The following is a 144,179-nucleotide window of genomic DNA, read 5'->3' on the forward strand; positions in this document are numbered from 1 at the left end:
ACTACTGCAACGCTCTCTACATGGGGCTGCCCTTGAGGACCACTTGGAGGCTTCAGCTGGTGCAGAATGCAGCCGTGCAAGTTGTGATGGGGGTTTCCCGATACTCCCATGTAACGCCTCCTCTCTGTGAGCTGCATTGGCTTCCAGTTGCCCTCCGGGTGAGATTCAAGGTGCTGGTGATGACCTATAAAGCCCTAAATGGCTTGGGTCTGGGATATCTGAGGGAACACCTGCTGCCAGCATCAAGCTCCCTTCGTCCTGTGCGCTCCCACAGGGAGGGCCTTCTCAGGGTGACGCCGGCAAAAGATTGCCGGCGGGTAACACCCAGGGGGAGGGCCTTCTCTGTGGGTGCGCCTGCCCTTTGGAACCAGCTGCCCATAGAGCTCAGGACTGGCCCTGACCTTCGTTCATTCCGCCGGGACCTGAAGACCTGGCTCTTTGAGCTTTCCAGCCAGGACTGAGAATTTTAATTTTATTTTAATTGGGTTTTAATTGGAGCTTAACAGGGGTTTTATATTTTATTCAAGGACTAAATTTAATTATTTTAATTGTTCTTAACTTTTGTAATTTGTATTGTTATTTTAAATAGCTTGTGAACCGCCCTGAGTCCTACGGGAGAAGGGCGGTATATAAGTCCAATAAACATAAACATAAACATAAACATAGTATAGGCAAGCCTGTGCTCAGTGTCCCAGGGTCCCTTTACCCAGAGGCACCCTATGCTCTAATGAATGATTACTAAACTGGGAGAGTGGCTTCAACAGATTACAGAAACAATATCAGAACTCTCTATCCAGAAGAGCGCAGTGCTAGCAACACCTAAGATACTGCATAGAACCCTCAAAATCTCAGAGCGGTGTGTGTGCGCGCGTGTGTGTTCGTGTGTGTGTGTGTGCACCTAGACACACAAACACACAGAGAGACCCATATACATGCATATTATTATAGCTGGTCACAATAAGCATAGGTAACTATAAATATGAAGCAATGGAAACCTAAAGGGATTTCTTACAGGCGACTAATATTTTTACCAAAGACGCAAGCAGTATAGATTTTCCAAGGAGATGGTTGAGGAGGAAATAGCAGGGAAAGGTCATCTTTTAATACTAATGGCTAGACTGAGAATGGTGACGATGTAATACTTCGATTAGAAATAGGCAAGGTTGCTTTGGGTTTCATATGGTCACTTTCTGTCGTCCAGCTGAATGGTTTTTTGAAGCTATGCCTTTTCCTGCAGTTGCATAGTAGCCTCCCAGATATCTTATGTTGTCTCTACTGAAGTTATTTTCTTTTAGATTATTTTCTAATATTTTCATTCCTACTATTTAACACTGTAGTATCAATGCTATAACTATTTTGGATCATGCTTTGTTGAAATCATTAGCCTCATTTGAGAATAATTTACATATATTTCTCAAATGATCTTTGAATGTATCTGTTGAATGAAAATGATTTTATTCAGAAGATGGAACAGGTGATGGTAGAATGCTGTAGTTTAACAAGGGCTCATTCATCACTGCCTGGTATGTGATAATATTTTGTCAGAGGCTGTGATATTCTGACAAAAAGGAGCAAGGATTAAAGTTAAAAGTACAGAGGTTAATGAACTCTTAATCTTTTAAGAACCCACCCTCCTCTTGAATGAGGTACACCTTTGATCTCTGCAAAATATGAATATAACTTGTAATACCAATAGCAACAATAGTGTTTGTGTGGGGGGGGAAACAAACCTAGTATGCTACTGACTTTTAGAGTTAAACAAATTAAGCAATGCACAGTCTTGCATTCACTATATTGATAGAAAAATGCATGAAAAATTTCAATCAATTAATTAACATGTTCAACAATTTTAATCCTTATGGTACTGTTGCGGTCTCTAATCAATATAACGGGTTAAATTGTTATTCACAGAATGAGAATACAAAACCTACCATAGGATTACATTACTATGTACTTTGAGAAATTGTGGCTACAATTAAATGATAAAAGGGGAGAATAGTCTAATTTTTTTTTAAGTGAGGTAGTACATTCCTATGTGCATCAAGTCAGTGTCAACTCTTAACAATAAATGCTTCTTCTCCAGCATTCACACAAATGTGTCCTTAATTCACACAAAGATAAAGGAAGAGAAGCACATACAAACTTCAGAACATGTTACTATAGCTGTTACTACTAATACTGATTTACATGGCCTTGTTTTCTTAGTTTTTTTAGGGCTGACAAAATCCAATCTTCATTTCTATAGAATGTAACAGTGAAAACTATTTCCTGTATGATTTACATTGTTTTAGATATTGACACATAGATGATTACAAATCTAATTTAGCTAGCATATGACATTAAGGATATTATATGATAGTTTGCATATTTGTTAGGTCTCTGTTATTTAGTATTGGTATCTAGACTAGTTTGGGTGGCCACTGTGTCCTTTTTCAGTTTGCTAAGATAGTTACGGTCAGAACCTTTACTGATTGTTCTTTCATTGCTTCTGTAGCCTTCTGGCCTGGTAATGTCTGAACCATTGACTCACTTCTCTTTCTAGTGTACATAAGACTCTTATAAATAGGGAACATTTTCTAAGGTGACTTGGATGTTGAATCCTTACTATACAGAATTTCCGTATAATCCTTCCATGTCCCGTTGCCTAGAGGCAGTTCGGGTCTGGAAGGGGAGGAACAGGCTTCGGCTCAATCCTGACAAAACTGAGTGGTTGTACGTTCTGGCATCTCAGGAAATTTGGTCCATTCCATCTTTAACCATGGGGGGTGAGGTGTTACCCCCCGTAGATAGGGCTCGCAACTTGGGTGTCCTCCTGGACTCACAGCTCAGTTTGGAAGACCATGTAGGAGCTGTGACCAGGGGGGCTTTTGCCCAGGTTCGCCTGGTGCACCAGTTGCGACCCTATCTGGACCGGGATGCCCTGCGTACAGTCACTCATGCGCTCGTGATCTCTCATATGGACTACTGCAATGCTCTGTACATGGGGCTGCCCTTGAGGACCACTCGGAGGCTTCAGCTGGTGCAGAATGCGGTCGCGCGAGTTGTGATGGGGGTCTCCCGATACTCCCATGTAACACCTCTGCTCCGCGAGCTGCATTGGCTTCCAGTTGCCCTCCGGGTGAGATTCAAGGTGCTGGTGATTACCTATAAAGCCCTAAATGGCATGGGTCTGGATTACTCACAGGAGCACCTGCTGCCGGTGTCATCTTCCCTTCTTCCTGTGCGCTCCCACAGAGAGGGCCTCCTCAGGGTGCCATCGGTCAGAAAGTGTCAGCTGGCGGCCCCCAGGGGGAGAGCATTCTCTGTGGGTGCGCCAGCCCTTTGGAATCAATTACCGGTTGAGCTCCGGATGGCTCCTGACCTTTGCTCTTTCCACCGTGATCTGAAAACCTATTTATTTGAACAGGCCGGCCTGGTTTAAGGGTTTGGGTTTTTTTAATTATTTATTGTTAGGGCTTCATTAATTTAATTTACTTTTAACTTTTGTAACTTTTGTAGTGCTTTTATGGCCCTGTACACCGCCCTGAGTCCTTCAGGAGAAGGGCGGTATAGAAATTCAATTAATATAATATATATAATATATCTTTGCTTGATCTGTGTTATCAATAAAGAAACTATTGGGTTGACAGAAAGTGACATTTCTTTTTCCTGCTTTTGTTCCCTAAACTGCTTTCCTTTGCATTATTTCCAAATTTAGCATTCCAGTCTCCAGCCCCAAATGGCGCGTCTCGCTTGCCCATTTCATACTTTGCCAAATATTATGGTCAAGTTCAATCTCTACATTAATAGATAGAGCATTAACTTGGGTAATTGCCGTAGGAAAGGGTTGTCTGTGGAGCCATATTAGTACTCAGTGCTTCCTTAGTAGCATACTGAGAGCTATTCGAAGTGAGGGGCTCCTTATCTGACAGTTTATCATGAATCACTTTAACTTGCTTGGTTTTGTTTGTAAAATAGAAGTGTGATTTAGTTCCTCTCATGCAATATGAAATTTGCCATGTCACTAAACAGATCATCCACCTCCACTATCTTCCTATACTGCTACTGCTTGAGAAAGGTGCTTGCTTCCTTTAGCTGGGCAGCTGGGATGACCTTCACAACTACGGCAACTCTGCTGAAGCATATATAGTCCACTTAGTATAAATTTCTGATGTTTTTCCACCCTTCTCTCCCAAGAACATGGACACCCCTGCCATAATGACAGAGTTCAGCAAGATTGGGGTGGAGGGAAAAAGAAACTGTGATCAGTTATCTCCTATACATGTGAAAATGTTTTAAAATAGATTCTTACTCCTTGGTTTCAATGAGGCAAATACTACAACTTTCCTAGTAAAACATGAATCTTACCCTCTTTTCAGTTACAGATCTGTTTCTTTGATAAAGTGGAGATTAAGATTTTAACAGTTACTTCAACACCAGACATAGGGCTATGTCATAAATAAAATCTATAACACAGCTTCTCAGTGATTGTTCAACCATCTGAGGCCTAATATTAAATTTTTAACTGATATAGTTGCTTTCAGACAAAACAGGCAGAATCTAGCAGCTTACTTTAAAAAAAAACACTGAGCTTTTGATACAGTTTTGAGAAGCTTCTGAAGTGCACACTGATATTTTTCCCTTAGGTTTATACTCTGTACTGAATATTCATTAAATCTCTTTATTACATGCTATTATCAAGAGTTATCATCATGTGCTTAATAACACATAAAGATCTTATCAAGGATGTCATCTTTCTTTTCATTTAACCTGACTTTAGCATTTCTTGTCTATATTGTTAAAAACTCTGAAAACACTAAAAATATTACCATAGGAGCACTAGCATATAAGATTCTGTTATACATGATTGATATGTTATGGTTCATAGTTAAGCCAGAAACTTCATTTCCTAATTCCATTGCATGTAAATTTGTAATATTGTCTTGCTAGTCTATAAATGGATGTACAGCAGACATGTTAAACTTGCGATGTCATGTGATGTCGCGCAACATACCAGGACTGTTTTGCCATTGCCGGCATTTGGGTGGGCACGGCTTCCATGTGATGCATCCGGCCCTCTGGCCAGCAGTTTGATACACCTTTTTTAACACAGTAAAGGAAGAATAATTGGTCTATTGTTCTTTTGAACATTTGGGTTAGGATAATTTTATACTGGCTTATATTTTAAATAAGAATATGAAGCAATTTTATATCTGAAGTGAAGAAGATACTATGGAGGCAATGTAAACATCCCATTGTATCTGTTGGATCAGGTCATCAACTCCTTAATTAAAACATATATTTTCTGGGAATCCCTCAGTTATGTTGTTGTTGTTAGTTGCGAAGTCGTGTCCGACCCATCGCGACCCTATGGACAACGCGCCTCCAGGCTTTCCTGTCCTCTACCATCTTCTGGAGTCCATTTAAGCTCACGCCTACTGCTTCAGTAACTCCATCCAGCCACCTCATTCTCTGATGTCCCCTTCTTCTATTGCCCTCAATCTTTCCCAGCATTAGGCTCTTCTCCAGTGAGTCCTTCCTTCTCATTAGGTGGCCAAAGTATTTGAGTTTTAGCTTCAGGATCTGGCCTTCTAAAGGGCAGTCAGGGTTGATCTCCTCTAGGACTGACCGGTTTGATCGCCTTGCAGTCCAAGGGACTCGCAGGAGTCTTCTCCAGCACCATAGTTCAAAGGCCTCAATTCTTTGGCGCTCAGCCTTTTTTATGGTCCAACTTTCACTGCCATACATTGCAACTGGGAAGACCATAGCCTTGACTACACGCACTTTTGTTGACATGGTGATGTCTCTGCTTTTTAGTGTGCTGTTTAGATTTGCAGTGTCTTTCCTCCCGAGGAGCAAGCGTCTTTTAATTTCTTGGCTACAGTCCCCATCTGCAGTGATCTTGGAGCCCAGGAAAATAAAATCTGTCACTACCTCCATTTCTTCCCCATCTATTTGCCAGGAATTGAGAGGGCCGGATGCCATGATCTTGGTTTTCTTAATGTTCGTGTCAGTTATAGTGAGAACCAAAAAACAGGTGTAACTTCTTTATGGAGGTGCCAACATCCCTGACAATTTTGAATAAGGTTTGGATGGTCTTGCCTTGTTGGAGATGGAATTTAGACATAAATGTATTTTGCATAGATTGTACTCTAGGAATGGAATCTACAGAACTATTTTTGTGATTTTAGATCATTTACTGTTGCTTTAAAAACATGCACATTCTGGTTGACTGGGCCCAGTATTTAAGCTCTATCAAGACATCAAGAAGATGTGGTGGACACCCCAAAAATATTACATTAAACTGTAATAACAAATTTACACATTAAATATGCTAAAATTGATTACAGGTGTATGTGGCCTATCAATTTTCAATTTTTTTTGCAAGAAAGGGCAAGGAAGTCAAAATTATATCAATGTCATAAATTTGAAACAAATTGCTTTCTTCAACAGAATTTTCCATCCTCCTCCTCCTCCTCCTCCTCCTCCTCCTCCTCCTCCTCCTCCTCCTCCTTGTATCAATTCCATTTCTGTGTGCTATTTTTCTTTTGTTAATTAATTTGATGCTATGAAACATTCCAAAAAGGAATATATACCATAGGAATAAGCTGGTCCTTTATATTTTATAATTGGGATCAACAAGACAAGGATAAAAAAAAACAATGGTTAGAAACTGATCAAAGAGAGAAGCAACCTGGAATTAAGGAGAAACTTCCTGACAGTGGGGACAATTAACCAGTGGAACAGCTTGTCTCCAGAAATCGTGACTGCTCCATCACTGGAGATTTTTAAGAAGAGACTAGAGCAGACATGTCAAACACAAGGCCCAGGGGCTGGATCCGGCCCACGAAGTGGTTTCATGTGGCCCGTGAAGCCATCCTGGAAACAGTGATGGAACGGCCCACACTGCCTTGGCCCTGGCCCAGAGACCCTCCTTCTGCCAGAGACCCTCAGATCTGTCCCACTCCTGCCCAGGCCCCCAGAGGCACCCTTGATGCGAACGATGTAGAGCTGGCCATGCCCACCCAGTAGGCCATACACACTCTAGCCACGCCCACCCAGTAGGCCATGCCCACCCTGGCCATACCCACCCGGCCCCCTGAGGGCAACTGCAATGCTAATGTGGCCCTCAGTGAAATTGAGTTTGACACCCCTGGACTAGAGAGTCACTTGTCTGAAATAGTATAGGTTCTCCTACTTGAGCAGGAGGCTGGACTATGAGACCTCCAAGATCCCTTCCAGCTCTGTTCTGTTCTGTTCCCACAATATTTTCGATACATATTTTTCCATGGAATAAAAAACTAAGCAAAAAGGAAGCAGAATGAGAAAGAGCAAATTTTATGATTATCCTTGCATGATCCCCACTCAGGAATGAGAGTTTTCCTCTCTTCTTTTCTTGTTATGTAACTACTTAACTCTGGACAGCCATGCCAATAAGAAGAGAAATAATAATCCATTTTTTCTTATTCTGTTGAATTTGGCACTATACAATAAGCATGTTTGTATTTTCTCTTGCATGATGAGATATATTTTACACAGAGGAAATCTTCAAAGGTCTGGGATCATTTGGATTCTGGCTGAGTTGTACCCTTGAGAGTACTCAGTATGTCTGGGAAGCAGGTGCAGAGTCATTGAAAAATAACATGGAAGCAGAATCAGATTTTGGCAAAAAAAGGAAAGGAAAATGTGTGCAATTCCAAATGGATGATATCATTTCAGTCCAATTTTCAATGCGACTTTCATTTGCCTTGAAGTTTAGCTGCTGAGCTAAAACTCTTTATTTTTTCTTCCTGACATAAAATGAACCCAAATACGAGAAAAACAAAATTTTGTAAACTAGCATGTGCCTAGACTTACAGAGTACAAAATTGTAAATTTCATTAAGCCACATTGCTTTCTCATTCACTTAGCAGAGTCCCACTTATTTTAGTAATTAGAATGATTCTACTACCTACACTAGCTGAATCAAAGACTTGTTGGCTATCGTTCACAAAACTCCTAGTAGTTTTCATCAGTGGTGGGATTCAGCCAATGTTTTGTTGCCCAGGCCCAGAATGGATTTCTGGAAGTGACATCCACACAGAGAACCAGTTGTTCACATATTTGAATCCCATCACTGGTTTTCATGGAGAAAGTCAGTTAGCTTCACACTTGAGGGCTGAACTTCAAATCACTTTTGACTTCAGGCACTGATGTAACCTAGAAATAAGCTTTCTCATCAGCTCTTTGAAACTTCTAAGAATGGAAATGCATAATTGTTCCTTGTGGATGACATTGATTTGTTGGACAATGATAAAGTTTGTAGGAATTAAAAGCTTTTTTTTCAGGAAAGAAAAAAAAAGAAACCCCACAATCCTATCAATAGATCAGAATAGAAGAGGTGCCCTATTTTAGCAGTCTAAGATGATCAAGAGATATATTAGCAAAACATTGTTCCAGTGACAGTGGTAAAATTTATGCCTTTCCTGCCTACCTGAATAATGGAATCAGTTTTCATTGGACAACAAAAATGAAAGAACAAGATGAACAATCATATACTTGTAAATAAAGAGGATACTTCCTTTCCACCTTAATGTTTTGTTGCCGAAAGAGGAAGGAAATAGAATGTACAGGTTGCAAGGGATGATAAATGTTCAGTTTAATCTAATTCCCAAGGACACACATCTTTCTCCATCATTGGAGGCTGCCCTGAACCAGCTATGACACTGCAATAAAGAGACTTTCCGAGACCTTCAATTTGCATTCTGTCTCTCAAATAGAAAGGTACCTTATTTAAATACTAAGCTGTCATGAAGCTATCGTGAGGGGGAAAAAGGAGTTTATTTATGCTATCAAGAAAGGTCACCATGACATCGCTGATGGGAAAAATATGGATGCAGAAGTTTGTCAATTGGTTGATTTGTTTTGTAAAAAAGTAAACACTTGGTACTGCGTAACTGTCTTCATTTAATTAGCTTGTCAAAAGATTTTGAGAAAGACCACAAGTGGATTACTGTGCAAACCTGAATAGCAGATTACCTCTATTGAATCATTTATTGTCCTTCAGTGTTTTTAATAGAACTGATCTAATCAAACCACTTCCATTCCCTTATCAAACATTATGCTTTCCTCTTGCTTGTATTGGTTGCTAGCCAGTTTTTCAGAAGCACCATTCTTTGTTACCATCTTTGAGGGAATATAACTGTAGTCCAATACCCTCTTTAGATAGCAAGTGATATCACTTCTTGGATTTTGATTCTTATCTATTTATCAGAGAGGGTAATGTCCCCCTGTTTTTTTCCTCCTGCCCTCCCTTTCTCTGTGCAGCAAGGAATGCATTTTTCTTTATATTACACAATGACATTATTCATTTCCACACTTACATTTATCTTGGGGGAAAAACATACCAAATGAAACGAATGAACCTTTATTGTCAAAGTACAACCATGTATACATTGAGATTAGCTGAGCCTCCCTTCGTGCTCCCACCCCCCAGCTCACAGTGACAACAAACCTCCATCTTATTACACCATGTGAACTAATTGCACCACACACCAGCCTCGCAAGTCAATTCTGCATAAAGTTTATAAAAATTATTTCCCATTCAAAAGCCTAACAGCTCACAGATAAAAGCTGTTTTTCAGCGTGTTGGTGCGGCTGGCTATACTCCTATATCTCCTACCCGATGGTAGGAGAGTAAAGAGATACCGTCCAGGGTGTGAGTCATCCCTGAGAATTTTCCTCACTCTTCCAAGGCAGTGAGCCCTGGCGATGTCATCCAGTGGTGTAAGGGAACAGCCCACAATGTCTTGTGCTGTGCTGACCACCCTCTGTAATACTTTCCTATCTGCAGCTGTCAGACCAGCATACCAAACCACAATACCATACGAGAGGACGCTCTCTATAGTAGACCACACACAACACATCCTCTACAAACATGAACACGAACAGTTCGTGCTTTGTTTTCAGTCTGCCAAAATTAATCCAGGAGAAAAAGTTGGCTTGGGCAAATGAGACCATTTTTATTTTAATATGTTTTCTCAACTATGAGTTCATTATAAGTTGTTTCTGCTTCAGCTTACCTGTTCAGCATCTAAATAAAGATTTTCCAAAAGGCACCAGATTTCCAAAGCATCATTTTAGAGCATACCCTAGAATGTGTTCTTTGGGGCTAACCAAGTTTCTCTTCTAACATACAGCATTGCTATGCATGCTTTTCTCAACCAGTTGTATTTTTTTCCATATATTTTATTGATTTGTTTAAACATAAATCACTTAATAGTTGGTAAACAGTGTGTTTGCTGGGTTTGCATTTGTAAAGAAAAATCATTAACAATTGGTTTCTATAATTCATAATCTACATAGTATGTTTAGTTGATTTCCTCTTTTCCACAAAATGTCTTCTTTGCAAACCTTGAATTAATACAGTTCTTATTATTTTGATAAATAACAGTTATATATATGATTTTTCCCAATATTCCTAGAAATAATAATCACATCAATATAATATTTCTTTTCTATCTAATCATTCTGGTTGCCTCATTTTATATCCTGTCCTTATTTATATTTATTTCTCCCATAATGTTCAAAGTATTCTTGCTGGTTAAGATTTTCTCAACAGTTAATTACATTTAAAGATTTAAATCCATTTTTCCTATATAAACTATCTCAACACTTTTCCATTTCTTGTAAATTTTCCCCCACTAGGATTAAATCATGTTTTCTTGCTTTGTTAAGTTCCGTCTTTGAGTCTCTATTTTCAATTTTATGTCCACTTATTTGTTTTGTTTTCTTCTCTGTTGTTTCCTGAAAGTTTTTTGTTGTAGAGTTAACTTAGAAATAAATTGATTTATATTTATTTACGTTGGATTTCTTTGTGATTTAAACTCAGTGTTATTTGAATTAATTGCAATATACTATATACTATATATACTCTATATCTCCTCCTGAGAGGTATTTATGTTTTCTTGGTGTGTTATATCTACATGTCTCTGATCCATGATGGCCAAAAGTTAAAGTTTCCTTTTTATCTGCCAATAGCTTTTGAGTCCCGGTTAAATAGATATTTGTAATCCAAAGAGTTCAAAAAAGATTTTTTTCTAAAGTTTATAATTCCCTCTTTGTCTGCAGCTGTTCTTTGTTATTAAAGCTTTGAAGGTCACAAACACAGATTAGGTTTTGGCAAGTTCACTATGGAAATCATAACTGTCATAATCTTCATCCACCACTAGGTGTCAGAATCTATTTAGTTTTCAATATGAACAATGGTCTTTAAAATGAGAGTCTTAACCATTCAACAATTTTAAACTTGTCCAAAGTTAAATTTAGCTTTCAAGTTTATAAATTTATTTCACTACCATATATTTTGATCCTCCATGGAAATTTTAATTCGCTGCTTCCGTTAGTATAAGGGTGAGATATTTTGCTTTTTGCTTCTTTTCCAGGAAATTAAGTGTAGAATAGAAAAGGGAAAATCAGATATCTCACCCAGTTTCAAGCACGCTGTTTACTGTTGTGCTGGTTAGTTCTTTTGGACTTCTGTTGCAAGTAGCTTGGGCTGATCAGTGAAATACAGCCTTTCTCCTGTTGGGTTAGAAGGCTTTCCCCAAGATGAACGGAACAACTGCCATCATTCCAGAATCGCCAGGGCACCCTTCCTTCTTCGCCGCCTCTCTGGGGCGGCTTCGACCCATTAGGGTCTCCAGGCAGGACGAAAATTAGCCGCAGGGGTGCAATGTTCTACAAGCCCATGACCAGTCACTACCGTGCAGGACCAGAAGTCCCCAACCAGTTGCATTTTTGTTGCCTATTTCCCCATCACATATATGTTTCTGTATACATTTTTGTACTAGAAATGGCAACTGCCCACAGAAAAGGTTCTCTTTTATTTTCTACCTACACAAAACCCCACCTACCTCCAAATCTACTGTAGAAGAATTAAGGGAGGGTACCTGTGGAAGGCTGTTAGAGGGAGTCAAGTTGTACAAATGGAGATCTGATCACATACTATGGAATAACAAAGTTATTTAACGACCCAAAATAGGCCTTTTAGTTGGATTTTTTTATAGCAGCATTCAAAATTGTGTGAATTTGTTTCTTCTATTCATTATCTTCTCAGCATGTATGTGCTCAAAGTTTGCTACCGGGAATTGTAACCCTTCCCCCCCACATAACTAGCATGTGGAGGATTCTAAAGGATTGTGAAGGAATCAGGAAATGATCCTTCTGGGTTCCTCTTCTAATAGCATCCTTTGTATCAGCAGATCCACCCACTATATTTCTTCATTAGGGTCTATTATAGTTTCCTTACACATTTATTCTAGTACTTTCACATTAAGTGTGAATGCTTAAGTATAGGCCACAGCCTACACTTTACAATTGGATAATCAGGAATGGAACTGCAGGAACATTATAACAGAAAAGACGTGGAACAAGAAGGAGAAGAATGCATGTTATTTATGGGGTAGGAAAGTTCTGTTTTTGTTCTTAAGCCCACCATATAAATCTCCTGTTTTTTCATGTCTGCGTAGAAAGCAAAGAGCATGTAGGATTTTTTTTCACCTAGATCAAAAGGGAAGACTATATATTACTCTTATAGTACATAACAATTTATCAGCCAACTTCCTCTATCTTAAAGTTTATGAAAGTGTTCTGAAAGTATTCTACAAGAGACACTTGAGTGGAAAGTTGGCCTTTATGTCATCATTACTGCACAGATTTTATTGCATAATGAAGTTGTATGCTTTTTTGGTTCATGCAGGACCCATGTTGTCCTTCTCAGGCAGCACTTACCAGCATCTATATTCATTGCTAGCAAATAAAATTAACATCTAGAAGCATAAAGACAAGGATGATAGGTCTGACATATTATCAACCAGCCCACACCAGGAGCAAAACTATTAACTTGTTGAAGCACTGTTTTGGAAAGGGAATCAGTAGCTGGATGCAAATAAGCGTGACATATTATATGCAAAAATCCTTTCACAAGGCAGCACTTTTCTACACAATACAAACTTTTAATAGTCACACATTCATGTTATTTCTATAACAAGCTACTACAATTCCACTGTGAAGAGAGCATGCTTCTAAGAAAGTCACAAACAATGAAATATTAAAAGCCACTACAATATAAAAGAAGAAAGGCAGATAGCAGTGTCTGAATTTCAGAGGCCCCTAGAGTTAATCTTGGGCTTAATCTTCAGTAGTGAAATTCATCCACGTTGAGCACCTACCTCAAATAATTGGTACATTGAAAATTTTAAGGCAGAGGTATGCAACATTTCTGGACTGAATGTTGAATTTAATCTTTGAGTAATGTAACAGAGTTTTCATTCCAAAAAGCATTGTACGCAACCAGGGCAAAAACTTGATTCATTTCATTTCATTCCTTTTCCAATTTAATTTCATTAAACTGAGATTTGATTTGGGCTGCAAAAATCCAGACATGGTAAAATCTATCATAGTGAGAAAATGACAATTTAGTGGCAGCTTTTTAAGATCTTGTATAGTGGCCACAGGCTTGTGTAGTGGGCACAGGGTGAAGATCAATATTTTAAGATATAATTTTTTTCCATGGGCTAATCAGTTGCACAATTATTGGGGGGAAAAATCTTGCTAAACTGGGGTCAGATTAAATCTCAATATTTTGTAACTAAATAATTTTGCAACCACCTGATGATTAAAAATATCTTCTAAATATACTGCTCAAAAAAATAAAGGGAACACTTAAACAACACAATGTACTGTATTTAATAGTAGGATGTCTTATCTTGTGTTCCCTTTATTTTTTTGAGCAGTATATATATGAGTGTAGTCTGGCAGATATATAATTTAACACTCTGCTACTGTTGTTGCACAGTTTTTTTTCAACTTTGTATACAAGAAAGTGTGAAAAAGTAGTATCCTGTGAAATGTGTTTTTTTAAAAAGAAGTCATTCTGGGTTTTTTCTATGTGAGACGCAAAAAAACACAGATAGGAGGTAAAGATATTTGCAACTTCTGGAAAGGTAAAACATTCAATTCTGTGTTAAGATGATGCTACTAGAGAGGAAAAAGCATATTGTTTACTTGCTTATATGATGGTATAGTCCACTTCTCTTTTTTTGTTGTTAAACTTATCTCATGAACTAGGATATATTTCTTATTCATGCAGGTGGTCCCAAGTTCAATCTTAGCCTTCAAGGAAATGCAAGGAAGACAAGAGGATTACAATACATCTCACTGAACTGAAACTAGATGTAACATTGCTCTAGATTAATTATCATGTTCAGTATGAGGCAACGTAAGATGCTCACGCTGGTAGAGAAAAAGGATGATTTTGCACTATTTTCCTCTGCCTTCACTGCTTCAGAGATACTAAAGTGGATTTTTTTTTCTAGCAGTACAGCATATTCTAAGGGCAGGGGAGGAGAACCCTTGAATATTTTGGTTTTCCTCTTTCTCATAGCTAAAATAACAGAATAACAGAGTTGGAAGGGACCTTGGAGGTTTTCTGGTCCAACCCCCTGCTCAGGTAGGAAACCTTATACCATTTCAGACAAATGGTTGCTCAATCTCTTCTTAAAAACCTCCAGTGTTTGAGCACTCACAAAGTTCTCCAAACAAGCCATTCAACTGTTAGGAAATTCTTCCTCAGTTCTAGGTTGCTTCTCTCATTGATTAGTTTCCCTCCATTGCTTCTTGTTTTGCATTCAGATATTTTTGGAGAAAACTTAGTATGGGTGGATTAAAAACCATTTTGAGGGCTTCTGGTTTGCGATTGTGGCGCCGGCAGATGCACAGGGAAAGCACTCTCTCCGCCGCCCAGTTTTCCTTCTTTGGGAGTCCCTGAAAAGGGTCGAAAGTTGCCTTGGAAGGATGATGACCATGAGGAGGTCCCTCGACAGATCGCAGAAGAGTGGTACTCCTTCCGTTTGATCCAAGGCAGCTCCTTTGGACCGACAGAGAAAAGATCAGCCATCAACATGGCCGATCTCTACGCCATACCAGCCGAAAGCCAAAATCACCACCAAGCACAACGAAAGCACCACAGAGGAATTGGGTGAGACCTTACCTTACCTTTCATGTATCCCAACTATCTTCCTGTAAAGGCCTCTTAAAATTTCTTCCCTGTTTTTAACATGGTGGCGTCTGCCTCCCTTGGGAAAATAAAGCTTTGAAAAGAAAAGAAAAGAACAACTAAACTAAACAACTAAATAATTGGACTTGCACCTTTTGGATATTTGGGGTCCCAAAAAGTTCCTATTTCTATGGGGACCTATTACCTTATTTACTTGTTAGGTTTGAAAAAAAAATAAAATGGATAAAAGCCTAACTTGAGGTTGGAAAAATACTTTATATGCTATTGGGGACATCTTGTGGCGAAGTCTGTTATAGCAAGTGAATTTCTTTGACTGTGAGACCTGCTTACTGCCTAGATTTGTCCTTGGTACTATCTAAAAAAGATAAGAATTTGAACCAGCTGTGTGGTAAAAACAACTTCCAGGAATAGTGGAGGTGGACATTCACTGAGTTTTATCAAAAAAATAGTCTCCACTAAAGGACTATCTGTAAACACCATAGAAATGCAGGAATACTACTCACAAGTTAACTATAAACTTATACTTGAAAAAATCCTTGAAGCTACTGAGCTAATGAATTCCAGATTGAAAGACAAAGGTGCCACTTTAAATTTACAAAATGAAGACCAGACTTCAACTGATGAACTTACAATCCAAAAAGCAACAGAAGAGGAAGAAATTAATACCAAAGAGGACTTTAAAGAACAACAAGTACAATCTACTGAGAATTTCATAGTCAAACCTTGCTTTCAACTAAAGAATCTGCAATTTAAAAAGCAACAGAAACCGAAGAAAGCAACACTAAGATGGAGGGTGCTAAAGATCAACAAGTACAACATATTGAGAACCTAGATAACCTAGACAACCAAACAACAATCACAACATTAGACATGACTTCTTATTCAAGCCAGATGAAACCGGAAGAAGAAGACCAGACTGAACTGACGACAAATATACTAAACCAAACATGGAGATTTGAACTATTAGGGCAACAATCCAATGATTACAAAGGGGCCAGTTACTTTGAAAAATTGATAACTGGATGTTCTCCCTTGATTCAAATAACATGTGTAGCAATGAAGGGAGATCCACCTGAGGATTTAAAGGCACTTTTATGGAAGCCTGATTGGCACAAAAAGAAAGCTAGAGTTAGACTTAAAAAATGGGATTTTTTTGACTTATAATGGAAGAGCGTAAAATCTCACAAAGGGCTAAGGAGATTTTAAAAGATATTAATTGATTTAATATTTAGGACTTAGATCTACAAGGGAAATGAAAATTAGCCATTACAATATAGTTTTGAATTATAATACGGAAGTTGGATTGAGACAATAAAGGATACTTTATTAGTAAGTGATAAGGTACTAGGATGAGAAATAGAATATATTTGTGAAATAAAGTAAGGATGTATTTAAGTAAACAATATGTGTATTTTAGATATGACAACTATTTTGTTATGAAATAAGGGAAATTTGGGTTACCCGAAATCTAAATACTATGGATATTAAAGGCTAAATTGGAACACTGTAATTGAAATTAGGTAAAATTTAAAAACAGGACATGGTTATGTATAAGTAAAAATATATTGATAAATGTCTTAACTGATCGAGCTATAATTAGAAATGTATTAATTTGAATGTGATATAATAATCAAGGGAAATAGAGAGGGAATTATTGATGATGTAACCTGAGACATCTATGAAAGATATTGTTATTGGACTATTGATTATTTATTTATTTTATTTATTTATTTTATTAGATTTATTTACCACCCCTCTCCAAGGACTCGGGGCGGTGTACAGGGCAATTAAAATGCTAACAACACACAAGGTATAAAAATTAAAATAAGATTAAATCAATAGCCCTAAGTAATAAATACAGTACATTCTAAAATTTAAAATTTTAAAATTTAAACTCTAAAATCCAATCCCTCAGTCCAGGCCGGCCTGTTCAAACAACCAAGTCTTCAGGTCACGGTGAAACGAGCGAAGGTCGGGAGCCATCCGGAGCTCAACTGGAAGCTGATTCCAGAGGGCAGGCGCGCCCACAGAGAATGCTCTCCTCCTGGGAGCCGCCAGTCGACATTCCCTGGCCGTTGGCATCCTGAGGAGGCCCTCTCTGTGGGAGCGCACAGGGCGATGGGAAGTTAACGCCGGCAAGAGGTGCTCCCATAAATAACCCAGACCCATGCCATTTAGGGCTTTATAGGTCATCACCAGCACCTTGAATCTCACTCAGAAGACAACTGGAAGCCAATGCAGCTCACAGAGCAGAGGTGTTACATGGGAGTATCGGGAGACCCCCATCACAACTTGCATGGCTGCATTCTGCACCAGCTGGAGCCTCTGAGTGGCATTCAAGGGCAGCCCCATGTAGAGAGCATTGCAGTAGTCTATCTGAGAGGTCACAAGCACATGAGTGACTGTGCGTAGGGCATCCCGGTCCAAATAGGGCCGCAACTGGTGCACCAGGCGAACCTGGGCAAAAGCCCCCCTAGTCACAGCTCCTATATGATCTTCAAAATTGAGCTGTGAATCAAGGAGGAAACCCAAGTTGCGAGCCCTATCTACGGGGGATAACAACTCACCCCCTATAGATAAAGATGGAATAGAATTGACAACCCGAGATGCCGATACGCACAGCCACTCGGTCTTGTTGGGATTTAGATGAAGCCTGTTCCTCCCCATCCAGACCCTCACTGCCTCCAGGCAATGGGACATCACGGAGAGGGCATCACTGATTTGATCTGGGGTGGAAATAAAAAGCTGGGTATCATCAGCGTACTGATGATAGCCTATCCCAAAACCATAAATGATCTCGCCCAGCGGCTTCATATAGATGTTGAACAGGAGAGGTGAGAGGACCGACCCCTGAGGGACTCCACAAACGAGAGGCCTCGAGGCCGACCTCTGTCTCCCTGTCAACACCGACTGCGAACGACCCAGAAGGAAGGAGGAGAACCACTGTAAGATAGTGCCACCCACTCCCAACCCCCTGAGGGGCCGTAGTAAGATACCATGGTCGATGGTATCAAAAGCCGCTGAGAGGTCTAATAGGACTAGGACAGAGGAGCAACCCCTGTCCCGAGCCCACCAGAAATTGTTCACCAGTGTGACCAATGCCATCTCCGTGCTGTACCTGGGCCTAAAGCCCGATTGGTAGGGGTCCAGATAATCCACTTCCTCCAGGAACAGAGGAAGCTGATGAGCCACCACACTCTCAACAACCTTCGCTAAAAAGCGAAGGTTGGAGACCGGACGATAGTTATTCAAAATAGCCGAGTCCAGGGCAGGCTTCTTGAGGAGGGGCCTCACCACCGCCTCCTTCAAGGTGGCAGGGAAGCTACCCTCATTCAAAGAAGCAGTTATTACTGCCTGGAGCCAGCCTCGTGTCCCCTCCCGCGCTGAATAAACCAGCCAGGAGGGGCACGGGTCCAGTAAACAAGTGGTGGAACTCAGCCTCCCCATGATCCTGTCCACTTCTTCCAGAGTCACAGGATCGAATTCTTCCCAAATAATATTCCCAAGACTACTCGATTCCCCATCGTCAGACTCTGCCCAGTCGGAGTTCAATCCGGCCCGAATCTGAGCGATTTTATCCACCAGATATTGACTAAATTCCTCGGCACGACCCTGCAGGGGCTCCTCCCTCACCTCCTGGTTCAGGAGGGAGTGAGTCACCCCAAACAGGGCGGCCAGGCGATTATCTGCGGACTCGATGAGGGCAGCGAAGTAATTGGACTTCGCTGCCTCCATCACTGCGAGATATTATTCCTCGTGAAGGTTCTTAGTCACAATCGATCAGACTCGGACCGGCTGGACCTCCAACAGCTCTCTAGGCTCTGTCTCCGACGCTTCATCTCCCAAAGCTCCATGGAGAACCATGGTGCCCGCCGGGATCTGCGCCGGGTCAGGGGCCGCATGGGAACAACACGGTCGAGTGCCTCCGCACCCGCCCTTTCCCAGGCTTCCACTAAGGCATCGACCGGGCTGTGAGCGAAGATGGCAGGCACAGATCCAAGTGCCTCCTGGAACCGTTCAGGGTCCATTAGGTGCCTGGGATGGAACCACCTGGTCGGTTCCATAACCCCGCGACAGGGGGGGGCAAAGCGGAAGGCCAGCCACAGGAGGTGGTTGATCAGTCCATGACAGGGGAGTAATAAATGGAGATCCCCCTCCCAGATCATCAAGCCACCATCCAGATATAAAAATAAGATCGACTGTGTGACCCCCCCATGAGTCGGGCCCTGAATTACCTGGGTCAGGTCCATGGCCATCATGGAGGTCATGAACTCCCGAGCCAACCCCGACGAACCTCCCAGGGATGGCAGGTTAAAGTCCCCCAGAACCATAAGTCTGGGGAACTCAACCGCCAGCCCAGAGAGGATGTCGAGGAGCTTGGGCAGGGCTGCTGCTACACAGGTAGGCGAAGGATACGCCAGCAACAAGCCCAACTGAACCCCAGGGCCAAGTCTCAGGAGGAGCGAATCACACCTGACTATCTGAATAATGGTAGCCTCCCGCGGACACAAGGTCTCCCTTACAACCACCGCAACACCCCCACCCCTTCCCTGAGCCCGAGGCTGGTGAAGCACACGGAAACCTGGTGGGCAAAGTTCAGTCAGAGGGACACCTCCCTCTGGGCCCAACCAGGTCTCAGTAATGCAAGCCAGATCGGCATGCTCCTCCTCAACCAGATCACGGATAAGGGGAGCCTTATTAACTACCGATCTGGCATAATGGTACACCAGCCTGAGCTCAGGGGCCTGCTCATCCCCACTCCCAGGAATATGGGGTAAGACCGGGGGGTCGGAGCGCGCCACCTCTTGAAGATAGCAGGGGCGTGCTCCCGAGTGTTGATGTGCCCCCCGTACAACCACCTGTTACCATTCCCAATCGCCGTGGGGATCCGCAACCCCATCCCTCCTTCCAGAGACCTGGAGGCGTCCAACCCAAACCCAGTCCCACCGCGACCTGTCACAAGCCTGGACTGAAATTCGGTTGGTGGAAGCCCCCCAAATTCCAACCCAAACCACAACCCAACCCTCCCCCTTAACCCCTTAAAAATTTAGCTAAAAACAGATCAGGGGTCTCTTCCTAATAATAAACCGGAGACCCCAATCCATACCTAGCCAATTACCCAATCACCACACTGCTTCCTAAATATTTGGATGTAAAACTGGAAAATTAATAAAACGTGTGTTGTTGTTTTTTTTAAAAAAAAACCATTTTGAGCATTTAAGACTAGTTGCAAGGAAATACAATTATCACTTTGCTTGTGACCAAGACCAATGGCAGCCAGATTCAGGAAATAAGTCATTTTCTACAAAAAGCAAAGAGAGGTTTCAGAAAGGGAAAGTGTCTCCTAATCATCTGAGAGACATGCTATTTTGGCTCCACAGAGCATAACCCAACTGAGCGAAGGTACAGAGATATCCTGGAGCAGGCATGTCAAACTGCTGGCCTGTGGGCTGGATGCATCAGGCCAAAACAGCACCCACCCCTTTGCTGGCCATGGGGAAAAAGTTGCAATAGGTCGTGTGATGTCACATGACATCACAAGTTTGACATGCCTATCCTGGAGCAATGATGAAATAATTACAATAATAAAGTGAAGGGATTGGTGTACCATACAGATTCAGCACACATCCTTCAGTACCACACAGAGGCAAAAAGGGGAAACAAAAGAAAAGAAATGCTTATTTGCATAACAATTTATGATTATTATTATTTTTTACTTAATGTAAGTGAGAAGAAATTATATTGTTGAAATTTTTTGGAACTTCTCCATAGAGAAAAAGAAATGATTAACTACTCCTGGAAAATTACTATTAGCTTGGTGGCTTGTTCCAATTGTCTTTCAAGCTTCGGTGGTCATTAAGAAGTACGCAAAACAGAATCTTCATATTGATTTTAGCAGCCAAAGATATTTTTCCACTGACCACCAAAAGCCTGCATGCAAAGTTGAAATACAATTGAGGAGAAGTTTCTATACTCTGCAGAGGCTCTATCCATGCAAACTGGTGTATTTCATCTTGCATCAGGTAACTAAATCCACCACGTTTATGGGTTTATAGCATAATTCTGTAATTTAAAGGTCAAAGTGTGTCGACCCATGTAGTTGCTTCCTAAATTATACTATTTTAATTGTATAATTACATATAAGTTAACCAAGAATTATTGAGTATTAGGAGTAAGAGACTGAAAGAAGATTTGATCCCCAGATTATTGATTTAATAAGCTAAAAACGGTATTAAGGCTTCTTTTGCAAATTTAACAGTTTTTAAAGCAGTATATAGAATCAGTAAAAATAGGTTATTAATTTCATGGATTTAAAATGAAAGTCTAGGCTGTGGAAATGAAAAGTACACCGAAAGAGGGAACTGATAAATTATAATAAACCAGATTAAAAATTCAGTGATGGAAAACTGTTAAGTAAGTCAGGCCTACATGACATATAGTTTCCCTTGTATGTGATTCTGTGAATTGATAAATTGCAGCTGCCCTTGTTGATCCATTTCTCCTGTTGAGCCATCAGGATCTGATTCTTTCATGAGCTGAAGACATTCTGAAGCAGAATATCTCTTTGTATGATTTATAACCATGCACAATCAGTTCTCAATACATAGATTCCCTTTATGGATTTTCTTCTTAAATGCAGGACTTTGCTAATGGAAAACCAACAAAGATATACCAGTATGATTAGTAAGTCTGGTCCCACTATTCACTTAGTTGTACATTGACCGAATGAGGCTAAAAAATGGTGATAAAGTGATGGTTCATTAGAGTAATTCACTCAGGAAAGGTGATCCTATTGTGGCCAGTTAAAGATGTTGATATCACATTTTGATAGAATTTTTAATATTCTTATTTCACATATAATTCCACCCTAGAAATAAATTGTGGATTACAGGTATGTTCCAATAATTCATTTGTTTTTGACTTAAATGATACACATTTCTGATTCTGATTGTGAAGATGCTTCCCATCATGATTTTAATGATTTTGATGACATTGCTTGTTAAGGAACGTGGCTAATTATATTATCTTTCTCATGCCATACAGATTATATTAGTTTGATCAATTTAGACTAAACACAATGTCAACCCTAACCCTAACCCTAACCATTCCCCAAATTGAAAAATCACGAAGTTCCTCTCTCATTCCTCTTTTCCGGCTATATCAGTAGACAGTTCAGAAAGTGATATAAGAGACAGATTGTGTATAATATCTTTCCCTCTGCCCACCCACCCCCCATGTTTCCCTTGGATTTATTATTTCTATTTGAAGCTTGTTGTAGACATTGCCTCACGATCAATTATTATTCAAAGTTGACAAATCCTTTCATGTCAAGCCCATTGTGAATTTGACCAGTGAATATGGTTACTGTATACCGTACTTATTTCCTGCTGTTAGGGGAAAAAAATCAAACAATCTTACTGCCTCATAAATATCAGAATCTCAATATTTGTGCTGAAGTAATTTCTAACCATAAGCCAAGGATGCCTCACATTTTTGGCTTGACTTGTTTTTCTTCTGGAAGACACCAGCTGAGATCAAAGCCATGAGGTTGAAGGTTTATTGTTTGTATTCCTATGAACTTCAGGGCATGCCTTGATATAAGGAAACTCAGCAAACTCAGCAAGCATTGCAATCCTAACTAATTCCCACCAAGAGGTACAATTGATCAATTTGTTCAAGACCAATAATCATTTGGCCAGATCTCATGATTTGATGCTTCACATTTTACAGACATAATGGAAATTATAGAAATGATGGAATTATCATAATATACATGATAAATATTCCTGGAGTTATATGATATTTTCCTTTGAAACAGTTCCATGACTTTAAATACTGCTTTACTTCTGCATCGTGAAAGTATCAAAAGGTGTGACAGAAGCCATATTCCAGCTAGACTGTTTATAAAAATCTAACTGTCCAAAGGACATTGACATTTAGGGCTGGAAAAATCAAATTTGGGAAAGGCTGTGATAGAATATTGGTCTAATATATTTATTTGCTTATTTGCAACAAAACATCTCCATATTATTTTATTCACCCAGAACCCTGTAGAAATTGAACCATAGGAATCTCCCTTTGTCCTGATAACTGCTCTTCTGTTCTCAGGTAGAAAAAACCTTTTGAAACCTTTTGGATCAAATTTTATTTGATTCTTTTAACTGGGACTGAGCTTTGGGAACTTCTATGTGGAAAGCATACAATCTGAAGTTGAGGTTGTGGCCTCTTGACAATTGATTAAGAAGTAGATCATGCTCAAGTATAGTGAGTTGTTGAAGACCATGCACTTAGTTTAATCAATTACTTTGGATTTTGATTTTGATTTCACCAGGCCTTTGGCCAACATTCTAGGCATAAGGCCAACTTAGACCCTGGAGTATTAAAAGTGTTACTGTTGCAATCAGTGCAAATCCATTTAATTTCCACTTTACTATGCATTTCCTCATTTAATGGTATGCTTAAAATAAAAGAATCACATTCCTGACTCCTGTTAGAAAGTTAATCAGATCCATTAAATATATTGGTGAGTTAAATTACTAAATGCAATTCTCAAATCCGTGTTACTGATATTCATCGTTACTACTCTAAAATTTAAAGAACAATTTTGGACACAAGATTTTTGAATTTCTAAAATGTTATACAATGAATGGATCGCCTTAGTCACTTTGTGGTTACTCAGTCAGTAGAATGTTGCACCTTGAACTAAACTAAGATTGCTAATCAACAGCCTTGGTGGAGCAGTGGGCTAATGCCTCCTTAAGTAACACCAGCTGCCTGCAATTAGTGCAGGTTCGCATCCCACCAGGCTCAAGGTTGACTCAGCCTTCCATCCTTCCGAGGTAGGTAAAATGAGGACCCAGATTGTTGGGGGCAATAAGCTGACTTTGTAATAATGCCGCTTGGGGGTGTGTGTGAAAGCCCTAATAAGCAGGCATATACATAGGATGAAGGCTACTGCTAAGCTTGTAAGCCGCCCTGAGCCTTCGGAGAAGGGCGGGATATAAATGGAATTAAAAATAAAAAAATAAAAAAAATAATCTCAACCTATTCCTGATATTGAAAATTTTGTTAAAAAGTGGGGACTACTCTCCTATCTTAATGTATTATATATCACATGGAAAAACTGTAAGGCACTTAGAACTCTTAATTTTGTTTCCATGGACATTCTGCAATAGTAACTGCAGAAAAAATAGATTTTTAGTAGGCAACAAAACTGAGAAAATACCCTAACATCACTGCAAGAGTTTTTGAGGAACCCTCATTTATACACAGGACTTACTGAAGTGACTTATTCAAGTGACTACAAAAGAATTTGAATCAGATAGTGAATGAACTAGATAGCCTTTATTCCACTCTGAGTGGATTTTATATCAACCAAAATTGCCATACAGTATTTCATGAATCTAAATATGAGCCATATGTGTTTCTAGGGGCCTTTCAGATCCAAGGAGAGGTGTTCTTAGGTTTATGAATCAATAAAATCAATCAAGAAGGACTATTTGTTGGTTAATCATTGTAACTCTAAAAAACAATGTCAGTAAAACTCATAGCCTCAAATTCATTCCTCAAATACAAATTGATCTGAGCTTAAAATGTGCAAAAATAATGCCTTATAGAGGATGCTGCACTCTATAGTAAAAGAGGCTTAAGATTCATCTCTTTCCTTTAATCAGTGAGATTCTTAATGATACATTAATCACATTTCTGAAATGTCATTATATATAATACATACATACACACACACACTTCTTTAAGGCTGTCCTCATTTCAGCTTCACTTCACATTATTGCATCACTTTTCCTTTTAATTCCATTCTCATGTAGTCATCTTTGCCCATTTTAACTTTTGGTTTTCATAAAAATTGCTGTATTTTTATTTCTCTATTAATAGTTCCTTGTTCTCTTTGACTACATTATTTCTCTATAAGTGCATTATACAACACCATCCTTTTTTACAGCCTTCTCTTATATAAGGTTCCCCCCTTTTCATCTGTAGCATTTGCCATTTTTCCAAAAAGTCTTTTAGATAACTTAAACATTTTCCATGACACTTTGAACTATGATTATTGTCACTGTGTTCCAGAAAATTCCTCTTCCTCCTCTTCCCTTATGACCATTTCCCACTCATTCTATTGGGAGGTAGATTAATCATTTAGTATTTTTTTTCCTAGAGGACTTATTTTTCTTCCTAAGTCATTCTGCTGTGGGTTGTTCTAGGCCTGGGAGGTCTCCAGGCCTCCCAGGCCTAGAACGGACTCCTGGAAGTGACATCCACGCACTTCTGGTGGGCCATTTCTAGGCATGGGAGACCTCCTCCAGGTCTCTGAGGCCTAGAATGGAGTTCAAGAAGCAGCATGGGTTCAGTCGGTTCTCCAAGCTCAACAAAATTTAGTTACTGGTTCTATTAAACCAGTGCGAACCGGCTGAATCCCACTACTGGGCTCATCATAAACAATGGAATTGTGTTCCTAGATTTGTCTCTATTATTTTGCCTTATGAACATAGTCATATATAAATAGATAGAAAAATCTTTTTTATGCAGATTCTCAATGCTTTTGCTCATCCTTGGGTTAGTGAATGACCTGATCATTTTTTTCCTGTAATGTCTTATTTCATTCATTCACATTAATTCATGTTACCTGGCAGAGTCCTCCTGATCCCAGATAGCCTTCAGTCAAATTTAATTTAGAACTAAATTGATAAATTCACTTCCTGCATGAACTGATAAACTCCACTCCACAAGATCATTCATATCTATTATATCCTTCCCCTTTCTCTTAGTCTGACAGATAAAGAACACTGCTGTTGTTTTTTTTTACTATTTTTTATTCTTAATTCCTGGTTTTTCCACTTGCTTCTCTTATAGTTCAAATCATAATTTTAAGGCTATGGTTATCATCATGTAGACTTACTGATGCTCTTGGTCAATTGAGAGTTGTGCATTATGCTTTTTTAGTTATATGGAAAAGCTATAAGTGTGTATAGTCAAGGCTATGGTCTTCCCAGTTGCAATGTATGGCAGTGAAAGTTGGACCATATAAAAGGCTGAGCGCCAAAGAATTGAGGCCTTTGAACTATGGTGCTGGAGGAGACTCCTGCAAGTCCCTTGGACTGCAAGGCATTCAAACCGGTCAGTCCTAAAGGAGATTAACCGTGACTGCTCTTTAGAAGGCCAGATCCTGAAGCTAAAACTCAAATACTTTGGCCACCTAATGAGAAGGAAGGACTCACTGAAGAAGAGCCTAATGCTGGGAAAGATTGAGGGCAAGAGAAGAATGGGACGACAGAGAATGAGGTGGCTGGATGGAGTCACTGAAGCAGTAAGCGTGAGCCTAAATGGACTCCAGAATATGGTAGAGGACAGGAAGGTCTGGAGTAACATTGTCCACAGGGTTGCGATATGTCAGACACAACTTCGCAGCTAACAACAACATAAGTTATTAGCTACAATATTGTCTGCTTCTCAACAACTAGGAAGCACATGCAGTGTCTTGAGACACATTCATGATAGCAATAGTTCTAAAACTTGGCAACTGATGTGTGGACTTTAGCTTCCTGAATTCCCCAGCCAGAATGATCTCCATAGATCTCAAAGTTTCCAGGTTTGAGAAACACTGCTCTAAAGGAAGATGCTGCCAATGGTGTGTTTTAATATTTTTTGTTTAATTTAATTAGGGCAGTTACCATGTATCATAACATTCATTCTAAGGATTGAGATAGCTGCCCTTAGATATTTTATTGTACTTATTTGATTCTCACAAAAATATTTTAATTATAAGTGAATTTTGACTAATAACAAATTCAAAGGCAACATTGAAGAACATTAATAAAATAATAAAGTGAGTATGGGTGGTGGAATCAGCCCATATTTCATAGCTAAAGCTCAAGTCCTTTAAAAAAAATAATTGGAATATGTGAAACTCATAGCTAAATAGGCTTTTGTTAAATTTATTTCCTGGACTTCTACTTTGCAGCTTGAACAACAGATTATTTATTAATGCACAGCATATTTGTATTGCTTATTAATAATGCACTCTTCTAAGCAATATTCCAGTTTGAACTTTTCTGAAAACTGTACATGTATGCATCTTTGGGCCTTTTAAAAAAATAATAATAATTCTAAGTATGAGCTGGACAAAGCTCAAGGTTGATTCAGGATTTAATTCACTTAAATACTAGATTAATATTCAGCATTTGCATTTCCAGACACTATTATCTGAAGTTGTAAAGGAAAAAAACAAACTTCAAATGACCAGAAAAATGAACCCACACATGAACGCACACACCACACAGTATTTATTTATTTATTTATCTATCTATCTATCTATCTATCTATCTATCTATCTATCTATCTATCTATCTATCTATCTATCTATCTATCTATCTATTTATTTATGGGAATTATATGCCACCCTATCTCCCGAAGGACTCAGGGCGACTCACAACAATAAAACAACTATAAAAAACAGTAATACAAATATTAAAAAAGAATTAAATTACAAAGCCCCATAATTCATTACTAAAACCAATAAATTACAACAATATTAAACCCCCCCATCCTCAGTCCAGGTCGGCCAGTCAGAAAAGATCCGTCTTTAGGTCGCGACGAAAGGACCGGAGATCTGGGGCCATCTGAAGTTTTCGGGGGAGCTGATTCCAAAGGGCAGGCGCCCCAACAGAGAAGGCCCTCCCCCTGGGAGTCACCAGCCGACACTGTCTAGCCGACGGCACCCTGAGGAGACCCTCTCTGTGTGAGCGCACAGGGCGGAGGGAAGTCGTTCCTGGCAGCAGACGGTCCTGTAAGTATCCCGGACCTAAGCCATGTAGGGCTTTATAGGTAAGAACCAGCACCTTGAACCTCACCTGGAAGACAACTGGCAACCAATGCAGCCCACGCAGGAGGAGGGGTGTAATATGGGAGTATCAGGATACTCCCATCACAACCCGCGCGGCCGCATTCTGCACCAGCTGAAGCCTCCTGGTGGTCTTCAAGGGCAAAACCATGTAGAGAGCGTTACAGTAATCTATACGGGAGGTAACAAGTGCATGAGTGACTGTACGTAAGGCATCTCAGTCCAGATAGGGGCGCAACTGGTGCACCAGGCGAACCTGGGCAAATGACCCCCTGGCCACAGCTCCTATATGATGATCTAAGTCGAGTCGTGCATCCAGGAGGATGCCTAAGTTGCGTGCCCTGTCAACAGAAGGCAACACCTCTCCCCCCATAACCAAGATGGTAAATCTTGGACAACACGAGATGCCGACATGTAGAGCCACTCGGTCTTGGCCGGGTTGAGCTGGAGCCTGTTCTTCCCCATCCAGATTCGTATCGCTTCCAGGCACCAGGACATCACGTCGAGGGCATCACTGGGTTGGTTCGGGTTGGAGATGAAAAGCTGGGTATCATCAGCATATTGATGATACCTCACTCCGAAACCACATATGATCTCACCCAGTGGCTTCATATAGATGTTGAACAGGAGGGGAGAGAGGACCAACCCCTGAGGCACCCCACAATCAAGGGGCTTCAGGGTTGACCTCTGTCCTGCTGCCAACACCGTCTGCGAACGGCCTGAGAGGTAGGAGGAGAACCACCGCAAAACAGTGCCTCCCACTCCCAACCCCTGAAGACGTCGCAGCAAGATACCATGGTCGATGGTATCAAAAGCCGCTGAGAGGTCCAATAGGACCAGGACAGAGGAATAACCCCTATCCCGAGCCCACCAGAGATCATCCACCAGTGCCTGAAACCCGATTGGTACGGATCCAGATACTCAGTTTCCTCCAGGACCAACGGGAGCTGCCTTGCCACCACACTCTCAACAACCTTTGCAAGAAAGCGAAGGTTGGAGACAGGACGAAAATTATTCAAAATAGCTGGGTCCAGAGCAGGTTTCTTGAAAAGGGGCCTCACCACTGCCTCTTTCAAGGCGGCAGGGAAACACCCCTCACTCAAAGAGGTGTTGATCACTGCCTGGAGCCAGCCTCGTGTAACCTCCCGAGCCACATAAACCAGCCAGGAGGGACATGGGTCCAATAAAAACGTGGCGGCACTTAATCTACCCATTATCCTGTCTACTTCATCCGGAATCACAGGGTCAAACTCCTCCCAGATAATATTGGCCAGACCTGTCGCTTCCCCCTCGTCAGATACTGTCCAATTGGAGTCCAGACCAGTCCGAATCTGAGTGATCTTGTCCAGCAGATGTTGACTAAACTCCTCGGCGCGTCCCTGCAAGGGATCTTCCCCTGTCCCTTGATTTAGAAGGGAACGGGTCACCCTAAACAGGGCGGCTGGGCGATTATCTGCAGACAAAATGAGGGAGGCAAAGTAAGTACGCTTTGCCTCCTCCATTTCCACAAGATAAGATCTCATAAAAGATCTTAACTGTGATCAGTCAGACTCGGACCGACTGGACCTCCAAACGCTCTCTAGGCCCCTCCTCCGGTGCTTCATCTCCCGTAGGTCCACGGAAAACCATGGGGCCCACCGGGATCTGTGTCGGGTCAGAGGCCACAAAGGAACAACGCAGAAGCAGCCCGTTGCCAGGCGTCAACCAAGGTCTCGACCGGGCTGTGGGAGAGGGAAGCAGGAATCAAACCAAGTGCTGTCTGAAACCTTTCTGGGTCCATCAAGTGTCTGGGGTGGAACCACCTAGTCGGTTCCGCCTCCCAGTGGTGGGAGGTGGCATGACAGAGGCCCAGCCACAGGAGATGATGATCTGTTCATGAAAGGGGTTGTACAGATGGATCAACCCCACCCAGATCATTAAGCCATTGCCCAGAGATAAAAATAAGGTCGGGCATGTTTTCCCCCTCATGGGTTGGGCCCTGAATTATCTGGGTCAGGTCCATGGCCATCATGGAAGCCATGAACTCTTGGGCCACTCCCGATGCCCCCCCAAGGGAAGGTAGGTTAAAATCTCCCAGCACCAAAAGTCTGGGAAATTCCACCGCCAATCCCGAGAGAGCATCGAGTAGCCCAGGCAGAGCCATTGCCACGCAGCTGGGAGAAAGGTACGTAAGCGATTACAATGAATGTCCATTGTAAAAGCCTGTGCTGTGGTGGCACAGTGGTTAGAATGCAGTACTGCAGGCTACTTCTGCTGACTGTCAGCTGCCAGCAGTTTGACAGTTCAAGTCTCACCAGCTCAAGGTTGACTCAGCCTTCCATTCTTCCGAGGTTGGTCAAATGAGGACCCAGATTGGTGGAGGCAATATGCTGGCTCTGTAAACTGCTTACAGGGAGCTGTAAAGCACTGTGAAGTGGCATATAAGTCTAAGTACTATTGCTATTACTATTTTTCAGGTTCTTGTATTTGGACAAACACCTCAACCATTACAAGATTTGGGCTGACCAAAGTGCAAAGCAAGCTCAAATGTGGGATTTTGGTCTGATTTGTAATCGTCAACCACTTTTTGTTCAGATTCAGATTCTGATTCAGTTATTCATTAGGGCTGTTTATACTTAAAAATTATTAGGAACAAATATTTTAGAACTCATGAAAACCTAATGACAGCATCTGTCTACTATTCCTTAAAACTGCCCAACTTTTTCAAACTTTTGCAAAAGCCAAAAAAACATACTGATTAAAAGAGACCACTCATTGTTCCTCTTAAAGAAGTGACTTCCTTTTATTTCAAGAAGCCTAAAAAAGTTTGAAAAAAGTCTTCTTTAATGAATAGCAGAGAGTTAGTAGGCTCAGAAAGCTGTGAACCATTTATACCAATAATTTGCCCAACCCTATCTGTTAATTAGTTAATTCCAACTTTCCTCAGTTATAAAGACTGTTAAGATAATGGACTGAATGCAGAGTGCTATCTGCAGAAAGCATCTCCTTTTCTGCAAAAATATCCACGCTCAAAAAAAAAAGGTCTCCAGACATTCTTTGGATGTCTGGAGACCTTGTTGACCAGGATGAGCTATAGCCTGAGGCATGCTAAGAAAGAGTGAGCTCATCCAACAGAATGTGCCCCTATCCAATTATCTATAATCTTCTCCTTCCTGCAGTATCTCCTTTGGCATCACAGCCCATCATTTTCAACATGACTCCTTGACCATTGAGAGACTAGACAGGTGGAGGTGGCTTCAAGAAGCTGCCAGGGAAAAGAAACTATGAACAGTGTCAATGGAGGTACCCTGTTACATCTGAGAAAGAGGCTGCATAAATACAAATTATTATTTTTTCCAGTAGACCTACTAACACAGAGAAGACAGAAAACTATCATTATCCGTACGTGGCATTCTAATCTGGTGAATTCTGGAAATAATGGGTCTGATATTTGTAGTGGATGTTCATGAGCTAGAATTAGAAACTTTCTCTAATGTGATAAAGGTTTAATGATATGCAGGGTTAGTCCTTTGTGGCCAGAACTTTGCCATCGCTGTCTGATTCACTGGTATCAATTGCACAAAGAATAGAGTAAATCCCTGATGTTCTTCTTTAAGGAATGGTAGTATCCTGCTCTTACTTTGATTTCTTTGATTTCTGTAACCCTGGGTTGTCATCGGCTCCAATAATTAATACTACTTTAAACAACATTATTCAGTTCCTAATTACTAGTGGAGCTGTTTCCCAGGCTTTGGATTTAAAAGAGAAAAAAAAATGAGAGAAAGAATTATGGAGTTTATTTATGGAGAGAGAGAAAAAAAATCAAGAATTATTTGATCAAGGATTAAATTCTTATTTAATCAAGAATTAAAATAAACTCTTAAGTGAATAAAAGAAAACAAGAAATGATATGTTCAGTGTAATTTTGTTTTTGTTTTTTTTAAAAAGGTATTTAAGGAAATATGACAGATGTGGCATGACTAGTACTACTCCATAGTTGGACTTAGCAGTCAATCAAATATCTGATCCCTGGTGGAATGAGTGGGCTGAGGTTGCTTAGAGGAGTTCATGAAAATTGTTCCCATAGCAACGAAGCTGAGTTCTGTCAAGTAATTCATGCTGAGATTAAGTCCTATATGTGTGTGCTGGGAAGCAACAAGGGAAAATAAGTTGGCTCTAACAACCTTGGTTCCCTAATTGAATCAGTTTGATCCTTTTCACACATGGACATGCAGGCAAAAGGACAGGGACCTAACTCTATCACCGTCACAGCAGCATGAGAGAAGCAAGACTAATTTCATTTCCATCCTAAATTACCGCAGCCATCATCACTGCTATACAAGACTCCCAATGTGATCGGCTACAGGGAAGAGAGGATTTCTGCTCTTGCATATAAATGACACGTGCAGAGAAACAGAGTTTTAAATGCTACTCTTGCCTAAAATATCCCTATAACCAGGGCTTTTTTTTCTCATAGAACGCTCAGAACAGAGTTCTGGCACCTTTTTTGGATGGAACCTTGTAGGGTAGACAAGGCAGGTTGTATGACATGTGTGAGTTCCGGCACCTTTTTCTTTTACAAAAAAGCACTGCCTATAACCTACCTGTTTACTCATCTTTCCTAGGGAGCTAAAAATGTGAAAAAAAAATTTTTTGGTCATGTTCAACTACATACTTTAAAACCCTACATTTGGTCAAAATCTTACATGAATTCCAAACTCTGTAGGAAGATTCAAAAGGCATTCAACATTTGTGTGAAGAATCAGTTTCTAACCTTCAACCTATAAGCAAATGTTGGTGTTGGCAATGGTCAAAATGGGATTGCTTAGATAATGAGGGTAGCACAAGAGCCCTATGATTACTGCAGGCACTGATGACATGAACAAAAACTTTAGAGGAAGCTATATGGTATATAGCACAGATATGGTATCTATGCATTATATTCAGATTCTTCAATAAGAGTCCATCTCAATAGTTGACTTTTTCATATAATGGTCCTTGTGGGTATTAGCAAATACCCATCATCTCAAAAGTTCATATGCACCAACTGTGCCTCCCAAATTGGAAACTCCCTTCTATTCTGTGTATGTCAAACATATTGCCATTTTGTAGAAAAGGGAATCTCTGTTAAATTGAATCAGGGCTGTGCTGTTGTTTGCTGTTTTTCCTAATATTTAGTTTGGCTGGTTGTGGGTCTGTTTGTTTTGTATTCTGTTCTCTTCAGTTCATACGCAGAAACTATCAACACATAATACACATAATGCCATGGGGAGTTATATTATGCGAGAAAGAAACTGGTCCAAGGTTACCCAGATAACCTCTGTACCTAAGCGACTAGAACCTATTTATTCATTCGTGCACCTGAACTACTACATCATGCTGACACTCAAATGAAACCTATGGAAATTGGCTTTTATTGACCCTAATTAAGAACTCTGCACTTGATTAGTGAAGACTGGGGGACTATGTTGAGTTGAAGAGGTATTGCAACTTGTATCAATGGGGTACTTCCTATTACTTCTCTAGAAGAAACATTTTCACACTTTGTTTTATTGGGATTATAGACTGCTCCTGTCAAATGCCTTTCATTTCAGCAAATTGGGTTAAAACAAAAAATGGTATCCATCTAATTTCAGTAAATTGAATTAAAACAATCCAATTAATCCCACCACCACCACCAATATGTCTTCCTTCCTTCCTTCCTTCCTTCCTTCCTTCCTTTCACCAGTCATTACTTCAGTTGACTTACATTGACATGATGATGACATTTTGTCAGCAACATTACTCACAATGCTTTGCTATTGCTTCCTTCTTCAGCAATGACTTTAACAATTTCAAAAACATCAACAAGGAAGGAGATTTCCTGATCTCCATTATTGGTGATGCTACAGAAAAACAACACCTGGCCATCTCAGCCTGGGCTGGACTTCCTGAAAATCTGGGATCAATTACAGTGTCTGTCTCTTTGATCTAACTGCTGAGGCTGGTGTTGGATGGAGTAGGCTGCCTTTCAGACTTTGTACATTAAAAGCAGCATCTTAAATTTTATTTGAAAATCAACTGGATGGATTTGGGTTTTAAAATTTTCTCACTCTATTGTTTTATTGTATCTTACTTTATTGCTCTGTACACCACCCTGAGTCCTCTGGGAGAAGGGCGGTATATAAAACAAAATAAATAAATAAATAAATAAACTGGCAATCAATGCAAGCTCCACAAAATTGGTATTCTAGCTGGAAAGTATGCAGACCACTTCATTTTAGACCAACCATAGTTTATGAATAGTTTTTAAGGGAAGTGCCAAGTGGATTATATTATACAATAGGCAAACTGGAAGGCAATATTTATATAGTATAATAGGTAGCTATTGTAGCTACCTAGTGCAGCAGTACTGGTATAATAGCTATGGTATAGTACTAGTATAGTACTAGTATAGTACTACAGTAGCCAGGTAGCCAAGTAAGGTCACAGCCTACTTTGGTGCCCCAGCCAAAGTCAAGTATAGGGATCTTTGGAAACAGTTTTCACCTGCTGTTTCATCAGGATCCTTGAGTTCAGAAGGATCCTAAAGCTTGAATCTGCTCCATAACAAGTAGTGCTTGTCCATCAAGAAATAACTGGTGGTGGCAGAGGAGTCTGAAGTATCCACAGCAAGGCAGATTGATTACAGTTCAGCTCCACAGTATTCTCTCCTGTAAGGACAGATCCTTGCTGTCTTCAAATACTAGAAAAAGACATCAACAGGATTTTTCCTCCTCATAGCTTGGGGAACCTCTCCATGCAAATTCATATAGTTGTATGTGGCATCCCACACATAAGGAGTTATCAAGCCAAATATCTATGCACTGAAGAGACCTCAGTTAGTTAAACGTTACTTACATTTCTCCGACAAATAATTTAAAGTGGCTTGTAATGCATTTTCAGAAAGAGAAGCATAACAATAAAAAGAAATTGAAAAAGCATAATCTACACTACAACCCAATTTAGTTTTTAAATGATTTCATGAATAGAGCACTAAAGCTTTAGTTGACATTATGATACAGTTTTAAAATGAATGAGTAAATACAACTTTTTTATTTTTAAAAAAATATTTTAATATCTATATTTATGAAGATTCTGAAAAGAAAGCATTACAACTTACTATGCTGCCACGAGTTTTAACTCTGGCACTAAGCATGCATTCACACATATTTGTGTATGTGTGTGTGTGTGTGATATCAGATTTTCTTTAAGATCTGATATGAAATATAGGCAGTGGTGGGATTCAAATATGTGAACAACCAGTTCTCTGTGTGGATGCTGCTTCCGGAAGTTCATCCTGGGCCTGGGCAACAAAAAATTAGCTACCGGTTCTGCCGAAGTGGTGCGAACTGGATGAATCCCACCACTGAATATAGGCCCTATATTATTTAAAAGTTTAACATGTCCTGCAAGATCTGCCTCAAGGGAAAACAATGGAGAAAGATGAATACAATTCCACCCTAATGCTCCAATGCCAGAATCTATCCAAACTGATTTTTATTACATGGTCCACCAACTTGAAGGAGACCTTAACTTAACCTTGAATTTGGGATGATGGAACAAGCAATTAATCATGCAGGGGAGGATAAAATAAGGAGGCTGTGAAAAACTAGAGAAGGATGAACAACAAATGAACTTATAAAACAGCACAATTTCACTACTGTCTAGCTAACAAAATATATAGGTTCTGAACATACATATATTTAATAACATTTCACTCACCTCTTCCACAGTACACTGCACATGTAATAGTCACGTCGGGCTGGCAGGGAGGCCATAGAAAACTTTAATTGACAGGCAAACAGACAGCCTGAAGCTGAGAATCCTTAGGTTGAGAAGGGTGCAACCTATTGATACAATGTGAGTTAGAATTATATTAAATGTTTGTTAAATTTGCTAGGTGAAGTCCCCAGTATATTGCAAAATGCTGCATACTGCCAGGCAGAATCTAGCTTCTTTTAGATTTTTATTTTCTTTTCTGTTCCAGCTAAGTAAAGAGAAGAATCAGTTACAATAGGAACTGTTAACCTGTGCAATAAATATAGATATTATCTTTTTCTCTAGCAAAGAAGTTTATTTAGCCATCTCAGTATGTCCCATCATCTTCAGCAACCATTTCTCCCTTGTGGATAATTTCCATCTTTATGCCTGCAATAATCTTGCTGCAGTTATCTTATTCAAAATTAAAGTACCATGAACTTTTTTCCAACGGTTTATCAATCCCAAAAGAAAAGGCCCTGATCTCAATATATTGATCTTTAAAATCCTCTCCTTGTGTACCTGAATCCAAAATTTTCTAGCTTTTTTACACATACATCAAATATAATAAAATGTCCCTTCCTGTTGTTTATTTATTTATTTATTTATTTATTATTTAAATTTATATACTGCCCTATTCCCGTAGGACTCAGGGCGGTTTACAGGGAAAATTAAAATACATGGGTGCCCCAGGGCTCTGTTCTGGGCCCAGTGCTCTTCAATATCTTCATTAATGATTTGGATGAGCGATAGATGGGGAACTCATCAAATTTGCAGATGACACCAAGCTGGCAGGAATAGCCAATACTCCAGAAGATAGGCTTAAGATACAGAAGGATCTGGACAGACTCGAACACTGGTCACTATCTAACAAAATGAAATTTAATGGTGGGTAAAGTAAGGTTCTACATTTATGCAGGAAAAATCAAATGCACAGGTATAGTATAGGTGGTACCTTGCTCAATAGTAGTAACTGTGAGAGGGATCTTGGAGTCTTAGTAGACAATCACTTCAATATGAGCCAGCAGTGTGCTGCAGCTGCCAAAAAAGCCAACACAGTGCTAGGCTGCATTAACAGAGGGATAGAATCAAGATCAAGTGAAGTACTAATACCACTTTACAATGCTTTGGTAAGGCCACACCTGGAATACTGCATCCAGTTTTGGTCACCACGATGTAAAAAAGATGTCGAGACTCTAGAAAGGGTACAGAGAAGAGCAACCAAGATGATTAGGGGGCTGGAGGCTAAAACATATAGGGAACGGTTGCTGGAATTGGGTATGTGTAGTTTAACGAAGAGAAGGGTGAGGGGTGACATGATAGCAGTGTTCCAATATCTCAGGGGCTACCACAAAGAAGAGGGAGTCAAGCTATTCTCCAAAGCACCCGAAAGCAGGACAAGAAGCAATGGATGGAAACTAGTCAAGGAGAGAAGCAACCTAGAACTAAGGAGAAACTTCCTGACAGTTAGAACAATTAACCAGTGGAACAACCTGCCTCCAGAGGTGGTGAATGCTCCAACACTGGAGGTTTTTAAGAAGAGACTGGACAGCCATTTGCCTGAAATGGTATAGGGTTTCCTGCCTGAGCAGGGGGTTGGACTAGATGACCTCCAAGGTCCCTTCCAACTTTATATTATTATTATTATAACATACAAATTAAAATCAGTTAAAAACTATGATTAAATTACAGTCCCTGAAGTTAAACTAAAACCCAATTAAATTAAATTAGTTAAAACCCCTCAAATACATTTCGACATGTATTTGAAGTATCTTTATACATTCTACACAATTTCTCTGGTGACATATAGCATTGACACAGGACATCATTTTAAAAAAAATCTCCTTAAGATTATAAAATAGAATAACCTTTAGTATTTTCAGCCACATATTTTCCCATTGTTCCACCTGTATATTATAACCAAAATTTTAGCCCACTTAATACACATTCTTTTACTTGTTCTTCTGTTTCAAATTTCAATAAAAGTTTATATATTTTAACGATTATATGTTCATCATTTCCACACAATTCTGTTTCAAACTTAATCTTACAATGTTCAAAACCATAAATTCTTTTGTCTACTTTCTAATAGTTGTAACTAAGAGAACCATTGACAACTGTATCCATCTGCCCTCGGATTTTCTATTTTTATTTTACATTCCCCTTGACAAAATTCTATCATCATGTGACAAATTAATCTTACGTGTTTGTTTATTATTCCTCATCTATAAAATGCTTCTTGTGATGAGACCCACAAAAGTGTTTTCAGGTGCAACTTTGTATCTATTCCATATTCTCAATAGGGTATGCTTAACATTATGGTTTTTAAAAATCCACATTAATTTTGACTTTATCGTACTGCAAATAACCATTCCACCCAAATTTCAAGTCATGTCCTTCTAGCTCCAAAAAACTTCTATTTTTCAGCAATACCCCCCTCTTTTACCCAAGCCAAACACCAAGCTGCAAAATGTCACTTCAATTCAGGTAAACACAATTCTCTTCTTTCCTTTGCACCTTGTCAATTAAAACTATTTATTTTCCACCTAAATCATCAGAGGTGGGGAAAAAAAGACTTCTATCTAATTTTTATAATAATTTTGCCATATTTGTCTAAATCTAGAAACAATCTAAACCCATGGCAAAATCCACAGACCCTGAGCTAATAACCAACATTTTCCTATACTACAGGAAGTATAATTTTGTTCGCAGCTAAATTTTGGAGACTGCCAAGGCATGGCTTGGGTCCGGGATATCTGAGGGAACACCTGCTGCCGGCATCAAGTTCCCTTCGTCCAGTGCGCTCCCACAGGGAGGGTCTTCTCAGGGTGCCACCGGTAAGAGATTGCCGGCGGGTAACACCCAGGGATAGGGCCTTCTCAGTGGGGGCGCCTGCCCTTTGGAACCAGCTGCCAGTGGAGCTGAGGACTGCCCCCGACCTCCGTTCATTCCGCCGGGGCCTGAAGACCTGGCTCTTCGAGCTCTCTGGCCCAGGCTGAGGATTAATTTATTTTAATTGGGGTTTTATTTATACAGGGATAAATTTAATCTTTTTAAACTTGGTTTTTAACTTTTGTATTTTTGGTTTTTAATTACCCTGTAAACCGCCCTGAGTCCTCCGGGAAAGGGCGGTATATAAATGTAATAAAATAAATAAATAAATAAATTGCCTTCGTGCAGGAGGGGAATGCTATTATCCCACGAAGACGACTGAAGGTATCTATTCTTCCTAGTTCTTCCTTTCACTGCTGCAAAACAGTCATAGGGGCACAGTTTGTTTTCTTTCACATTTTACACATATCCATAACCTTCCAGAAGAGTTTGTTCAAAATTCTCTTTTGATTACAGTGAAAATATTTCATGTAGTGCTACAGTATCTTCCTGTAAAACCTGCCCTGTGATTGGGTCCCAGTGACTTTGTTGTTGTTTAAGCTAAATGCCAACCATAAGGTAGGAGTGGGAAGGACAGATGGAAGATTCATTTTTCAAACTATGTTGGCATGAAATTGCATTCTTTAAATGTTATTCTCTAGTGGAAGCTTTCTAAATTATAAATGATAACTTTTTTTCTAAGAGTGTAATCTAGTTGATATCAAATTAAGAAAATGATTGTGTAATACAGAAAACAGAAAAATAAGTCCATATATCAGTGTTGAAAGTTATTGAAAAAATTACGGCTTTCACCTTTAAAATGAAAGGTGAATATATGTATATATTTAATCTATACTAGATAGTTGCTCAGAAAAAAAACAGTGGTAACATTCATCAAGGCAATTCATTTATTTAATATATTTATTATGATGTCCATAATAGGAAAGTAAGATGAGCTGCACTATTCTTTATCAAGTTTCTATTTATTATCAACCAGGACTATCAGTGAACCTTTTTTTATATAAGTTGCACTTTACATTTAATTTCTCTATACATAGCACTGCAGTCTTACATACACTTGCTGATACCATTAACATAATAACAGAGTAACAGAGTTGGAAGGGACTTTGGAGGTCTTCTAGTCCAACCCCTTGCTCAGGCAGGAAATCCTATTCCATTTCAGACAAATGGTTGTCAAATCTCTTCTTTAAAACCTCTAGTATTGGAGCATTCACAACTTCTGGAGGTATGTTGTTCCATTGGTTAATTGTTCTAACTTCAGGAGATATTTCTCCTTATTCTAGGTTGTCTCTCTCCTTGATTGATATATCATTATGGATAAACAATAGAAAGAAGAATAATTAGGACCATCTTACAGTAAAACCTCTATTTAAAAGAGTTCCATTTGATAGATTTCAGACACTGTTTATGTCCAGACAGCCCTTGAAATAATCAGTAAAACCAATGCCTCTGAAATAGTCTTTTAAATTTACATCATTCCTTATTTATATCATTTTTATAAATGTATTTGATTTGTATTTTCACAAATAATGTATACTGGAAAAAATGATAACAATAACTGCACATGATGAAGTTTTGGATTTAGCAGTCATTTGGGAACAATGTACACACTTTTCCTCTAATTAATTTATTACACTGAAAGTTTGTGGTAGCTTCTTTAACAAAAACCCTGCATCTAAAGAAAGAATATAACTTTAACTAGGATTAATAATGTCAAATTTGGAATTTATTTATTTATTTTATTTTATTTATTGAACTTATATACCACCCTTCTCCCGTAGGACCCAAGGCAGTTCACAAGGCAATTAAAACAACATTACAATACAAAAAGTTAATAACAATTAAAATAGATTAAATTATCCTTGATTAAAAATCTAAAACCCCTATAACTCTGATTAAAAACCCAATTACAATAAGTTAAGAATTAAAAATTAAAAATCCTCAGTCCTGGCCAGAAAGCTCAAAGAGCCAGGTCTTCAGGTCCCAGCGGAACGAACGAAAATCAGGGGCAGTCCTGAGCTCTACGGGTAACTGGTTCCAAAGGGCAGGCACGCCCACAGAGAAGGCCCTCCCCCTGGGTGTTACCCACTGGCAATCCTTTGCTGGCAGCACCCTGAGAAGGCCCTCCCTGTGGGAGCGCACAGGACGAAGGGAACTTGATGCCGGCAGCAGGTGTTCCCTCAGGTGTTCCCTCAGATGCCAGCAGCAGGTGTTCCCTCATTTCTGCAAGATGAAGAACCAGACCTTAATCCATTAAAAACTAACAGAGGATTTTAAAGCTGTTACCAGTTGTTGTTTTTTTTACTTGTTAATAAATCAGGAGCTTAATTAAAGGTGTAATTAAAGGTGTATATACAACTGCATATAGTTCAAAAGCAAGAAACCTTTATTTTTAGAGTTATACACAGTGTGCCTTTCACTATAGGAATTACCTAATTATTATTAAAGGCTCCAAAAAGTTGCCCACTTATTATCTAAATGAGTTGAGAGAAGAAAATAAGAGAACTAACAAACTAGGTTTTATGCTGATTAATTTAAAATAAAACAACAAAAGGAATAAAGGACCAGGAAGACAGCTGATTTAAGCTGAGTAAAGATGATCAATATGAGGAAAAGAAACAAATGCTTCCTCTTACATGGGACTTACCTTATTGCCTCTTAAATGCATACTTTTAAAAAAGAAAACTGTGTGCAATTAGGAACACAACTTTTAATCTGTTGAAAGTGGTGCATTTGTTTAATGTAGTCTAAGCACTGTAACAAAACAATGGTTTTGTTACATTTTTTATATAGTTTTAACATTCCCACTGAAGCATATGTCCTATTCACAAATAAGTAACTCTCTCAAGGTTAAATACATCCAGAATAAACAAATTTGTTATAAAAAAAGATTAAAAGGGGGATGGGATATGGATAGGAAACATGAGAGAAAGGAAAGACATGGAGGTAGAGAATGGCAGAAATAGTAAGATATTCGAGAGTCCCATAGGTTGTATGAGATGGCCTATAGACATTGTGAACCTCATTTCTGCACTGCACTAGAGATACTACTGTTGGGGTACAGTTTTGGGCATCACACACTCAGAAGGATGGCCAGAAGGTGACAACAATGATAACACATGGACTAGGAGGATAGGCTGAAGGAACTGTGAATGTTCAGTCTGGAGACAAAAGGATTGAAAAAGACATGATAGCTGTGTTAGGGTAGGTGGTTAGAAATTATTGTCCCTTGTCATGAAAACTGGGACCAGAAATATCACATAGTAGCTGGGGCTACCTACATTTATTTAAATATAAGAAAAGACTTTGGGTGAGAAGATCTGTACAACAGTAAAAACTCAAAAACTGCTAGAGAATTCCTGGAAGCTAGCCATTCTGACAACTCAGTTATCAATAGCAATAGCACTTAGACTTATATACTGCTTCATAGTGCTTTATAGCCTTCTCTAAGCAGTTTACAGAGTCAGCATATTGACCCCAACAATCTGGGTCCTCAGTATAATTGTGTTATATATGTAAACAATCCTTTAATTGATGTGTATATATGTTAACAATACAAATAATACTGCATCATCAAAGTGTATAAACATAAAGCCATCTGACAGGAAAACACGCGGGAACTTTGACAGCTGTCAAAGTTCCCCGCACAGCGCAGGCGCCACCACTGACAGCTCGCGGCTGTCAAACTCCGGACCATGAGGAAGCCTGAGCTGTCAAAGCGTCCACCGCACAGCGCAGGCGCAACCTCTAACAGCTCGCGGCTGTCAAAACACCAAACCACGCGGAAGCCGGAGCTGTCAACAGAAGACAACGCGGATTGGTCCCTGCCTGACACGGCGCCAAAAGAAACACTTCTGATTGGTCCTCGCTACCAGCTGCCGGCTATAAAAGCCGGACAAGTTATTCTATGTTTGCCTTGCTTTTAATAAACCTGTTGTTACTAGCCTGTCGTCCCGAGTGGTCCTTCGGCTACTTCACTGGCGACGAAGGTGGGATCGCTCCGGAGCTGAAGTCACGGCCGTGGAAGAGAGTTCCCGGCAAGAGCTGTCACGGAAGTTTTAACTTCCAGCGGAGCAACCCAGGACCGGACGACATGGCAAACTTCGGCCGTGTGAGGGAGTTTGATACCCGCCATCCCGAAAGATGGCAATCACACCTCGGCCAAGTCGAGGGATTCCTCCTCGTCAGTAAAATCACTGACGACCGAGCAAAGGCCGCAGCGCTGCTGTACATCAGTGGACCCCCGGTGTATGATGCAGCCGTCGGCTTGTTCAGCCCGGTGCCCATCACTGAAGTCTCCTACGCGGACCTAGTGGACCAGCTGAACAAGTACTACATGCCGGCTCGTTCAGAACTGTACTGGCAGGTGCAATTCGCACAAAAGAAACAACGGCAGGACGAGCCCGCCAACGAGTTCATCGCTGGGGTCAGACACGCCGCACGGAACTGCTGTTTCCCCGACCTGGAAGACCGCATCAGAGACCAGGTGGTGATCGGTCTGAGGGACGAGAGGCTACAGAAGAAACTGACGTCCAAACCCGACATGAACCTGGCAGAGCTGACCAGAGAGATCATGGCATACGAACACAGCCACAAGAAGAAGCCGACGAACACGACCCCAGAGACCCCTGCGACCGTCTACCAAGAAAGCGCGACCTTCAGCGACAGCGGAGAGTCGGTGGACTTCACCGATGGAGAAGCCCTACAGCGTAGAATGGAGCACCGGCAGCCAAGGAGAGGCAACACGTCGGACCGCCGTGGGTCCAGGAACCCCCCACCGCCACCACCGCGTTACGAGCAACGAGCCGCCTGTGCCAGCTGCGGGGGCAACCATGCCCGAGGAAGCTGCCGTTTTAGGAACGCGAAATGCCACAACTGCGGGAAGACTGGTCACATCAAGCCGGTGTGCCGCAGCAAGGGCCGGGACAACATCAATGAGGTGGAGGCAAATTCCCCAGGTAGGCCGGCTGCCCAGGCCAGCAGGGAAACCCCACCAGGGCCCCTGGTAGAGACAATAGACAGGGTAAACAGCATAAGCTCCAAGGTTAAGGTTTGGGTCAAGATTCAGGGGGTGCCGTGCCACATGGAAGTAGATTCAGGGTCAGCAGTCTCCTTAATTTCGCTGACAACCTATCAGGAGATCTGTCAGAAAGGCCGAGGACAAATTCCTCTGAAACAAACTCAGGTACACCTAGCGGACTTCCAGAAAACCCCCATTCCATTGGAAGGGAAAGCCAAGGTCGTGGTGCAGTACAAGGGGTTCAAGGGTCCCCTGGAGGTTTTAGTCACGCCAGGGAACCGTACCAACTTGATAGGGCTAAACTGGTTCAGTTCACTAGGCATCGCCCTAACGGGGGTTAACACCATTCAAGCACCCAGCCTAGAAGCCGTTTGCGATAAATACGCCGACGTTTTCGATGGCACTTTAGGAAAATATACGGGTCCCCCCATTTCCTTGCAGTTAAACCCAGCAATCCAACCAATTAAAATAAGAGCCAGGAGGGTACCCTTTGCCCTTAAAGAAAAAATTGAAAACGAACTTGATCGCCTCGTAGGACTAGGGGTGCTTGAGCCAACAGAAGGGGGAACCTGGGAGACCCCTATTGTCACCCCAATCAAACCTAATGGTGAAGTGAGAGTGTGCGCTGATTATAAGGCGACAGTCAACCTAGCCCTCAGCCCCCATGCTTACCCAGTGCCAGCGGTAAGGGACGTATTTGCTTCCATCCGCTCTGGCGCCCTTTTCGCCAAGCTTGATCTCACGCAGGCGTATTTGCAACTGCCTGTCACTGATGACACCGCGGAGGCCCAGACAATTGTCACCCACCGCGGTGCCTTTAAGGTAAAGAGGCTCCAATTTGGCATATCGGCGGCCCCGGGTATATTTCAGGGTATCATGGAGAAGACCCTGAAAGGAATACCCGGGGTCTGCCCCTATTTCGACGATGTTCTCATCGCCGGAGAAAACGAAGCGAACTTAGCTGACAGGCTGTCAGCTGTGCTGAGCCGGCTCAGAGAAGCCGGCCTCAAACTTAAGCGGGAAAAGTGCTCTATTGGAGTCACATCCACTGAATTCCTAGGGTACAAAATAGACAGCCAGGGCATCCACCCCACCTCTGAAAAACTTCAGGCTATCCAGACCGCACCCAGCCCTAGGAATAAGCAAGAGCTTCAATCCTTTCTAGGACTGTTAAACTTTTACCACGCCTTCATTCCCCATAAAGCCACTATTGCAGAGCCTCTGCACAGGCTCCTAGACAAGGGTACAACTTGGTCCTGGACCAAAGAACATGAGAATAGCTTCCAATCGTTAAAAAAGATTATCTGCCACAGTTCAACTATCACCCTTTTCAGAGAGGACACCCCAATATGCATCGCTTGCGATGCCTCGCCCTATGGTATCAGGGCTGTCTTAAGTCACCTATTCAAGGACGGTACACAAAGACCCATAGCCTTCTATTCACGCACTCTGACCAAAGCTGAAAGAAACTATGCACAAATTGACAGGGAAGCCCTAGCGATAGTAGCAGGGGTCAAAAAATTTCACGATTACCTGTATGGAAGACCATTTACTATATTTACGGATCACAAACCCCTGCTAGGCATATTCACTTGGAATAAAACTACTCCACAAATTCTCTCACCGAGAATTTTAAGATGGTCAACATTCTTAGCAGCCTATTCCTATCAGCTAATACATAAACCAGGTAAGGAATTGGGACATGCTGACTGCCTCAGCAGACTGCCCATACAAAACAGGGACTCAGACCCAGCCCCAGCCAGCCAGATTTTAGCAATCTCCCAACTTCCAGAATGCCCCCTGACTGCAAACATTATAGCTAATAATTCAGCCAAAGATAAGATACTCGCCAGAGTCCTCAAGTGGGCCACAACAGGGTGGCCAGCTCAAAACCCACAACCCCAATTCCAACCTTATTATAACAGAAAAAATGAGATATCAACACATAGAGGATGCCTGCTGTGGGGAAATAGGGTCATCATACCAGAGAAAAACATAGACCAAACATTACACATTTTACATGAAGGACACCCTGGAATTGTAAAAATGAAGGCGATGGCTAGAAGTTATGTGTGGTGGCCAGGCATAGATAAACAAATAGAAAAGTATGTGGGTGGGTGTTATACCTGTCAAGAGACCAGAAATGAACCACCCCAAGCACCAATCCATAAATGGGAGACTACAAGGAACCCTTGGTCACGTATACATATAGATTTTGCAGGACCTATCCAGGGCCAAAGTTTCTTAATTGTAGTGGACAGCTATTCAAAATGGCTGGAAGTCACACCCCTTAGAAAAACAACATCCGAAGCCACTATTCAAGCCTTACGAAAAATATTCGCTACACACGGCCTACCTGACACCATAGTTTCCGACAACGGACCTCAATTCACCTCTCGTGAATTTCAGATCTTCGCTATGAAGAATTGTATTAGGCTGGTCACGTCGGCGCCGTTCCACCCATCGTCGAACGGAATGGCTGAAATTATGGTACGATCCACAAAAGAAGCGTTGAAAAAATTCGTTAAAGGAAATTGGCAGAGGCGACTCAGCCAGTTCCTCTTATCACAACACACAACTCCATGCGCTACAACCGGCAAATCTCCGGCGGAATTAAGATGGGGGAGGAGGCTAATAACACGTCTCGACAGACTGCACCCTGACACATACCCGGAAGAAAAACAGCACCCCCACCCCGCCCGCACACTTAACCCAGGTCAATTGATTTGGGCACGATCATACACAGATAAAAACAAGTGGGTCCAAGGGACAGTAATAAAACAAACAGGGCCCATCTCATACCTTATAGCTACGCAGGCACAGGGCAACATACGCCGCCATATTGACCAGCTCAGACCCAGACAACCACCATACAATTCTGAGCGACCAACCAGTGCCGACATACAACCCCCACCGGAAATGATACCTATCCCAAACCAGGAAGAGGAACACCAAAATGAAGAACCAGAACCAGACCACCATCCACCCCTTCGCCGCTCAACCAGAAATCGGAAACCACCCACCTACCTAAAAGACTATCAGTGGGCAGGTTCAAACATCCAAGAGGAAAGAAATGCACCAGGGGAGGGGTAAGGGGTGTGTTATATATGTAAACAATCCTTTAATTGATGTGTATATATGTTAACAATACAAATAATACTGCATCATCAAAGTGTATAAACATAAAGCCATCTGACAGGAAAACACGCGGGAACTTTGACAGCTGTCAAAGTTCCCCGCACAGCGCAGGCGCCACCACTGACAGCTCGCGGCTGTCAAACTCCGGACCATGAGGAAGCCTGAGCTGTCAAAGCGTCCACCGCACAGCGCAGGCGCAACCTCTGACAGCTCGCGGCTGTCAAAACACCAAACCACGCGGAAGCCGGAGCTGTCAACAGAAGACAACGCGGATTGGTCCCTGCCTGACACGGCGCCAAAAGAAACACTTCTGATTGGTCCTCGCTACCAGCTGCCGGCTATAAAAGCCGGACAAGTTATTCTATGTTTGCCTTGCTTTTAATAAACCTGTTGTTACTAGCCTGTCGTCCCGAGTGGTCCTTCGGCTACTTCAATAATAGACTCTGCTCATTATCAATAGACTTTCAAAGAGATGATGAATAAAATAGGAAGGAAACCAAATGACTAGAACACATCTCCAGTAACCTATACCCTGAGAATCAGGGATTAACACCAGACAAACAATCAAGCAGAAAACAATATCCTAATCAAGGAACTATCAAGGAGAATATCACCCTCCCACCAACAATGCCAGAGCAAGCTATTGAAAATAAACAGGGAGTAAATGCTAATCTGATCAGCACTGACCATGCTACCTAGCTGGGTAATGAAATATTTTCAAGCAGACAAGCTCAGTGACTACCAAGGACTTCACAAAAAATAATAAAAATATGAAAAAGCATGAACTTTACAGGATTAGAATTCATAATCCCATAAAATGTAAATTGCAATGTACTGTATTTATTTGGTGTTTCCAGAATTGGAATTGTACAAAAACTAAATTAGCTATGGGGACTATATTCTAGTATTTTGGCTGTACAGAAAAGGATACATTAAAATACAAATAAAAATTATTGTAGTCCAAATAAAGTTGGTTCTCAGTGGAACATAATAATTATGATTTTTATGCACACACTGTTCAAAGAGGCAATGTTGACTGTTCCTGCACTATTTTTCCTCAACTTGGTTAACAATATTTTTTCTAGTTGTTGGGGTATTATGAGGAACTATTTTGCAACTCTGTGATTGAGTAATTTCCAGTGACAACTTATGGAAACAATTTGCTAATGGGATGGCAGATGTAGAACTATTGTTTCCAGTTTTAGTCTTGATTGGATGAGCAAGGAAAGTACCTACCCTCCAACCTTTTAGAATTGCAAAACATTTTAGCAGCCTTATTTCAGATTTTAGGAGCTCACCCCATCTCACTGCAATGCCAGTAATTGTAATCAGCCAATGTTTTCAAATGACCAAATCAATATATGAATTTCCCTTAGAGTCTTATCTTGAAAAAAACAACCCTCTCTGCCTCTTAGAATAAAAGGAGATAGTTTAATAATTCCATGCACATCTTTACTGTAATATATTTATAAATGGATGGGGTAATCTTCTCCTTCATTTATTTATTTTTAATTCAAAGTTAATGCATTCTCCCAAATGAAGGTAACTTTTAAGTAAGTATGCCACAAATCAAATGCACATATTTTGTAGAGCATCTCTGCTGTGTTTTGTGTGTGTGTGTGTGTGTGTATGTGTGAACATGTACATCTGTATGAATACACATGCACAAACAATTACACACTTACAAATATATATACTCTACCACTTTGTCCCATGTCTTCCATACAACTTTATCAAAATATATCTGACCACTCAATCTACTACAGCACTACCAATGCAAGCTATGAAAAAGATAACATTGCTATATATCACAGAAACAACCAACAAACTATTACAACCACACCAGAGCATACAAACTAACTAAAGTCCTCCAAAACATCTTAAGTGAACTAAAATTCCCAGTAGCCCAAGAAGAAAAAGATAGAAGTCATCTACAACAGATAGTATAACAGATTGTAACCACTACTGTTTATGACAGACAGTAAAAGATTAGCATATCAACTAGCAGTCAGATTTCATGCTAATCTTAAGCTCGGGTGTGGACTCTGATCAATTAACCTGGTTTGCCACCTCCATCCTGATTTTAATCAAGGAACAAATTGAATAAGAATCTTGACTAAGACATGTGAAACTTTATGCCTCTAATTGTTATATATTAACACTTAGCTTCCACTCAAAGATATATGTCACCTACCTTAAAATGCAGTGGATAACTGAAAATGGGGAATTAACTTTTCTAAGATAAGATAAACTAATATAGGGATTTTAAAAGCAGGATCAGGGAGGAAAAGAATAGATTACAATTGGATGAAAAAGGATATTATTTATTCAACTTGATTTCAAGGCTCTTTTGCAATTTGGCTTCCATTTTTTCAAAAACTTCCATTTTGCAGTTCGGATATGGTTGAATGTAAGAATTGGTTCCTAATAAGTCTTGTAGATATTTTAAAAAAACCAATCACAAACCTGCCCCTTCCTTCACAAAAGAGACACATCTTCTTCCCTTGATATCAAAAGAACATGAAAATAAACCCATGAAAAATCTATAAATTTTTCATTTAAAAGTAGAGTACTTGTGTAATTCTTGCTTTTAATCATCTTCTTAGAAAATCTCACTAATACAAAGTCTAAGAGACGTGTTCTTGGTATTCTGTTCCAAGCTGCTACCAGGAGTGTGACATCCACGAGGAGTTCAAATAAGTCAGACTTCAATTCTGCCTGTTGTTCAGTGCTGTCATAGTTGCTACTACTCATTTTCACTTCCTACTCATGACATCATCCTTCTACAGCAGCCTCTTGGTGTCATCTAACCATTCCCAGGAACTGTCACATCTTATCATCTTCCTTCTTGCTTGGCTAAGCAACAATCCCCTAAGCTGCCACCACAATCACCTTCTTTTTTTTTCTTGTATTGCTTTGAACTTTGGAATTAACTAAGATGTGAGCACATACAAGGATCAATAAATGTTTGCTGTCCATATTATGCAAAGAGCAAACAGTCATTTTATTAATTACATAACAACATTGTTACTTTCAATTAATTGTTTTTAATTAATTTAACCAGGTTTCCATGTTGCTAAAGTCACAAACAGATGTTGTTGTTAAGCTGCGAAGTCGTGTCCGACCCATCGCGACCCTATGGACAATGTTCCTCCAGGCCTTCCTGTCCTCTACCATCTTCTGGAGTCCATTTAAGCTCACGCCTACTGCTTCAGTGACTCCATCCAGCCACCTCATTCTCTGTCGTCCCCTTCTTCTATTGCCCTCAATCTTTCCCAGCATTAGGCTCTTCTCCAGTGAGTCCTTCCTTCTCATTAGGTGGCCAAAGTATTTGAGTTTTAGCTTCAGGATTTGGCCTTTTAAAGAGCAGTCAGGCTTGATCTCCTCCAGGACTGACCGGTTTGATCGCCTTGCAGTCCAAGGGACTCGCAGGAGTCTTCTCCAGCACCATAGTTCAAAGGCCTCAATTCTTTGGCACTCGGCCTTTTTTATGGTCCAACTTTCACTACCATACATTGCAAATGGGAAGACCATAGCCTTGACTATACGCACTTTTGTTGACAGGGTGATGTTTCTGCTTTTTAGGGTGCTGTCTAGATTTGCCATGGCTTTCCTCCCAAGCAGCAAGCGTCTTTTAATTTCTTGGCTACAGTCCCCATCTGCAGTGATCTTGGAGCCCAGGAAAATAAAATCTGCCACTACCTCCATTTCTTCTCCATCTATTTGCCAGGAATTGAGAGGGCTGGATGCCATGATCTTGGTTTTCTTAATGTTAAGTTTCAACCCAACTTTTGCACTCTCCTTCTTCACCCGCAGCAAGAAGCTCTTTAGTTCTTCTTCACTTTCTGCCATTAGAGTGGTATCATCTGCATATCTTAGGTTGTTGATATTTCTTCCGGCAATCTTAATTCCAACTTTTGATTCCTCTAACCCTGCCTTTCTCATGATGTGTTCTGCATATACAGTAAGTTAAATAGGCAGGGCGACAGTATACAGCCTTGCCGGACTCCTTTCCCAATTTTGAACCAATCAGTGGTTCCGTGTCCAGTTCTCACTGTTGCTTCTTGGCCCACATATAGGTTTCTCAAGAGACAAATAAGACGGTCTGGTACGCCCATCTCTTTAAGAACTTGCCACAGTTTGTTATGATCCACACAATCAAAGGCTTTAGCATAGTCAATGAAGCAGAAGTAGATGTTTTTCTGGAACTCTCTAGCTTTCTCCATGATCCAGCATATATTGGCAATTTGATCTCTAGTTCCTCTGCCTCTTCGAAATCCTGCCTGTACTTCTGGTAGTTCTCGATCCACATACTGCTGGAGTCTAGCTTGTAGGATTTTAAGCATAACTTTACGACCATGAGAAATGAGTGCAATGGTGCAATAGTTTGAACATTCTTTGGCACTGCCTTTCTTTGGAATTGGAATGTAAACTGATCTTTTTCAATCTTGTGGCCACTGTTGAATTTTCCAAATTTGCTGGCAAATTGAGTGTAGCACTTTTACTGCATCATCTTTTAAGATTTTGAATAGCTCAGCTGGAATACTGTCACCTCCACTAGCTTTGTTGTTGCTCAGCTTTTCTAAGGCCCACTTCACTTCACATTCTAGGATGTCTGGCTCGAGGTCAGTGGCCACCTCATTGTGATTATCAGGGACATTAAGCTCATTCTTGTATAGTTCTTCTGTGTAATTTTGCCACCTCTTCTTAATCTCTTCTGCCTCTGTTAGGTTCCTGCCATTTTGGTCCTTTATCATGCCCATTTTTGCATGAAACGTTCCCTTCATCTCTCCAATTTTTTTGAAAAGATCTCTGGTCCTCCCTATTCTATTGTTTTCTTCTGTTTCTTTGCACTGTTCATTTAAGAAGGCATTCTTATCTCTTCTAGCCATTCTCTGGAATTCTGCATTAAATTGGGCGTATCTTTCTTTTTCTCCCTTGCCTTTCATTTCCCTCCTTTCCTCAGCTATTTGCAAAGCTTCCTCAGACAGCCATTTTGCTTTCTTGCATTTCTTTTTCTTTGGGATGGTTTTGGTTGCTACCTCTTGTACAACACAAACAGATAGTCCTCTCTCTCTCTCTCTCTCTCTCTCTCTCTCTCTCTCTCTCTCAAATATATATATATATATATATATATATATATATATATATATATATATATATATATATATATATATATATATATATATATATATATATATGTAGATTTTCATGGGTACAGGTATGTAAGTCTTGACGTATTTGGGTCTTTTCCCATGTAAGTTTGAGGGTGTCATCTTTAGGCTAGTGACTTCGGCTTCGTGCTTGTGCGAGCAAAGCATGATCAGAGCTGCCGTCTCTCTATAAGTATTGGTGGGGGTGGGTGGGAGGCTGGCTTTGTTGCTGTAAGTGGGTTGGTTGATGGGGTTATTATTTGTGGATTAGTCGGCTGTTTTGTAACATCCTGTGTGGCTGAGGTGTTGGCTGTGTGCCCATTAGTCTTTTGTGTTGTAACAACTTGGATAATGGGCTGTGTGATGACATCCTGAGCTCTAGTGTAGTGATACCCTGAGTTCTGTGTTGCAACATCCTGGGTGGTTGGCTGTGTTGTGACATCCCGAGCTTTAGCATTGTAACCTCCTGAGTTCTGTGATGTAATGCCCTGAGCAGAAGGCTTTGGTGTAATATCCTGGGCTTTGGTTTGGCTTCGAGTTTGCAGTCTGGCCTTGTGTTCATGGTGTGTGTCAGTTTGCTTTGTGTGGGGGTCGGGGGGGTGCAGCAGCTGGAGATGCCGCCGTGGTTTGTCTTCTGGATGGTGGTTGCATTTCGTCTATGGGGTGGGTTTGGGTTTGAGTCTGGTGAGGATGATTGGTGGTGGCATCCTGTGTTGTTGTGGGTCCGGTGTTGGTTTTCATGGCTGGGATTCGTTTGTTGACTAGGGCTAGTTTCCAGATGTCTGGTAGGTGAGAGGTATCATCACATTTATTCATGTTGTGGGGGTGTTTCTCTATTTCAATGGCTTCCATAATTATTCTCTTGTTGTAGTGTTCAGTTTTGGAGATTAATTTTGTCAATTTCATGTCCTGTTGCTTTAAGGTGCTGGAAAAGGGAGGAAGTTTTTTCTTCTTTTCTGACTGCGTACTTGTGTTCTGTGATGCGTGCATTTATTCTTCTATTAGTTTATCCAATGTATCCAATGTATGTGGCTGGGTAGATTTTGCATGGTATTTCATAGACTTCTTGGTTTTCAAGCTGGATCTTGTTTTGGGGGTTTCTTAAGATGTTGGCTATTTTTTGGTCGGTGCCGAAGGCTGTCTTGATATTGTGTTTGTGGAGAATTTTGCTGATTTTATCTGTGGTGCCTTTAATGTAGGGGAGGAGGGCGATGCCGTTGTCCTGTTCTGTGTCTTGGTTCTTGCGGGGTGTCTCCCTTCTTTAATAGGCACTTGGGTGAAGAGGGATATGACATAGAAGCTTACGAGTAGGTCGCTGGGTTGCAGGTTTTGTTTCTTCATTGTTTCTATGAAGTGGAGTGAGTTTTGTACATGTGAGGTGATGGATTTTGAGTAGTGCTGTAGTTGTTTGGCAAGGAATTTGGCAAGAGTTTGTAGAGGTGAGCCTATGGCGCTGACTATGGGTCTGAGTGGTGTTCCTTCTTTGTGTATCTTGGGGAGGCCATAGAGCTTGGGGCATCTGGATGATTTCTCTCTGGGGATGATTCTTTGCTGGATCTCTTCACTGATGGGAGAGGCTTTTATGTTGGATTTGGTGGCTTTTTCCAGGTAGGTGGTGGGGTCTGTGTTTAGAGGTTTGTAAGTGGGGTCTTGGAGTAGGTTGGCTAGTTTGGCTTGGTAGTCAGATGTGTTCATCACCACAGTGGCGTTAACTTTGTCTGCTGAGAGAATGATTATGTTGTTGTCTTTCCTCAGGTTGGTGAGTGCTTTTTGTTCTTCTTTGTGTAAGTTGCTTTTAGGTGGATTGCTGGAGCAGAGGACATTGGTGACTTCAAGTCTGATTTTATTGGCTTCATCTGGGTTGATTTTGGTTAGGGAGGCTTCAACTTCGCATATGATGTTTTCAGTGGGGATATGTTTGGGGGCGACTGCAAAGTTGAATCCTTTGGAAAGGACATTGGTTTCTGCTATGGTGAGGGTCCTGTCTGATATGTTATGTACTGTTTGTTTCATGAGTTGCTGTGGAGGGGGTGGGTGGGCTTCTGGCATTTTTCTAGTCTGTGGAGTTTGTTGGTGTGTGTGTCTGTCTTGTGGGAGGTTTCTATTTCGGTTCTCCAGAGGGCTAGTTGTTTGGATTTGTCCCAGAGTGCTGGGTGGATTTTGTTGCTGAGTTTGAGGTGAAGAGTGAGTAGGTCCCTGTTGGTTTGGTCTAGTAGGAATCTTTTCCTGTGGAGTTCATTTCTGATTAGGGCTAATTCAGTTCTTTTCAGGATCCTTTTGGTGGCTGAGGTTTTAGAATAGAATTTTAGTTGTAAGCATGCACTCTTAGATAACTATAACACCCTTACCCAAAAGCTCTACCAGCATCTAACTCATAGCAGCAGTGCACCCTTGAAGCAACAACAGCACCACTCCAAGCCTCCAAGTACCATTTTACCAAACGTATGTATCCAACAATACATCGGCAGCTGCACAGGACCTCCTCCAGCAGAAGACATACTACAAATAACTTCTGGCATGCAAGAAAAAAAAGAAACCATAAAAAAAAACAGATATCACTCATTCAAGCAGTCAAATTCAATAACTCGGCCTCATTCTGCCACATCACATCAAGCTCCCAAAGCAATGGTCCATCCCTTTGCTTCTCTTCCCTTCCCTTTCCAGCAGGCAGGTAAGTTGGGGAGGAAGGAAGAGATTGTGAGAGTGGCTGGGAAATTGCCACAGAACATTCAAAATGAGCACCTAAAGGAGTGACAGCCTAGTTAAGAGTCATGTGTCCCCAGATTGGATGCATGCTGTAAATTAGCCCATTTGAGGTACCTCAGTTTAAAAATTATTGTCCTATGGGCACCATTTTGCCCAGTTAATGGTTACAAGAACAAGAGTTTTAGTTGTATATAACTCAGCTTTTTAGCTTTTAGCTTTGCTGTATTTTCTATGTTTTTTTAATTGACTGAACCTCTCCTTCCTTACTCTTCTCTTTGACTGTAATAAAGATTTGATTTAAAACAACAACTCATGAACCTTGAGGTAAGCAGTACATCCCAATCATATCTTCCATTATTTTTAAAGCAATGCAAGCTTTCAAGATGCATGGGTGTACTGGAAGCAAAAAGGAAACAGTAAAATGCATGTATTTGTTCTACAGACAGTAAAATAGCTTCCTCCAATTAGAAGACCAATCTTCAGCAGCCTGGCCTCAGATTGTGAAAAGGATTACATTGCTAATATTTAATTCATGCTTCAACTTTCCCTGAAATAACCTAACACAAAAGGTACCAAATGTTACCTTACCCTGCCAAGTATTTAGGATTTTCTTATGTTAAACAAAATGTCTGGTTAAGAGATAACTTAAATAGGAAAATGGGAAAATATTTTCAGCTGTCAGCAAAACTTTGCCAACCAATGCATTTTCTGAACTGGAGGATTAAATTATCTGCTGTTTGTTTGTTTTTCTCTCTTTTTCTGTAACCAAAAGGTGAAAAACTAAAAGATATATCACTGAGAACAAAAGTAATGGAAATAGGTTCATTTCAAGCCCGATTATACATTCACTTCTGCAACTGCCATTGTATCCCTCCAGATCTGTGAATATAAGTATAAACTGGATTGGAATAAACTGATTTTGAAATATTCTCACCAGTCCAACCGACTGACAAGAGCAATGACAATTTTTAGGCGGTACCCAAATGGTCAGGGTTAAACTTCTTACCAGGTTTATATAATGATTTCTTTGGCAAATGATTTATACAGATATGTGCCTGAGACCCACACAAAGTAGGCAGTAAAGGCAGAAAGGTTTCTTGTAAATGAATTCAACTCATGCCGCTGTAGAAAAATAATTGCAAACATCAGTATTATAATTCACTTTGAAAAATAAAAATAAAAATGTTGAAAGACGATTCTCAAAAAGATTGTTTCCCAATGTTCAAAGCCACAATTTCACTTGCTATTGCTGAGCTTCAGCAAAATGACCCAATCTTTACTAGTTCTTATTTACCTCTAGGTTCATCCTTGCCATATGGCAGGATGAAGTTTGAGCAGCACCAAAAAGAACAGATTATTTGGGGGTGGAAGAGAGCTCTCCTTTTTCCCTTCTACTTGTCTCAGAACCACAAAAATGGTATCTCTGCAATGGGGGCATGAGCAGAAACTTTTCCTTTATTTAAGAAATAATCGTGCCCAAAACCATGTACGGTAGCTGCCCCTGTTATGTACATGTGCACAATGCATATGCATAATCCATTTTTCCCAGTCCCTGCTAATAATCCTGCAGTTGCCAAAAAATGAAAGTCCTGCCACAAATAAGTACTCTGATTATCATTATTACTTAAGTTGTTATGGAAACAACCGCCCTCCTTTTTGGCACAAAGTATATGGTTATGCAAAGAATATGCATAGGTTTTGGTACTTGCATTTGCAATTATCCTATAGTCAGTTATGAGTAGATAGATAAGCAGTTTGGAGATAGGAAAAATATTGAAAAAGAGGACAGAACAAGGACAGGGTAGGGCAGGATAGGAGAGATGCTTAAAAGTTTTTCCACTCATAACACAACAGTTTTCAACTTGTGCAGCCAACAGTGAGCAGATGTGGAAGCCTGAGAATATGTTGTACTATTAGGACAGCTCAATTAATTTAAAAAATGGCACATGTGTGGACATGGCCAATTAAGAACAAAAATGGTCAGGGAGAACATGGAATGTAGAGCAGAGGTCTCCAAACCTTTTGGTTTGGTGGCCCAGAAAGGGAGGCAGTCACTGCTACATGTGCATGCACAAATGGGCCATGTGCGTGTGTGCGCAAAAATGAGTCCCCACACGTGTACACAAATGGGCCACGCATGAGCGCATGTGCACATGCAAACAGCCGCACATGGGTGCATGCATACATGAAAATGGGGCTACGTGGGTGCAAGTGCTGCAAATAGGGTGGCGCTAGCACTGATTGGATGCTATGGGTGGCCCTAGTGCCAGTTGGATGCTCTCGGGCAGGGCGGCACTAGAGTCGGCAGGATTCTTGGGGCGGTGCTAGTGCCAAAGGGGTGCTCAGGGGTGGGGCAGTGCTAGTGCCAGCAGGATGCTTGGGGCAGCATTAGGGCTGGTGGGACACCCAGGGGTGGGGCAGCACTAGCACCGGCAGGATGCTCAGGATGGGGTGGTGCTAGCACTTGTGGGATGCTCAGGGCAGCTCTAGCATGAATGTGGGGGGACATCCTTTCATGTGGCCCAATGGCCAGTGGCTTGGCAACCCCTGATCTAGAGGGTGCCAATGGGGAAATCTCCAAAACCCAAAACCCATATTGACAGTCCTAACTCCAAAGCTCTAAAAAGAGCCACCTCTAGCCAACCACTTCCCAGATTATTTGAAAAGTTTCTTCTATGTTTTATTTCATTGAGGTTCTCAGTAACATGGATAGAGACAACACTGAAGTTCCAACAAACAGGGTAATCCCATCCCTTCAAACTGTTCTGTTCCAGCCTACGACCAGTCCTGTTTGTGTGTCAGGGACAACTCCTTTTTCCTTTTTACAGTCAATAGGCTGGAAAAACCCAACCCAAATTTATTTACAGTTCAAACAAAAAAGCAACAGAATATTTCCTTCAATAAATGAATCAAAATATCAAACAAGAGTCAACAAAGAAGAGTTAAACAGAAGTAGCAAGAACAGACCAGGATTCTCTTAGAATGTCTCCAAACAGTTGCCTTCAGCAACCAGCCCCGTCCACACCTTTCCCTTTTATTATCAGTCCCAAGGCATGGCTTCTCACTGCCTTCTCCTCCTCTCAGAGTTGCCTCATTGATTTTCTCTGCTCTGCTCTGCTGGATTGCCTTCTGCTTCTAGCGTCTCTGAACAGATTCAGCTGTGACTCCTCTGAGTCTGACACCTCATACTCACACAGCTGAGCCTCATGAGGAACATGACTGGAGGAGCCAGGCTGAGAGTCCTGCAGTGCATCAGAGCCTCCCTCTGACACCAAAGGCTCTCCAAACTCCTCCTCCTCCTCCTCAGATTCATCAGACTCAGCTGCTGGGAGCACAGGCTGACACTGAATTACAACACTAACTATGCTGCAACTGTCCTTTAGAGTTGGAAATTGTGGGCCAACATAAGCTTCTCTTAGCCCTTATAGAGTTGTCAATACTTTGCTTGAACTGAATGCCTTAACAGAGATCAGAATAGGAGCAGATATTATGTAACCTATCCATCAAAAGAACATTCCAGTAACCCTTATTGTTCTGTACCAGCCTGCTACCGGCCTTGCAGAAAAGGCAACCCCTTTACAAACGGCAAAAGGCTGGAATACGTCTGCCAAATTTATTACAAAAACAAACAAAACATGAAACAAGATACCGGAGCTTTGAAACTCTATCGGAGCGGTTGCTTTCAGCAAACCAGCCCTCCCCCAAACATTCCCTTTATAAAGAGTTCAGGGTGTGGCCTCTCTTTGCCTCCTTCCGAGAAGTCCCACAGCCTTCCTCTGCTTGCTCCTACTTGACTGCCTCCTGCGTCGGGCGTCCTTGAACAGGGCCAGCTGTGGGTCATCTTCATCCACACTGTCAGGCTCACACAGCTGGGTCTGGGTCTCCACCAGGTAGGAGGGGCCTGGCTGGGGGCTCTGCGGAGCCTCAAAGCCATCATCAGCAAGTTCTTCAACACCCCCCTCCTCCCCCTCATCTGAGTCATCCGACCCAACTGCCGAACCCACAGGCTGACCCTGAATCACAACACTTATATCCTTTGATTTAGTGATTAAGGCACCAAGTTAGAAACCGGGAAACTGAATTCTAGTCCTGTTTTAGGCACAAAAACTGGTTGGGTAACTTTGGAACAATCACTCTCTGTAAACTCAACTTGCCTCACAGGTTTTTTTTTTTTTAATGAGGAAAATATGAGGAGGAAGGAATATTAGATATGTTCACTGCTTTGAGACATTTATAAAATTAACAAAGGTGGAATAAAAGAAACTTTTAAAACCCGCTAGTGACATTACTGTATGAAGTGACATTGGTACCTTAAATTTTCTCCACTCCAAACTTTGGCTGCTCCTGGGCAAGGTGGTGATGAAGGAATTGATTGTAATAAAAGGCTTCATATGACATGTTACAAAGAAGGAACACAGAAGTAGGGATATTCTTTCTCATCTGTAGTTCCATGCTTTTCATGACCAGATCCATTCTAAATCAAGATATTGGAGTTCCAGTGATTATCTCCCTTAGCTATACCTAATCCGTGGTAAAGAAATAGGTAACTGGCACTTGCATTGCTGGGATGGCTTTCTAACAAACTCCCCACCAAAACCTCTTTTCTTGCTGACTTCATGAGTAGCCAATGCTGAAATAGCAAAAACAAGAGCACTTAGACTTACATACCACTTCATAGTGCTTTACAGCCCTCTCTGAACAGTTTACAGAGCCAGCATATTTATTTATTCATTTATTTATTTATTTATTAGATTTATATACCGCCCTTCTCCTTAGGGACTCAGGGCAGTGTACAGGACAATTAAAATATAACATACAAAAGTTAAAAATAGATTAAATTAAATTTAGCTGCAAACAAAATAAATTAAATTATGAAAATTTAAAACCCCAATCCCTCAGTCCAGGCCGGCAAGCTCGAATAGCCAGGTTTTCAGGTCACGGCGAAAAGAGCGAAGGTCGGGAGCTCCACAGGCAGCTAATTCCAGAGAGCAGGCGTGCCCAAAGAGAATGCTTTCTCCCTGGGGGCCACCAGCTGGCACTCCCTGACCGACAGCACCCTGAGCAGACCCTCTCTGTAGGAGCGCACGGGGTGATGGGAAGTTGACACCGGCAGCAGGTTCTCCCGTAAATAATCCGGACCCATGCCATTTAGGGCTTTATAGGTCATCACCAGCACCTTGAATCTCACCCAGAGGACAACTGGGAGCCAATGCAGCTCGCGAAGAAGAGGTGTTACATGGGAGTATTGGGAGACCCCATCACAACTCACGCGGCCGCATTCTCCCCCCCCCCCAACAATCTGGGTCCTCATTTTACCGATGTCGGAAGGGTGGAAGGACTGAGACAACCTTGAGTCGGTGAGAATCAAATTCCTGGCAGTGAGCAATGAGTTAGCCTTCCAACCACTGTGCCACCACAGCGCCTATGTAGATCATCAGGTGATTTATGTACATGGTTAATTAACAGAACAAAATCATACCATTCAATATAGCCCCCAAGTAGACCAATATTCACTATTTTTACTTCTCACATACTTAGTACATAAGTTTCGGAAATGTGGAATGCTATAATTTTCAGTATTAATTCAGCAAAATCCTAAATAAGCAGCAACTTGGGGGAACTTAAGAACCACATAAAATAGGTACATGTTTATTTAGGGATTTTTTTTAAAAAAGTTTGCTGCAGAACTAAGCCCCACCAAGAAAGGAAGATTTTTCATGATGTGCTGAAACTGTTAGTAAGATCTTTTCCTTTTTGCTTTTCCTCCCAAGTCTTACTTTTAACTGCCTTTGATACAAGGTGGCACAAAGTCAGGAGAGAACTTAAAACAAGCTTCGCATTAATATTTGACAAAGGGCATCCAATATGTTTGATGTGGCGTCCTTCATGCAAATCATGCCGTCTGAGAAAATCCCAGTAGGAAAAAAGCTTCTTTCTTCTTAGTGCTTGTGCTTTTTTCTGACTGATCATAATGAACTTTTCACATTCCCTCTGCAACCCAGCACCCCTTGAGCTATACAGAAATAAAGTTATAACTCACAAGGTACTGCCTTTTTTGGCAGGATATTTTTTGTCGTTACATTATTTATTGATTTTTGGTTAAAAGTGAAGGAAATACAATTTTTTTAGTTCAGCACAGATTTTGTACTTTTTTTTCCCCATGGAGATCAGCAAGAAGAAGAAGAGGGGGGGAAAAACCCCTTACGGGGAAAAGGATGGGAAAGCACATGTTTTATGCTTCTTCTTCTTTTGAAAGTATAATGATATACGTATACCCAAAGATTTTGTGTGTTTAATGAGGCAAGATGATTGAATGGTTATGAATGGCAGGTGATGTGTGAGGGGGAAAAATATTTGTCTAATTGCTGCAGAGTAGAAATTGCATTCGGCTCAATTATGACTTTAAATTAGCTGCTTTAAAATGTGAAATATGAATTGTAGTAAGTTTATCTATGCTTTCCAATAATAATAATCAAAAGGAGAGCAGTGGGGAAATCGGGTAGTAGTGAATAATGTCTTGCAGTATATAGAATTTTGTAAATTTTTAATTGATTGATGTGCCATCAAGTTGGTGTTGAGTCTTAACGACCACATCTACACCCATTGCGGCTGTAACTGTGTTCATCCACCTTGCTTTTGGTCCTCCTTTTCTTCTCTTTTTTCTATCTTTCCCAGAGCTAGCTAAAGAGCTAGGTCCTCACATAATGTATGTGAAATAGGATAATTTGCACCTTGTATTTGCCCAATGAAATCTTTGAGCATGATCCTGCTAATGGTTTTGCAGAAATTTCCCAAGTAAATAAACATAAAACTGCAAAACTGTATACCTAAAGGAAATCTACTTCCAAAATTAATCTGTAAGACATTGCCTATATAACACAAAATGATTTCTGGGTATGGTATTGTAGGGTTCCCCCCCTTTATCATTTTTAAGCCTAGAATCACAGTTGTTCATGTTCATAATTAAACATACAACTTATTTCATTGTTAAGGTCAGATCCAAGGAAAGGATAGGGCATACCAATCTAATAAAAGGTATCATTGAAGAAAGCAATAATTTTCTTTGTTTAGGGGAAATAAAATATTTCAATTGGAGATCTAGTCCCATGCCCTTTTCATATGATATTCTCATGTCATCTTTTCTTGATTTCCTAAGCAATACTTTCCAGAAGTTATTTTGTGCTATATACACTAAAATATAGCATTTATATATTTGTCTACTTTTTGAGACACATTGCCCAGCAACAGTTTGAATCAACAATAATGCTTACTATTTTAAAACCTGAGTATCCATTGACAAGCAAAATATAACAAGAACTGAATAAATATACCAAGAATTTCATATTACAATCCTAACTTCAACCTGTCATTGCTCTGAGCAGCAAAAGTCAGATGCCAAATAATGCCTGATGTTAATTAATTAAGATCTGTATTTCTGTACCCAGTGATTATCACTTATTTTAAGAAAAATTGGCATTGGCTTTTATTATAAACAAAAGTTCTTGATGAATTTGAATATATATGAATTGAAAATCTGAGAAAGGTTGAAGAAAGTGAGGGGAACAATCAGGCAGAGTTCTGGATGACAATAATATATATATAGCATCCTTCTTGGAATCCTGATTTAGCCAAGGAAACAATTTTACAAAGGCTTTTATTTTTGTGAGATGATATATTTAGTTTTAAAGAATATCGACTTTGTTCCTCTGTGCCATGTACATGTGTGTGAGAGAGAGGAAGGGAGGGAAGGAGGGAGAGAGGGAGGAGAAGGAAGGAAGGAAGGAAGGAAGGAAGGAAGGAAGGAAGGAAGGAAGGAAGGAAGGAAGGAAGGAAGGAAAGAAGGAAGGAAGGAAGGAAGGAAGGAAGGAAGGAAGGAAGGAAGGAACTTAGAAGCACTATTTTTTAATATAGTGATTAAAAGGAATTTAATGGGCTCTTGCCCCTCCACCCATACGGACTTCCAGATTATGCTCATATTTGCTATACAAGATAACAGTGTCTGTGCATTTGTCCTTCTCTGTGTATGTTTAATCTTTTTCCTTTTAAAATGGTTCAGCAATGCTAAAAGCGAACACTCCTGTAACTAATGTGGTTCTGAACATGGCAGGTAATATAAAGGTGGTAATAAAGCAGCAATTATCTATGTCAGACATTTATTATAATAACTCTGTTAACTGAACATTTGACACCAGGCCTTCCTGGCCCCTTCAGAGAGTTATCTTTCCTTGAGCCATTCTGTTCTGTATGAGGAAACCAGCAGTCCTATGAGGAAGATAGTCAAACCATGGGTATCTCGCCAGGGGCTACATTTTTTGCAAGACCCCAAATTTTCTGATACTCCCAGCATAAATCCCTAGCAGAACATGAACTATGCCAGTAACAGGTCGTTAATTTCTTACCCATTGCTTTTCTCTGTTTCTCTTTCTTCTATCAATGTAAGATTATTTTGTCCATTAGTAAACCTTTGGATATCTATCTAGGAATACATCCTATGAAATTGGACAAAAAGAAAAGTTAAAATTACATAAGCACGATCAAATCATGTTGGATAAAATGGTCTATTTACAGACAACATAAGAGTAACACACAAGTACAAAATTCTACTGGCATAATCTAATTCCATCCATCTGACTGTATTAATAAGATTTCCAACAGAAAAGCCCTATTGTTTTATTTTTGAGTCTTTATCACTCTGAAAATCTATTCACAATTGCTTCCACCAAGTTGTTCAAATTGATACCCTTTGATGTTGCTTCCTGGGAAAATCCTGAAAAAAGTAGAACTGGGGAAGACAAGAATGAATATCCTTTGATTTTGAAATATTGTTACAACCATCTGCAAATTAAGTCATATAATTCTACCATATCATCAATTGAGGAATTATTATCCTTAATCCACTATATAGGGAGAGCTGGTGAGGTATTTTCACCAAAAGCCTCTACTGGAAATTACACACACATAAACACACAAAAACATTGTCAAAAGTCATAAACCATAATTCTTCTCGGGGGGGGGGAAGAGCAAAGAATATTAGGGAAAGTGAAAACAATATATAATAATGCTCAGATTAATCTGAGCAACCATTTATAGGATTGACCCATTATTTAGAAACTGGCCAAATGGTTCATATATATTCTGGTTAATTTTACAATCAAACCTTACCATATTCATTCAACAAGAGGAGCCACGAATTTCCGGCAATATAAGGATTCTCTCATGAATATTATACCTATTCTATCATCATTTCTTAAGCAGATATTATATGAAAAATTAAGACTAGGACAATGATTTAATTACATAAAGATGGCTGTCATATTTAATTATATAATTTTACGTAGTTATTCATTATGTTTGAATATTGCTTTGTGATTTAATAGTTTTGTATTTTTGAACATGCCTAGGGTTTTTTGTGTGAAAAAGCTAGGAATATTTGCCTTTTAATTTTTTGTAACTTTATCTCAAGGATTACCATCACACACACACACACACACACACACACACACAAAATCACAAAATAGTATTAAAATAATTCCAAGTAAATAGCAATGAGGTTTAAAAGAACAAGGTGATGTTTTCAACCTTCACATGGAAAATAAAATCAACTACAATGTTTGCCATCCCCAAACTAAAAAGAACACCTTTACACTTTATGCATTCCACCTTAAATCTATAATGATAATTACTTAAAGTATTTGTGCAATTTCAATTTTATGGAAAAGCGTGGTTAGACTGAATTATGTTTTTGCTGCATTCTGCAGTGAAGGAATAGCTTCACAGAGCTTTAACACAACTAGATGACTGGAAGAAGGAATTATATATATATATTTTTCTAAGTGGGATTGTAGCAGGATAGCAGCTAGCCCCTAGGAATAGCCTCCCATGAACTCCTCCTCTTTGTAATTTGTACTCCTACTTCCTTTGGGCAGAGCTCAAAAGTATGGGGTTGCAAGGATCTTGCTGCAAGCTGAAAAAACACACCTGCTGTGCCAATTTGTAAGTGTTCCTTTACCAAAATGTCTTTAAAATAAAGGCAACTCTGTATTTTCTTTTTGAAACCCAGCGATTTTAGCTCCCTGCAGGAACTCTGTGCCCTCCACTTTAATGGTGTTATAGCAGGGGCAAAAAGGAGGCTGAAGCCTTAGAAACAGGAGTGTCACTCCTATTTAAAGGACCTATTTGGGAGGATGGGATTTCAATTACCATTATGTTTAATTAAAATAGCAGAAACAATATTAGAAAAGGCAAAGTGGTTCATCAATACAAAGGGGAAGGACAACTCCAGCCTTCTCCTGTCCCAGAGGGAATATTCTGTTCTACCATTTAAAACTATTCTGTAATCAGTAGATAAATCATTTCCATATTCCAGATGAACTAAGACAAGGCATAGTTCCAAAAAAAAAAAAAAAAAAAAAAAACAACCCACGAATCTTATACATGAAGTGTTTTGATAGCTGGGAAAGAGAAATGAGCTAATCTTAGAAAATTAGTTATGCTTCTTATGTTCATCAGTTACTTTTATGGCATTTTTTAAAAATAATCATTTTATTTAGCAAGTGTGAATGTGTGTTGGTGTACAGACAAATGTTTGATGTACAGACAAACATAATTTATATTTCCCTGCAGAATAAAATCTTGAACATCTGGATTTATTCAAAAATCTACAACAGTACTAGATGAGATGAGATGGGGAATAAATACTGATACTGTGTGAAAAAAACAACTATCTTCGGTCTAATACCTTTTAAAGCCAGAAGGAAGGAAGGAAGGAAGGAAGGAAGGAAGGAAGGAAGGAAGGAAGGAAGGAAGGAAGGAAGGAAGGAAGGAAGGAAGGAAGGAAGGAAGGAAGGAGCAATGTGATTAAGTTAAAGGTAGCATAGCATATAGCAGCAGCCTCCAAATTTTTGGACACTTGGGGTCAGTTCTGTGAAGAAAGGTTTTTCCGTGAAGCAGAGTGGGCATGGTGTTGAGTGTTGCTTGCATCCCGCAGATGGGGCTTTGCTTGTTTGCGTGGCATGCTATGGGCCAGTGCCGGTCCACAGACCAGAGGTTGGGGACCCCTAGCATATAGTAGTAATGTATGCAACAGAGGAATAATTGGAATTTATATTGTAGATGAGAGGACTCACATACATTATCTGAATGGTATTTGCAACATGACTGAGAATTATATTTCCATATTTTAAACTGGGCAAGAGAATTGAGGGTAGAAAAATAATGAGAAGTTGCAGGACTATTCAAATAGCTAGAATCTCACATAAGCAGCCTTCTGCTGGCAGATCTCCACTTTGCTTCACTTCTGCCCCTTCCTCCCGTATTCAATTAGAACTTTTTCAAAAATCCACTAATATTATTCCTTTCTCTATTTAAAGACAGAAATAAGTGCTTTAATTTGGTTTGGCGCACTATCCACAGAAGCTCAATTTATCAGTTCTCTGTGGAATCTTTCTTTTGAAGGATTTCCAGGCAAATTCCATCGTGAGAGAATATGTACAATCACCCCTGCTCTTAACTCTACTTCATTTGGGTTTGTTTTTTTTTTTTGATCATTTGCTTTCTTCTTCTTTTTTTTTATTTTACATTTTGGAAGTTAAGTCTACTGTGAGATTGTCCCAAAGATCCTAATTCAAGAGGCAACTGGGCTTTCTTGTTTTTCTTCGAAGACGTTTTCTTCTTCGAATTAGCACCTCTTGAATTAGACCTTTGGGACAATCATGACCTGGATGACTGAGAATCTCCATAGACATCTACTGTGAGATATTTTTTTTTATTTCTTCTAGCCTTAAATATCCCTGATATTTTAGTATCCCTTTCCATTATTTAATGTTCTTAGAAATTTTTTCATATGAGGTATTTCAGGTGTTTTATCATTTTTCAAATAGTCTTTCCTGATTTTCAGATATGTAATCGCTGATCCTATGACTGAATTGGTGCTTCGATGAGCACTGCTTCACAGTTCTGTTCTACTTCACTGTGCTAAACTGTGTCAGAATCCAGTTATTGGGTGGGGTGTGTTTCTTTATTCTGTCTCCCTGTGGGTTCTGCCATACACCTGGGGGGAGTGGGGAAGTGATGGGTACTACAATGTATCTTCTCCATTTTGCTATAGCCACTACAATGTATCCTCACTGCTTTCATCTATCTGCCTGCTCTTTGATCTATTTCCCTTACTGCTAGCCTGGGGTGAGAATGGAATGTGTCTCCAGCCATCTGTCTTAACTCTAGCTGTGGAAGAACAGGTACAGAGACCTAACAGCCTAACAACCTTGGGAATGGCATCTTATTAATGCCGTTCCAGCAGCGGATTTGTATCTGGAGATTGGCCTGTTTGAACTGACTGGATGGGCTATTGGGGTGGGGTTTGCCAGTTGCTCCTTTAACCTATTGATTCATGTGGGAAACCCTCAGATCCTGCCTTCAATGTCTGCTGTCAACGTCTCCTAATAAAAGTTCCTTTTGGAATGAAGCTGTTCCAGGAGTTCTGCTTTCCTGGGAAGAGGGATTGAGGCAGGTCCTTACATACTGATTATGCAAGGGATGGGCAAAAGATTAGGACAAGATGCATTCTACTGTGCAAAAAAAAATAAAAAAAATAAAAAAAATCCTCATAGATTCCTATGAATAACTGCACCAGCAATTTTATAGTTACTGTATATACTGTATGTGTGCATATGTGAAGCTTTTATCTGAAAATACAAGTATACATACATGCACCTATTTGGCAAGATATTTCAGAATAGTTTGCCATTGTGTGCTTCCTAGAACTGAGAGAGAGTGACAGGCTCAAGGTCCTCCAGTTGGTTTTGTGTGGAAGATGGGATTAAAACTCACAGTTTCTAGTTTGATACTTTACCTACTGCACCAAACTGACTCTCATGAAATACTTCGTGGTAATTCATTTTCTTGTCATCTTTTGTTCAATATGGACATGTTTACAACAGAATAATAAAAATGGTTCATCATAAAAACTAGACAATTGCCACAAAAAGCAGGGGATACAGGCATGTACCAATAGAATGGTAAAATTCAGTCCCACTGAAATAAGATATGGTTTTCTAAAAATACTCATAAAAAGCACCTATGCTGTGGCTCTGCTCCTTTACTTTCCTAGCTTTAAACATGCATGGCCAAATCAGAAAGTGTAGTGCAGTGAACTTCAACAGATTAACTCTTCAACCATAAAGAGTCCAAGAGAAGCAGAGTAAGAAGATAGTTTCCAAAGGTGGGGGGAGGCTAGATTATATCCAGTTTGGCTTTAGGCCCGGTTATGACACTCAGACTATCTTGCTGAGATGAGACCAGGATAGAGTTGCTTGATCTCTTTGCAGCTGAGATCAATGACCCTCCTGTGTTGTTTGATTTCTTAGTGGCTAAGATCAATGAGACCTTCCTGTGTTGCTTGATCTCTAAGTGACTTTCAAGATCATAAATGTGGTATCCTTTTGGATTGCCTCCCACAGTGAATAATGGGGAGGGAGACTGTATTATTCCTGCTTCCTAAGTGATTGTAGTTACTGATAGCAAAGAGCAATTATACTTTAGACTCTGTCGCAATTCCTTTTTAATGTGTACATTAAGATTCTGGGCGAGATCATCTGTCAACTTGGAGTTAGCTATCATCAGCATGTTTGACTTCACTGATTTGACTTCACTACAAACCCAGTCCCTGAAGACTTTTAGAGTCCAAATGGGGAAGAATAGTCTAGACCAGCACACTGGCTAAGGAATTCTGGGAGTTGAGGTCCACAAGCCATAAAAAGACCACGTTTGAAGACCCCTGTTCTAGACCAACTCAATCTCAGCAAGATGGAGTCACTGTGGGTTATGAACTTATCCAATTCCAGAGATATTTCATTTTTAGTTTCAGGCTGAGCTGCAGCAAGGAGGGCATTTGTACAATTACATATAGCATGGTAGTTCTATTCTTTTCTAGAGTGGGAAACCCTGATTATGGTCATCCCATTTGAACTTCTGCAATGGGCATTATAGGGGGCTACCCTTGAAGACCACTATATCTCTATTTTGAGAGTTGGATTGGTTACCAGTTGCAGGGTGGATGATCTTCATTGCTCAGGAGACAGTAGTTTCAGGACCGTCTGCTCCCACTTGTATCTGCCCTTCAATAAGATAAAAAAGGGGGGGTCCGTTCAATTGCATCTTTCAGGAAATGCTACCAACAAGAGGCATAAAAGCAGTCATCAGTTGCTGTCCTCTTCTCTGAAATTCTCTGAATTGTTCAGCCCTAATCAGTGGGTTAGGACGCTGAGCTTGTCGATCAGAAGGTCGGCAGTTTGGCAGGTCGAATCCCGAGTGCCACGTAGCAGAGTGAGCGCCTGTTACTCATCCCAGCTTCTGCCAACCTAGCAGTTCGAAAGCACGTAAAAATGCAAGTAGAAAAATAGGGACCACTACAGTGGGAAGGTAACAGCGTTCTGTGCGCCTTTGGCGTCTAGTCATGCCGGCCACATGACCACGGAGACGTCCTCGGACAAGCGCTGGCTCTTCGGCTTTGAAACGGAGATGAGCACCGGCCCCTAGAGTCGGAAACGACTAGCACACATGTGCGGGGGAACCTTTACCTTTACCTTTAATCCCACCAGGTTTTAGAAAGGCTACAAAAACCTGTTTTTTTTTCCAACAAACTTTGAGGGTGCTATTTTCCTTTTCTGCAGTGGATTATATTTTTACTAATGGAATGAAGTTGTTCTAATAAGACATGGACCGTTTAATTCTTCTTTTTTTATGTGCCATTTTAATCTTGTTTAGAAATGTCAGCCTGTAAGATACTCAGAGTTATGAATTAGAATGGGACATAATCTCTGTTAATAAATAAATAATAAAGATGCTCTTCTCAAAAGAGACACCCCCAAAATGAATGGCTTGGATCAATCATACATCAGGCAATATAAATATTCATAGAAATTCATCCTGGGAAGTACAGTAGACTAAAAATTAAGTAGAGACATTCCGTAGACAGAAAATCTCTTCACCCCAAATAGTGTCAAGAAGGCAAATCCCATCCAATATTATTTTTATATCAAACTTATTAAGTAGGATAGACAAAGAGTGTGAATGATCACTGTGAGCTTTACAACTGAATGGAAATTCCAATATAAGTTTCCAACTCTGGATCTTCTTGGTCCTAGTTTACTGTAACTACTAATCCATAATAGCTCCAGTTTTCCCCTGGGAATCCTGACTCATCACTTTTTGCTTTTCTCTGAGACATGCAGCTATAAAGAAGTCCTTTTAAGACATAAAACTATAATCTCCAACTATGGTTAAAAAAGAGCTGTGAAGTAATCCAGGCTTTAAGGATTGTATTTCTTTCAACCTCAAAGAATCTAGCTGCTATATTTTGAACCTACTTTTATTTGTCAAAATACTTCCTTGAACATCTTATGTGAACATACAAGAACTTATGTGGTCATGTTTTGGAGGCTATATTCCAGTAGGTGATAGCAGGGTCCCTGATCCCCAGGGCATGGACTAGTACTCATCTGTGGCCTGTTAGGAACCAGGCTGTACAGCTGGAGGTGAGTGGTGGGTGAGTAAGCAAAACCCAAACCATCCCCTCCTCCTGGTCCGCGGAAAGATTGTCTACCATGAAACTGGTCCTTGGTGGGTTGGGGATTTCTGCACTATAGGACTATCTGAAAGCTGTATTTACAGAATGTGGCCAGCACAAATGAGTAAGAATTCCATTCGATAAAACTTGTCCAAATATGTACCATTTTTTTTAAAACAGGATGAGATCATCCTAATTTTTTTTAAAAAAAAAATGTGAAAGATAGGGCTTTTCTTATCTCTTTCTCCTTGTAGAGTGCCCCGCCAAAAAGCAGGAGTCAGAAATCTGTGTTTGGTTTCTTGCAGCATTGGTTTATTCAGCTCCCCTTGTTCTATTGCAGACTACGTCAGTAAAACAGACTCAACTCAGCAATAACTATTTTGATAGCAGTAATAAATTTCCTTTTGATTTCTGTTTTCTGTTTTAAATGTTTAGACATGCACTGGGAGCTGTGAAAAAAAAGCAATTGAATGGTAAGATGAGAAAAGAGGTCTATCTCTGCTCAAAGCTCTCTCTCTCTCTTTTAAAAAAGATGCTTTGCAAATAATTAGTGTTAAAACTTACTGTATTCTCAGATTTTTCTGCAAGTAGCAAAAGTAAGCACCTTGTCAGTTTTCCCTCTTTTCCCCACTGACCTCTGTGAGCTAAAGAGAAGGACATCAATGTGTGTGTATCAGTAGGAGGTGTGCAGGTAAGTAGGCTTTCAGAGAAAGAGACAAATGAGATCAGTGGAGGACCTCAGGAGGAAACACTTTTTGGTATAAACAGTGTCATATGAAACAAAACTGGGCAGAAAGGAAAGGGGGATAAAAATTAAAGATGCACCAAGGGCATAAGATGTTTTTATACTTAAAAAGCAAAGGAAGGAAAGTACCACCAAGAGTGTATAGCAATATTCCATTATTGGCAGTATGAAAATGAAGCTCTGAGTGTGGAAATAAATATTGCTAATCTGATACTAAGGGAAACATTTGATCAGTCTGCTGCAATCGTTTGCAAACTAACATAATACGCCAAACACTTCTACAGTACATTCTAAACATAACGGTTCAAGAATCAGTTTTATATACGATGAATCAGGCTTTTCTGTATTTGAATGAAGGTAATAATCAGTTATTGCATTTCTTTAAATGAGATGTAGCAGATGTTCTTATCAAATATCTGGAAGTAATAAGGGACTGGATAGAACAAATGAAGCTGACATTGAATCCCAGCAAAATGAAGTGGTTTTTCCAGAAGCCACCAGTGTAGGTCATCCCCCTGTATTGGCTCTAGAAGGGGGTCATACTCCCCCTTCAGGATCAAGTTCAAGCCTTGGGGGAAGGAAGGAGGAAGGGAGGGAGGGAGGGAGGGAGGGAGGGAGGGAGGGAGGGAGGAAGGAAGGTTTTTCTCTATTTTATAATAGTAGCTACTCTTGAAGATTCTCTTTTTAGAAGTTGGCCTACAACCAGCATTGCTGAATTATGCTGCTAAACTGAAGTGTTTTTGAAGAACACAAGATCTCTTCTTTGCCTCAGAAGTACCCACTGTGCCTTAAAAAGTACTTAAATTTAAAAGAAAAATAATCCATAACAATATAATTCTACCGTTCAAGGGATCAGCTGTGTCACTTTGATTTTTTTTTCCTCAAATGAAAAGACTTATACTAGATTACAGAAAGTTGATAGTAATGAAAAGGAGGGGAGGAAACAATAACTCATAGGATAAAGCAATAGAGCATCTATACAGAAAAATACATACACTATTAAAATTGAGGCTCAAATATTGCCCGTATTGTGGAAACCTCCGTGGTCTATCCTCACATTTGTTGCATCTAGTTTTGTGACACACTAGTTTTCTCCTTCATCTACAGTTTCATAAAGAAACAGCCTCATCTGAAAACAAAAAGTTATATTTCTGTCCTTAAATATGGAGAACTACTTTTTTTAAATAAAAAAACCCAGTTTTTTCCACATTCTCTCTAAGGAAAGGATATAACTGTACCACAAATTTATCAGCTTTGCCACACTTTTGCAACTTATTTCTGACTAGGAAAATATACGAAGCAAGATGTGAAAAAGAAGGGAAAAAAACAGAGAAGTGAATATAATTATTGATTGTCCACCTTATGCTTCCATTTTTTGTATCTGATTTTTTCATATAGAAATTTAAGGCATCTAATTTTCAGGTAGATGTCTACAAAATCCAATATGCCCAATAGATGGCAGCAAAGAGGGATTCCTTCCTTTTTGCTGCCATATTTTGTTAGTTGCGAAGTCGTGTCCGACCCATCGCGACCCTATGGACAATGTTCCTCCAGGCTTTCCTGTCCTCTACCATCTTCTTTGCTGCCATATAGTAGTCATGAAAAGGACTGGTCACATAGCAAGAAGAACTAATGGCAGATGGACCAAAGCAGTTATAGAATGGATCCCACTTGATAAAAAGTGTGCATGAAAGAGACCTAAAACAAGATGGATCACCAATATCACCAAGTATTGTAGGCCCACTTAGCAAAAGAAAGCTCAGGCCCGTATAAGTTGGAACCATACAGAAGAGGCCTTCATCCTGCACTGGATAGACAATAGCTAAAATGATAATGATCATGATGATGATCATGATGATGATATGATGCAGATGATAGTAGTAGTCATTCAGATTTTTTGCAGCTCAGGTATGGTAATTCTTACACACCTAAAATTGTTCATTAATTACATAGAGATCCAGATATATTTCCTCTACCTAGAAACATCTCATCCTTAAATAAATTATTTTATTTATTTAGGCATCTAAAGGATTCGTGGAGCCACTCATCTCACAGCAGTGAGTCTGGGCAATGGACCAAAATTAAAAACAGCATAGCAATATATACCCCATGATGCCCTGATAAAATCAATAACCCTCAAGTAAAAAGCCACATCGCCAACAAAGCTGATCTATGTTCCTGGTTCAAATGCATGGGAGAAGAGCCAGGATCACAATAGGTAAGGCTAACAGGGTCAGAGCCATATGGATCTTGAAGGTGGAGGATGCTATTCCATAGGGCAGACAAAGCCACAGGGAAGGCACAACTCTAGAGTCCAACAAGATAACATTGTTTGATGACAGGAACCCAGAACATGCCTTTCTTGCTAGACCTGATAGGGAAGGCAGAAACAGTGGGGGATAGGTGGTGCCACAAAGGCCTGAGCCTATGCCATACAGGGTTTTACAGGTGGTAACTAGCATCTGGAAGCCAACTTGGAACCAGTGTAGATTGTGGAACAGCATTGTGATATGAATGCATTGAGAAGCATCAACACTGTTGCATACTGACCAGTTGAACTTCCAAATGCTTTTCAAGGTGAGACCACATACAGTGAGCTACAATAATCCAAATGGTAAGTGACTAAGGCATGAGTCACCAGGAGCAAGGTGTCTCAATCCAGGAACTAAAACACTTGGTGCACAAGACAATCTTGTGAAAAGACCCTCTAGCCATGGCTGCCATCTGTTCTTCCAGCAGTCCAGTCTTGTGAATCCAAGAAGACTCCTACTTCACCCACCAGCTCTGACTGGACTAATCTGACCATGGAAGAAGTTGTCTCATGGATATAATGACCCAAGCTCCTGAGGGGGCCACCACCAGTTATTTATGCAGTGGAATGAGAAATTTTAGACCAAAATAATTCCATCTCTGCTTTGAAGTGACAGATAATCAAACAATTTATCTACTAAAATACAACACAATCCCTATATAACCATAGTTACTGAAAGACAGACAGAGACTCAAGGTTTCCACCTTAAACTTATCTCTTGACTTTTATGTTTCTTTAATGCTTGGTTTCAGAATCTGAGAGATGGGCAGGAAGTCAAGGAGGAAACCTAATAGTTAAAATACCAGCATTCTTCCAAATTCTTTCAGGTATCTGCAGCAAATGATATATTGATCTTGCTGTTAAACTGCACAGCTGTAACCAACACATTAGATATGGAAGATAAAAGCAATGACTAAAAGAACCTTATTTCATCTGTCACACCTGAGGCTTTGCCTTCTCCAGACCTTTAGTGTATTAGCACAGAAAATCAATTAGATAACAAACTATACAAATGAAGGGGGAGAGGTTTTTTTTTCTAAAGAGTCCATTCAAAAATTTGCAATGTGCCAAAAAGCGTGCAAGTAAGCAACTTTGGAGGTGGGGAGATGGTAGTCCAAACTCTGATTACATATTATTTGTATTAGATTTTGGCTAAGCTAAAGATCAATTTACAGCTGTAGCAGAACTTGTTATCAGGCAGAAAATATAGCAACAGTATTTTCTTATCATTCACATTCAAAGTTTGTCAGCTGTTGGTTTTAGGAGAAGGCACATTCTCATCTAAGGCTGAGAGATATTTTTTTCATCATTGGATTAAAACTGCATTAATTTACAGTTTGATTATATAACAAAATAATACAAATAAACAGCAAATCTATCCTTCAAATATTAAAATTTAAACCAAGGGTCTTCAAACCTGGTCCTTTTATGACTTGCGGACTTCAACTCCCAGAATTCCTCAGTCAGCATGCCCATTTTTTCCCTTTTAGTGGCTCTTCCAAATTATCTCTTCTATGAACTCTCCACACTTCCCCAAATTTAGCCTCTCAAAATAGCCAAAATCCACTCTTAGGACACAGGGATAAAATGAAATAATAAAATTAAAAACCCTCTCCTGTATCCTTCAGGATACTGTGTTGGGATTTCCAGCTCTAACCTAACCTTCCATTCTCTACCATTCAATCAGAACTGAACATGTTTCTTGGATGAGAAGTGAAATGTCTTCAAGGAAAAACATAGAAAGTCCAGTTGTCTCTTGCAAAAGCATGTCAGGACCCACCCCAAACCACGTCTTAGGAAGACAAAACTCTTGGAGCCAAATCTTAGTCCAAAAGAAATCTTTACTATGACATGCTTGGTTGTAGGAATACAAGACAGGACTTAATATTGTTCTACAAACTAAACCCTTATAAAGAGTTCCCGGTTCAACCCCCCCTTAACCCCATTTGGTCAGTCCCCCATCATTTACCTTGTATCATCCCTCTCGTGGGAAAAAGGAACTTAGGACCTTTTATGTTTATTGCTCTCTTCCATGACACAAGCCAGATGATCCTACCCTAACCCCCCTCTTTTGTTCCCCCAGTTCAAAAGGCTTCTCTTTTCCTTTGAAATGCCTAATACAGGCTCAATACACATCCGTTCCCTCCTCCTCAGGAGATGGCAGGATCCATGGAATAATGTTTTAAACATACATTTATGAATATGATATAAATGGATTCTGACAAAGCACCTTTGGGACTTTTCCTTTTTTTCTTTCCTTAAAAAAATGTGGAAGGTGATTCCCAGGCATATACAATTAACACCTGTCGCTTCTTTTACAGTATGCTACTTTTGTTCCCGAACCACATTTCCTTGAACAATCTTTGAGCCAACATCTTACTGTATATTTGAAAAATCATTAGATTTAGAAACCGAATGCAGGTTTGCTGCATGTTTTAACTGCAGTAATGTTTCGCACATGTTACCAAAATGTTTTCTAAGTTAACTGTAGAATCAGGAGGGCTACGACATTATTTCATTGAAACAGATTGCCTTCTAACCATAGCTGGCAAGTTACAAAAATATTTCCCAAGGACAGCATGCAGTCTACGGGCCATATGTGGTCCACCCCTGCTCTGCTGAAAATAACTAAACCTTGCATACTTTTCCTACTTCAGCCTAACAGAACATAAGCTGTCTCTGGAGGAGCAGGCAACACTGAATACTTTGCCTGCTGTTAATCTGCATGCTGGTGGCAGAAGTGAAAGATAATTTGGCACTATACATGAGTACAGTCTGGCAGCACAGAGCAAAATAGAAAAGTAGACCTTTCTTGGTAGCATAGCATCCAATGGAAGACAGGACTCAGGAATTAAATGGTTGAATCATTGTTGAAAAGCTGCTTAAGCACACTTCAACGCTTACTCTTTACGGCATGGCCAACTTCATCTCAGCCAGCCACATTGGCTTCTCTTTTAATTCTTTGAAAGTTGGCTAGAAATGCTTCTCTTCAAGCTTTGAGGAAGAACATACTTGCAAACCAAAACAGCAGAAGTTTCTTATACTTAAGGAAATAAAGGCTTGCCGGATGTTTCTGAAGATGGTTCCCAGCAGTCCTATCCAACACAGAGGAAGGCTAGGCTTATTTTTCTTTAATCAAAAATTAATAAGCTCTCCACGAAATTGCAGACAGGATCACAAAGATTCTTTTGTTTAGTGAAGCTTTCTGGACTTTTGTGCAAAAAAAAGGGACTATCTTTTTGGACTACTGCAATGCTCTCTACATGGGGCTGCCCTTGAGGACCACCCGGAGGCTTCAGCTGGCACAGAATGCAGCCGTGCGGGTTGTGATGGGGGTTTCCTGATACTCCCACATAACACCTCTGCTCCGCGACCTGCATTGGCTTCCGGTTGCCCTCCGGGTGAGATTCAAGGTGCTGGTGATGACCTATAAAGCCCTAAATGGCTTGGGTCCAGGATATTTGAGGGAGCACCTGCTGCCGGCATCAAGCTCCCTTCGTCCTGTGCGCTCCCACAGGGAGGGTCTTCTCAGGGTACCGCCGGTAAAAGATTGCCGGCGGACAATACCCAGGGGGAGGGCCTTCTCCGTGGGTGTGCCGGCCCTTTGGAACCAGCTGCCCGTGGAGCTTAGGACTGCCCCTGACCTCTGCTTGTTCCGCTGGGACCTGAAGACCTGGCTCTTTGAGCTTTCTGGCCTGGACTGAGGGTATTAATTGGGGTTTTAATTGGATTTTAATTAGGATTTTTATATTCAAGGTTAATATAATCATTTTAATGGTTTTAATTTTTGTAATTGTGGTATTGTTTTCTTTTAAAAAAAACCTTGTGAACCGCCCTGAGTCCTACGGGAGAAGGGCCGTATATAAGTCTAATAAACTAAACTAAACTAAACTAAACTATCAGAACTGATAAAGGAAAATGCATTTGGACAGCTCTTTGTCCAGAATGGTATAGAGCAGAGGTCCCCAATTTTTGGTCACCAGGGACCGGCTATGTGGAGAGAGGTTTTTCCATGGACCGGAGGGGACGTGGTTTTGTGTGCTGCCTACATCTTGTGAATGAGGCTTTCCTTGTTTGCGTGGACCGGTTGCTGGGCCCAGCACTGGTCCACAGACCGGGTATAGAATCTCCTGCTAGAGCAGGGGGTTGGACTAGAAGACCTCCAAGGTCCCTTCCGACTCTGTTATTCTGTTATAATATTTCAAATACTATAATACTTCCCCCCAGCCATTCAATTCCTTCTTAGAGAAATCAGAAAAAGCTTCCATGTTATCTAAAAACAGTTTTGCTGTAGTACTTTTTTTCTTAACGGATTGGTTGTGTCCATCTTTTTATGATTTTTATTAAGTGTTCTTAATGTTGTTATGGCAATAAATGTAAACTATTTATAGGCAAAGTAGAATGATTCTTTCATTTCTAATGGAACCTCAAATTATTAGAATAATAACCCTAAGAGCCAGATTTTATTACTTGCTAATTACAATAGTAGTAACTTGTACTTATTCTATATCTCTGTTTATTTGATTTGGATTTTTACAAAACATACAAATAATAGAGAGAAAAGAGTAAGATTCATAATAAAAGGGAACTTTGTCTTTATTGGGCAGGACTGCGAGGAGTTTTGTTTCAGAAACATTTGGAAGACCACTATATCCCTAGTTCTAAGAAAAAAAAACATAATTTATTTTCATATCTGGAAAAAGTTGATGATACATTTTAGGGCTTGATGAAAATTTATAAAGAAAAGAGATTATTGCTAAGCAGTTAACAAGCAGCTTGGCTATCTGAAAGTGGACAGTTTGGGGCTATCAAAAACACTTGATCACATTGTCAGTGTTGGAATTCTATGTAATATCCAAGAATGTATACAATTTAAAATGAGAGGACTAAGATGCCTTAGAAATAAAAATCTCCATTTTATTTTCTGTCTGAAATATTTAGGGCTTTTTAATCTATCCACATTTAATTGAGATTGTTCTATAAGAGTAAGAGTAAACTTACTACAAGAGTAAGTTTCAGTTAACAATATTCCTATGATTACAGGTAGTCCATGAGTTACAACAGTTCATTTAGGGACTGTTTGAAGTTACAGCAGCACTGAAAAAAGTTACTTATGATCGTTTTTCACACTTATGACCGTTTCAGCATCCTGACGGCCACATTATAAAAATTCAGACACCTGACTCATATTTATGATGGTTCCAGTGTCTGTAGATCATCTGATCACCTTTTGTGTCTTTCTGACAAAATCAATGGGAAAGCCAGATATTTAATAACTGTGTTACTAACTTAACAACTGCAGTGATTCCCTTAATAACCATGGCAAGAAAGGTTATGAGATGGGGCATTTAATAAATGTCTCACTTAGCAACATAAATTTTAGGCTCAATTATGGTTGTAAATCAAGGACTACCTGAACGTGATTTCTTCAGATGGGACTGGCTCTCTGTTTTTAGATTCATATAGAATTACAAATGGGAACTTTGGTGTACAGTGACAAATGAATCCTGGGAAATAAATGGTTTTGGGTAAGCAACTACTGAAATGCAAAATATTGTCTATCAAAACAATTAGCATCTACAAAAAAAATAACTATGGGTCTCTGCAGAACTTTAAAACGCTAAGTCAGATGAAAGATTAAAGTATTTCACTCTTTCCTGATTTGCAATTGCCGCAAAATATTGCTTTGTCCTTTCTTTCCTGAAAACTTGCCCAAGTTGGTTTATTATTATTATTATTATTATTATTATTATTATTATTATTATTATTATTATTATTATTATTATTATTATTATTATTATTATTATTATTATTATTATTATTATTATTATTATTATTATTGTTGTTGTTATTATTATTATTATTATTATTATTATTATTATTATTATTATTATTATTGCAAATAGATCAAGGCAACATTGCAGTGTTTTATTATTTGCAGATCAAGTCAATGTTGCAGCAATATAGGGATTAGGTTTGTGCATTTCATGCATTTCAGCGTTGCCATCTAGTGGAACAGCAGCCTCCTTATCAAAAAGGACTGAGATTCCACACTATCTCATTAACAGTCTCAAGGATTATAGGCAATACTTTCTAATTCTTCATGCTGGTTCTTCCTGATACTGTGCACTGAAAGGCACTGCTTCAATAACTTGAGAGTCTTCAAGCTCCGGCTTCTGAAAAGTGCTGAAAAGTGATCAAAGGGTCATGCTTTTTTAAGAACTGGAAACAGACAGAAAATGCTCTCTTCTCCCACCCACCCACCCCCGCTATTCATGAGTCTAATGATGGGTATATGAAAGAGATTGACAAGCACTACCATCTAAAATCCTATGAAGGCCTCCAGATGTGCTGCCTCTAAAAGCTTGTCTTTACATTAGCATGATGAAGAGAAGAAAGAAATGGAAGCTTGTGTACGCTTTCTCATCTAAAAGTCTGAACTTGGGGCCTCAGGCTGTGCAAAAGAGAGAAGGAAAAAGAGATCTAACCAACCAGGGGGGAAAAAAGTTTCAAAGAAGCAACTGTCCATTTGCGATAGATATTTACAAAGCCTATAATACAGTGGTCCCCAACCTTTCTGGCTCTGCAAATCTTTCTGCAGCAGTGAGGGAGATGGGGAGAGGGAGCTAAACATTGTCATATTCTTTAATCATGCTCTTATAGGGACATTTCTTATATATAGTGACCTTAGCTTACATTGTACATATACCCTTTTATATAGTCCATTTTAAAAATGGAACCTCTCTTTAACGGAATCTTATCTGTTTTATCCTGTGATCCTGTGCCCAGTCTCTTTCTGTGCTTCCACTTCTGGACTCCCTTCCATCCTGAGGAGTAAGAAGGTTTCCTTGTCCAAATGTCCTCACAGAAGTCTAGTCTATTCTCTAAAAACTGCACTTCTTTCCACTAGCCAGTTTTCCCAGCAGATCTCTCTCAGTTCCCCCTTTGCTTCTTATTCTAGGAATACATGACAAATTCTTCTTTCATGACTTAATGCAGGGGTGTCAAACTGCCAGCCCACAGGCCGGTTTCATCATACCGAAGCCGGGCCCACCCCATTGCCGGCAATGGCAGAAAGAGTCACGATATGTTGCGACATGTCACATGACACGGCGAGTTTGACACCCATGACTTAATGCTTCTGCCCCTTAAAGGTAGTCCAGGCAAGAGGTACAACCATAAACAACAGCACTATCTTTATTGTAGGTAAAAGGTAAAGGTAAAGGTTCCCCCGCACATGTGTGCTAGTCGTTTACGACTCTAGGGGCCAGTGCTCATCTCCGTTTCAAAGCTGAAGAGATAGCGCTTGTCCAAGAATGTCTCCGTGGTCATGTGGCTGGCATGGCTAGATGCCAAAGGCACACGGAACGCTGTTACCTTCCCACCGTAGTGGTCCCTATTTTTCTACTTGCATTTTTACGTGCTTTTGAACTGCTAGGTTGGCAGAAGCTGGGATGAGTAACAGGCGCTCACTCTGTTACACGGCACTCGGGATTCGACCCGCCAAACTGCCGACCTTCTGATCGACAAGCTCAGCATCCTAACCCAGGGCCACACTAAACAGAATCTTGCAGAAATGAAGGCATTTCTCCCCTCCTCTCTTTCTTTAGTCTCTGGAAAATTAGGGAAATGCTTCTCGTGCTTTTCCCTTACCTGCCAGATGGACCTTTCTCTTATCAGACCATTGTCTAGGGCAGACATGTCAAACACAAGGCCCGGGGGCCGGATCCGGCCCGCGAAGTGGTTTCATGTGGCCCGCGAAGCCATCCTGGAAACAGTGAGAGAACGGCCCTCACTGCCTTGGACCTGGCCCAGAGACCCTCCTTCTGCCAGAGACCCTCAGATCTGTACCACTCCCACCCAGACCCCCATAGGCACCCTTGATGCGAACGATGTAGAGCTGGCCACACCCACCCAGTAGGCCATACGCACTCTAGCCATGCCCACCCAGTAGGCCACGCCCACCCTGGCCATACCCACCCAGCCCCCTGAGGGCAACCGCAATGCTGATGCAGCCCTCAATGAAATTGAGTTTGACACCCCTGGTCTAGGGTGATTCTCTTTCTTCCAAGGCTATTCCCGCATAGCACCACATCCCCTTTATATATATGTACTTTGAGGAAAGATGGGTGGCCTATAAATTTAATAAATAAATAAATAAATAAATAAATAAATAAATAAATAAATAAATAAATGCAATGATAAGCTGGTAGACCTATATCCAGGAGAGGGACAATATTTTTCTGCGACTACATAACACTGAAGTTGGAAGCAAAAGAAAACCCTTTAACTCTGAGATTATTGCATCATCCCAAGTCTCTAAGGCAGTGATGGCGAACCTTTTAGAGACCAAGTGCCCAAACTGCAACCCAAAACCCACTTATTTATCGCTGGGTGCCAGGTGGGCATGGCCTACTGGGTGGGTGTAGCTGTGATGGTCATGGAAGATTTGTTTAGGGTGTGGCCATGGTGGGTGTGGTCACCTCAATGTCCCTCATGGGGAGGGACACCTGTGGGGGGCAGCTGGTTGAAGAGGGACAGTTGCCACCTTTGAGGCATGGCGCGGGTGCCCACAGGGAGGGCTCTGAGTGCCGCCTCTGGCACCTGTGCCATAGGTTCATCACCACTGCTCTAAGGACAATTCACCCTGCCACAATGAGAAAGCAAAAATCAGCCCCCAAATCCAGTACTGACCTGTCCCAGACATGGCAAGGTTTAACATTGTTTTGTGTGTGTGTGTGTGTTTGCTCAAGCTTGTTGATGATATTGCTGGTGAAGCATTTTGACAATATCCGTATCCTGATAAGTGAATATAATGTTTCATTTCTACACAATTCTTGAAAGAAAACTGTACTGCAAAATGCAAAGAAAGATGCAATGTGAAATTCTGACCTTCACGGTAGCCTTGAAAGGTTGGGTGTTCATCTGGGGGAAAAAATGAGACAAAACTATTGTTATTAGGCTTTGATATTGCACTAGAAACAGAACTACTGGTTTGGGCAGTGTGTGTCTGTGTGTGTGTGTCTGTGTGTGTGTGTCTGTATGTGTGTGTGTGTATACACACATACAGACACACACACACAGACACACATACACACACACAGAGACATACTCATACACACACACACACACACACACACACATTATGCTATTTGGCCTTATATACAGCCCCATGAGATTGAAGTCCTGGGGCTGTCCCTGATGTTGAGGTTGAAGTGACCCCCAAGGTTGAACCCTCCTCCCTTCCACCAGGGTTTACAGATAGGTTGAAAGCATCCCAGATTGAGGAGTGTGGACTGATGATTTCAAGAATCTGAACTTTCCCCTCGTATTACCTGAGCATAACATTAGATCTAGAACATTTATACAACTGATGTAAATATTTTCCCTGCTCTTGCTTATAATACTAATTACTGCTGATTGCCTATTGTGCGTGACTGGAGCATGGCTTGCTGCTGACCTAGAGGAGGCAGTTTCAGGGGACATATAAGGAAGTCAGGTCTCCAAAGAGAAGCTCCCTGGGCAGGTGAACAACGGGAATGAATAGGAATTTGGCAGGGAAAGCCAATGGAGAGAATTGTTGCTTTGGGTTTTGTTTTGTTTTTCCTGCAGCAGAGATAGAAACAGAAAGAACTTGCAAGGAATTTAGCATGTGTGTCTTCCTCTGTGAAGAAAACAAGAACTATACATGCTGCAAGGGCAAGCTGATTTTTCTCCTGGAAGAAATCATACCTGGAAAGAAGAGAAGTTTCTGGATGGATAGGTGAATCTCTTCAGAAGGATCACAGGAAAAAAAATAAATGATAAAGAATATAAGAAAGAAGACCACTAGGAACCAGTGGCGTAGCGTGGGGGGTGCAGGGGGGGCGGCCACACAGGGCGCAACATCTGGGGGGGGCGCGCTCGCACTCGCAGCTCTCTGCCCCTGCCTGGCTCACTCACTCTCTCTCACTGCAGTGCTGGCTGTGTGAATCCGATCCGAGCCGCCGGGTCGCCGCCCACTGTGAAGGGGGGGTGCAAATTACTTGCCTTGCCCCGGGTGCTGACAACCCACGCTACACCACTGCTAGGAACATGTCTAAAAAGGAAATCAGAAGGTACCCAGTGTCACCGGAGCTCAAGAGTGGGTATGCCTTGTTAATCCTGATTTCACTGAACAGGGCAGGACAACCTGGCCAGAAGTAATACATGAAGTTTCATGAGGAAAAGGAATGCTTTGTCACAGATATATTTCCCTACTGGAAGGAACAGAGGCTAGCCTACAAACCTGATATGAGGAATTTTCCCCTCTATAATCCTATCCTCCCTTCTCCCCCCAGATCTTATGGCTGCCGTCCTGAAGATGTTCAAAAGACCTTGAAAACATGACGGTTCTCCAGGCCATGGGGTAGGGTGGCTGTTGAACACCTGCTGGTTGCTTTTGTTGTTTTATGTAGTTGTTGTTGTTTTTTCTCTTTTGGATGGCGTGATCTGTTCTCAGGGTTGTTGCTTTTTTAAGCATAAATCAAGCAGAGTTGTTTAGAGTTGAACAGTCTACAGTGAAATAAAATAAAATTGCAGGAGGTGTCTTGTCCTCCAGGTGCCCATAACCAGGATATGACAGATAAACTGTCAACACTCTTCAGACCCACCAATAATTGTCCCTTAATACTGATTCAGGTGGGGATGAAGGACACTGGAGAGACGTTGAACGGATCTCCAAAGACTATGAGGCTCATAAAGGTAAAGAAACTAGAAACAGAAATAGAGTTTTATTTAATCCTTCCATTTGAGGATGACAGCACAGCACAGACAAAAAGAAGAAAAAAATATCCTGGGAAGTGAACTATCTAGGTGATGCTGCCAAGAATAAGTGCTACTTACATAAAGGACTCCCCAAAAAAGAATATTTTGTACAACTTACAAAGACTTACAAGAAGGATATGTGAGAAAAGTGGAGGTATGGCAAAAGCCCTGAACTGAATATAACCTATCAATGACTGTTTAGCCTACATCCCAGGAGACAAAGGGAAAATCCAAAGGCAGAAGTGGGACTGAAAGACTATCAAGAAACTACCAAAGTAAAGTCAATAAATGGTATTATTCATGGTCTCAGATATTTCTCTATCAATGACCAAACTATGGAAAGAAACAATGAGAACTTGAAGTCCTGACACAGAAGGATAAATATATGACTGAAATCTGATGAGAGGAGACAGATGATTGGAACATAGTCTTAGAAGGCTCCATTATGTTCAAAAGGTACAGTCTCATCAGAAATGATATTACACCTACCTTAAGAAAGTACAGAGCTGTAGAGAAATTAATGAACCTCAAGACAGAAATCCTGTTAACAATGTTTGGATAAAAAATAAAAGGAGAAAGCATCATATTATCATAGGAATATATTATAAATCATTTAGGCAGAGAGAAGATATGAATCTGATCCATAACTCATGCATCGGATGACCAATTTTTCAAAAAGGTACAAAATGACAGTGGGAAATTTCAAATGCCCTGACAGGCTGCTGGAAATCAAATCCTGCCAAAAGTCAGAGCCCCCACCCCCACCCCCACCCCAAATTCTTGTCATCTCTTGCTGACAATGTCATTTGTCAGAAAACAACAACAATAAAAAAAAATATAAAAGTCAACCTGCTATCCTGGATCTAATTCTTATCAAGAAGAGAAATTTAGCTGACAGAGTTAGTGTGATTGGTACCTTCAAGAAAAGTGAATATGTACTCATACGTACCTCAATGGCATCTGAGTTTATAATATCAAGGGGGAAAAAGCATAGAGAAAAGTCTGATTTATACAACAGTTTTCAGAAGAGCTGAACTGATGAACTGAAATGGATGTCAGATTCAAAGGCTTCAAATACTAAGGAGAAAAGTCCCTAAGATCGATAAGAAATCCTACTGAATCCTATTCAATGAAATGTTGAAAGTGCAATCACCAACAATTCTCTCTAGAAGGAAAATGAGAGACATCAAAAGTGACAAATATTGATACATGTGGAGCTTTCTAGGGTGTTGAAAAGAAAAAGGGAATGGGAAATGACAGGATGGGCATATAACCAAAGGAAGATACAGTTCAGTCTCCCAAAACCATATGGTCGTACCAGAATGATTAAAGTTCAGAATTCATTCAGGCTTGTCAGAAGTATCCCCAAATAGCGGAAAATACTTTTTAGGTATGTCAGAAACTAAAGGCAAAGAGGTGATAGGTCTGTTGTGGGGAGAAAGGGCTAAATTAATTATACATGATGGCAAGGAATAGAATATCTTGACTTCTATTTTACATCTGCCTTCTCTCGGAAGAAAAACTAGCTGTCCATCCTTGTTTCTCTTCTAGTGGAGAATTGAAGCTCAAGACAGACTAAGAGGGTAAAAGAATGTTTAGTTAATTTAGAAGGATTCAAGTCTATTGGGTCAGGAGGATGACAGTCTACGATACTCATGAAACTAGTGGAATTGATCACAAAACTATTACTTTGTAATACCTGAGTTCTCCTGGAGAACTGATGAGATCCCAAGAGACCAACTCTTGTCCATCCCTTCAAAACGGGAAAGGAGGAAGATCTGGAAAATTGTAAACTTGTCAGCTTGATATCTATATTGAGTAAGAGCTTAAGCCATTTATTAAACTGCATATTTATAAGCACTGGATAGGAATGCAACAATTAAGAGGCAGCGTGGGTTTGTCACAAACAGGTCCTGCTAGATTAACTTTAATTTCTTTTCCAGTGGTATTACTGGACTAATTGTTTGGAAAATAACATAGGCATACTTTTTTCCCCCCTTCCATTTTCAATCATGTCCAATTCTTGGAGTTTGCCTGGACAACACTCTTCAGTTTTCTTGGCAAGCTTTTTCAGTAGTAGTTTGCCATTGCCACCTTCCTAGGGCTGAGAGGAAGTGGGTACTGCAAAGGTCACCTAGCCAGCTTTGTGCCTAAGGTGGGTTTAGAACAGTCTCCTGGTTTCTAACCTGACCATTACATCAAACAGGCTTTCACAAAGTATAACTATCAGCAAAGCATTCCATGAAGTCTCCTGATCATATCAACAGAAATAGAAAAATAAAATATAGGTTAATAAATGGATTAATAACACTAGCTGAAAGAATATTCCTCAATATGTCCACATCAGCTTGGATGAAAGTACTGAGTGGAATGACACAGTCTCTGTCCTGGACCCAATGTTGTTTAACATTTGTATTAATATCTGGGTGAAAGAGTTGAGAGGATGATTATCACATCTCCAGATGAGAAAAAAACCCGTCCCTTTCTTCTCTTGCCCTCAACCTTTCCCAGCATTAGGCTCTTCTCCAGTGAGTCCTTCCTTCTCATAAGGTGGCCAAAGTATTTGAGTTTCAAGGAGGAGCTTATCTTCTATCTTTTAGAAGATAGGAAGACGTTCAAAGCGTGGGTGAACAATATGGCATTCAATATGGAAATATGTAAAGTTTTTCTTCTGGAGAAAAACAAGACTTAGATTTTCTGATGATCCAAACTCTTACTGATTCAGCAGGAAAAAAAATCAAATCAAATAAAAACGATAATAAAAAATACAAGTAAAATAAACACTTCGTTGTCTCAAATTCTGCATATGAATTAAAATTCATTTCTGAGGATTTATCAGAAAGTAGACTCTGCAACTATAAATGCTGTAAATAATGACTCTGTGTACACAAATACTGTTAGCAAACTTAAATTAAAAATAGGCAAAATGTTTTCCATTCTCAGTCTAGGTGTGGCCTCGGGGTTTGGGGGTAACTGCATGTTTTGCCCAGAATGTCAGCTGAGGGGACATTCCTGAGGGCCACCACTGTACACCAATTTTAGATCAGACATCTAGTTGTGTCAATACCTGTGAAAAGATTTGCATCTGTTTAACTGTTTTATGTTAGCAAAATGTCAGTTGAACTTTTCTTGGTTGCAGTGGGGCATAGCTTCATTTCAACAAAAAAGATACCTGCAGGTATAGATTCCATGGGGCATAAAGTCATTTCAATAAATGGGAGTCCTGGCAGACTGAAAGAGCCCACCATTTCAGTATCATCAGTGAAGAGCTGCTTAATAACAGAACTAGCTTTGCACCGAAAAGGAGGATGTGTAACCATAAATTGCATGCCTACACAGGGGCTTCATAAATAAAAAAAAAATTTTACCTTGAATTTTCTCCATAAAACTTGTTCTCTGGTTTAGTCTAAAAGCTAGTAAAATGTTTGATATCAATACACATAAAAAAAGACATTACAGAAATTCTGTGGAGCTCTTCCAGTGCAAGGAATAGAGTGTTCGTGTTTTGCAGTTAGAGAAAATTGTTCCCCCTCCTCAAGCCAGACGTTCAATCCTCTTTTAGAGATATGAGCTATTTAGGCTGAGCATTGAATTTTAATTTTTCTTCATTGCTGTAATTTCTAAAGAAGGGGAGGAGGGATAAATAAAGGATCTGGATGTATCACATAATGTTCTAACATGGAGCAGCAGGGAGCAGACATCTGTCACTTCCGAGCCTTATTATCCTTATCATAGAAAGACCTTTTCTATCATCATTTTGCTCTAGGCAGAATACAAATCAAATTATGTAACTTTTTCCCTATCTGTATGGTTTAAGCGATGCCTGGGGAGATTCTTGTAGGCCTCAGATTAAGCTGTACATTAGCAAAAGGCTTCCGTCATTGCAGAACCCAGATTTTTCTGCAAAAAAAAAAAGAGCCAGACCAGTTGAAAAGAAAATATCTCTCTGGATTCAAACCTAAGTGAGGTTAGGACTTAGATGGGAAATTGGCAAGAAATTCTAGAACTGTAAAATAGGTTTAAGGGTCTGTTAGGTGTAGTGGCTAAGGTGCCGGCCTAGAAATCTAGGGATGGTGAGTTCTAGTTCTGCCTTATACATGAAAGTCAGCTGGTTGACTTTGTGCCAGTCACTCTTTCTCAGCCCAGCCACCTCACAGGGTTGTTGTGGGGAAAGCAGGAGGAGGAAGGAGTATTAGGCATGTTCACTGCTTTAAGTTACTTATAAAGTAATCAAGGCAGGATAAAAAATCTACTATAAATAGAATAGGTTGAGGAGTGGAAAGCCTTTCCCAAAGCAATCATCGTAGGCCACTTCCATCAGGAAAAATTATGGCTGTGTCCTTTTAAATCACTGGGAGTTGAGTCTAACTGAACAAAAAAAATTACCTTAAATTTGTTACAAAGGCTTTAGGCTCACCAGCATCAGATTTTGTAATTGTGCCAAGGAAATCTGGTCTGCTGCACTGTAATCAGTTTATTACAGACTATAATGGTAGATTCAGCGGAAGACTTTGAATTTAACACACATAGGTACAAAACAAAAGCATCCATCTCCAATAATGGCATGTCCCTTTTATGGCAACCTGGGATAGCTAATATCATATACTGTACAGTTAGTCCTCAACTTACAACAGTTCATTTAGTGACCGTTCAAAGTTACAGCAGCACGAGAAAAGTGACATGTGACCTTTTCTCACACTTACAACCATCACAGCATCTCCATGGCCACATGATCAAAATTCAGACGCTTGGCAGATGACTCATATTTACGATGGTTGCACTGCCCCAGGGTCATGTAACCTTTTGACAAGCAAAAGTCAACAGGGAAACCAGATTCACTTAACCACTGCAGTGATTCACTTAACAACCGTGGCAAGAAAGATCGCAAAATGTGGTAAAACTCACTTAACAACGGTCTCACTGAACGACAGAAATTTTGGGCTGAGTTGTGCTTATAAGTCAAGGACTACCTGTATTTTGATATTGCAGCTTTCTCTCAGATGGAAAACCCCCACCCTTTTCCACACCCAAAAGTCAGGTGCCTGATGGTTTCATCCTGCATTTTTTTCTTTCCTCTCCCACTAGCTCTAAGAACAACAAGCCATCACAGTGGACAGGATGCAGGCTGCCATTCGGATTATGCATTAATCCAAATTTGAAGGAGAAAACGCGGTTTAGTGCACAAATCAGCACCTACTGGTCAGCACTCTCCTACCTCAAAGACTTTTTCCCTGGGATCATTCTACAAAGCTTGGTCCGAAGAGTTGCTGCCAAGTGCCTCTTTCCTTCTCCAGATGACCCTCTCTTCTGAAATGGTAAAACCAGCCTCATTCCGCATTTAAATATGCAAGTTGGTGGATGCCAAGCTCGTGCAAATACAAGTGGGTGGATTTCCCAAAAGGGTTTATAGCACTGTCTTTGTTGGAACATCTAAATGACTTTATATAGATAGGTAGTCAAGTCTGAAATGAGTACTTCAAGAGGGACATCTGTTCATTGAATAAATAGATAAGAAATTGAAACCAGCCACAGCACACATTCTTGAATTCCAACCTAGAGTCATTACTAAAAGGAAAAAAAAGAATATGTTAGGAAGGATGCTTTTTTTCCTACTGTTCAAGTATATCCTCCTATCTTATTTCCTTAGGGTGGCAGAACAAAGTTATACCTAAAGCTATGAAATTGCAGATTCACTTATCTGTTTTTCATTTAGCTTGTAGAATACCAGTATGTATGTGTTTTTGTCGAGTTTTAGATATGAAACATGAGCTTGAGATATGAACTCAGATGTTACTGAATAGAGCTTAACAATTACACTTTGGAGCTGGGAAAGATTGAGAGATACATATTAACCACAGTATTGATTAGTCCTCTAATTCACTACATTTTACATATCTATGCAGTTTGCAGTTATAGAAGGAAAGATGGCAACCCATTCCCTCTCCAAGAGATATTGTGAAAAGAAAAAAAGAAAAAGGTAAGAAAGATCAGCAAGATTTGGAAAAATGATTTTGCAGAGGACCTGTGTTGAAATAACATCTCCTACATGGGATGTAAAATAGAAACATGTCTTGTCTACAAGTTTCTTTAAAAGTGTTTTTAAAAGCTTTGGGGGATGTTATCAGTTTAAGGATTAAGTATAGCATAAATATTCATTCACTAAGCTAATAAGAATAGAATAGAATAGAATAGAATAGAATAGAATAGAATAGAATAGAATAGAATAGAATAGAATAGAATAGAATGGAATGGAATGGAATGGAATGGAATGGAATGGAATGGAATGGAATGGAATGGAATGGAATGGAATGGAATGGAATAGAATAGAATAGAATAGAATAGAATAATAGAATAGAATAGAATAGAATAGAATAGATAGAATAGAATAGAATAGAATAGATAGAATAGAATCTGGAAGGGACCATGGAGATCTTCTAGTCCAGCTGAAGCATAAGAACTTAAACTATTTCAGACAAGTGACTGCCCAATCTCTCCTTAAAAACCTTCAGTGATGGAGCACCCCACGATTTTTGAAGGCAAGCTGTTCCACTGGTTAATTGTCCTCACTGTCAAGAAGTTTCTCCTTAATTCCAGGTTGCTTCTCTCTTTGGTCAGTTTCCAACCATTCTTTCTTGTCTTTCTCTCTGGTGCTTTGGAGAATAGTTTGATGCCTTCTTCTCTGTGGCAGTCCCTCAAATTTTTAACTGGGGTTTTTATTTTCAGGGATAATTTAATCTTTTTAATTGTCTTTTAACTTTTGTATTTTGTATTGGTGTGATTTTAAAATGCCCTGTAAACCGCCCTGAGTCCTTCGGGAAAGGGCGGTATATAAATCTAATAAAATTAAAATTAATTAAATTAATTAAATACTGGAATACTGCTATCATGTCAACACTGTTTCTTCTTTTGGGGTCTTCCTGACTCACCAAACAGCCTAGAGATCTGGGCTGCGGAAAAAGTTTTTAAGAAGAGATTGGACAACCATCTGTCTGAAATGGTGTAGGGTTTCCTGCTTGCCCAGAGGGTTGGACTAGAAGACCTCCAAGGTCCCTTTCAACTCTATCGTTCTGTTATTCACCCTTCAAAAATGCAGGGAGTCCTGCTGAATTTACTCACTAGTCACTGCTGGGCAATTGCAGTGTAAGACTGGAGATCCGGTTTCTGCTAATTGGTGTTTAGTGAGGATAAAACTGCTGGCTTCCAACTGATTTCACTACAAGGCTTCTTGTGGAAAGAAAACTAAAAAAAAACTCCCACAGCTGAGCAAATTTTGAAGAATTCCACTCAAGAAAGAAAACTCTTGTAGGAGTTGTACGGCAGGGGGGGAAAAAGGCTGATAAAAATTCAGAATGTTTTGCCTCATTTTACAACCTGTCTTGCCACAGTTGTTCAGTGAATCACTGCATTTATTAATAAACAAGTTTTACTGAGTGAATAATAATTAATATTAATGAAGAGAAGGACGAGGGGGACATGATAGCAGTGCTCCAATATTTCAGGGGTTGCCACAAGGAAGAGGGAGTCATGCTATTCTCCAAAACGCCTGAAGGCAGGACAAGAAGCAATGGATGGAAACTAATCAAGGAGAGAAGCAACCTGGAACTAAGGAGAAACTTCCTGACAGTTAGAACAATTAACCAGTGGAACAACCTGCCTCCAGAGGTGGTGAATGCTCCAACACTGGAAGTTTTTAAGAAGAGACTGGACAGCCATTTGCCTGAAATAGTATAAGGTTTCCTGCCTGAGCTGGGGGTTGAACTAGATGACCTCCAAGGTCCCTTTCAACTCTATTATTATTATTATTATTATTATTATTATTATTATTATTATTATTATTATTATTATTATTATTATTATTATTATTATTATTATTATTATTATTATTAATTCCGGCTTTCCCCACTGACTTTGCTTGTCAAAAGGTTGCAAAAGTTGTTCACATGACCCTGGGACAGTGTAGTTTTCATAAATACAAGTTGGTTGCCAAGTATCTGAATTTTGATCACATGATGGGGAGGCTGCAACGGTCGTTTAAGTGTGAAAGCGGTGATAAGTTACTTTTTTTCAGAGCTGTTGTAACTTTGAACATTCACTTAATGAACTGTTGTAAGTCAAGGACTGCCTGTACATCTGCAGTGAAGGGAAGAAGGACATGCAATGCCTAGGCTGGGACTTGTCTGCAAAAACCCATAGTGATTTTAACTACATTAGACTGAAAAGCTATGGTTTTTCTCCGAAACTGGCCAAATCAAAACTGTTTAGGAATGCATGCACAGCAAGGGAAGGAAGGGGAAAACAATGTTAGCCTCTGCCTGACCTGAAAAAAGTTTCCCAAACTTGTTACTACTCAGGTACCTCAGGTGCTTCTGGGAAATGTTTGTTTGGAAATGGAGAGACTTTATGCCCATTGAAAGAAATTTGACTGCATTAAATGGAACACGTCTTTGAGCACAGAATCATTTTCTAGCCACTATATTTATCTAGAGAGCCACTTTCAGAGGAGTTCTCCATATATAATGTCATTTAGCTCTATTTAGTCCCTGGAGTGCTTATTTTATTGATTGCTTTTAAAAATTGACTGAGCCCAGCTTTATCTAAAAAAAAAGTCTGTAAGGCAAAATTGCAAAATGCAGGTAACCCACAGAATAAAATGGCTTAAAACTTATCTGCTAAGCTGGTGGGAATCAATTGCACTATAAATCTCCATATCAGAGTGCTAGGGGCTGGTTGTCTTCTCCCCCCCCCCCTTTGTTTGTTTGTTTTACACTGGAAGTGAGGGATGTCTGCACCTACACTGAACACAAGAGAAGCCTCTCCCAGCTGTGAGAAGTGGTGGTGGAGGCTCTTAGAATGAGCCACTTTTCACAGCTGGAAGAGGCTTCTCTTGTGTTCAGTGTAGGTACAGACGTCCCTCACTTCTATAGGATATAGAAGTATCTTCTCTTTACAAGAGAGATTTGAGAGAGCTTTGCTTGAAGAGTGGTTGAAACCAAGACTTGGCATCAAAGATTTGCACAGCCCTCATAAAAACAGCAGAGAGAGAGAGGGGGGGGGCTCAACAGTGCCATTGATTGGTGAGAATGCAAAAATACGTCATTTTTTAAAAGAGTGCTAATTGTGCATAGATGCTTATCTGCCGTATTTTACAGGGTTGGGATGACAAATTTACGTTCTTTCAAATGTGTCAGCAGGATGTAGTCAAAAGAGTCAACACAATGGCCACAATGACACACACTGGTGTACTTGAAGCTCTGTACCATCATGACACTATCTGGGTTTTTTCTTTTACAGACACTCTCACTTCTTCTTCTTTGGATGAAATAGAAGAATAATGTGATCAGAAAGTCTTAATACATAATGAACAATAAGCACTTTAGAAACACAATGACCTGAAGACAGGACAATAAGCAATGAATGGAAGCTAATCAAAGAGAGAAGCAACCTAGAACTAAGGAGAAACTTCCTGACAGTTAGAACAATTAATCAGTGGAACTACCTTCCTCCAGAAGCTGTGAATGCTCCAACGTTGGAAGTTTTTAAGAAGAGATTGGACAGCCATTTGTCTGAAATGGTATAGGGTTTCTTACCTGAGTAGGGGGTTGAGCTAAAAGACCTCCAAGGTCCCTTCCAACTACATTATTATTATTATTATTATTATTATTATTATTATTATTATTATTATTATTATTATTATTATTATTATTATTATTATTTACTGTTGCTTCAATAGGCTCTTTTCTTAAGTTCAGAAGCTAATATTGTTACCTAAAAAAAGTGGGGTCCTATTAGGTTTTTTTTTGAAGGGAAAGCTCTTCTCTTGAAGCTAATTCATATCAGTAAGCAAGTAAAATATTGATGTTTTCCTTAATACCTTCTGAGAAGCAAGTATGCTGCACATTCTTTCATTCTACCAGTTTTTATCCTTTATTCTGAACATCTGCATGTACGTGCAGTACTTTTTTTCTAAAAAAAAGGTGCTGGAACTCTCATCTTAGTGGTTGCAGGAGGCGAGGGTGGCAGCGCTGCTGCAGTCACAGGCACGAGGGGTGTTGGTGGCGGGCTGCCCCCCTGGGGCCAGAGTCGATGCAGCTGGTGCTGTGGGAGCTGTGGGCCCACTCTACATGGCGGAGCTACGCAGGGCGGGCAGCGAAGGCGGTGCAGGCCAGGTGCTGCAGGGCGGTCACGTAGGTGCCCAGGACAAGGCAATGGTGGTGCAGGTCCAGCACTGGGTAGGCCACCAGCCTGGCTGACATGGGTGAACACAAGGAAGGAGTGGACATGGACTCCACAGAACCCACCTCCCACTCCTTGTCATCTCTTACTTACCTAGTTGAGATGGTGTAGTTGGGCAGCAGGGAGGGCTGCAAATTTCCTGCCAACTCACCTTCACTGCAGACAATTTGCCTGTGCAACGTTTGCCAGCTGGGTCTTTTGGCGTGCTCAGCAGCAATTCCTATTGGCTTTCAAAAGCTAATAGAGGGAGTGGCACAGCTTGTGCAAAAGCTTTTCTTTTTTTCTTTTTTTTCTGCAAAAAAAAAAATGCCAGAACGCCGTTCTGAGCATTCTATGAGAAAAAAGCCCTTGTTCTTAGACTTATGACATGAATTTACAGCACATAAAGCTTATAGTTTGTATCTATGTGGCTCCACTAAGATTTCAGAAGGGTGAAGTGCCAAACAGATTTCAGTGATGCGGGGGGGGGAGTTTATAGCAAGATATTAAACTCCTAGGTACATAGAAAAGGGACGCGGTGGCTCAGTGAGTTAAGACGCTGAGCTTGTCGATGAGAAGGTCGGCAGTTTGGCAGGTCGAATCCCGAGTGCCGTGTAACAGAGTGAGCGCCTGTTACCTTTACCTTTACCTTAGGTACATAGAAAATTAAAGGTCGTGTTCAAATATACATTCATATATATATATATATATATATATATATATATATATATATATATATATATATGTATATGTATATGTATATGTATATGTATATGTATATGTATATGTATATGTATATGTATAGTAAAGGTAAAGGTTCCCCTGCACATGCGTGCTAGTCGTTTCCGACTCTAGGGGCTGGTGCTCATCTCCGTTTCAAAGCCGAAGAGCCAGCGTTTGTCCGAGGACGTCTCCGTGGTCATGTGGCCGGCATGACTAGACGCCAAAGGCGCACGGAGCACTGTTACCTTCCCACCGTAGTGGTCCCTATTTTTCTACTTGCATTTTTACGTGCTTTCGAACTGCTAGGTTGGCAGAAGCTGGGATGAGTAACAGGCGCTCACTCTGCTACATGGCACTCGGGATTCGACCCACCAAACTGCCGACCTTCTGATCGACAAGCTCAGCGTCCTAACCCACTGAGCCACCACGTCCCTATGTATATATATATGTATATGTATATATGTGTATATATGTATATATGTATGTATATATATATATATATATATATATACAGTACACAGTAATGAACTATATTTTTTCTCATATAAGGAACTTTCCCTCTTTTTTCTTTTTTTAAAAACATGAAGTAGTTTTCAAACACCAGAAGTTTCCAGATGACCACGATCACTATTCGACCACTCAAGAAGAGAAAAAAAAGGCAAGGCATCCCATACCAGGAGCTGAAAGTTATGGAGACTATTTCCTTCAATTTGAGCCATCTGAAGGCCCGTCACTGTGATGCATTCTGGTGCTCTGCAATCTGGCTTCCTCCTTGGTGTGCTGCTGAGGAGAATTTGGCTCTCCAGAACAGTTTCCTTTAGCTTTGTGTGTGTGTGTGTGTGTGTGTGTGTGTGTGTGTGTGTGTGTGTGCAAAAAAAGGTGACGGAACACCGTTCTGAGCATTCTATGGGGAAAAAAGCCCTGTGCATGTGTATGCCCACCCAAGGCACACACACACATTAAGATATGTACAAGTATGCATCTGAACTAGTGTGGTGTAAATTATTAAAGCAACAGTCTAAAACCCGGGAGATTGTGAGCTCTAGTTTCACCTTAGCCACAAAGCCAGTTGGGTGGCCTTGAACTAATCACTCTCTTAGTGTTAGAAAGGAGGATAGAACAGAACAGAACAGAACAGAACAGAACAGAACAGAACAGAACAGAGCTGGAAGAGACCTTGGAGGTTTTCTAGTCCAGCCCCCTGCTTGAGCAGGAGAACCTATACCATCTCAGAAAAGTGACAGTCCAGTCTCTTCTTAAAAATCTCCAGTGGTGGAGCACCCACGATATCTGAAGGCAAGCTGTTCCACTGGTTAATTGTCCTCACTGTTAGGAAGTTTCTCCTTAATTCCAGGTTGCTTCTCTCTTTTGTGAGTTTCCAACCATTGTTTCTTCTCCTGCCCTCTAGTGCTTTGGAGAATAATTTGACCCCCCTCTTCTTTGTGGCAGCCCCTCAAATACTGGAATACTGCTATCATGTTGCCCCTGTTTCTTCTTTTCTTTAGACTAGCCAAACCCAAGTCCTGCAGCCGTTTTTCATATGTTTTAGTCTCCAGACCTTGGATCACCTTAGTTGCTTTTCTCTGAACTTTTTCCAGGATATGACAAATCATTTCTGAAATATTGCCAAGAAAACCACAGAGACGTGTCCAAGCTATGGTTAGGAATTACACACACACACACACACACACACACACACACACACACACACACACACACACACACATATATATATATATATATATATATATATATATATATATATATATATATATATATATATATATATATATAGAGAGAGAGAGAGAGAGAGAGAGAGAGAGAGAGAGAGAGAGAGAGGCATGCATGCACTGTGTTATATAATAAAGGAAAAAAACAGAAGTAACATGATGTTGAACATTCTCAATCATTCTATGTCAAAAAAGGTTTTCTTGAGAAGGTGTGATATGGTTCCTTAAACAGAAACATACATTTTCCTTTGCTGAGCTAGGTGGTATATAAGGTTGATAAACAGATAAATAAAAATTGTATGTTATATTAGGAATAGAAAACAAATTGTGATAGCTCAGAAACCTATGTGGAAAACTTTATTGTTCAGATAAGAGAAATGGAACAAATGCAAATATATCTGAAACCACATCCCCAAAAGTGATTACTGTTCCTATAAAGAGTTTCTTACAATATTTACACACACACACACACACACACACAAACACACACAAAGACAGATAAAAATACACAGACAAACACATGCACAAACACACAAGCAAACACACTCAGGGGGAAGCATCTTGACCTACTTAGGGTAATTCAAATGCCATTTTCAATGGATAACAATATCAGATGTTGAAATTAATTACATCTCAATAATGCATAGGGACCCTGGGGTCAGCACTGACAAACAACAACCATAACTTTCTAAAATGAGGGCAGGGCTCATCCCTTGTTCTAAAAGTCAGACCTCCTGAAGAAAATAAAACAAAGCCAACATAGACTTCATCAAGAGTATCAAAAAGTTGGACAAAGAGAAAACATTGCAGAAGAAAGATTTCCGAGACTCTATTTTCAGGACACAGAAAAGGTGCAGAGTTATTTAAATCTGCTTAGATACTATGAGGTCTTCTGTATCAGTCAGTGTGGTTCAGTGGTCTAATCTGGGTGCTAATGAGTTTGAAGTAGTTCTGAGTGACCTTGGACCACTGGACCAGTCACTCTCTCTCTCAGTCCTAGGAAGGAGGCGGCAATAATAAGCCACTTCTGAAATCTTGCCATGAAAACTGCAGGGACTTCAGGCAGTGGCCAGGAGTCAACATTGACTCGAAGGCACACACAAACACACAGATATGCACAAATAACATAGAAATAAATATCTGCAATTCTCTTACGGGTTGATAGAATCAGAGAATTAGGGGAATGCATTTTCTAGATTAATGATCAAGTTATTATGCATGGTTCAAGCAAAGCAAGGGGTGGGGTTGGGCGAAGGTCTGCTTTAGTGCTACTGAAATTCCCTCGAAGCCTGCTAGGATCTGGCATCAGAAACTATGTCATAAGTGATGCCAGACCTTGGAGCCTAAGTGTTCCCCTTAATGCAATTGCTGCAGAATTTCTCTTTCCTTTTTGCAGAGTGAGAGAAAATGGCCGCCAGTGTTATGCAGAGTGTCGTTTACTCAGCATGGAAATTAGACAAAAGGTCAGAAATTCAAGCAGGTTGGAATCCTAGCAGATTTCATTTACAGGTTAAACAATGAGGCACACTGGAGCTGAACTGGTGTAGCAGGCAAATATAGCAGCAGGAATTTTAAATGAAAAGGTTTTGGGAAGATAAAATATCCACTATTCACATGGTAATGTACTAATTGGCTGGACAGTATGCAGCAGTGTCTTTTCTGTGTGAGTTGTTCAGGGCTGCTTCAATTGCCACCGGAAGTTTCTTGACACAGAAGTCTTAGCATGTAATTCTCACAATTTTGAGAATTCTGTCTGTCTATCTCATCAACATCATCTAACTCCACAATTGTGTAGTTATAGACAGCACACACAGAGACACACATGTATACATGTATATATGTATATGTATGTATGTGTGTGTGTGCTGTCCATAACTACACAATTGTGGAGTTAGATGATGTTGATGAGACAGACAGACAGACAGTTTCACTTCTTCATCCATAGGAAGAGTTCTGGTATTTCAGTAGGATGGATTTTTTTATTATTATTATTTTTTGCTTTACCTGGATTATATCTCTTATCACTACAGCAACATGTGAGAAAAGGAGTGAGACCAATGAAAGAGAAATCCTAATTGGTCACTGTTTAGCTAGAAAAGAAATATGATGGAAGAGCTAAATGCAATTAGTCCTTTACCAACACAACCTATTTCTGACTTCCAAATTGCAGTGGCAGGAGCTGCCATTAATTAAGCATACTTGATAGAATCCTCACCTTTATTTGATCACATTCCTCAATGAACATATTAAAATTACCTTGCTGTATTATTTTGCATTAATTCTGGGAGCTGCATCCAACACTTTCAAGAGTGCATGTGGTCTAGGGCAGGGGTCGGCAACCTTGGCTCTTTTATGACTCGTGGACTTCAATTCCAGCTGGCTCAGGAATTCTGGGAGTTGAAGTCCATGAGTCATAAAAGAGCCAAGGTTGCCTACCCCTGACCTAGGGGCATCAAACTAAGCATGCATATTCATGGCACAGCACTCTAAATAAGGAACGAATTGAATCTTGAACATTTCATGCCATAATGGATATAGCAAATATTTCTGAGTATTTTGTAACTTCTGTGTACAATGAAATTGTCTGGGGCAAGTGTGAAAACACTGACTTTCTCCATTGCTTTCTCCATTTCTAAGTGGCAAATGGCTGCAGGAAATAGCTTTCTCCATCATAAACATCTAGGAATGCAATCTTCTCCAGCCACCAGGAGAAGGCTAGGTGAAATATGTTTGAGTCAAGGTATTCAGGGGAAAACAGGAAGAGGCGCTAGAACAAATCTATGGATAACCTTTTGAACATGACATCTTCCCTCTATATTAATTTATTTAATTATTATTTATATGTCCCTCAAATCCAAAAAGACTTGAGAGTCTCACATATAATAAGGTATATCATAAACACAAACAAACCAAATATAATAAAATTCCCAAACAAGTCGCAATAGTAAATCTTTCTGTCCATTAACATGTCAATGAAATGCAGTCAGGACAACAATTACCTAATGCACAGAAGGAACCTACTATGCTATTAATTCTCCAAAGCTTTCCAGAAGAGTCAGGTCTCTTGTTATCTTTTTTCAATGCCAATAGGGTGGTCCTGATTTGGCCTCAAGTGGATCCCTCTTCCAAAGCAGAAGAGTGATGACCAAAATGAGGACCCAGATTGTTGGGGGCAATAAGCTGACTTTGTAATAATGCCGCTTGGGGGGGGGGGCGGCAAAAGCCCTAATAAGCAGGCATATACATAGAATGAAGGCTATTGCTAAGCACATTGATTTGTGCTTTAGATTGTAAGCCACCCTGAGTCTTCGGAGAAGGGCAGGATATAAATAGGATTAAAAAAAAATAGCTTGTTCACAGAGTTCGTTTACTGATTGCAGTATATCAATAAAGCTATTGCCAAAAGCACCTCTGCCTTTTTGGCAGCATAGCAACTTCACATAATGGACATTGTATGATATTCTTGGTCATATTTTTAAATCGTTGGCAGGATTAATGAGGAATCCATTCATTTTTTTGAACATCTCTTTGTTCATACTGACTGTTCACAATGTAGCATTAGAGAGACCGTTCAGGTATATGTCTTCATGCTGGAGAATTATAGGGACAGATGGAATGATTGAGACTAAGCCAATCTCATTATTTCTGCACACACTGACCAAGTTCACCATCAGCTAATTGTTTAGAATTGTTTATTTCAAAAGATGGGGAATGTAGTGGCGCAGTGGCTTAATGATGTTGGAACTGCTGGCCAGAAATGGTCTGTACTCTGGCAGTTCTAACTTGGCTCTGTCCCTCGTTCCCTGGCTCCTGCCTATCCAGCAGTTCAAAAGCATGCAATATTGTGAGTAGATAAATTTTTTCAGTGGGAAAAATCTAGCTCTGTTCGTGTGTGCAAAAGCTGGAGTCCAAAAGAGCCAGCAACCCAAGCGCCACTAGTTAGCTGATATAAAGCTAGTTTGCCCCCTGTGGTACACCAAGGATAAGTGTGCTGGTGCCAAACAGAATGAACTAGTAATTTAGGTCATCAGGACTGCATTGTGTCTAGCATTTGTAGATTTCCCTGACATTGTATGCCATATTCTAAATAAATACATTTCAAAGGATTGACAAAAGTTTCTGATGAAAGTACCTAGAATTTTCCCTCAGGCCTACATGTTAAATATGCAAAGATAAGTATACAATATGTGTAAAAATATAAAATAGCTCTGTTGAACCAAGACAAGGCTCTTAATCTTAGCCCAGAATTCTATTTCTCCAAGTAACCAGCTAAATGCGTCCATGCTATTTGGAAGCAACAAATGGGAGCACATGTTGTTGTTTCTTTCCTTGTGGCTGGAATCTGTAAACATGTTGCCTTCAGTCTTGTAATAATATTAATTCTTTAAGACTAATAACCTGCATTGATCTTGGGAATGACTATGGGAAACAGGGAGAAGAGCTGCAGCCAGGGCAACAATCAGATAATAGCAATAGCAATAGCACTTAGAGTCCAACTTTTAATGGGCTCAATCTCCTTCCAGATTTATTCACAGTGCTTTACACCCCTCCCTAAGCAGTTTACAGAGTCAGCATACTGCCCCCAACAATCTAGGTCCTTTGGGGAATTGTGTGTGAATTGTTCTTTTGCTTAACTGCTACAATGTATCCTCTCTGCTTCCTCTATCTCAGGCATGTCAAACTGCCAGCCCATGGGCTGGATGCATCACAGTGAAACTGTGCCCACCCATTACCGGCAATGGGGAAAAATCATGATATGTCTGCTTGCTCTTTGAACTATTCTCCCCTTGATGCCAACCTGGGGTGAGAAAGGAATGTGCCTCCAGCCATCTGGCTTATCACTCTCTGTGGAAGAGAAGGAGTGAAGACCCAACAACGTTTTCACAGCCTTGGGAATGGAGTCTTATAAGCCTCATTCCCATAGCGGACTTAACACCTGAGGATTGGCCATTTGAACTGACTGGATAAACTGTTAGGGTGGGGTTTGCTTTTTGCTCCTTTAAGTTGATTTGAGTGGGAAACCCTCAGATCCTGCCTTCTATGCCTGCTATCAACTTCTCCTAATAAAAGTTCCTTTCGGGGTGAATCTGTTCCAAGAGTTCTGCTTTCTTGGGAAGAGGTTTTGAAGTGGGTCCTTACAAGTAGTAATGATAATTTTCAAATTCACTATCAGTCAACTGCAAAAAACAACTTTACTTGGAACTGTTTACACCCTGCAACTGTACCTTAACATTATGGAACCACAACATGTTCCCATCCCAAAGTGGATAAAAATGCCAAATCCAGGCTGATCATCTGGCTGACTATGCAACAAAGTATAACAACTAAAAAACCAACCAACTACAAAGTGGTTGTGAAGGTACCATTAGAGATCTATTTATTTTTATGAGTGGAATTTCGATTGTACCATCACAACCACCATCTTGATTTCTTTATCGTATCAGTGGACACCCCTAAATCAAAGCCCAAAAACAGAGTCTTCTGTCATGTGAAGGCCTAAAAAAACCTTACTAATACATAGACAGTGAGCATTTAATGTGCAATAATCAGACATGATTCTCCCTCTGGAAACTAAGGCCAAGAAGTAATGCAAGGGACCAATAAAGATGTCCTTCCTGGTGCTTTGATATTACTGCAGGTCTTGTAATTACTACAAAATGTGAAAAAGTATTTCTGGCCAATAGAGGATCCTTCTCCAATCCTCCATCCCCCATTTTTCCACAGAACAAAAGAGATGACAAGCATACTTAACACCTGACAGCTAAATCTATCATTCCCTAAGGCAAACCAAACATAAAATAAATGAGGACATACTTATTGCATTAATATTTTTCATGAGCAACTCTCTTTGTCAAAATGGTGATGAGCTGAACCTCCAGATAGGTATTGTAGCCTCCAGAATGTATAATGTTCATTTCTGAATCATATTCTTTCTATAGAACTATTTCTTATGTCATGTTTGATGACACTGATGCATGATCTGCTTCTGTGGCTGTGAGTCCAACTTTTAATGGGCTCAATCTCCTTCCAGTAAAAAAAAATTTCTGAGTCACATTTCAGCTTCAGTCACTACTATTTTTATAAGGAGTGGTTCATTTGGCTAGAAAATAGATATATTCTTGGAATGGTTGTAATGCTTTTATTCCTTAAATGAACAAACAAAATAGGAATTAGTAATTTAACATGATACTCAAGTACTGGACTAGTAAATCAATAGCGCTGCCATCTGTTTCTAAATGACTATAGAGATTTATGAACTGGATGAGTTTTTCTTGTCTCCCTCTTGTGCCAAGGCATACTTGACCTTTCTTACTAGCCAAGGGTTTTTCAGACCACTAGCAACCAAACTAGCAGCCAGATTCAAATTATCAGATGCTTGGAGAATTCCTGGTTCCTGGTCTTCTTGCCATATTCAGATTATTATTCCCACAGATAAGTTGTGATTGATTGGTGACCTCTATGAACATAAGCATTGGCAATCACAGATCGGACAGCCATTTCAGTCATAATTTGCTTTTGCAGACATGTGTGAATATTTACAGACGCTTTATAGAGCTCCATAAAATGTCAACAGATGATGGATATTTTCCTCAGTTAAATAGAACTGGGGTCAAGCCTGTTCTATGAAAAATCTCAACTTTTGTACTGATTGAGCTGTACAATACAATACAGCTGACCCAAATGTCCTACTATTTCTTCTCTCAACTTACTTCTTTGGCAGCTAGACAAAACTACTAAATAACAAATACAGGGGGGAGGAAAAAATCCACCATCCTTAAATTAATGAAGTTTCTGGATTCTCCTGCAGCAATAGCAAGTAAGCTGCTTCGGGGAAGGAAATAGGCACATAGTAGAATTATCTAATTATCTAACCACAATGAAATTGATGCTGTTCACTAGGCAGCATAGTAAGAAGGCTTACCCTTCATGGTTCTTTCACCTGAAGATTTTGCACTGGTTTGAAAGAAGCCTTTGATTTGGAAAACTGAGCTGAATTATTTCTTGCTCAACTGTAGTTTAAGTGAAACCACCAAGAAGCTTGCTTTTTTTGCAGAAGAAAGAAGGTGGGACACTGTAGTTCATTTCCCAACTGGAGAAAATTCTTACTCCACTCCTCTCCCAAATCCTGTGTTCCATATCCTGCAAAACAAGCGGATTGAAATGCCCGGGCTCTTTGAATAGTAAGTTATTTTTCCCTTTCCCTTTTGGATAGGATAGAGTGGGAAAGACCTTGCTTACTCTAGGGTCAGAAGCAGCTTAGAGGAAGTCTGTGACCTGTACATAATTCTCAGTATTATGTATTGCTTTCAAACTGCTCCAGAGAGTTTGGGGAATGAAAAACAATGGCAGTCTGAAACTGCCGAAGCATGGTCCTATTTTTATCAGGGAGAACCTCCTTTCTCCAAAAAAGTATTGTTACTGCCATTAATGATGAGCACTGATTTAAAAACTGGGCCAGCAAGTCTGTAACACAAACCTCCCCCTCCCCCAGACTGTTAATTAGGTTTGTGATGATTTTGTGATTGAAAGTGTAAATCTTCCAACAGTGAGAGATCTATAACTTGTGAAGCAGAGTCACATGTTCCTCCTTGAGTGCTCTTCCTCAAAAAACATTCAGCAGATACTGGATGCCAGTAGGAATCTTCTACTTGATTGTTCATTTATTATACACAATGTGTTATGTATGCAGGCACCTGCATAGCAACAGCCACCAGGGGGTGTTGGCCTGGACAGTTTCGGTGGGAAACCTAGGGCCAACCCCATTGGCTGTTAGCTTACCTGGCCAGGTATATAAGGAGGCCAGGTAGCCCTCATTCCCCAGTTCACTTCCCCTTCCAATAAAGAGCTGAACTCACACACCAGCTGGCGTCTCTTCCTTGTGTCAGACCCACTACACAATAGTGGCGACGAAGGTGGGATTGCTGCCAACCAAGAGCTGAAGTCACTGGGGAAACGCTCCCCAAGCTGAAGGGAAAGGCATTTTTCCTTCTTCCCCCACGACCGCCAGCTGAACCGGCAACACCAAGCGCCACATCCATGACCAAGACCGCAACTGCCGCCATGGCTAGAGCCGGACAGCCCCGCGAATTCGAGACCCGCCGCCCCGAAACCTGGACCCGTTACCTGGCTCACGTTGAACTGTACATGCGGTTCAATCAGATATCGGAGGATGGTGCAAAGGCGGCTGCCCTGCTCTGCCTTGGGGGGCCAGCATTGCTGGAAGTCGCTGTTCTGTACCAGCCTGCTACCGGCCTTGCAGAAAAGGCAACCCCTTTACAGACGGCAAAAGGCTGGAATACGTCTGCCAAATTTATTACAAAAACAAACAAAACATGAAACAAGATACCGGATCTTTGAAACTCTATCGGAGCGGTTGCTTTCAGCAAACCAGCCCTCCCCCAAACATTCCCTTTATAAAGAGTTCAGGGCGTGGCCTCTCTTTGCCTCCTTCCGAGAAGTCCCACAGCCTTCCTCTGCTTGCTCCTACTTGACTGCCTCCTGCGTCGGGCGTCCTTGAACAGGGCCAGCTGTGGGTCATCTTCATCCACACTGTCAGGCTCACACAGCTGGGTCTGGGTCTCCACCAGGTAGGAGGGGCCTGGCTGGGGGCTCTGCGGAGCCTCAAAGCCATCATCAGCAAGTTCTTCAACACCCCCCTCCTCCCCCTCATATGAGTCATCCGACCCAACTGCTGAACCCACAGGCTGACCCTGAATCACAACACTATCCCGCACCGCAGGGCCCTTCCCCCGGGGCTGCTGATCCGGATGCGGTCGGGATGGGAATTGTTCATGAAAAGCAGTCACCAACGCAGGGGCATGAACGGCAGTCACGTCTTCCCAGGTGAAGTCCTCTGGTCCGTAACCTTTCCATTCAATCAGGTACTGGAAACGACCTTTCAGCCAACGGGAATCCCTGATGCTGGCGACCTCGTACTCGGGGGTGCTGCTTCCATCACGAGGTCCTGATGGGGGAGGTTCCGCTCGGCGGAGTGGACAAGCCGGTTGCTCGGGGACCAACAGAGACCGATGAAAGACTGGGTGCACGCGCAGGGAACGTGGCAGAGTTAAGCGATAGGCGACCGGATTGATGACAGCCTCGACTGGGAACGGTCCTAAATATCGGTGATCTAACTTTCTCACTGGCCGTGTTGACGGTAGGTTCCTGGTGGACAACCAGACCCGATCCCCCACCGATAGTGGAGGCGTATCCCGTCTTGACCGATCAGCAAACCTTTTGTAATCGGCCTTGGCCTTCTCTAACTGACGTCGCACCAATCGATGGATCGCCTGTAACTCTGCCATGAAGTCGTTCGCTGCCGGCTCCGGTGAGTCCACGGGAGAAAGGGGGAAAAACCGGGGGTGATAACCCACATTGGCCAAGAACGGTGTCATCTGTGTGGAGGTGTGCTGCGAATTGTTAAATGCAAACTCAGCTATGGCCAGATAGTCCACCCAATTGTTTTGCTGCAGATTGACGTAGCAGCGCAGATATTGTTCCAGGATACCGATGACCTTCTCGGTTCCCCCGTCAGTTTGAGGATGATGCGCGGACGAGAGACAAATCTTGATATCCAACGCATGCATCAACTCCTGCCAGAAGCGGGCTGTAAACTGGGCCCCCCTATCAGAGACGACTCTATCAGGGAGGCCGTGCAGCCGAAACACCTGCTGAATGAACATACGACTAGTGGCGCGGGCTGACGGTAAGCCGCGACAGGGGATGAAGTGCACCATCTTGGTCAGCATGTCCACCACCACATACACTGTCGTAAAACCAGAGGATGGGGGTAAATCCGTCAGAAAGTCCATGGACACAGCCCCCCAGGGTCTTTTGGGTGTTGGCAAGGGCTGCAGTAATCCAGGCGGGGCCCCTGTCGCTGACTTGGCCTGCCTGCATGGGATGCAGGAGGTGACATAGGACTGGACGTCGTGTCAGACTCGGGGCCACCAGAAGGTACGGGAGACCAGGTTCAGGGTCTTGAACAGGCCAAAATGCCCCGCTGCCGGGTTATCGTGACACTGGCTGAGGATGAGTCCCCTGAGTGGCCCTCCCGGAACATAGAGCCAGTCACGATAATACAAGAGTCCATCCGTGACCGTCCAAGGAGAATCTGGCCCCACCTCCTCCTTCCGCTGAGCCACCCACACCTCCTGCTGCTGTGCCTCCCAGATCCGAGCCCGTATATCAACCGGCTCCCATACCGCAGCAAAAGACTCGACGGGGATCACTGTCCTGGGCAGAAGCTTGTCTTCCACTCGGGAATATTCGGGCTTCCTGGACAGAGCATCCGCTCTTTGATTGTGCCTGCTAGGTATGTACCGAACCCGGAAGTCAAACCTCGCAAAGAAAAGAGACCACCGGATCTGGCGTTGGTTCAAATTCCGAGCGGTCTGCAGGCTTTCCAGATTCTTATGGTCCGTCCGGACCTCGATTTGATGCCGCGCTCCCTCCAGATGATGCCTCCAGGCCTCGAACGCCGCTTTGATGGCCAGCAGCTCCTTCTCCCAGATTGTATAATTGCGCTCCGAAGGGTTCAGTTTTCGTGAATGATACGCGCAAGGGAAGAGGGTACCGCTAGGCGTCGTTGCCTAGAGTAACACCACCCCAATGGCAATGTCAGAGGCGTCCGCCTCCACGACAAACGGCCATTGCGGGTCAGGATGCTTCAAGATGGGCTCCTTCATGAAGGCTTCCTTCAAAGTCTGGAAAGCCTGTTGTTCTGGTGCGTTCCACTGGAACCGAGTCTTCTTCTGCAGGAGCCGGGTGAGGGGGGCTGTCAAGGCAGCAAACCCAGGGATGAAAGTTCGGTAATAGTTGGCAAATCCAAGAAGTCGCTGAACATCCTTCACACGACGCGGGGGTTGCCAACTCTGCAAAGACTCAACCTTACTCGGCTCCATGGCGATGCCCTCAGGAGAAATGCGGTGACCCAGGAAATCAATGGTCACCCGGTAGAACTGGCACTTCTCCAACTTGGCAAACAGCGGATGTTCTCGGAGTCGCTGCAGGACCTGATGGAGATGCTGATGGTGCACCTCACACGACAGGGAGTAGATCAGGATGTCGTCCAAGTAGATCACGAAAAACTGATCCAACAAATCCCGGAAAATGTCATTCATGAAATGCTGAAACACAGCGGGGGCGTTGGTCAGGCCAAACGGCATCACCGTGTACTCAAAATGTCCATAGCGAGTACCAAACGCCGTCTTCCACTCATCACCCAGCCGAACCCTGACGAGGTTGTAAGCTCCACGCAGGTCCAGTTTCGTGAAGATCTTAGCCTCCCGGAGTCGGTCCAAGAGTTCGGGGATGAGGGGCAGCGGGTAACAGTTGCGCACCGTGATGGCGTTGAGTTTTCTGTAATTGCAGCAAAGCCGTAATTCGCCCGACTTCTTTTTGACGAAGAGCACGGGTGCAGACACTGGCGAGGACGAGGGCGGGATGAAACCGCGAGCCAAATTCTTCTCCAGAAAGTCCCGCAATGCAGCCAACTCGGGGTCCGACATGGAGTACAAACGCCCCACTGGGAGAGGCGCATCAGGGACTAAATCAATGGGGCAGTCATAGGGCCTGTGCGGGGGTAATTGATCCGCCTCTGTCTCGCTGAACACATCAGCAAAGTCGGACAGTTCGGGAGGCAAGGAAACCCCTGGGAAACCCTCCACCTGGCCGGCACAAATATGGTGGGAGTGGTCCACGCACTGCAAGCTTGGGAAGGTGACCAGGTTCTGTGACCAATAGATCTGTGGGTCATGCACCCGGAGCCACGCCAGTCCCAAGACCACGGGGAAGTGCAGGTCTGAGGTCATATAGAACTGGATGGCCTCCACATGGGAACTGATGGCCATACATAATGGTTGCGTGGCGGCTGTAATAGGCCCAGACAGGAGCACTCGACCATCGATAGTCTCCACTAACATGGGCGGATCCACCGGGCACTGGGGAACAGCCCATTTGGCCACAAATGCTGAGTCCATAAAATTTGTGGTGGCCCCAGAGTCAATTAAGGCATGGACTGGAATCCCCTCTGGCTTGCCAGGAAGGATCAGACGTGCCTCCAATATCAGATGCCGTGGAGGTCCACAGGCAGCATCGGAAAGACGTCGCTCAGTGTTGTTGTTGTGGGACGCCCGATCTATCACACCGTCTAGATCGGGCTCGGGGCGTTTCCCGACAGAAAAGTAGGGGACTTTCTCGGGGCAGACACGATCACTGATGCCCGCTGTCGCTTCTTTGGGCAAAAAGCAGCCAAATGTCCAGGGTCCCCACAGTAAAATCACAACCCCCCCGCCCGATCGTCGTCTGTTCATTTCAGTCGACGATAGACGAGACCTGGCGGCACCCAGCTCCATTGGCTCCTCCCTTTGAACTGGGGGATCTCGCACAACAGGGGCGGCAGGGGTCTGTGGGGTGGCACGGCGACTCCTTCGCTGCTTCAACCGAGCATCGATCCGCAGGCAGAGATGGATCAGCCCATTCAGGTCTGAGGGAATATCCACACGGGCCAGCTCATCCAACATCTCCGACAATCCATCCTGGAAGGCATCCACGAGCGCAGCCTCATTCCAGGTGGAATCCTGGCTAAGCAGCCGGAAATCACTGATATAGCCCTGTAGGGGGCGTTGACCCTGCCTCAGAGCTTTCAGACGTCGAGTAGCAGTCTGCGTCTTAATAGGGTCCTCATACATCAGACGCATATGATCACAAAACCCCACAAAGTTGTCCAACAATGGGCTAGGTTGAGCCAGCAGAGGCGTGCCCCAACGAGCTGCATCACCCGAAAGAAGGCTTAACACAAACCCCACCTTATCCCGGTCAGTGGGGAAATCAGCTGCTCTCACGCTGATAAAGAGCTGGCATTGTCCCAGGAAAGCAGGAAACAGTTCTGGAGTGCCTGTAAATTTATCCGGCATTGCAACTTGGCATTTTCTCCTGGGTGGGGGTGATGGTGGGGGTGCAGCATGAACCTGAGCTTGCAGTTGAGCCACCTGAGCTGCCAGCAAAGTGAGTTGCTGGGTGAGCTGGGCATTCTCCGCACGTAGCTGCTCCATAATATTAGTAAGGGGTGGGAGGCTGAAAGCAAACTGTTCTGTACCAGCCTGCTACCGGCCTTACAGAAAAGGCAACCCCTTTACAGATGGCAAAAGGCTGGAATACGTCTGCCAAATTTATTACAAAAACAAACAAAACATGAAACAAGATACCAGAGCTTTGAAATTCTATCGGAGCGGTTGCTTTCAGCAAACCAGTCCTCCCCCAAACATTCCCTTTATAAAGAGTTCAGGGCGTGGCCTCTCTTTGCCTCCTTCCAAGAAGTCCCACAGCCTTCCTCTGCTTGCTCCTACTTGACTGCCTCCTGCGTCGGGCATCCTTGAACAGGGCCAGCTGTGGGTCATCTTCATCCACACTGTCAGGCTCACACAGCTGGGTCTGGGTCTCCACCAGGTAGGAGGGGCCTGGCTGGGGGCTCTGCGGAGCCTCAAAGCCATCATCAGCAAGTTCTTCAACAACCCCCTCCTCCCCCTCATCTGAGTCATCCGACCCAACTGCCGAACCCACAGGCTGACCCTGAATCACAACAGTCGCCGTGAACCTGTTCCCCCAGGAAGCCATCAACACCATCGCGTACCGAGACCTCCTGGCCAGGCTCAACACACATTTCAAGCCCCGGCGCTCCAAGGTGGCCGCACAGTCACAATTCGAGAAGAGGGACCAGCGCCCCGACGAGACCGGCGCCGACTTCCTCGCCGCCCTGCGGGAAGCTGCCGTCACTTGCAGGTTCACAAATTTGAAGGAGCAGCTACGGGACTGGCTGATTTGCGGCCTACGCGACAGGCAGCTGCAGGAGCGCCTGTTCGAAAGAGAGGAGGTCTCTCTCCAGGAAGCCAAGGATGCCATCCTAGCCCATGAAGCGGCCTGCGGGGCCGTCCAAGCCTGCCAGGGAATCCGGCCTGGCAACCAGGCAACCAGCATCCACCGGCAAGGGGCCACAGAGGAGGACGACCTGAGCATCGACCTCCTCCAGCGGAAGTCGACCCCAGACCAGCAAGCCAGACGCCCAGACAGGCCCAGGCCTCCCAGCAACACCACCGTTCCTCAGAGGTGCGCAGGGTGTGGTAGGAACCACATGCGTAGCCTCTGCAAGTTCCGGTCCGCCACGTGTCGGGCCTGCAAGAAAACAGGCCACATAGCCGCCGTCTGCTATAGCTGCCGCCCCCGGGAGGAGATCCACGAGCTGCAGCCGGAGGAACCGCCGTTCGAAGGTACTGGGGCTCCCACCGAAACAAAAATTGGCTATGTCGAGAGCCGGCTGGCCATTAACCACATGGGTAGCCGCTGGCTGCTCAAACCCAAAATTAGATTAGCAATCCGTTTGCAAGGCATCCCTTGCAGCATGGAGCTTGACTCCGGATCAGCGGTCTCGATTATTTCGGACGAGACCCTTAATCACATAATTAGCCGGAGCAAGCAATGGATTAAATTATGGCTTACTTAATTAACCCTTACTGATTTTCAGAATTCGCCGGTCAAGGTGAAGGGGGAGGCCACCGTTTCAGTGGGGTTTAAGGGTCACGAAGGGCACCTGGATGTTGTAGTGGTAGAGGGCTGCAGAGCCAGCCTGGTCGGGCTGGACTGGTTTGAGGCCCTGGGAATCTCAGTATCCGGGATCCATTGGATCCAGGGGGACTCCATTGAGGCCGTTTGCCGGGAGTTCGCCGACGTTTTCGACGGGTCATTAGGCAAGCCCCCATATCGTTCAAGCTTAACTCAAATGTCTCCCCCGTTAGGGTCCGGCCGCAGCTAGTCCCTTTTGTGCTCAAACACAAAATCGAGCGTGAACTAGACAAGTTGGTGGCCCAGGGAATCTTAGAGCCCGTAGATGGAGGGGAGTGGGAAACCCCCCATCGTGACCCCCCTCAAATCCAATGGGGAAATAAGGATCTGCGCCGACTATAAGTGCTCGGTGAACCGCACCCTAAACCCGCATGCTTACCCGGTTCCCGCGGTCAGCCACATTCTCGCTTTCCTCCAAGGTGGCGCCATCTTTGCAAGGCTTGATCTTGCGCAGGCGTACCAGCAACTCACAGTCACTAGGGAAACAGCTGACATCCAAACCATAGTAACCCACAGGGGGCCGTTCCGGGTGAACAGACTGCAGTTTGGAGTCAGCGTTGCTCCCGGCATTTTCCAGGAGGTTATGGAAAAGACACTCAAGGGCATTCCAGGAGTCTGCCCCTATTTTGATGACATCCTGATCGCAGGAGCATCAGCAGAGGAACTGGCAGGGAGGCTTAGGGAAGTGCTGGCAAGGCTGCGCACAGCTGGCCTTAAACTCAAAAAGGAAAAATGCAGCATAGGCGTTCCTTCCACAGAATTTTTGGGGTTCAGAGTAGACGCCAGTGGAATCCACCCCACAGAATCCAAGGTGAGGGCCATCAAACTAGCACCCACACCCAAGAACAAAGCAGAGCTTCAGGCATTCCTGGGTCTGCTGAATTTCTATCATACATTCCTCCCACACAAGGCAGCCATCGCTTAACCGCTCCACAGGCTGCTAGACAAGCAGGCAACATGGGCCTGGCCGGCCACCCATGACCAGAGCTTCAAGGCCCTGAAGGCATTGCTGTCGGACAAGTCCACAGTAACCCATTTCATCGAGTCCAAGCCCATTTGCATCGCCTGCGATGCATCCCCTTATGGTGTGGGCGCTGTCCTAAGCCACCTTGAGCCCAACGGGGCACAAATTCCCATAGCATATTATTCTAGGACACTGTCTGGAGCAGAAAGAGACTACGCCCAAATAGACAAAGAAGCCCTGGCAATCGTGGCAGGAATCAAGAAATTCCACGATTACGTATATGGCAGGGAGTTCACTGTCTTCACGGACCACAAACCTCTCCTGGGCCTGTTCACCACAGACAGGCAAACCCCCAGATTCTGTCCCCCAGGATGCTCCGGTGGTCCATCTTCCTTGCAGCATACAATTGCAAGCTGGTGCACAAGCCAGGGAAGGAGATGGGCCACGCAAACGGTCTAAGTAGGCTCCCCTTAGACACACACGACCCAGACCCAGCACCAGCCACACAGATCCTAGCCCTTCAGGACCTACCCGAGTGTCCAGTTCTTGCCAAGGACATTGCCAGCCACACAGCCACAGACAACATCATGGGCAGGGTGCACTCATGGGTTTGCACAGGGTGGCAGGACAAATCCCCGGGGCCAGAGTTTCAGGCCTATTTCATTAGACGCGACGAAATCTCCACACACAAGGGGTGCCTCCTGTGGGGTAGCAGGGTCATCATTCCACCCGCACTACGCGCCAGGGTATTGGAATCCTTACACGAAGGGCACCCGGGGGTGGTCAGGATGAAGGCACTGGCTAGGAGCTACCTCTGGTGGCCCGGGTTGGACAAGGAGGTTGAGCATCGGGTCAGGGCCTGTTACACGTGCCAGAGATCCAGGCCAGAGATGCCACATGCACCAGTACACTGGTGGGAGGCCACACACATGCCATGGTCCCACATTCACATTGACTATGCGGGGCCATTCCAGGGTCAACTATTTTTAGTAGTGGTGGACAGTCACTCCAAGTGGTTAGAGGTAGTCCCTGTCCCCAACATGACCTCGGGGAGGACAATCCAGGTGCTCAGAGCTCTCTTTGCCACACACGGCCTCCCCGACATAATTGTGTCTGATAATGGGCCTCAGTTTACTGCTGCTGATTTCCAGGCGTTCTTGAAGGCGAACTGGATTAGGCACGCCACCTCCGCGCCTTTCCATCCATCTACCAATGGGCAGGCCAAACGGATGGTAAGGACGACCAAAGACGCACTCCGGCGCATCATCAGCGGGGACTGGCACCACAGACTGGCCAATTTTTTACTAGCCCAACACACAACACCATGCGTGGCTACCGGCAAGAGCCCAGCAGAACTGCGATGGGGACGGCGCCTCATCACCAAGCTGGACTGCCTACACCCAGACCGGGTAGCAGCCGAGACCGGAAGGGCATCATCACCATCACCACCATCACCACCAGCATCACTACCATCACCATTGCCATCATCACCCACACACAGGGTCCTCAACCTGGGGGACCTGGTCTGGGCAAGGAACTATGGGGCTGGACATCCCTGGGTTCCGGAGACAGTGGTCGAGAAAACAGGACCCCTTTCGTACATTGTAGGGGTGGAGGGGGACAGATGCATAAGGCAACACATTGATTAGCTCAGAGGAAGAGTCCCTGAGCACATCACACACGCCCCTGAGCACATCACACACGTCCCTGAACTCAACGCACATGATGAACAGGAGGACCACACTCCAGGAGGGGTCAACCCAGCCGTGGACGTCACAGAGCAGGGACCAGAGAAGGAGGACTTCCTGATTCCGGCTACTTGCAGCCCTGCACAAAGGCCTCAGGAACCCACGGTCCAAGCCCAGGGACCAAGCACACCCAGACGATCTACCCGTCCACACAGGACACCAGCCTACCTGTCGGACTATGTGTGCAAGTGACCCTCACACAAGGACACCACTGTTTTTTTATATATAATCATAGTTATAGTAGTTGCAAGTTGTTGTTGTTATGTGGTTCTTCTCTAAGGGGGGAGGGGTGTTATGTATGCAGGCACCTGCATAGCAACAGCCACCAGGGTGCGTTGGCCTGGACAGTTTCGGTGGGAAACCTAGGGCCAACCCCATTGGCTGTTAGCTTACCTGGCCAGGTATATAAGGAGGCTAGGTAGCCCTCATTCCCCAGTTCACTTCCCCTTCCAATAAAGAGCTGAACTCACACACCGGCTGGCGTCTCTTCCTTGCGTCGGACCCACTACACAATACAATGCATTGATTTTTTTTTATGGAAAGGTGGAGAAGGCTGGTTTAGTTATCCTGGACTATTATTCTCTTCAACCTCTACAGACTGAAGACATCTGGAAGGATTTTAGGACAAGCTGTATGGAAAGTCTCAGAGCTACCCCATAGAATTCATTCTTTAGGAAAGGCAAACTTATCTCAAATTCTAAGAACGAGATGGAGAGAAAGGGGGATGGAAAGTTAAGAGCTTCCTCTGTGAAGTGCCATCAACCTTGGTCACAGCAGTGCAGTTAATATGACAGAAGGTTATGAACATAAAAGTCAAGATGACAGAAGCTTTAAAGTCTAACACTTCACATGACAGAAGGTTTTAAAGAGACTTCTAACAAGTCATGATGGATGACGCAAAAATAGAAGATGATCATGCAAGTCAACGTACCCAGAGAGATTACAAACAGATGAGGATCTGGAAGATAGCACTTAGTAATAGCACTTAGACTTCTATACCACTTCACAGCCCTCTTTAAGTGGTTTACAGAGTCAGCATATTGCCCCCCAACAAACTGGGTCTTCATTTTACTGACCTTTGGAGGATGGAAGGCTGAGTCAACCTTGAGCCGGTGAGACTCAAACATTCTAACCACTGCGCCATTATGGCTCAGGATGGAGAATGATTAGATATAGAGAAAAACAAGAAGATCCTAAAAGACAGATCATTATGATCAAGAATTTGAGGACTGTAGCTTCGTAATGAGTCATGGAGAGTGATATTACAATATCTCAAACTATCAATAATTTCAGCTTTTGGTGTGGAGGCCAAATATTGGAATCTTCATAATAAAGTCCAATTAAATCCATTCCTTCTTCAGCTGCTCTCAAAGGAGAAATAGGGATCTAAAAAGATATTTCTGATGGGGGAAAAAACCTATATATCTTGCCGTATCCATCCCCAACCTGGAGTGTTTCAGATGTGTTGGATTTTAGCTTCTATAATGCCCACAGAAGTATAGCCATTGGTCATATCAATCAGCAGTTGAAATGTAAAACACTAATATACAGGTATACCTGAGCTGAATTATTGTTAGACAATTGATTGGAGCAATGCAAACCATTTGAAAAAAGTGCTTTGGAACACATCATATGCCAAATAAAGTGCCTTTCTTGGAATCATTTAAGCAGCTGCATCTTTTGTAAGGCTCATGAAGCTGTTTTCCAGGGAACTGAATTGGCTGTATGTAGCCAAGAGCTTCATAAATGGTCCCATTGACTTGGAAGAAGACTTGCCTGCAAGAGAGATGTTTTATCCATTAACCATCTTCATTACCTTGTTCTTCTGGATGACTTGCACAGCCTACAACTTGTGTTATTACAAAGCTATAAAAAAGGAAAAGTTGAAAGTAAAATGCTATTGATACTTGAACATTCTAAATTATGTCACAGTAAGCTATTTCCTGAGAAGGTGTGGCATGGTTCCTTAAAACATAAACATAAATTGTGTGTTATATTAGCAAAAGAAAAACATATGGTGAAAAAGCTCAGGAACGTATTTGGTTAACTTTACTATTTGGGTAACAGGAATGGAAGATATGCAAATAAATCTGCAACCACATCTCCAAAAGTGACTAATGCTCCCATAAAGAGTTTCTTACACTATTCATATACACATACAAACACACACAAAGGAGGGGAGTTTTCTGACTTACTCAGGGTACTTCAATGTCATTTTCAATGGATGACAATATCAAACATTCAGATTCACTACATCTCAATAATACACAGCAACTTTGTGGTCAATACTGATCAAAAACAACCATTGAGACAGGGCTTATCCCTTGCTGTTACAAGTCAAAGCTCCTGAGGAAAGTAAAACAAATCCATTATAGGCTTCCTCAAGAGTGTTAAAGAGTTGGACACAGAGGAAATATTGCAGGATAAGGACCATGCTTTGTCTATTGTTGTGGGAAAGAATTTAAAGAGACTCTAGTTTTCAGGTGAGCAGGGGGAAGGATGTACAGAAAAGATGCAGAGTTATTTAAATCTGCTTATGTATTATGAGGTCTTCTGTATCAATCAGTGTGGTTCGGTGGTCTAATCTGGGTGCTAGTATGTTTGAAGTAAAGCTTAGTTCTGAATGATCTTGGACCAATCACTCTATTTCAGTTGTAGGAAGGAGGCAGCAATGACAAACCACTTCTGAAATCTTGCCATGAAAACTTCAGGGACTTCTCCAGGCAGTGGCCAGGAGTTGACATTGAAGGCACACACAAACACACAGATATGCACAAATAACATGGAATTAAATATCTGCAATTTTCTTATGGGTTGATAGAATTAGAGAATTAGGGGAATGCATTCTCTAGATTAATGATGAAGTTATTATGCATGGTTCAAGAAAAGCAAGGGGTGGGGTCAGGAAAGTCTGCATCAGCACTACTGAAATTCCCTCAAAGCCTGCTAGGATCTGGCATCAGAAACTATGTCACAAAGGATGCCAGACCTTGGAGCCTAAGTGTTCCCCTTAATGCAATTGCTGCAGAATTTCTCTTTACTTTTTGCAGAGCAAGAGAAAACGGCCGCCAGTGTTATGCAGAGTGTCATTTACTCAGCATGGAAATTAGACAAAAGGTCAGAAATTCAAGCAGGTTGGAATCCTAGCAGATTTCACTTACAGGTTAAACAATGAGGCACACTGGAGCTGAACTGGTGTAGCAGGCAAATATAGCAGCAGGAATGTTGAGTGAAGAGATTTGGGAAGCCTAAAACATCCGCGCTTACATGATAATATACTAATTGGTTGGACAGTGAGAAATGATGTCTTTTTTATGTGATTTGTTCAGGGTTCCTTGAAATGCTACAAGGTTTTTCTTAACCCAGAAGTCTTAGCAAGTAATTCTTACAATTATTTTTTGTACATAATTATTAATAAAAGTTTGTAAACAAGAAGATAAAAACCAATATAAATTAAGAAATAAATTAAAGAAATAAATTAAAGAAAAAGTAAAAAGTGCAAAAAAGGAGTAAAATAGAGAACTAAGGGGAAAAAAGATATAGTAGCAGTGAATTCTTACCCATTAGTAGTACATTATATAGCTATGGGCAAATTTTTCAGTCTGAAAGTCTGAAAATAGTCTTTGAGTGATCTGGTAAAAATAAATTCTGAAAAATAAGTGGCTACAAGATAAAAGATAAATTAAATATTATTTCATTATTAATGTAAAACTAAATATTGCCAATGTGATTCTTCTTCAAGCCAGTATTTCATAATAACATATATTGTTTGCCTCCTTAAACTTATATCTTCTAGTATGTTTTGATAGTCTTTCTGGTAATCAGAGAATTTAAAAAAATAGCCTCTTTTATTCTCTGATTGTGCTCCTAATTCATCCTTTTAAATGATGGCACCAACTTGCTTCATTTCTAATACAACCTAATGCACAATGTGTTCTCTGTGCAGAACAAAAAAGACAAAATAAGATTAAACAGACCTAATCCTAATTAATTATCCAAAGGATTTCTATTTTACTGATGCTCATGGATTGAATAATTATACTATGTAATGCTGCTCTGTTCCTATCTGTGTATGATTGCATGTTTCTGTGTAACATACCAGCAAATCTACCAAGATTATATTGTATTTGGCCTCTTCTGTGATGGGCCTCTTGTTGCAGGTGAAGAAGGAGAATGCAAATGTTGCCTTGAAACTTAATATTAAGAAAACCAAGATAATGGCATCCGGCCCTCTCAATTCCTGGCAAATAGACAGGGAAGAAATGGACGTAGTGACAGATTTTATTTTCCTGGGCTCCAAGATCACCGCAGATGGGGACTGCAGCCAAGAAGTTAAAAGATGCTTGCTCCTTGGGAGGAAAGCCATGGCAAATCTAGACAGCACACTAAAAGGCAAAGACATCACCCTGCCAACAAAAGTGCATATAGTCAAGGCTATGGTCTTCCCATTTGCAATGTATGGCTGTAAAAGTTGGAGCATAAGAAAGGCTGTGCGCCAAAGAATTGAGGCCTTTGAACTATGGTGCTGGAGAAAAGTCCTGCGAGTCCCTTGGACTGCAAGGCGATCAAACCAGTCAGTCCTAGAGGAGATCAACCATGACTGCTCTTTAGAAGGCCAGATCCTGAAGTTGAAACTCAAATACTTTGGCCACCTAATGAGAAGGAAGGACTCACTGGAGAAGAGCCTAATGTTGGGAAAGATTGAGGGCAAGAGAAGAAGGGGACGACACAGAATGAAGTGGCTGGATGGAGTCACTGAAGCAGTAGGCGTGAGCTTAAATGGACTCCAGAAGATGGTAGAGATCAGAAAGGCCTGGAGGAACGTTGTCCATGGGGTTGTGATGGGTCAGACATGACTTCGTAACTAACAACATGAAGGGCAATGGACTGATGGAGGCTAGAGCTAATCAACATGCTAATAGAAAGCTTTCTAGATCAAGAACTATAAGAAGCATCAAGTGACAGTTCCTAAGAGGCAGGCACAAGAAAATAACTATAACCTTTCTATCTACTTTCCAGATAATAATAATAATAATAATAATAATAATAATAATAATAATAATAATAATAATAATAATAATAATAATAATAATAATAATAATAACAACGTAATGACTATGGGTACAGCTGTCAATTGAAACAGTAAAGCAATTCATCTTCCTGGATTCTAAAATCGACCAAAGTGGTGACTGCAGCCCTGAGATCAGAAGGCGTATAGCACTTGGAAGAACTGCAATGTCCAGCATGAATAACATCTGGAAGAGTAAAGACATCAGCCTCACAACCAAATGGTCATGTCATGGGAGCTGAATCACTCAAATAATCAATCATGCTGGGGGTGATCAGTGGAAAAAGGAGGAGGGGCTGCCCTAGCACCCACTGGCTAGACACTCTAAATGATGACACTGGGATGACCATAGTGGGTCTGAAGGAGATGGTGCGTGGCAGAGGGGGCATGGAGAGTGCTGATCTATAGAGTGGCCAAAAGTTGGACACAACTGAATGGCTGACAATGATGACAATGAAAGCTGCCAACCCTGTAAGAAAGACCAGATCAGGAAACTACCTCGACAGGAAGTTTCTACTTCATTGAAAGAGTCTCTAGTAACTACTCTTGAAAGCCTGCTGTGCTTTTATTTCCCTCCCTCTTATACCTCAGGGAGTCAGGGAGCAGCAACCCTCAGTCTCTTCCTAACATTATCTATTTTCTTTGACTCAATAAATGCTTTTGGTCCTTTTGGGCTTCTGAATATTTCCCTCAAGCTGTGTCTATCTATAAGAGCCTACCTTTAAGGCACAGACATCTAGGCATGAAACAAGATATATTTTATCCTGTAATGCAGTAGAGGATAACTATAGACATATGGAGATTGTATTTACCCAAGTAACCAAGGCTGTAATGTATAGCACAATGATGTGGTACCATCATTAAAATGGGTGTGACTGGGACTTTTCTTTTTTTCATTGAAAAAGCAGGTTTAGTCTTCATAACTCAGCCTAAAAGAAAACTCATGTTATTTGTTTGTTTGTTTTTCCACTGAAAAAATGCAGGACCATCAATCCACCTTTTCTTTGGTGGCTAAATGTGGTCCAGTGATTATAGCACCAGGCTAGAAACCAGGAGACTGTGAGTTCTAGTCCCACCTTAAGCACAAAAGCCAGCTAGGTAACCTTGGGCCAGTCACTCTCTCTCAGCCCATCTTACCTCATAGAGTTTGCCATACGCTAAATAAATAAAGAAACACCAGAGAGTTGTTATTGTGGGAAAAACAGGAAGAAAAATGAGTATTAGATAAATCTGTCACCTTGTGTTACTTATAAAAATAATAAAGGCAGGATATAACAAAATTAAATATGATTACATTTTATGCTTCAACTATTGAAGCCTCACAGCAATGTAGTATATATTATTATTATTATTATTATTATTATTATTATTATTATTATTATTATTATTATTATTATTATTATTATTATTATTATTATATTATTATTTAAAAAAACTAAACCTAAACTAAATCGAAACTAAAACTAAACTAAATAGAAACATTACAGCACACTTTTAACATTTACATTGTAATTCAATTCAATAAAAACATTGTTGGGGGATGGGGAATCTCTAAATGCTTACCACATATCAACAAGGAAAGGAAATCAGTTCTCTCAACTAAACCGAAAGTTCATTACAGAGACTGAGAAAGCTACAGAGAGAGCTTGACTCATAAAGCTGCTATCAAATCTGAGAAATATGTGATTTTTTGGAACACCAAATATCTGGAAAAAAGAAGGGATACAAGAGATTTATAGCTTGCCTACTTCTACTGTCTGAGGTATTATATGGTCTTATTGGATACTGGGGGGAAATTGGTGGAATATAAAAGGTAGAAGAGACAGTTTGATTTATCTGGCGTAGTAATGTTATCATTAGGTATAATGAAATAAGGACTCATTTGGGCCTCTTCAACAACAAATTATGTAAAGGGCTGGGCTGTTTTCTCTCATTAATATATTATATGCAGCACAATTTTTTTTCCTTGTGATTGGGCAGCATTTTCACTAGGATAGATCTTGCATTAACTATTCAAAAGAACCTAATTTTAGGGTTTGGAGCCCAAACACAAAACAATAAAGGAAAAAACCTTTACAAGACAAAATGTCAAGATAAAAAAAGTAAAGTGATGTAAATTCAATTAGAAAAAGAATGAAAGAACAACGTCTTAGAAATGTAAACAACTCTTTACAAATGTAAACAAATGAGACAAGTTTCAAAAGTCACTCAGTTAAGAAATCTTAGTCTTTGGCATGTAAGCTTCCATAATATTTTATATGTAATTGCCATTAAGATATCTTTTGTATTTTTTTTTAAATGATGTTTCTGCCTGGGTGACATCATTCTTTTAATTAAATAAGGGGATGGGCTTTGAATCAAAATATTCATATAACTCTTCAAAATAAAAACAAAGGCTGTTCAACTTCAAAAGCCCGACGTTCAGATGTGGTGCTCAAATTGAATATCTACCTTACTTTTTCAGTCCTTCTGCAAATGGGATCCTCTTTCAGTGTTTCAAGAGTTCACATAAATACCAATAAAGTTACCAGAAAAGAAAAGAAAAGAATATTACCCTTGTGGAGATATAAAGCTTTTTTTCGAAAGCTTATTGCTAATACTCCTTGAAACAACAGACACTGTGGGGTGGGGGAGAAAAGAAGAATACAAGTTTCCTTCTGATATAATTCCCCCCGTTTTTTCCTGAATCTCATTGCTATTTTTTTTAGCACTTCACTTTCAGAGAGTGCTATAAGGACACTTACTGAACATGTGCAACACACTAACTCCTAATGGAACAACCTGCCTCCAGAAGTGGTGAATGCTCCAACACTGGAAGTTTTTAAGAAGAGACTGGACAGCCATTTGTCTGAAATGGTATAGGGTTTCCTGCCTTAGCAGGGGGTTGGACTAGATGACCTCCAAGGTCCCTTCCAACTTCTTCTTCTTCTTCTTCTTCTTCTTCTTCTTCTTCTTCTTCTTCTTCTTCTTCTTCTTCTTCTTCTTCTTCTTCTTCTTCTTATTATTATTATTATTATTATTATTATTATTATTATTATTATTATTATTATTATTATTATTATTATTATTATTATTATATTAATGTTGTTGAAGTGGGAGAAGGAACTACGGAAAGGTTTTGCCCCTATTGCCTTGTTGCTGCTTACAATTTTTAGTTTTATTGTATTACTATCCTGTTCTGCGCTTTTAATATTCTGAGGGCTGCCTAGAAGCTCTGGAGCAAGGTGACTTAAAATATTACAAATATAAATAAGGTTTGTTTGTTTTTGTTTCACATGTTATGCAGAGCTAGGCATTCTGTTTTTTAAGCAATGATTTACAGGGCTACCATATCTGGTCTGCAAAACCCAGACAACCGTAAGAGAGCAGCAAAGCAATATAAAAACCTCTAGTTCTTTGCCATCATCCAGTGATTGTATGCTTTACTTTATAGCTCATATCTAGTTGCCCTAATGCGGTGTTTCTCAGCCACAGCAGCATTAAGATATATGGACTTCAACTCATGGCCGGCTGGGGAATTCTGGGAGTTGGAGTCCACATATCCTAAAGTTGCTGAGGTTGAGAAACACTGCCCTAATAGCTCAACTTCACATTTATTCTTTATTAGATTTGTTAAAACAGCCCAACTCCAAAAATATTCTGGGAGGCTCATAATATAACCAAAAGCACAGCTTAAAACAACATAACTGCCCAGACTAAAACAACATCCCCATCAGTCAGAAAAAAAAGACTCAGCACAGGTTCTATAGACACCCTAACTGCTGGGAACAGAGCCAGGTGTCAACTTTAGAATGAACCTGGTTTGCAACCACCTTTTTCCTTCTCGTTCCTAGTCACCACATAGCATGGAGGGAGGGGGTTTGTCAGATAAAACAGACTTTCTCGGACTTTCTGTCATGGGACCAAGGTCATAGGCTGATCCTGATGACCTTGGGAGTAGGATTTCTTAACTTTTTATTGGGGAATTGTTATGCATCTCTTCAGACTTGGTGCTGATAAGGTAAAAGGTAAAGGTTCCCCCGCACATGTGTGCTAGTCATTTCCAACTCTAGGGGCCGGTGCTCATCTCCGTTTCAAAGCCAAAGAGCCAGCGCTTGTCCAAGGACGTCTCCGTGGTCATATGGCCAGCATGACTAGACGCCAAAGGTGCACAGAACGCTGTTACCTTCCCACCGTAGTGGTCCCTATTTTTCTACTTGCATTTTTACGTGCTTTTGAACTGCTAGGTTGGCAGAAGCTGGGACGAGTAACAGGCACTCACTCTGCTATGCGGCACTCAGGATTCGACCTGCCAAACTGCCGACCTTCTGATTGACAAGCTCAGCGTCCTAACCCACTGAGCCACCGCGTCCCTCTTGAAGTGCTGATACTCTGTATCAATAAACACGTTCTTTGAGGAATTTGCAAGTTCTGCTTTCTTTGTCTCTGTCGATCGGCACCATGACACCAGGTCTTAAGAAAGTTCCAGGTTCCATGTGTAGGGAGAACTGTGCATGTATCTAGGGAAATGCTGCTCTAGAGTACAATGGCTGCTGACAAAGAAGGTATACTTCCTTGGTCTCGCATGATGACCATGTTTAAGTGAGGGGACTTAGAATGCTCTCACTCTGCCTGAATGAACCAGAAGGGCACAATCAACTGGAGACAGGTGGTCTCTCAGATAACCAAGAATGACTTCATGGGTAGTGAAATGATCTTAAGGATATCACTGCTGCCTTAAATGATTTTGTACCATTGTTAAATTGATGTTAATTACTGTAGCTGCATTAAAAGGCTCACCACCAAAGCTTACCCAATTGTCGCGTCGAGCGACCGGTCAGGGTTCCGGCCTCAACTCTTAGAGCCCCGTAGCAGGGGTGAGAATTTAGAGGGACCCTCGCAAGGGTGAACACCTTGAATATGGAAGGATTTAGCCCTTTGCCACCGACCCAGTGTGCCGGACGTTCCAACGGTCACACTTGGGAACTGCGATAGCGCAGGAACAGAATCCTAGGACAAACTGAGGCACCAACACAAGTTTGTTCAAGGTGAGAGAGCACAGAGTGCCCGGGGTGGATGTTGTTGCCCCCGAACAGCTTTGCACAGCACTCTTTTATTGAGCAGTTTCACCAGGGAGGGGGAAGTACACATGAGGAATTAACATATGTAAGGTCATAGGAGTACATAGCTCATTGCATACAACTGCTAATGAAGAGGGCAAAGGTCATCACAGGAAACAATAAAGCATAGCCTATCGTATACAAATGCTAACAGAGAAGACAAGGATTATCCCAGGAAGGCATAACTTGAGGCGAGGACAATTACAGGAGACAGGAACCATATACAAATGCTAACAGAGAAGACAAGGGTTATCACAGGAAGGCATAACTTGAAAGGCATAACTTGAAACAAGGACAGTTACAAAAGACATTATCACAGGAAGGCATAACTTGTATCACAGGAAGGCATAACTTGAAAGGCATAACTTGAAGCAAGGACAATTACAAAAGACATTATCACAGGAAGGCATAACTTGTATCACAGGAAGGCATAACTTGTATCACAGGAAGGCATAACCTGAAAGGCATAACTTGAAGCAAGGACAATTACAAAAGACAAGTCTTGTTATATACAATTGTAAATGAAGCAGGAGACAAAGGTTTATCACTGGAGACAGGAATGCAGAAGGCAAAAAGGTCTTTTGGGAGTCTAGGATAACTACACCCAATGACCTCAATGACCTCATAAAAAAGGACAAAAATTATTCAGAGTTGACAAAAATTAAGAACATATCATCCAATCTTTTTGCAAAACATTCCAGCAGTTAAGCACCTTCATATAAAGAGCTGGATAAAAGAGTGATCATTATAGTTACTTTTTGAGAAAAAGGGGAAGCAAATCTACAAGAAATAACAAATTTGTATTGCAGAACCAAGATGCAATAATTCTTTTTCTGACTGAAGATCAAGGTACAGAGGATGCCATGTTTAATGTCTATGGAGACTGTCAGTCATCCAGGACATAGTTATTCCAAAGGTGCTTTTTCACAAACTTCCAAAAAGCTTCTTGAATGAGAAGCGAAACGTCTTCAAAGAAAAAAGAAAGAAAGTTGAGTTGCCTCATAAAAAAGTACCTTTGGGATGTCATGTTTAAGTATGTGTGAAAAGGCATTTTATGACAAGGTTCAGGTTTTATTTTATTTTTCTCTTCTGAAAGCTTTCAATAGCAGAGAAAGTTTTGAGCATGTTCTGCATATTTCTCCTTGTTTATATCCTGGGAACATGCTTCAAAGCCTCCACTTTATTACTGAATAATGAGTTTATCTGTTTCTCTTCTGTACAGACAAAGTTCATGTGATGTCTCAGCAGATGCTTTTATCAGGTTGACCATACTTAGCTTCAGAAGCTAAGCAGGGGTTATGTGTGTATATCATTTGGATGGGGAAATCCAAATGCTAAATAGAGCTGTAGGCTAAATAAGAAATATTTTTTAAAAAAAAGTGTTGGAAGAAGATGTAGTACCACTGAGAAAACTATTTGAATTTATTTGTGAAGTCACTCAGAGTCCTTAACTTTTAATTTCATGAAATACTTACTTAATAGACCAATAGCTTGCTTAACCCAAGTGTCTGAGTTTGCACAATACTATTAACTAAATAAACAGACTCAGTGTGCACTACATGCTAGTCTACACTGAAGTTGACTAATTGTGTTTCAGTGTGTTGCACTAATACATTAATTGGTTTTACATCCTCCCTTATTGATCAATAAATTTAGGAAGAATTTAGGAATGCTATATTTAAAAAGAAGCACCAAAGAAAACAGTGGAAGGCAAGTATAAAAGACTGTTCTTTTCATGAGAAGCTTGAAAAAGTTGTAAAAGTTAGGCATATTTCAAAGTCAAGGCTCAGAAGTATCTTTTATTCAGCGCAGAACCGTAATATGAAAATCTGCCAGCCTGTTAAAGAAATATATTCATGACAGTTTGTCAGTATGTACTGTGTGGTTTTACATGCTAATCTATTCTGACTTTTCAATACATTCTTCCCACCACATGTTATGAGCCACAGTTTGACTATTGATTTGCCCCTTAAACAAAATTGTCCTTCTGGAAAAAAAGGGTCATAAATGTGTATCGCTCAGCTGTATACAGCTCAGATTCCAAAAACATTTTCTGCAGGTTACAGAATTCAATGCAACTTAAATAATAGAAAGTTGTTCCTGGCTCCAGGAACTGTGCATGATATAATATCAGGACTCAAGCAAGAGCATGAGGCTTCATCCTAGGCTTTGGTATTTGCTAAGGAAGATCTCTTTAGAGAGTTACTTAACTTAAGTGGAATAGAATAGAATAGAATAGAATAGAATAGAATAGAATAGAATAGAATAGAATAGAATAGAATAGAATAGAATAGAATAGAATAGAATAGAATAGAATAGAATAGAATAGAATAGAATAGAATAGAATAGAATAGAATAGAATAGAATAGAATAGAATTGGAAGGGACCTTGGAGGTCTTCTAGTCCAGCCCCCTGCTCAAGAAGGAGAACCTATACCATTTCAGACAAGTGACTGTCTAGCTTCTTTTTAAAAATGTCCAGTGATGGAGCGCCCATGATTTCTGGGGGCAAGCTATTCCACTGGTTAATTGTCCTCACTGTCAGGAAGTTTCTCCTTAATTCCAGGTTGCTTCTCTCTTTGTTCAGTTTCCAACCATTGTTTCTTGTCCTGCCCTCTGGTGCTTTGATGAATAATGTGACCCGCTCTTCTTTGTTTGCAGCCCCTTAAATACTAGAATACTGCCATCATGTCTCCTCTATTTCTTGTTTTCTTTAGACTAGCCCAGGGGTAGGCAACCTAGGCTCTTTTATGACTTGTGGACTTCAACTCCCAGAATTCCTGAGCCAGCCATGCTGAGGAGAAAGGGAGAGTTTTCCATGCTGAGCCATGGTGGCTCAGGAATTCTGGGAGTTGAAGTCCATGAGTCATAAAAGAGCCAAGGTTGCCTACCCCTGGGCTAGCCAAATCCAAGTCCTACAGCCATTCTTCATATGTTTTAGTCTCCCAGGCCTTTGATAATCTTAGTTGCTCTTCTCTGAATTTTTTTCAAATTCCCAACATCTTTTTTTGTGAAATGGTAAACAAAATTGGCTGCAGTATTCCAGGTGTGGTCTTACTAGGGTTTTATAAAGTGGTACTAATACCTCATGTAATCTTGATTATGTGCCTCTGTTTATACAAACCAGGATTGTATTAACTTTTTTTGGCTGCTGCTGCACACTGCTGGCTCATGGTTAAGTGATCATCCACTAGGACTCCAAGGTCCCTCTCACAGTTACTGTTTTTAAGCCAGGTCTTGCCCAATCTGTACTTGTACCTTTGATTTTTCCTGCCTAAATGTAAAACTTTGCTTTTCTCCACATTGAAACTCATCTTGTTGGATAGGGCCCATTGTTCAAGTTTGTCAAGATCTTTTTGGATCCTGAGTTTGTCTTCTGGAGTGTTGGCTATACTGCCAGTTTGGTGTCATCCAAAAATGTGATGGGTTCCTCTTCAATTCCCTCATCTAAGTCATTGATAAAAATATTGAAGAGTACTGGGCCTAAGATGGAACCTTGTGGTATCCCACTGCTTACTTCTCTCTGTGTGGCTCTAGTGTCGTTGAGGACTACTCATTGAGTACAGTTTTCCAGCCACAGATTTTCCAGCTACAGATCCATCTGGTGGTGATGTTGTCTATTCCACCTTTTCTAGCTTACCAAGGAGTGGGTTGTGGTCTACTTTATCAAATGCCTTACTGAAGTCTAAGTATACTATGTCCACAGTATTTTGCTGGTCTATTAGTTTAGTCACTTTATCGAAGAATGAAATAAGATTGGTTTGGTATGATCTGTTTTTAACAAACCCATACTGGCTACTATTTATAACTTGTTTGCTTCTAGTTGTTCATAGATCTGTTTTTTTGTTATCTTTTTTAGGATCTTCCCAGGTATTGATGTTAAACTGATTGGTGTGTAGTTTCCTGGGTCTGTTTCCCCCCCCCCCCTTTCTTGAAGATGGGAACCACATCAGAACTTTGAGATGTAATCTGTCAGGCCCTGGTGATTTATATTCATCAAGGTCGGATAAGTGTTGTCTTACCATGTTCTTGCTTATTTTAATTGTTGTTTCTAATTTGTCTTTTGCAGTGGTTTTGCAGTATATATGCTATCTACTACTCTGGTGAGAATAGTAAACACCATCAAAATGGAGTAGCTACAATTGTAAACAATCTTGTAAATAAATGCATCAAGTCCTTTGTTCCTGTATCTGATAGAGTGATGATGATCCAAATAAATATGAATGTACTCCAGTACATATGAATGTTATACAAGTTTGCGCTCCCACAGCTGAAAGTGATGAGGAGGATTTAGAGAAGTTCTATGAAGATATAAGAAGTGTACTGAAAACCCTAAAAAGTACTGTTATCACAATACTCATGGGGGACTTCAGTGCAAAAGTGGGAGAAGGAAGTGATGCTCCTGTGGTTGGAAACTTTGGCTTAGGAACCAGAAATGGTAGAGGTGACAGATTTGTAGAGTTCTGCAAGGAACATAGGCAATGTGTGATGAATACTTTTTTCTAGTTGCCAAAAAGATGCCTCTACACTTGGAGATCACCAGCAGATACACGAAATAATAGAGTAAGGAACCAAATTGACTATTTTACAATAAACAAAATATTTAGAAACTCAGTAACATCACAAAAGACATACCCAGGTGCAGATGTACCATCTGATCATAACCTACTACTTGCCGAAGTCCAGCTGAAACTAAAAAGGATGAAAAACCTGAATCCTGCTAAACTAAGAATTGACATAGACTTCATCATTAAACATGGAGGTAAGATAAAAGAAGAACTAGAAAATCATTTAAGAGAAACCAACAATCTGAATGATGAAGATGTAGAAGTGAACTGGAATAAATTTAAAAATGCAATAGTAGAGGTAACAAATTCAAAACAGAGAGAGGGGTACCACAAGAAATAACAGTGGATGATGGAGGAAATTCTTCATCTCATGGATGAAAGATCTTATAAAAGAAAAATACAATGAATTGCAGAAAACAATTAGAAGAAAAATTTGACTGGCAAAAGAAAAGTGGTTTGCAAAGAGATGCAAGGAAATAGAAGAGATGGAACATATGCATGATAATTTCAATTTACACAAAAAAGGGAAAGAAACAGCAGGCCTCTACAAAAAGAAAATCAGCAACTTAGTTGACAAAGAGGGGGAAATTATCTTAGATAAAGAGAAAAACTAAAAAGATGGAAGAAATATATTGAAGAATTTTTTGAGGACACTAGGTATGATATAGATATAGAAAGTATAACAACTGGACCAAACATAACTATGGAGGAGGTTGAATATGCAATAAAAATAGCAAAAACAAGAAAAGCCACAGGACCTGATGATATCCCAGTAGAAATTTTAAAATTCCTGGAAGACAATGGGAAGAATTTTTTATTGCAGCTCTTCAATCAGATATATGAAACAGGAAAGATACTAAATAATTGGCTAAAATCAACCTTTGTGACAACCCCCCCCAAAATAAATGCAAAGAAGTGTACCAAATACAGAACAATAAGCTTAATGAGTCATGCCCTGTAAATATTCCTGAGAATAATTCACACAAGAATATACAATAAAATTGAGGAGCATCTAGGTAACACACAATTTGGTTTCAGAAACAATCTTGGTACATGAGATGCCCTATTCAGCATTCAAGTTCTTGTACAGCAGTGTAGAGATGTCAATCACAGTGTTTACATGTGCTTCATTGATTTTGAAAAAGCATTAGATAAAATAAGACACAAAAAATATTAGAAATCCTGAAACAAGGGGGAACTAGATGACAAAGACGTCCAAATCATAAAGAATCTATATTGGCATCAAGTAGCAAATATGAGGCTAGGCCAAAAATACTCAGCTGATGCAGAAATACGAAGAGGGGTCAGACAGGGATGTATTCTGTCTCCACTGTTGTTCAATATCTTTACTCTGAGTCAATCTTCTACGAGGCACTGGAGAACATCGATGCCGGCATCAGAGTAAATGGTGTTTGGATCAACAATTTAAGATATGCTGACAATATAGTTTTGTTTGCCAGTAAGCATGAAGACCTTCAGCTGCTCATCAACAGAGTCACAGAAATATCTGAAAAATACATCTTGAAGCTTAACAGCTCAAAAACCAAGATCATGGTCATCAGAAAACTACCTGTTAATTTACCACCAATAAATTCAGAAGGGATACCATTAGAAAAAGTTTAAAGGATCAAGCACCTCGGTTCTAATTTACATGAAAGCTGGGACATGACCACTGAAGTAAAGACAAGGAAAGAGAAAGCTTAAACAGTATTCTTCAAAATAAAGAAGGTCTTCTGCAATCATGACATAAGCCTAAGATTGAAAATCAGGCTTGTCAGATGTTATATTTTTTCTATCCTGCTCTATGCAGTAGAGACTTGGTCTCTGACAGAAGGCCACCTGAAGAGACTAGAACCATTTGAAATGTGGATTTACAGGTGACTGTTATGTATAAGCTGGGTGATAAGAAATGAGGAGGTGATAAGCCACCTGGGAAAGCCAACAGGTTCAGATGAGCTTGTTGCTTACATACCTGGTGCCCAGCTGTGTGGCAACAGCTCTGCCTGAGCTGCTCAACACCCTCTCAGGGTTGGCGGTGGAGTTCCCCAGGCTCATAGTGCTGGGTGACTTCAACCTGCCTTCCCAGGGAGGGTCATCGAAGTTAGCCCAGGAGTTCATGGCTTCCATGATGGCCATGGACCTGACCCAGGTAATTCAAGGCCCAACTCATGTGGGGGGGGTCACACTCTCGACCTGGTGTTCCTGTCTGGACAGTGGTTTGATGATTTGGGAGGGGGTTTACCAGTTGTTACTCCCCTGTCATGGTCCGACCATCATCTCCTGTGGCTGGTCTTCCGTTATGCCACCCCCTGCCGCTGGGCGGCGGAACCAACTAGATGGTTCCACCCCAGGCACCTAATGGACCCTGAACGGTTCCAGATGGCGCTTGGGTCTATACCCATTGCCCTCACTCACAGCCCAGTCAATGCCTTGGAGGATGCCTGGGAAAAGGCGGCCACTGAGGCACTCAACTGTGTCATACCCTTGTGACCTCTGACCTGGCGCAGATCCCGCTGGGCTCCATGGTTTTCTGCGGAGCTCCGGTAGATGAAGCGTCGGAGACGGGGTCTAGAGAGCAGTTGGAGGTCCAGCCATTCCGAATCTGACCGTTTGCAGCTAAGAACCTTTATAAGGTCTTATCTTGCTGCGATGAGGATGGCGAGGGCTAATTACGTCGCTGCCCTCATCGCGTCCACAGATAATCGCCCGGCTGCCCTGTTTAGGGTGACTTGCTCCCTTCTTAACCAGGAGGTCTCTTACAGGGATGGGCCAAGGAGTTTAGTCATCATCTGACAGACAAAATCGCTCAGATCCGGGGCCGGATTGGACTCTGACTGGGTGGAGTCTGACGCGGAGGAATCGGACGGTCTTGAGCATGTTATCTGGACTGAGTTCGACCCTGTTTCCCCTGATGATGTGGACAGGATCATGGGGAGGCTGAGCTCCACCACCTGTTTGTTGGATCCGTGCCCCTCCTGGCTGGTTTATGCGGCCTGGGAGGGGACACGAGGCTGGTTCCAGGCAGTAATAACTGCTTCTTTGAAGGAGGGTGTCTTCCCCGCCACCTTGAAGGAGGCAGTGGTGAGACCCCTCCTCAAAAAGCCTGCCCTGGACCCGGCTGTTTTAAATAACTATCGTCCATTCTCCAACCTTCGCTTTCTGGTGAAGGTTGTTGAGAGCGTGGTGGCGCATCAGCTTCCTCTGTTTCTGGAGGAAACTGATTATCTGGACCCGTACCAATCGGGTTTCAGGCCCAGGCACAGCACGGAGACGGCATTGGTCATGCTGGTGAATGATCTCTGGCGGGCTCAGGACAGGGGTTTCTCCTCTGTCCTAGTCCTATTAGATCTCTCAGCGGCTTTCGATACCATCGACCATGGTATCCTACTGCATCATCTCAGGGGGTTGGGAGTGGGAGGCACCATTTTACGGTGGTTCTCCTCCTATCTCCTGGGCCGCTTGCAGTCGGTGTTGACGGGAGGGCAGAGATCCGCCCCGAGGCCTCTCATTTGTGGAGTTCCTCAGGGGTTGGTTCTCTCGCCCCTCCTGTTCAACATCTATATGAAGCCGCTGGGTGAGATCATTTGTGGTTTCGGGGTGGGGTATCATCAGTACGCTGATGATACCCAACTTTTTTTCTCCACCCCAAACCAACCCAGCGATGCCCTCGCCATGATGTCCCATTGCCTGGAAGCGGTCCAGGTCTGGATGGGGAGAAAGAGGCTTCGTCTCAATCCTGCCAAGACTGAGTGGCTGTGCATATTGGCATCTCGGGTTAACCAGACTATTCCACCTTTAACAATGGGGGGTGAGGTGTTACCCCACCCCCCGTTGATAGGGCTTGCAACTTGGGCGTCCTCCTGGATTCACGGCTCAATATAGGAGCCGTGACCAGGGGGGCTTTTGCCCAGGTTCACCTGGTGCACCAGTTGCAACCCTATCTTGACCGAGATGCCCTACGCACAGTCACTCATGCGCTCATGACCTCCCGTTTAGACTACTGCAATGCTCTCTACATGGGGCTGCCCTTGAGGACCACTCGGAGGCTTCAGCTGGTGCAGAATGCGGCCGCGCGAATTGTGATGGGGTTTCCCAATACTCCCATGTAACACCTCTACTCCACGAGCTGCATTGGCTTCCGGTTGCCCTCCGGGTGAGATTCAAGGTGCTGGTGATGACCTATAAAGCCCTAAATGGCTTGCGTCCAGGATATTTGAGGGAACACCTGCTGCCAGCATCAAGTTCCCTTCATCCAGTGCGCTCACACAGGGAGGGTCTTCTCAGGGTGCCGCCGGTAAAAGACTGCCAGCAGATAACACCCAGGGGGAGGGCCTTCTCTGTGGGTGTGCCTGCCCTCTGGAAACAGCTGCCCGTGGAGCTTAGGACTGCCCCCAACCTTCGTTCATTTCGCCGGGACCTGAAGACCTGGCTCTTTGAGCTCTCTGGCCCAGGCTGAGATTTTTTAACTGGGGCTTTTATTTTTAGGGATGATTTATTTATTTTTTAAAATCTTTTTAAATTTTGCATTGATTTGGTTTTAACTACCCTGTAAGCTGCCCTGAGTCCTTCGGGAAAGGGCGGTATATAAATCCAATAAAATAAATAAATAAAATAAACAGAAATCATCAAAACGATTAAAAATGAAAGTTAGAATATTTTGGACATATGATGTGACACCCAGAAAAATATGGCATACTCCATTTAATCCTCCACAGATATGCCACCCTGCAGTTCCTTCTTTACGGTTGAGCCTTTCACAGGTGGTATCTGACAAGGTCAAAGAGTTTTATCTAAATTCTATGGTTCAAGCCAAGTCTCTTTTAGTCAGTAACAAGTTGTAATACCATACTTCGCCACAAGATGTCACCAATGCTGTTTAAAACCTTTTAAGTCCCACATTTTTATAATAGTTTTTCAAAGTTTATCTTTTTTCTTTTTAGATAAAAATCAGCGTCACCAGTAGAAATAGGAATAGGAAAACTTTTAGGAAAAGTTTTAGTCCCCAAATTTCAAAAGTATATGCATCCCATTATATTAAAGTTGTTTTTATAATTGCTTTGTTTCCCCTGGGTAGTCAGTCGTCACTGTTCTTAGAGGGTGGGGCAGGAATTCCCTTCCCTCTTTCGTCACAGGGGGAAATATACTTTGGGCAGCTTTTGCAGGAAAGATATCTAGAGTCTTAAAGATAAGATCAGATCTCATCCTGTTTCATTCACATTGCTTTAAAGGTACTTGCTAGTAATTTTGACTTTGGCTGTCAGCAGCTTAATGATGAGCCATATTGCTATGGCCAATCTTTCCCGTGCCAGTTTGGAGAGCTGCCCCGGATCAAGCGGGAGGGCTGCCACCCTCCCATGATCAAGCAGGGGTTCCCTCCTCACTCATTGCCCCTATAGTGCAATTTTGATCCTTTCCAGGGTCCCCTAGTGGGATGAAATCAGAGTTCATCTCCATGCATCCACAGGCTCCGATGGCAAACCAGAAGTCAGCATTTAAGACTTTTATTCCTGTTCGTGGGTATGTTTCCTGCACCTCCTAATTGTTGCTTGGATTTTTCTTTTTTCTCGTCTCTGCCCATCTCATTATTTGATTTGTTTTCTTGGGATTTATAATTGGTTTTGGGTTCTAGAGATTCTAAAGGTTGGTCGCCCTCCCCACTCAATTTTAGTTTAAAGCCTTCCTGATGAGTTGGACCAGTCTTTTTTCTGAGTACATTTTTCCCTGTTTTCATGAGGTGCAGCCCATCATTTGCCAAGAGTCCTTCACATAGGAAATGCAGTCCATGATCCAGGAAACCAAAGTTTTCTTGGCGACACCAAGCCTTTAGCCAATGGTTTAGAAACTATTCACCTGGCCTTTTCTACCTTATCCTACAAAATGGCAACCACTATTTAGAAATGGGATTCTCTCCAATTTTGTTTACAAAATCATCTCCATTCTTGTGGAAAGTCAGCAAGTTTCAGACAAAAACCTCAATTTAGCCTTTTCTCAGGCAAGTTAGCTTTGTGTTTGTACAAGGAGAATATAGCTGGTTGTTTTAAAATATATTCTGGTAATCAACACACTGTCAAACAACAATTGGTTAATTTTATCTCAACTTGTTAAGTAAGATTTTGCTTACCATCACTGTCTGCTGCAGTCCCCAGAATCTTGGGCATGTTACCATGTTGCTTCCAATATACCGTAGAAAGAAGCAATCTTGGATAAACAGGCATCCTAAAATAGAATTTCCACTATAAGATTAATAGAAGCCTTAAGAAGTAACCTTTCCTCCAGGTGCCTATTAGCAAATATGAGGTCTGACCATTATTCACCCACTGACATAATAGATTATATAACATCAAGTATTTAGCAGAGGTTCATATTATGCATTTAAAATAATTTCACAAGAAAGTGTTTAAAGTAGTATTTAGTGTAAAAACAGGACAGAAAGGTCATACTGTAAATATTCATTTTGGCCTTTTTGCTTTTGTCAATTTATGGTTGATCTATGTATAAATGAACAGAAATAATAAAGTCCTTTTTTAAATTGTACAGAAAGTCTGCTTTAATCTTATATTAATTAATCACAGACATAGCTTGAGCCAAAGTTTCAGTTCCAGATACAATTTTCAATGTCAAGAGTCAGGATGGGTGAAAAACCAGGGTTGAGGTTCATTTGTTCAGTGACTTCCAACTTTTCATGATCTGATGGATGTCATTTTTCCAGGATAGTCTGTCAGTAATTGCTACTTTCGTTTCTTGTAAGCTCATGTTTGTGTCATCAGTGATCATGTCGTCCGTCAGTTCCTTTTCAACTGCCTTCAGTTTTTCCAAGGATCAGAGTCTGCTCCAATTTTCATATTAAGTGTTCAAAGCATTTAAACTTTAGTTTCATTATTAGCACTTCCAGTGAACTGTCAAAATCAGCCATGATATTTGTGGTCCAAGGGACTCTCAACTATTTGCTCCACCCCAATAATTCAAAGGCATTATTTTGTCTTTGTCCAGTGGTTCTGATAGTCTAACTTCCACAGCTATACATTATAGTTGGATACATTTGACAATCAATAGATAAAGCATTGAATTTTCATTTTGTCTCTGGCCATATCAGTAGCTGGACTGTCTTGTGGTTTTAATTCAATCACGTTATAAGTGGAACTATATTTGTCCTCTATTCATTGGATATGTCCTGAGTTCTTGGGTTCATAGGCCAGAATATGGAATGTTGGCATTGTCCAGGTTCCAAATACTCATTTGATTTTCTTGAAAAAAATTGGGGGTGGCATGCCAATTCCTTTTCCAGTGGAATGTATTTAGGTGGATTCCTTGTCTATCAATATCTACTAATCATGGGTGGCAGTTCTGGGAATGCATATTCTCAGTAGTGTAGTCATGGTATTATTATGATGCATAAGCCCATTCATCAGAAAGGTTTAATGACTAGTAATTTGATGGTAAATGTATAGCAACTAGATTTGCTGGCTCCATTGCCACGATTGCACTATACTGCTAGTCATGAAACAGCTGAATGAATTGCTTGGCATTAGGACTCAACTGGCTTTTTTGCTCTCATTCCAGAAAATTAGAAACAATCACCTCTTACAGGTTGGTACAAGCTGTCTTCAGCACACCAATGGTAATCACCCAGAAGAGGGTATCTCTTATAAATCATCTGTTTGTACATAATGACAAATCAGGATAATTTAAGCCATGATTTGATAGATAAAGCATCATGGCCTGGTTCAGATATCATGATAAGCAAAAAAACATAATCATATATTCTAGTCATCAAGCACAAAGAAAGAAATAGGGGAAATTTTCCCACAGAGATTTTTTTCAACCGGGATACAGAACAGCTAGGCCTCTGAAAAACAAAGGAGAACATTTACGATGTCTGAACTCTGTTTTAAAATACCAGCTAGAGAAATTCTGAAATGTCTTTATAGTGCTTTTCAATGAGGTAATAACACCGATTGCAAAAGAATAAAAAGTTCTAGGAAATTAGAGAACATATTTCAGTTGAAAGCAGAATTAGTTTCAATGTCCCTATATAATAGGGGTGTCAAACTCCCAGCCCATGGGCCAGATGCGTCATCTGGAAGCTATGCCCACCCCATTGCCGGCAATGGCAAAACTGTCCCAATACGTTGCGCGATGTCACATGACGTCGCGAGTTTGACATGTCTGCTATATAACCTCTCTGTTAATAAAACTCATGTGTCAAATAAACTTTGGTGTATAAAGGTCTGATGCTTGTGCTTGGGGAATATTTCCCAAGCCATGAAATTAATGGAATTATACAACAGATATCATAGCCAAGTTATAGTGACAGAATAATTACATTTCCAATAAGGCCTGAGAAATTTAACTAATAAATAAATACTATTTCCTTCTCCTCTCATAATTAGAAACATTTATGCCTGGTTAAGGAATCACAACTCAGAAATACCTTTACAAACATGATTCTTATAGATTTTGTAATACAAATGAATAATATACATTTGGTTTGACAAAGGTGGGGTATTCTAAATGGTGCTTCTATGCAGCATATAAAAACTGAACAGTTCTGAAATAAGGTTGATAATAAGGATGTTTTAAGCCATTAAGGATTATAAGAGTTCCCTGAACAATATCTGTTCAGTTTTACTGCTAAGAAGCAATAAAATGCCCACTCTACCCTTCCTCTCTGCTGATAATTATCTGTCATATATTGTCTTGAGTTACCAGATTTCCATGGGATGGAAATAATAATTAGACCTACAGGAAAAAAAATATTTTTGCTGATTGTCTATTCCTATTCCATTGTAGTTTAAAGGGATAATTCTGAACTGCTGTTCTATTTTTTTTTTGGTGGGGACTTGGGACAGATATATAGAGATTGATAGACAGATACATATCTGAATTAATGCTATTAGTAGTTTAAACCTACAGCATATACTTCCCTAGGGATTCCCACTTTTAATAACCTGCAGTATAATAGATAAAGCAGAGGACAGTAATCATTACTAAAATGGATTTTCTGGCAGAATTAGACATCACCTCTAGCAATCAATAGTCATTTTAAGCTAACAGGGTGATTAAATGACCTTTTTTAAAATTTTCCTTCACATCAAGTTGCTTTTTATCTTGATTTACAGCTGTACCACTAGAACAAAGATAAATAGAGTGCTTGAAACCTTGCAAGGGCTTATACCAAGGCACTAACCACAGGGAGAATAACAGCATTCTACACTTTAATCAAACCTACCCTGATTTCAACACTGTTCCAGTTTTGTTTCTGTGTGCCAAATCCTCCAACTGAAATGCACCGTGGATTATTCACATTACCCATTTACAAACCTTCAGTTTTTACCTTTGAAGAGGCAGGTTTTCAAATTGGAAAATAGACAATACTCAATCAATCTCACCAGCTCTCATTACAATTTCTTTTATTTGATAATGTCATTCTATATTATCCTTCAAGGCAAAGGTTTAGCAGCTAGTACAAATGGTTAATAAACCAAGACGTGAAACCAACCAGGTCCACATGTCACACATGGTTTGCTTTAACCTTCATTTGATGATAAAATTGCAGACATCTGGTTCCTGGTTACAATACCCCAATCATACAACATTTTATGAAAGAAATAATGACTTGTTTTAAACAACAACTGAAGATATTGCAAGCATACCCAGAATAATAATTGATCTGGGAGTAAATTGTTTTTTTAAAACAAATGTTGTTTAATATCCAATTAACTTGGAACTGGAACTTTAGGTGCTTTAGAGCAAGCCAATTTCTCACATTAGGCTCTTGTACAAAATTGTATTTTTCTTTAAAAATGTATTCAAATTTCTTCCCTTGCATTCAGAACATGGAAAGATCGTGAGTTTGCTTTTCATCACTCCCAACTATCCTCATTTAGATGGGACTACTGTAATTTGTGGCAGGAAGACACTGTGCTCAAAAGAAGATGTCCTGCTGAAGTGTTTGGTCCCAATTGGCTGCTATAGAAGAACTGGCTTTGTAAGAGAAGAATGACCAAACCAAAATATATGTCCCTCTGCCTGGAAATATTGGGCCAGTTGCAGAACAATGAGGAAGAACACTGAGAAGAGGTGAGATGGCGGGAGATGGTTTTGAGCAGCAGGAGAGATTACAACTAAATCTAAATCTCACAACAGAATAACAAAGTTGGAAGGGACCTTGGAGGTCTTTTAAACCAACCCCCTACTCAGGCAGGAAACCCTACCATTTCAGACAAATGGATGTCCAGTTTCTTCTTAAAAACTTCCAGTGTTGGAGCGTTCACAGCTTCTGGAGGCAAGCCATTCCACTGATTAATTGTTCTAACTGTCAGGAAAATCCTCCTTAGTTCTATGTCACTTCTCTCTTTGGTTAGTTTCCATCCATTGCTTCTTGTCCTGCCTTCAGGTGCCTTAGAAACTCTTCTTTGTGGCAACCCCTAAGATATTGGAACACTACTATCATATCACCCCTTGTCCTTCTCTTCATTAAGCTAGACATTCCCAATTCCAGCAACCACCCTTTATGTGTTTTAGCTTCCAGTCCCCTAACTATCTTTGTTGCTCTTCTCTGTACTCTTTCTAGAGTCTCAACATCTTTTTGCAGTGTGGCAATCAAAGCTGGATGCAGTATAAGGCTGCCTGAAATCCAGGGTTATATCTGAATAAATCTGGGGAGTGAGGAAGAACTATTTTCCTCCCAACTATATATTACTTTCAAAAGTTATTTATTACTCCAGGTCATAGCTGTTCTATTAATCAAATTTCTGTCCTTTACCATAAAACCCCCAACAAAAACCAAGACAAAACCTCTAGTATTCCATTTCAAGGTTATTCTGAAAGAGCACGACTTTATTTTCAAAAGTTTATTGTTGCTTTTTGCCCCAAAAGAAATCCAAGCAAAAGTCTAGTGGAACTACATTCAGTTTTTCATAATTTGCAGTGGGCAAAGGATTTTAGAGCCCAAAGGAGAAAAGGAAATATATATGCCTTTCACACAGTAATGAAACCATGCCCTTATTTCTAATTTTGACATGTTGGCAGATACCCTATTCTCATAATGGTAAGTGAAAGGAAACTAAATTAATCTCTAACTCTGCCAGGCAACAGGGACACCAAACAGAAAAACTTGTAATTTTCTGTGGGCTTTACCTTCCTTGCTCTAAGAGGGATCCTGCAAGCACATTCCTTACTCAAGCGTTGGAGACAGAGGCACAAGTAGGCATCTCTGGGCCCCAATGCAAACTTGTGAAATACAGTATCTTGAAATCCCAATTTTAGTCAACAGAGCTATGAGCTACATCTGAGGGAATCAGGCTGCTTTGATATCTGTGGGCTGTCAAACAAAGCCAGGAACCAGCATCTTAGGATGCTCTCTGAGGAGGGGAGAAGTGTCAGTGGATTGTAGTCAGAATGAGATTACAGAGTTGGGCTTTAAATATGGCCACTAACATGGCAACAAACAGCTGTCAGAAATTTTTATTTATCTGTTTGCTGGTTTGTCTTGGCTGCCATCTCCCGGTTGCCTCAATCAGCACACATGTCAGAATCCATTTATATCATATTCATAAATGTATGTTTAAAACATTATTCCATGGATTCTGCCATCTCCTGAAGAGGAGGGAATGGATGTGTATTGAACCGGTATTAGGCATTTCAAAGGAAAATGAAGCCTTTTGAACTGGGGAAACAAAAGGGGGGGCTAGCATCTGGCTTGTGTCACGGAAGAGAGCAATAAACATAAAAGGTCCTAAGTTCCTTTTTCCCACAAGAGGGATGATACGAGGTAAATGATGGGGGACTGACCAAATGGGGTTAAGGGGGGTTAAACCGGGAACTCTTTATAATGGTTTAGTTCATGAAACAATATTAAGTCCTGTCTTGTATTCCTACAACCAAGCATGTCATAGTAAAGATTCTTTTTGGACTAGATTTGGCTCCAAGAGTTTTGTCTTCCTAAGACGTGGTTTGGGGTGGGTCCTGACAACACATTCACTTTCAGCCTGCCTCCTATTGCCCCTGTGCCCATCATGCCATGATCCTTTCTGGTCATGACCTTAGTCTTGAGACAGACCAAAACAAGATTTGTTTTTTGTAAAGACAAAAGTGTTGTGAGGAGCTGCAACCTTTCCCTTAAATTCTGTTTATGGCACCAACTGAATGGACAATAGTCCTGTCCCTATAAACCGAGTTCTATCTGAATTTGATACATGATTTCATCATCTATTTGTATAATTGTGATTCTGTGAATGCCATCATTTTGTTCTCTTTGTCTCTAAGAGTCCAGGAAAATGGTGAGACTTCACTCTGATAAGCAAAAACAGTTCCACGCTGAACAAGAAGTGCTTCTGGTGAAAAGACCCACCATCATGATAGCTGCTGTTATATTTCCCATGATTAATGAGCAAATACACCATTAAATGCAGGGATGTAATTGCCAAGATGAAAAAAAAGCACAAGAAAGTCACACTGAGCACAAAATAATTCCACACAGATTCAGAACTATTGTAAATGGAATAGGATAATTTCAGAATTTTTTCTCCAAGATAGAAAATCTGAATAATATTCAGTGAATATACACATGTACATATAAAAATATAGGAAGAAAAAAAAAACCCCTGTGCAACATTCAGCTTTTTTATTTTGCCCATGGTGAAATTAATCCAAGAGAACTCCTCAATAAAGATGTGTGTGTTCCAATGTCCTTGGTTTTCAACTTTATTTTTAAATTCTCGGCAAATATTGATCAGTCCTCAATTAATAGGTTATTAATTTAGGGGAAAAGACATACATCCGTGTTTCTGTAAGATTTTTCTTTTGGTTTGGTTGTTGTTTTGCTACCAGTTAAATATATTACATAACCTTTTGAGAGGGGAAAGAAAAACAAAATGACTAACTTTGATTCAAAAGGCTGCATAATTTGGAATAATCTCTCTCGGTATTGTATGGAGCTACACCACAGCGAAATACTTTCTCTCCACAATAAACAGATCCAAGCCAACAGTGGTAGAGATCAAGTTCTGCTTTAATTTATGATAATTAATCTAAAATAGGATTACTGTGTCTAAACAGCAAAAAACAAGATTTAAATGGCAGCAAATATCAACAGACACTACCTCCCTTTGTGTGCCGCCTAGTGGTCATCTAGATCTTTGCAGCCCAGTTCCAGTAGCTTTAACTAAAAGGGAAATGTTAATTAGATGTAGAATTAAGCATCCAAGTATAATTTATGCACTTTTAGACTTAGCAAAACTAATATATACTGCGATGTTCCTGGAGTCTTAGACAGGTTGTTAATGTAGAGATGGAGGGAAAATAATGTATTTCTATAATTACATTTCTAAATCAAATTCAGTCCTTATAAATTAAGTATAAATAAAATGAACTATAATGAATTAAGTTTTATAAGGTGGCGCACAAACTAGTTATTAATGGTTGATGATGTTGGTGACAATTACACTTAAATGATACAGCCGTATTAAATCCATAAATAAAGTTAGACATAATAAGTCAGTTTCAAAATTATGAGTGGTTGAGGAGCTCCATCCTCCTATGGGCTTTGGCAGAAGATGTAATAAAGATGGCTAATTCAAACTGCATTAGGAAAAATCCAAGCAAATTCTGTAGCAAAATTAAAGTCACCCGGCAATAAACAAAATGAAACCAAAGGGCAGAAGATACACCTTAAGCGTAAGGAACAGTAGAGAGCATTACACCAATTTAAAAGAAAAAAATAAAATCCACTAAACTAAAACCATAATACAGCCACATAACAGTTTTCAAAGCCCAGAAAAAAATTGAGTTTTCTTTGTGTTAGGCATATGGTGTTAGCCTACAATGTTGGGTTGAAAATATATTAACCATAATGCTATGGCTTTAAGTTGTTAATTGGCCAATGGGTGTGTAAGTGTTCTCATGGCCATAAGAGGAAGCTAGGAACGTAGCTTCTTTCTCTCTCTGAATTCACTGATCTCTACTATTACTGTTTTTGCTCTGCTGTTGGTTTACTACTGTTGTAACCTGAACTGTGTATTGACCTCTGGACCGGTAAGAAGACTTTGTAGTTTGGATTACTCTTTGGACTGTTGATATTGTTTATGACTTGGACTGTTTATTTTTGACTGTGCATTTTTGTTCTTACACCACCTCAAAAGTAAACTACTTTTTGTTTTTATAACTCAGTGTACTCCTGTGTGTGACTCTTACTGCTCTCAGTACCCTTCCTTGTCTGTGCAACTCTTTGGTAGCACAAGGAGACCTCTGCACAACAAATTCCTTAACACTGGTTATGGGCCCAGGCCTGTACTGAGAGTAAGTTCACACAGTATTCCTAGCTGAGTTTGTGTTAGCTATTTGGTGTAAAATGGCACAAGAACTGTTGTCAGGCATCTCCTGGATAACCCGGTTGGATGGGACAAACTATGTTTCCTGGTCCACGAAATGCTGCTTGCTTTTGCGCAAGGAAGGACTATGGACTGTAGTAAATAATCCACCAGATACTACTGCTTGGGATCCAGATGATGAAGAGGATGCAAAGAAGATAGACGACTTTAAACGAAACAATGAGAAAGCTTTTTGCATTATTGGACTAACACTGAATGACCAGCAGCTTGTCCATATTCGTGGTGAGGAGTCTGCTGCTAGGTGTTGGGGCATTTTGCGAAGGCTTTATGTTCGAGACAGTGTGGGTGCACATATACACCTTACACGTAAGCTGTTTAGGGCTTGTCTGCAGAAGAATGGAGATATGCTGACCCATTTAAATTACATGAAGGCAACTTTTCAAGAGCTTCATGAAAAGGAGCTGATTTTTTCAGAGTTGCATCAGGTCTACATTATTCTGTCATCTCTGGATGAGAGTTATGATGGGTATGTTTCTTCTTTGGAAGTCCTGACCAGAGAGGAACTGACTTTGACTAACATTACTGGAAGAGTGCTGGAAGAGTCCAGAAGGAGGCGTGACAGAGACCAGCTGAGAGAGACACAGCCACGAGAGAAGCAGCAATTCACCACTGCTTACAACGTCAAGAAATGTTTTTCTTGTGGGGCTAGAGGGCATATAGCCAAATTCTGTAGAAAGGGTAAAAAACAGAATGTAAATAGCAGTGGGAAGGCTAAGAAGAGCATTGGTTTGGCTGTTTCTGGTGAACCAACATCCAGAAACAATGAATTGTGGGTTGTTGATAGTGGGGCTTCACAATGCATTACCAAAGAGAAAAAGAGGTTTATTACTATGAAAAAAGCAACCAATATGTTTCACTGGCAAACGGTTGGAGGATGAAGGCCTCTGGTGAAGGTAATTCCTATTGTCCATGCATTGATGAACAGTTACCTATGTTATATATACCTAAGCTAAGATTCAACCTGTTATCTGTAAGGGAATTGGTTAAAGTTGGGTTTGTGGTAACATTCAGAGAGGAGCAATGCACTATTGAGAGGAATGGAACCTGTGTAACTGCTAATTTGAAAAATGGTTTATTCATTCTCACAAGTAACCAG

This window comes from Vipera berus (assembly GCF_964194415.1).
Source record: "Vipera berus genome assembly, chromosome: 1".
Lineage (NCBI taxonomy): Eukaryota > Metazoa > Chordata > Lepidosauria > Squamata > Viperidae > Vipera > Vipera berus.